Source organism: Canis lupus, chromosome 9 (genome assembly GCF_048164855.1).
Source record: "Canis lupus baileyi chromosome 9, mCanLup2.hap1, whole genome shotgun sequence".
NCBI classification, from domain to species: Eukaryota; Metazoa; Chordata; class Mammalia; order Carnivora; family Canidae; genus Canis; species Canis lupus.
In genome coordinates this window covers 20,296,684-20,440,862 of record NC_132846.1, presented here as the reverse complement: position 1 = coordinate 20,440,862, position 144,179 = coordinate 20,296,684, and the positions used below count along the sequence as shown (strand labels likewise).

General features: G+C 34.0%; 1 long non-coding RNA gene across 2 annotated transcripts; it reads left to right on the top strand.

Annotated features, from left to right (window-relative positions):
* Positions 1 to 53,836: 53,836 nt before the first annotated feature.
* On the top strand, positions 53,837 to 130,519 carry LOC140639378 (uncharacterized). Of its 2 annotated transcripts, XR_012036108.1 has the most exons (5): positions 53,837 to 53,896; positions 57,912 to 58,111; positions 125,581 to 125,762; positions 128,662 to 128,775; positions 130,322 to 130,519. It is a non-coding gene; the product is annotated as an uncharacterized lncRNA (long non-coding RNA). The 2 variants fall into 2 exon arrangements; XR_012036107.1 differs by lacking the exons at positions 125,581 to 125,762; positions 128,662 to 128,775; positions 130,322 to 130,519 and adding an exon at positions 86,046 to 86,150.
* Positions 130,520 to 144,179: the final 13,660 nt, after the last annotated feature.

Below are 144,179 nucleotides of genomic sequence, written 5' to 3'. Positions count from 1 at the left end.
AGTTTTTAGGTGTTTCCTTCCAGGGTAATTTTTGCAGGGAAAATAAAATAAAGATTTCTGAAAAGCCGTGGGATTAATGTCACAGAGTTAGATTATCAGTTCTATGTACATAACAGGGACATTTATGACAATCAAATGAATGTTTTCTTCCATCATTTTTATTAGTGTGTGATGGCTCCTATTTAGGGAGGGACAGTTTTTAATAAACATTCACTTTCAGACACAAATTTTCATATATGCCCTAAAAGCCTCTTTAAAGAAAAATGCCTCCAAGTTGTCCCAATCTTTGTTGCATTGTGGGGTGATCTTAAATTATTTTATGAGACAAAAAAATATTAATCTTATCTATTGGCAACTCCACAATGTATTTTGTGTATATTTAGTTACTACTTCTCAATATCTAGGATTACCTGGTATATAATTTATATTTCCTTTCTCTCTAGTTCTGCTTTTAAAAGCATGTTTTTCTTTGCATAAGCAAAATCATAGAACCTGTAATTTAGGGTCTTGTTAGAATCTTTATTTTTGGAGTAAGTGAATTTCAAGACGTGTTAAAGTGTCCTAGGAAATTATTTTATTGAGAGATTTGCTGTTTTTGATCCATATGCTTTAAGTTATCACTGTGGTTTATTAAATCATATATATATATATATATATATATGCTTCATTATATATATATGCTTCATTAAAATTAAACTTCATTATTATTGAAGTTCTAGTTCAACAATTATACAATGAAATAATTCCTTAAAGTTTCTATTTAAAAACTCTGATTAAAATGATGTAGGTCTTATCTTAAAATATTTACATTATTAATTTGTTTCAGGTTTCAATGGCAGTATAAACTAATGCCTCTACAAATAATTCTCTTTCTGAACATTTCTCATACTATTGTTAAAATCAGAAGCAAATGGAAACTAGCTTTGAAAATTTCCTGAGCAGACAAAAGCAGTTTAATCATACAAACAAAGCTTAAATGGTCTTATTTTGCAATGCTAAATGGACCTGGATCATATCTTACTTGTGCCTCTGGAAATAAGCAAAACTTGAACCAATTCTCAAGGTTGATGTGAGGTAACCACTGAAAACTATAATCACTGTGACAGGTAAATAATCACTGCTTTCTCACTACATAAGCTGCTTTGTGATAATGTACCCCTGAGCCTCATTCCAAGCTCCGGTTTGAATGTTACTGGCTTGCAAATAGACTTTTAGGGGTGTGCACAACAAATTTTCACTAATTTCTACCTTAGTGATTCATGGGTTTTACTTTGGCTATTTTGAATCTTTAACACTATGTAACTCAATGTTTTCCCAGTTTTGTTTTGAAAGTATGTTCTGAATTTGTTGTTCAATTGAAGTAATCAGTATGTTCTAATATACTTTATTAAAAAGTGATGGAAACTTTTCTTATCCTACAGAACATATGTGAGAGATAAATTTTGAATAAACTAAAAAAATTCACATATGAAAAGAAAAAAGACTATAGAGATAAATATATAAATGTTACAAGCAACAACATAAAGCATTTCTTACATGATTTATGGCATTTGAAGATAAATTAGGATTTTCTAAAGATATCTATCATGAAAAGGTTATCCACTTTTTTTTCTCCCCTCTCTGGGACAGTGATGAAGTGTTACTTTTTTGTTACCTAAAACACCAGACTGTAAAGTGTATCAGTCCACTATAAACTGTTCTAAGGCAAAACGATAAGAAAAATGGGTTCCTCTTTTTATTTCTCTCAAAACTAGTTAGATAGAGGATTCATATTTTGTACACAAACTATTTAGATACTGTATTTACAAAGATACTTTTCATTAAATATTGATTTAATCTTAGTTAACCAGTTGAAATTTTAATAGTCACTTTTAATTTTATAGTCAGTTTTGAGAAATCAAAGAGTCTACAAAAATCATAGTGAAATATCAAAATTGCTTCTGATAGTATTATTTCAATATGATAAGTTTCTCTTTACTTGGGCCATCCTTTATACACAATAAGGTAATTGAGTGGCTTCAAACTTATTTTGCTATTATAGACTTCTGTCAAGGAGAAAGGAATAGCAAGGAAGGGCAAGATGGTGAGGAGTAAGAGTTCTCACCTGGCCCCACCAACTTACCTTCATAACTTTCAAAACATCCTGAACACCTATGAATTTGACCTGAGATATAGAGAGAGCATCTGAAATGCTACAGAGAGTAAAATTTTTGCTTCTAACAAGGTAGGAGGGTGAAAAAAAAAATTTTTTTTTTAAAGAATAAAGTGAGGGAGAAGAACCATGAGTAGCTGGGCTAAAGTGAACAGCAAAAGCCCACAGGGCAGGAAAGCCCAGCCCTGGACAAGCAGGAATTTAAAAAATCTACGCCTGAGTTTTCCCTGATGGAAAAGCGCTTAGCAGGGAAATCAGGCAAAACCCCAGGCGAGGCAGTGAAGCTCTCAAGATTCCCGGAGTCACTATAAGAGGAAGGGGTGCCTGGGGGAAAGTTCACCACAAACTGCAGTCCAATATCAGTAAAAGGCTGGAGTGCAGAGGCCCTGGGGCATTTGGGAGAAGCCAGTTGGTCAAGCAGGTGGTTCTGGGTGAAGGTGGTGAGCCCCGTTCCCTTCAGGACAAGGATTCCCCGGGATCGTAGGTCCAGCAGCACTGGGCCCCAGATCCCAGGGCACCCAAGCAGACAAATCCCATTATCCTGTGCTCCCCCTGGGACAGGTCGGGGCGGGGAGGACTCTCCTGCTGCCCGGTACCCCCAAGATGTGCAGCACCCCCCCCCCCAACTGCCCTGGGAGCACCTAAGCCAGTGTGGACAGGGAGACTGTGGTATTTACTGCAGGAGCTGACTCCAGAGCTGGAGAGCTGGCCGCTGCCAATGTTGTTCCTCCTGGTGTCACCATGTACCTGGGAGGGGCGGGGCTGCCAGGGGACAGGGCCTCACAGGATAAACAGCTCCCACTGAGCCCGGCCCTCTGCGGGGCAGCACCCCCAGGTACACACACCTGAGAATCAGCACAGCAGCCCCTCCCCCAGAAGACCAGTTGGAAGGTCAGGGGAAGAGCAAGTCCTCGACCTAGCAGCGCTGGAAAGCTCCAGGACTAAAAGAAAACAGTATGTAGAAATAGAGGGTCCCCCCTTTTTTCTTTTTCTTTTTTTCCTTTTTCCATTACTACTCATTTTTTTAAAAGATTTTATTTATTTATTCATGAGAGACATGCAGAGAGAGAGAGAGAAAGAGAGAGAGGCAGAGACACAGGCAGAAGGAGAAGCAGGCTCCATGCAGGGAGTCTGATATGGGACTCCATTCCAGGTCTCCAGGATCACTTCCTGGGCCAAAGGCGGCACTAAACCACTGAGCCACCTGGGCTGCCCCTCATTTTTATATCAGATTAAAAATTTCCAATATTTTTTCTCTTTTCCCACCTTAACTACAATATTTTACCAGCTCTTCCTTTGTAAGTTTTCTTTTTTCCTTTTTGACTTTCATATTTCTACAATTACATGTCTTAGATATATTTTTCACTTCCGGATTCCCTTCAACTTATTCAATTTTATTTTGGGAGATATATGAGATATGGGTTTTTGTTTTGTGTTTTTTGTTTTTTCTGCCTCATTGCATTCTACAATGGTGGAAATTAATACCTTCTAAAACATGACCAACATACACCCATAATCAAGTGGAATATTGTGTTGGTTCATTCTGTGAGATTATATTCTCTATTCATTCCCATTGTGCCCCCCCTCTTTTATCTTGTTTATTTTGGTGGACAATGTTGGGGCTTTCTATAAGTATTGCTGATTTATATACATTTGGGACTGAGCATCTTCTAATATACAGAACAAAAAGAACAAAATACACTCAGAACCAAGAGGATCACCCTCTAGAACCCCTCAGGTAGGCTACATTATCTCTCCACTACCAATTATTCAACACTACCATCCCCAACTTTTTTTTTCTCTTTTTCCATTTTCTTTACTCCCCTCCCCCCTTTTCCTTTTATAATTCTTCTTTGTTATGGTTTTTGGCTTTTTATTTTTACTACTTTGTTTTAAAATTTACTATTCACTTTAGTGGTCCTTTTGTTATATTTTGTTATGTTCTTCTTTTTATTTTGTTTTCTGGTCTCTGGCCCTTCAAAATCATCTAGGGTGTATTTTACTTAGGTCATGGTTGATATTCTTGACTCAGCCCACTCATACAGCCACTCTGCACTGAGCAAAATGACTAGAAGGAAGAATTCACCACAAAAGAAAGAATCAGGAACAGTACTCTCTGCCACAGAGTTACAGAATAAGGATTTCAATTTGATGTCAGAAGGTCAATTCAGAAGCACAATTATAAAGCTACTGGTGGCTCTGGAAAAAAGCATAAAGGACCCTAGAGATTTCATTACTGCAGAATTGAGATCTAATCAATGAGGAGTGCACTTGATGGGATGAACATTAAACTTTATCTTGGCAAATTGAACTTCAGTAAAAACAAATGGAAAAAAAATGGAGGAAGCGATAGAAAATAGGAAATAGTATTTTTCCAGCTATTTCCCCATACTTTTAGATATAGTGTTTTTCCAGCTATTTCCCCATACTTTTAGATATATCTTGATATATTATAAATCATTTGAATTCATTTTCTTGTGATTTTCAAGTACACATCCTTGCATATCATAAAAGTAATGGGAAGAAGACATCAAATGACTATACAAATATTGGTAGCCTTTATGTAGCCCCCATGCCTATTCTAATGCTAATAGATGGTTAAAAATATGGACGCTACAGGCAGTGGGAACTGGGGATTGTGTAATTATATAGAGATTCGAATCTCAGACTGTCATTTACTGGCTTTGCTGCTTTGTTCATGTCATAATACTTCTCTGAGCTTGTTTCCTCATCCCTAAGTGGAATTAGTGATGCTGTGTTATTGCAGTGTTAAGACATCCTGAGATGTATGCATTGCACTACAGCCATAGTGCCCATGATTGAGAAGTACCATATTTATTAGCACCATCTCCACATTTCCTGCCTTTAATGTTAAGACAAATTTGATGCTAGTGTTCCTATTGACAAGGGGTCAGGCTGAAGATCTATCTCAAAAGAAAATACCATAATAGAGTAAAAATTAAATCATCAAAATAATATTTTTATCCAGTCTGATACCCTGTGTCTTTTGATGAGGATCATTTAGCCCATTCATTTTCAAAGTAACTATTGAAAGATATGAATTTAGTGTCATTGCAATCCCTATTTAGTCCCTGTTTTTGTGGATTATTTCTTTGGGCTTTCTCTTTCTTATACAGGGTCCCCCTTAATATTTCTTGCAGAGCTGGTTTGGTGGTCACATATTCTTTCAGTTTCTGCCTATCTTGGAAGCTCTTTATCTCTCATTCTATTCTGAATGACAGCCTTGCTGGATAAAGTATTCTTGGCTGCATGTTCTTCTCATTTAGGACCCTGAATATATCCTGCCAGCCCTTTGTGGCCTGCCAGGTCTCTGTGGAGACGTCTGCTGTTAATCTAATATTTCTTTCCATATAAGTTAGGGATCTCTTTTCTCTTTCTGCTTTAAGGATTTTCACTTTATCTTTGGAATTTGCAAGTTTCACCATTAAATGTTGAGGTGTTGAACGGTTTTTATTGATTTTAGTGGCAGATCTCTCTGTCTTCTGGATCTGAATGCCTGTTTCCCTCCCCAAGTTAGGGAAGTTCTCAGCTATGAGTTTTTCAAATATACTTTGTGGTCCTCTCTCCCTCTCAGCCTCTTCTGGAACTCCAATTCTATGTAAATTCTTCCTTCTCATGCTATCATTTATTACCCTAAGCCTTTCCTCATGGTCTCTTAATTGGTTTTCTCTTTTGTCCTCAGCTCCTCTCCTTGCCATCAACTTGTCTTCTATGTCACTCATTCTTTCTTCTACATCATTAACCCTAGCAGTTAAGATATCCATTTTGGATTGCATTTCACTTACTTTATTTTTAATTTCGGCCAGTTTAGATCTCAACTCTGCAGTAACAAAGTCTCTAGAGTCCTTTATGCTTTTTTTTCCAGAGCCACCAGTAGCTTTATAATTGTGCTTCTGAATTGGCTTCCTGACATCGTATTGAAATCCAAATTCTGTAGCTCTGTAGCAGAGAGTACTGTTTTTGGTTCTTTATTTTGTGATAAATTCTTCCTTCTGGTCATTTTGTTCAATGTAGAGTGGCTGTATGAATGGGCTGAGTCAAAAATATCAACCACAACCTAAATAAAGAAGATAGTCATTGATGATTACAATTAAAATCTAAATTGTGAATTGATGGAAGCAACTTATAAAACACTTCCTTAAAAAGAATTAGAGTGAATAATTTTAGATTTAGTTCTGTTTTGGTTAAAAAAAGACTTAATACTAAAATATTGTAAATAGATGGCTTAGAATTGAACAAAATATTCATTGACCATCTGCCTATATCCTAATTTAAACAGTTGGCTATCCTAATTTCTGGAAAAAAAAAATCTTTTTTTTTAAGATTTTATTTATTTATTCATGAGAGACACAGAGAGAATGAGAGGCAGAGACACAGGCAGAGGGAAAAGCAGACTCCATACAGGGAGCCTGATGTGGGACTCAATCCTGGGTATCCAGGATCACACCCTGGGCTGAAAGCAGGTGCTAAACTGCTGAGCCACCCAGGGATTCCCTGGAAAGAAACATCTTAATAGTAAACTTAGGTTTAATTTTATATGACTTTAATCATCACTGAAGAAATAAAAATGAGGTCAGAGACCAAAAAAATGCAAAAGATCAGAACAAAATATAACAAAAGGACCACTAAAGTTAAAAACAAATTTTAAAACAAAATAGTAAGAAATGAAACGCCAAAAACCCCAAAGATGAAGAAAAAAACAAAAAGTATAAAAGAAAAAAATAAAGAGGAATAAGAGAAAAAAGAAAAAGGGGGGGGCGACTGGGGGATGGTGGTGGTCAGAAACTGGTAGTGAAGAGAGAATGTAGTCTACCTGAAGGGTCCTAGAGATTGATCCTCTTGGTTCAGAGTGTATTTTGTTTTTTTGTTTTGTTTTGTTTTGTTTTATTTTTTTTTTAAATTTATCTATGATAGTCACAGAGAGAGAGAGAGAGGCAGAGACACAGGCAGAGGGAGAAGCAGGCTACATGCACTGGGAGCCCGACGTGGGATTCGATCCAGGATCTCCAGGATTGCACCCTGGGCCAAAGGCAGGCACTAAACTGCTGCGCCACCCAGGGATCCCTGTATTTTGTTCTGTATGTTAGAAGATGCTCAATCTTAAATTTATACAAACCAGCAATACTTATAGAAAGCCCCAACAATGACCACCAAAACATAAATGAAATAAAAGAGGGGGAAGAATGGGAATAAATAGAGATTATAATCTCACAGAATGAATCAGCACAGTATTCCACTTGGTTCTGGGTATATGTTGGTCATGTTTTAGAAGGTATTAACTTACGCCATTGTAGAATACAATGAGGCAGAGAAAACACAGAACACAAAACAAAAACCCATATTTCGTATATCTCCCAAAATTAAATTGAATAAGTTGAAAGGAATCCGGAAGTGAAAAATATATCTAAGACATGTAATTGTAGAAATATGAAAGTCAAAAAGGAAAAAAGAAAACTTACAAATGAAGAGCTGGTAAAATATTGTAGTTAAGGTGAGAAAAAATATTGGAAATTTTTAGTCTGATATAAAAAAAGAGTTATATTGAAAAAGGATTTTTTTTTTAAATGGGGACCATCTAGTTCTATATACTATATTCCCTTCTTTTTCCCTCAGTCCTGGAGCTTTCCAGCACTTCTTGGTCAAGAACTTGCTCTTCCCCTGTTCTTCCAACTGGTCTTCTGGAGGAGGCATCTTCTGTGTTGATTCTCAGGTGTCTGTGCCTGGGCGGAGATTCCTCACCCTTTGCTTGGTGACCAGCTCAGCATGAGGTATTTACCCTGAGAGGCTTTTATTCCCTTGTGGCCCTGCCTTTCCCTGGCACAAGGTCAAACAAGGAGGGTAAACAACAATGGTGGTGGCCAGATCTCCAGCTCTAGAGTCAGCTCCCCATGAGTAACTAATGTAGTGTCCCATTCCACACTGGCCTAGATGGTCCTAGGGCCAACGCAGGTGCCCTGATATGCACAGCTTGGGGGCACCCAGCAGCAGGAGAGTTCTCATTGTCCTGTGCCCTCCTGCTTCTTCCTGTCCTGGGGGAATGCAGGGTCTCTGGCTTTGTCTGCTTGGGCACCCTGGGATCTGGGGCCATGTGCTGCTTGAACCACGCTCCTGGGGGCCACCTCTCCTGAAGGGAATGGGGCATAGCTACCTCTATCCCATTCCTTTACTGATATCTGACTGTGGTTTGCAGTGAGCTTTCCCCAGAGTGCCCCCTCCTCTAATAGTGACTCTGGGAATCTTGAGGCTTCACTGTCCCTCCTGGTATTTTGCCTGATTTCCTTGCTAACCACTTTTCTATATGGGAAAAATCCGGCATGAGTTTTTAAAGTTCCTACTTCTCCAGGGCTGGGTTTTCCTGTCACGGAGGCTTTCACTACTCTGCTTTAGCAGGGTTACTCACGGTACCCCTCCCCCATTTTATTCTTTTTAATTTTTTTTTTTCTGCATTTGTACCTTGTTAGAAGTGAAAACTTTTCTCTCTGTAGCATTCCAGCTGTTCTCTCTTTAAATCTCAGGTTGAATTCATAGGTGTTCAGGATGTTTTGAAAGTTATCTACCTAAGTTGGTGGGACCAGGTGAGTTGAGAACTTCTACTCTTCCACCATCTTGCCCCACCTCCCCTCAATTTAATATTTTGTAAACCTAAGTCTTGTGATATTAGTAGAACAGAGTCCACAGATAGGTGGACAAGAGTTTTATGCAACCTTGGATAAAATTCTATACAATCTATCCCTCCTTGTTTGAGATCAACTTATTTCTGGGTAGATGAAAATACTTTTTTAAGGAAATTTTGTCTTTACAAGAACATTTCCTGCCTTTGTGGACACTCAGGAGAACATCATATGCACATCCAAGTGCTACTTTATTTCAGGGAACATATGTGAAGAGAATGCCAATTCTGAACAGAATTGGATACCTAGGATAGACATGGATATGCTTTCCCCCTGTGATGGACAGTGGGATTTAGAATAAATTTACTTTGAATGAATATAAGATATGCTAGGAAGAGCTGCAAGAGTGCCTGCTCCATCCTAATTGATTTGTTGCCATTTTTTCTTTTCAACTGGAAGTAGAACAGGTTAAGCCATATAATAGGACTTTTAGGGGAGATGAAAATGTTTTGGAAGTAGATAGAGGATGTGGTTGCACATTGTTCTGAATATAAGAAAAGCCACCAAACTGTCCACTTTAAAATTAGTACAGTTACATTAGTTTCACCTCAATAAAAACAATGCAAAAAGACTTTTAAGAACTCTTTTTATGAATTTTAATATTGTCAATAGGGTAAAATAATGCTCATTGTCTACTCCATAACTATACCCTGAGAATGATACAGAATAATTTTAGTTATAAATTCCAATTTGGCAAATTGATTTAATAATATGCTTTTAAATTGCCTTTTTGAAAGTTGATTTTTTTTTTCCTGGATGTAACTTTTCTTTTAGTTTGAAATTCATGGCTGAGATTCAGATGTGTTACACCTTGGATTTTTTTTTTTTTTTTTTTTTTTTTTAGGTCTTTGTATCTGAAGTGTAGCTTCAGCTACATCCTGTGTTTACATCAGCACTCTGCACCAAAGATAGGAGGCTTCTAAAGTTGTCGCTAACAGGGGTACCTGCAAGGGCCAGTCAATTAAGCATCTGCCTTTGGCTCAGTTCATGACCACGGAGTTTTTGGATTAAGCCCCATGTTGGGGCTTCCTGCTCAGTAGGAGCCTGTTTCCCCCTCTCCTCCTGTGATCTCTATCACTTTCACTCAAATAAATAAATAAATAAATAAATAAATAAATAAATAAATTTTAAAAAGTTTTCTCTAAGAATGTATTCAGACTTTGGAGTAATATTTCAAAGTAACAAGGGTCAATCAAAAGTTAACCTTCATATTTCTCAAAATAATACCATAATTCAAAAAAAAGTTGTAAGAATAGTCTATGATTTGTCTGTTATGACACATTGTGTTATTGGGAAATGTGTGAACTGACTAATCAAAATGGTTTAATGCTGCATGGTTGTTATTCTTTTGGAAATATCTAATAAACTTTTCAGTATCTATTAAACTGGAAATAGGTTTTCACTTGATATCGAAATATTCATTAAAAAAATAAATGTTTTTTGGCTCCTTGAAGTTTTATACATATCAGACTTTCATAGTTCACAACAAATGTTTAGTCCAACCATAGAGATCGAATCCTACAAAGACATGGACTTGATTTAGGTATTTAAAATTAACTATGCTTTGGACTAGTAATATAGAAACTTGTCAGGAAATGGTTATCAGAATCCTAAGAAAAGGACATGAGACTGTGGTTTAGTTGTGATATTAAAAGTATACAAGTTATAACAGGCTAAGAGAAAGCAAGATGACAGTTTTTAACTTCAAAATAGGAAGTGTGCACTTTGTTTCCCATCATATTTCTTACATGGAGTCATCTCTAAGGGTGAAAAAAGTTCATAGGAGCCAGGTACCTGAAGAAGAAGAAGAAAAAAAAAACATCATGTGTTCTAGTTTAACACTTTGGCTACTCAACATCTTCATATGCTCTTATTTCCAAACTTACACTTTCACAAAAAAAAAAATTATTTAGGTTAATATAATCATGCCTTGAATAACAATAGGGAAATGTCAAAACTTCTGAAGGAGAATAGTGTTTTTTTTTTTCAATATTAAACTAACCTTTTATTATAAGTACTTATATCCAAGATGACACAATTTTTGTCTTGGTTAGTTCTATTTGTCATCTTATTAGAATCTGGAATATATATTTTTTCCTACCTGAAATGTTTAGGCCACAGTACTAGAGGAAAATGCTAGGACAAAGGAGAGAAAGAGTTTGGTCAGGAAATGGAGAGTGGCCATTAGCAGAGCCTCCAACTCCTCAGGGAAGAAGATAGAAACTTAAACAGGTGGAAATCTCTGCCAATCTCTGCAAAGGCCACACAAAGTACTGATGGTAAATGTTTGGGGTAAAATCTGAAGGAATTTGCCCTGGTACTTTTTAGTTCAATTGCCAATATATGGAATTCACAAGCAACAGCAAATCTATAGAAATAGAAAGTCAATTAGTAGTTTCCTGGGACTGAGAGTTGGAAGTGGGTATTTACTGTAAATGGGAACGATAGATCCCATTTGGCTGAAGGAAGTGTTCTTGAACTGGATGGTGGTGATAGCTACATACCTCAATAAATTTTATACAGATCATCAAAGTATACATTAAAATGGGTGGATTTTAAGATACAAAAATTATATCATGATAAAGTTATTGAAAAAAAATCATGGCAACTGAAGGCAGTAGGTTTTTAATCACTCCTCAACCTACTGACCAAGGCTACTAAAATCAAATTCTGACAGCTCTCTTTCCTCTAATAGTTACCTTTTCAGGAGGGTCTCCCTGAAATACCTACCAAATTAATTAGAAGGGGATATGAAAAAGAATTATCCTAGAACATCCTATAATTAAATATTCCCATTGCATTCATGATTCTTAAGCTTGAAACCATAAGATAGTCTTGAGTCTTGTGTGATTCCAGATGTGAGTCCCATAGGACTGAATAGCTGGACTTCAAGATCTGTAGAATATGTATTACTGTCCTTTCTCTCCCATGAATGGTTTTGTTATCATGATATGTAAAACACAAATAATGATTTCTGAACTCATGTTGTGAATGCATTTTTTTTTCTCTGCTGTTATTCATCATCAGGGTTTCACTGAACTAGGAGGAGGAGACTGAAATCCTGAGCTCATACAGTAGCACTTCTGCCCATAGGAAACTTACAGGGTAAGGCTGAATTACAGTGAGGAATATCAATTCTTTTCAACTCCTGACCAGGTCGATGACCTTCTCCCTCTGTGCAGCGCTGACTGGCTCATTTGTTATTACAGTCTGCTCTCATGGGATCAGCTTGCCACCGGAGGGGCCACCTGGTGTAATGGAGCCAACAGCCACTTGGCTTTTCACTCCTGGCCACAAAACGAAACCCGAGCACAGGGTCCCTCAACATCTCCACCCTCCGAGGGGCTGGAGGGAGGAATTTGGCAGCTCTCTACCAGAGGGTCGTCAAATGGGATGCCCTGCATATGTGATTGACGAAGCAGTCTGCCATCCATATTCCCAGTCATCTCCCATCTATAGGGAGACACCTGGTTGAAGCTCCAGGTTCCCGAGGGAGGTGGCCAGCCTAAAGACGACGTCCTGTAGTAGATCACCAAATATAACTCAGAATAGTCAAACAGAAGAACTGCACAGGGCAAGGCATAGGTAAAGGGTGTGTAGCCCTCATGGCTCTCCAGGATGCCCACTTTTCCCATACCTCCACGTGTTCACCATCCCAAAGACAAATAGTCTTGCCAGCTATTTTAACCAGATGTAGGCCAATGAATCTCAAGTAAGGTAAATGGAAAGAAAACCATAACTAGACATATTATAGAGAAACTAGTGAAGACAGAGACAAAAAAAAAAAAAGAAATTCTTGGAATCTTTAAAGATAACTGGTGATTGTAGAATTAGGATTCTTTGCAAAGTATTGCTGTATTTTATCAAAAGCCCATCCTCTAATACTTTCACCATTTTCAACTCAAACTAGTTTTAAAAGCAAAATCTCCCAAATTCTAACCACTGTCCTGTTGATTTATTTTTTGGCAGTGATTTCTGCTGACAATATTCAAATTAATTACAGATTTTAGCTTCAATAAACAGAAATAAAATCTGCCAAATAAAACAAGAAGGGAATTTATGAGAAAAAATAGTTCTAGCTAAAAGGTTTCTCAAATGAGGTAAGAAAATGTGCTTCAATAAATGAGGGAAGGGTCAGAGATTAAATTTCAATCAAAATACCACAGATGTGTGATAAGTAAAACACTGCCAAAGCTAGCACCATTAACACCATATTATTGGCACTGTATATCCGACTGGTTAAGTTTCCCCAGGAAATAACGTTCTATTGCTGTGGTCTCAAAGCATTTTCCCCACTGTCTGTCCTTTTAATTTAAGAGACATTATAATTTGTTCATAACAACCAGAACTATGAAAATGTTATACATCTATACAATTCAAAGCCTTGCTGATATATAAATGAACAGACATTTTGTGAGAAGGCTTACAGTGTCAACATTTCATCTGTGGATCAAGAACAGGAAAAGCCTTATAATCTGAATTCTTACAAACTATATTATTCCTCATCTCTCATCCATCAGAAAATAGATACCCATAAACTATTAATCAATTGTCAGAGATTATCAAATGATCACATATAAGATCAACTGATCAATTATTGCTGCCTGCAATGATTATTGGTCACTAATAAGTCAAATATAAATTTAAACACAAAATACAAGGTGCAAAATAGTAGGAAGAAAAATAAAATTAAGAAAACATAGAACAAAACAGAGGATTAGGGGAAGGGAGGGAAAAATAAAATAAGACAAAATCAGAGAAGGAGGCAACCTATAAGGGACTCTAAACTATAGGAAACAAACTGCTGGAGAGGAGGTGAATAGGGGGATGGGGTAATTGGGTGATGTCCTCTAAGGAGGGCACATGATGTAATGAGCACTGGATATTAATATGCAATGGATGAATAGCTGAACTCTACATCAGAAACTAATAATACAGTATATTACTAATTAAACTTAAATAAGTTAAAAAATTCTGTTGACTCTTTGGATTCTCTGTGACAAACGAAAGACTCAACTGCACTTAATCTGTTTATGAAGTGTGCTTCTCTGGTAATGAAATTCAACTAGTTGTGTTAGGTGATCCAATGGGCACACATTGGAAAACCTTCAAAAAGTTTAATAAAAATTAAAATAATAATTCTAATAGAAATACAAAAATGAACATATATTAAATATTTTATTTAACTGCAATGAAGAAGTGAAGCAAGTATTTTAACAGGTTCAAAGGAGAATTGAAGAGACACACTTATAAAACTGGAATATTTAAATAAATGTGAAAATGGACATAGAACTGGACTGTTCCAGTGAAGGGAATAAGCCAATTGAAACTCCATAATAAAGGATAGAATTTATGTGGAAAATTATTTATAAGAAATAGTGGTTTTGCATCACTACCAGTTATTATGATTTACAGAATTACAAAATAGTTCCCATAAAATCAGAATTATATAAATTGGAATGATATGTTATAGACAATGCATAATTTTCAGTAAAGCTTGCATTTTTTAATGAATTCTTTAAAAATATATGGTGCTATTATAGCACTCTATTTCCCTATAAAAATATTTAATTTTTCTGTGATTGTTATCTATAGAATTATCTGTCTACAGACTTGTCTATAGAAATATCTTTCCTTGAACATTTCTCACAATGTATTTTTCTAAAACATAAAAGAATAGCCAAAAGTGTGATGAGAATACCTAGACAATTTCAGCTCTAATGTGTTTTTAAATGCATTAAAATGAAATATTTTAGATGTTTTCTTTTTAATTTTTTTGCATTATGAGCCTTTGTTTTTGCATGTAGGTTGAAACTAAACTGTCTAATATATTTTGATTTTCTAAAAGCCTGAAAATAAATATTTTTGTAGGAAACAAAGTGTAATGTTTTCTACAGCATAGAGAACTATCAAAGCTTAACAGCTTAGTGAGTGACTTAAGTTCATGAAATGACAAATGTAATAGTTTTCTTCATCTTTGTATGCCTTTGAAGAACCAGAAAAGGTCAAAATGAAAAATCAGGGAAAGAGAAAAATTGCCATACTAATTATATACTAATTAAAGTATGGTAGAGACTTTTTTCAATCTGGAAAACTTTCATCAAGATAATAAATTGCTATTTTATAGCTTTGGATATTTACATAAATTTGTTCAATACTTAACCCAGATGCTTGACTTACAAGAATTTAAAAAACAAAAACAAAAAAATAAAAACAATTGCTACATAGTATATCTCTAGATTGGAAATAAAATTTACATCTTTAAATCTGGAGGGACTCTTAGATACATATTCTTATTGTTTCAAATTAACATAATTTATTAAATGCTAAATTGTATCACAATGCTAGCTGAGTTTTGCCATAATGAATTATTATTTTTCTAATTGCTTTATAATGGCATCTGGTAGAGAAACTCCTTCAAGTGTTACGAAAATACTAGTTTCATCTATCTCAAAACAAATAATTGAAAAGGTATAATTTACCACATAAAGAGGCTCTCTTCTGACTCGTTTTTTCTAATCAGTGAAAAAAAACAATGATAATTGGCCTTCATTGGACATAAAACGTTATGCACTGTAGAGATTTTCAGATTGGCAGTTTCTCTTACTGCTCTTACACATTCTTCAGTTTGTTTCAGCTGTTAGAGAAAAAACTACCTGATTAGAACCACTTAACTCTGGGCAGCCCTGGTGGCTCAGCGGTTTAGTGCCAAATTCAGCCAAGGGCCTGATACTGGAGACCCAGGATCAAGTCGCATGTCAGGCTCCCTGCATGGAGCCTGCTTCTCCCTCTGCCTGTGTCTCTGCATCTCTCTGTGTTTCTCATGAATAAATTAAAAAAAAAAAAAAAAAAAAGAACCACTTAACTCTGAAATGTAAGTATATGAGAATTATAAGCATCCAGGGACATTTATAATTTAAAACTGAATGGCTGCTAGCATAAATAAAAATCTCCAAATTTTTATTTCTGGCTCTGGTAAAGGTTTTAGGATAAATTTTTCTATTTTTCTATCAGTTCTATTTACCCAGAAGTAATTTCATATATGCAACTGATGAATTATTGAACACTACATCTGAAACTAATGATGTACTATATGTTGGCTGATTGAATTTAAATTTAAAAAAAGGAAAAATTGTATAGAAAAATTTGTATGCAATATATCTATTCTTTCACATTATGGTAGACAAAACAAGAGATTAATCAGATCAGAAAATGATATGGTTTCTGTTTTATTTTTACATGTATTGAAGGATTTGGACTAGGATTCTGACTAGGGATGTCAGGGTAACTAGTTACTTTAACTGCTCTGACACTCATTAGCCAGAAACATTTGGAATGTCATTTGACAATGTTTCCTTATTGATAATATAAAATTATACCAATAGCACAGGATTCTAATGAATATCAAATAATACATTGTGTGTTTTTCAAGATTTCTTAAAATCAATTAGCCGTAGAACATTGTTTTTAAAAAAATATTGTATAAATTCTCAGAATATAAGTAAATACTTCACAGAAATCATCCACTTTAGGGGTTAGGAAATATTTTCTATAAAAGTCAAGATAGTAAATAATTTATGCTTTACAGCCATATGGTTTTGGTTGTAGTGACTCTAGTCTGCCATTGTAGAGTGAAGGCAACCACGACAATAAGTAAATGAGAATGTGGCTGTGTTCCAATAACATTTCATTTATGGACACTGAAATTGGAATATTATGAAACTTTCATTTGTCATGGAATTTTATTTTTTGACAATTATCAAATTATAGTTATTAATAAAGTATTCTAAACATGGAGGTAACACAAAAAAAGGCAATGGACTGATTTTTGAAGGTTCCTAACATTGCTCCTATTCAAACCCTCACTTTAGTCAGTGAAACCTCCCCATAACCCCTAAAAAACTTCTTAGAGAATGATTTGAATGATATAATGCATCTGAAAGAGTCATATAAATTGTAAATATTTAGACAATTAGTCATTGTTTCATGAGTTATTACAAATATCAGCTTGGAAGCTTATAATATGTTTTTTGCTATTCAAATAATCATTGAATAATTCCATAAATTTAGAGACATAATCTTAAATTAGGGACAATAAAATAGACTTACATTTCTGTTTATACCAATAAAGGTAACTAACCCAATATAGTAATGACATTAATATTTACAGATTTTTAAATTTATTCTTGAGTTTAATGAGAGTAAAAACTGACTAATATTTCCAAAAAGGGTAGTTAGCTTTCAGTAGGCAAAAATAAAAATGTTATTTAAATTATATATGTAGCAATACAGTCACTTGAAATGAGACTGGCTTAATTTATTATTTCATTATGGTTTGTCAAAATGGCAAAACTATATTTATATTTTGCAAAAATGTAAGCACTTTAAAAGTAGATGTAAGCAGAAGTAGAAGGAGCTGGATTTCTACCACTTTGGATTTTTTTCTGCTCATTGGCATATGACCATTGGTGAAACACTGGAACTCTTTTAGCTCTGGTACTCCAGGCAAGTAGATTATCTTCCCAAGTTTAAAATATAAATGTGGACCCTCTATATTTCTTCACTTTCATTCATCTCTCAAATTCCTTATATTTTGCATTCTAAAGTGTATTTTCACCTTTATAAAATGATTTTTAATTCAACTGAACTGAATTATGACACTCCCTCTTCCTGAAATCATGGATTTTTTTTTAGAACAAGAACTTAAATTCCATAAGGAGGTTAAGGATTCCATTTAGTTAGATTACAATTGTGGTTGATCTCAGAGTTCTAAAACCACAGTGGCTCAAATACAAAGTTCATTTCTATCTCATATAAAAATCTAGGCTGATATGGCAGGTCTGCTCTCCAAGTAGATCAAGGCCACTTCTATCATTTTGTTCCTCATGATGCTCCTTTATTCAGCTGGTTCCAGATAGCTCACCATAGAGTCACATTGTAACCTGTGGTAAGGGAAGAAGAGAACCTGGGCAATCATGTGTTTTCTTATAAATACATAAACTAGCATTGCATACACCCTTCCTCCTTCTGCTCACATTGACTAGTAATTAGTCATATTACAAGCCAAACATGGAAAGAGACTGAATAATAATAGCCTTATTTTTGGTATCCATATACTTGCTCAACATTGAGCTTATGTTACTATTTGTGTAACCCAAACAAAATCTATACTAAGTTAGATATTTCAACTGAGACTTTTAGGATGTGACAGATATCTGAGAGGTAGCTCACTATGCATAAATGTTCATGGGAGCATCTAAGAGGCAAATTACCTTAGCCCTTCACGGTAATGTAAGGGACTAAGATATAAGACATGAAACATTTTTGAGAATTTCTTTTGAAATAGCTAACCTATAAAGTCCATTCCTTCTCTTTCAATTAAGCTAAGAAGGAGAGAGCTTCTAGTCTTTCTTCTATAGTTAGACTTACTGTAGATTTAAAAAAAAAAGTCTAAAGAGAAGCTGCTTCATCTTTAGAGTAAAGAAAACTATCTTTACAGGTATGTATCTTCACTTGATCTGTCAAGATTAAGTGACAACAGAGGTTGCCACTTGCAGTTTGGTCAGTATAAAATTGTTTTAAAGTATTTTAATATTAAAAATATTTAAATACATTTGCACGAGAAATATATTTTAATGATCTATGCTCAAATATGTTCAATTATATCTTCTTCATTGTGGAAGTCGAGATGAGATCTTTGTATTTTTATTTACAAAAATAAAAAGACAAGTGGCAAGGTATTGAGTAGAAATTAAACTGCAGGCATATAAAGAATGATCACTACAACTCTATACAGTAGTACCGCCTTTGCCACTATTTTGCTTTCCATAGCGTCAATAACCTGTGGTCAACCATAGTCTGGAAGCAGGTGATCCTCTTTCTGACATACTGCTGGACAACCAATAGCAGTCTCATGCTACTTTACAATGCCTATGTTTTTCGCCTCACTTCACCTCACCACATAGGCATCTATCACCTAGCATCATCACAAGAGGAAGAGTGAGTACCAGTACAAGAAGATATTTTGAGAGAGAGAGACCACATTCACATAACTTTTTATTATAATATATTATTATGATTATCCTACTTTATTATTATTGTTCTTAATCTCTTACTGTGCCCTATTTAAAATTTAACTTTACATAGGTATGTATGTATGTATGAGGAAAAAAGAAAAGGTAATATGTATCAGCTTCAGTACTAACCACAGCTTCAATTATCCACTGGAGCTCCTGGAAAATATCCCCTGTGGATAAGGGGAGGCTATTGTACATTTTTCTCCCAATGTAAAAAACTAGTCCACAGAGAAACCTTAAGGAATTAAAAAAAAAAAAAAAAAAAACACCTCATTTTAAGTCTTTTCGAAACTTGTGTCTTGGGATGCCTGGGTGACTCACTGGTTGAACGTCTGCCTTTGGCTCAAGGCGTGATCCCAGTCTGGGAAATGAATCCCGCCAAGGGCTCCCTGGGAGGAACCTGCTTCTCCCTCTACTATGTCTCTGCCTGTCTGCATGTCTCTCATAAATAAATAAATAAAATGTTAAAAAAAAAAAAAGAAAGAAAAAAAGGAAGAAACTTGGGTCTTATTGTCTGACCACTATTGGGATTGCAAAATTTAAAAGATGATTAGAGGGGAGGGGCAAGATGGTGGAAGAGTAGGGTCCCCAAATCACCTGTCTCCACCAAATTACCTAGAAAACCTTCAAATTATCCTGAAAATCTACGAATTCAGCCTGAGATTTTAAAAAGAGAACAGTGAAATGCTACAGTGAGAAGAGTTCGCGCGAAGATGGGGAAAAAGAAATAAAGAAAAAAAAGGCCTCCAAGGGGGAGGGGCCCGCGAGGAGCCGGGCTGAGGCCGGGGCGAGGGTCCCCAGGACAGGAGAGCCCCATCCCGGAGGAGCAGGAGCTGCACCGACCTTCCCGGGAGAAAGGGGCTCGCGGGGAGTTGGAGCAGGACCCAGGAGGGCGGGGATGCCCTCGGGCTCCCGGGGACACTAACAGACACCTGCGCCCCGGGAGAGTGCGCCGAGCTCCCTAAGGGCTGCAGCGCGCACGGCGGGGCCTGGAGCAGCTCGGGGGGGCTCGGGGGCGGCTCCGCGGAGGGGGCTGCGGGGCGGGAGCAGCTCGGGGGGGCTCGGGCAGAGGAAGAGGCTCCGTGCGGAGGGGGCTGCGCGGTTCCAGGAGCAGCTCGGAGGGGCTCGGGCGGCGGCTCCGCGGAGGGGGCTGCGCGGCCCGGGAGCGCTAATCCAACAGCGCAGGCCCCGAGCACAGGGCGCCGGGACACAGCCCAGGATCCGGCCTCCCCCGGGACAGGCAGAGGCCGGGAGGGCCCAGGACAGCGAGGACGCTCCTGCCCCAGCTGAGCACATCAGCGGCCCCGCCCCGGAGCCTCCAGGGCCTGCAGACGGAGAGCTCCGGAGTTCCTGCCGGAGCTGAATCCAGGTTTCCAGAGCTGCCCCGCCACTGGGGCTGTTCCTCCTGCGGCCTCACGGGGTAAACAACCCCCACTGAGCCCTGCAACAGGCAGGGGCTGAGCAGCTCCCCCAACTGCTAACACCTGAAAATCAGCACAGCAGGCCCCTCCCCCAGAACACCAGCTAGACTGACAACTTCCAGGAGAAGCCAAGGAACTTAAAGTACACAGAATCAGAAGATACTCCCCGGTGGTTCTTCTTCTTCTTTTTTTTTTTTTTGTGTGTGTTTTGTTTTGTTTTGTTTTGCTTTTTGATTTGTTTCCTTCCCCCACCCCCTTTTTTTCTCCTTTTTCTTTCTCTTTATCTTCTCTTTTTTTTTTCGTTTTTCTTTTCTTCCCTTTTTTTCTCTTTCTCTTTTCTTTCCTTCTTTCTCTCCTCTCTTTTTCTCTTTTTCCCAATACAACTTGCTTTTGGCCACTCTGCACTGAGCAAAATGACTAGAAGGAAAACCTCACCTCAAAAGAAAGAATCAGAAACAGTCCTCTCTCCCACAGAGTTACAAAATCTGGATTACAATTCAATGTCAGAAAGCCAATTCAGAAGCACTATTATACAGCTACTGGTGGCTCTAGAAAAAAGCATAAAGGACTCAAGAGACTTCATGACTGCAGAATTTAGAGCTAATCAGGCAGAAATTAAAAATCAATTGAATGAGATGCAATCCAAACTAGAAGTCCTAAAGACGAGGGTTAACTAGGTGGAAGAACGAGTGAGTGACCTAGAAGACAAGTTGATAGCAAAGAGGGAAACTGAGGAAAAAAGAGACAAACAATTAAAAGACCATGAAGATAGAATAAGGGAAATAAACGACAGCCTGAGGAAGAAAAACCTACGTTTAATTGGTGTTCCCGAGGGTGCCAAAAGGGACAGAGGGCCAGAATATGTATTTGAACAAATTCTAGCTGAAAACTTTCTGGAAGTTTTCTGGGAAGGGAAACAGGCATTCAGATCCAGGAAATAGAGAGATCCCCCCCTAAAATCAATAAAAACCGTTCAACACCTCGACATTTAATAGTGAAGCTTGCAAATTCCAAAGATAAAGAGAAGATCCTTAAAGCAGCAAGAGACAAGAAATCCCTGACTTTTATGGGGAGGAGTATTAGGGTAACAGCAGACCTCTCCACAGAGACCTGGCAGGCCAGAAAGGGCTGGCAGGATATATTCAGGGTCCTAAATGAGAAGAACATGCAACCAAGAATACTTTATCCAGCAAGGCTCTCATTCAAAATGGAAGGAGAGATAAAGAGCTTCCAAGACAGGCAGCAACTAAAAGAATATGTGACCTCCAAACCAGCTCTGCAAGGAATTTTAAGGGGGACTCTTAAAATTCCCCTTTAAGAAGAAGTTCAGTGGAACAGTCCACAAAAACAAGGACTGAATAGTTATCATGATGACACTAAATTCATATCTCTCAATAGTAACTCTGAATGTGAACGGGCTTAATGACCCCATCAAAAGGCGCAGGTTTCAGACTGGATAAAAAAGCAGGACCCATCTAATTGCTGTCTACAAGAGACTCATTTTAGACAGAAGAACACCTACAGCCTGAAAATAAAAGGTTGGAGAACCATTTACCATTCGAATGGTCCTCAAAAGAAAGCAGGAGTAGCCATCCTTATATCAGATAAACTAAAATTTACCCCAAAGACTGTAGTGAGAGATGAAGAGGGACACTATATCATACTTAAAGGATCTATTCAACAAGAGGACTTAACAATCCTCAATATATATGCCCCGAATGTGGGAGCTGCCAAATATATAAATCAATTATTAACCAAAGTGAAGAAATACTTAGATAATAATACACTTATACTTGGTGACTTCAATCTAGCTCTTTCTATACTCGATAGGTCTTCTAAGCACAACATCTCCAAAGAAACGAGAGCTTTAAATGATACACTGGACCAGATGGATTTCACAGATATCTACAGAACTTTACATCCAAACTCAACTGAATACACATTCTTCTCAAGCGCACATGGAACTTTCTCCAGAATAGACCACATATTGGGTCACAAATCGGGTCTGAACCGATACCAAAAGATTGGTATTGTCCCCTGCATATTCTCGGACCATAATGCCTTGAAATTAGAACTAAATCACAACAAGAAGTTTGGAAGGACCTCAAACACGTGGAGGTTAAGGACCATCCTGCTAAAAGATAAAAGGGTCAACCAGGAAATTAAGGAAGAATTAAAAAGATTCATGGAAACTAATGAGAATGAAGATACAACCGTTCAAAATCTTTGAGATGCAACAAAAACAGTCCTAAGGGGGAAATACATCGCAATACAAGCATCCATTCAAAAACTGGAAAGAACTCAAATACAAAAGCTAACCTTACACATAAAGGAGCTAGAGAAAAAACAGCAAATAGATCCTACACCCAAGAGAAGAAGGGAGTTAATAAAGATTCGAGCAGAACTCAACGAAATCGAGACCAGAAGAACTGTGGAACAGATCAACAGAACCAGGAGTTGGTTCTTTGAAAGAATTAATAAGATAGATAAACCATTAGCCAGCCTTATTAAAAAGAAGAGAGAGAAGACTCAAATTAATAAAATCATGAATGAGAAAGGAGAGATCACTACCAACACCAAGGAAATACAAACGATTTTAAAAACATATTATGAACAGCTATATGCCGATAAATTAGGCAATCTAGGAGAAATGGACGCATTCCTGGAAAGCCACAAACTACCAAAACTGGAACCGGAAGAAATAGAAAATCTGAACAGGCCAATAACCAGGGAGGAAATTGAAGCAGTCATCAAAAACCTCCCAAGACACAAGAGTCCAGGGCCAGATGGCTTCCCAGGGGAATTTTATCAAACGTTTAAAGAAGAAACCATACCTATTCTCCTAAAGCTGTTTGGAAAGATAGAAAGAGATGGAGTACTTCCAAATTCGTTCTATGAGGCCAGCATCACCTTAATTCCAAAACCAGACAAAGACCCCACCAAAAAGGAGAATTACAGACCAATATCCCTGATGAATATGGATGCAAAAATTCTCAACAAGATACTGGCCAATAGGATCCAACAGTACATTAAGAAAATTATTCACCATGACCAAGTAGGATTTATCCCCGGGACACAAGGCTGGTTCAACACCCGTAAAACAATCAATGTGATTCATCATATCAGCAAGAGAAAAACCAAGAACCATATGATCCTCTCATTAGATGCAGAGAAAGCATTTGACAAAATACAGCATCCATTCCTGATCAACACTCTTCAGAGTGTAGGGATAGAGGGAACATTCCTCGACATCTTAAAAGCCATCTATGAAAAGCCCACAGCAAATATCATTCTCAATGGGGAAGCACTGGGAGCCTTTCCCCTAAGATCAGGAACAAGACAGGGATGTCCACTCTCACCACTGCTGTTCAACATAGTACTGGAAGTCCTAGCCTCAGCAATCAGACAAAAAAAAGACATTAAAGGCATTCAAATTGGCAAAGAAGAAGTCAAACTCTCCCTCTTCACTGATGACATGATACTCTACATAGAAAACCCAAAAGTCTCCACCCCAAGATTGCTAGAACTCATACAGCAATTCGGTAGCGTGGCAGGATACAAAATCAATGCCCAGAAATCAGTGGCATTTATATACACTAACAATGAGACTGAAGAAAGAGAAATTAAGGAGTCAATCCCATTTACAATTGCACCCAAAAGCATAAGATACCTAGGAATAAACCTAACCAAAGATGTAAAGGATCTATACCCTCAAAACTATAGAACACTTCTGAAAGAAATTGAGGAATACACAAAGAGATGGAAAAATATTCCATGCTCATGGATTGGCATAATTAATATTGTGAAAATGTCAATGTTACCCAGGGCAATATACACGTTTAATGCAATCCCTATCAAAATACCATGGACTTTCTTCAGAGAGTTAGAACAAATTATTTTAAGATTTGTGTGGAATCAGAAAAGACCCCGAATAGCCAGGGGAATTTTAAAAAAGAAAACCATATCTGGGGGCATCACAATGCCAGATTTCAGGTTGTACTACAAAGCTGTGGTCATCAAGACAGTGTGGTACTGGCACAAAAACAGACACATAGATCAATGGAACAGAATAGAGAATCCAGAAGTGGACCTTGAACTTTATGGTCAACTAATATTCGATAAAGGAGGAAAGACTATCCATTGGAAGAAAGACAGTCTCTTCAATAAATGGTGCTGGGAAAATTGGACATCCACATGCAGAAGAATGAAACTCGACCACTCTCTTTCACTATACACAAAGATAAACTCAAAATGGATGAAAGATCTAAATATGAGACAAGATTCCATCAAAATCCTAGAGAAGAACACAGGCAACACCCTTTTTGAACTCGGCCACAGTAACTTCTTGCAAGATACATCCACGAAGGCAAAAGAGACAAAAGCAAAAATGAACTATTGGGACTTCATCAAGATAAGAAGCTTTTGCACAGCAAAGGATACAGTCAACAAAACTAAAAGACAACCTACAGAATGGGAGAAGATATTTGCAAATGACATATCAGATAAAGGGCTAGTTTCCAAGATCTATAAAGAACTTATTAAACTCAACAGCAAAGAAACAAACAATCCAATCATGAAATGGGCAAAAGACATGAACAGAAATCTCACCGAGGAAGACATAGACATTGCCAACAAGCGCATGAGAAAATGCTCTGCATCACTTGCCATCAGGGAAATACAAATCAAAACCACAGTGAGATACCACCTCACACCAGTGAGAATGGGGAAAATTAATAAGGCAGGAAACAACAATTGTTGGAGAGGATGTGGAGAAAAGGGAACTCTCATACACTGTTGGTGGGAATGTGAACTGGTGCAGCCACCCTGGAAAACTGTGTGGAGGTTCCTCAAAGAGTTAAAAATAGACCTGCCCTATGACCCAGCAATTGCACTGTTGGGGATTTACCCCAAAGATACGGATGCTTGAAACACCGGGACACCTGCACCCTGATGTTTCTAGCAGCAATGGCCACAATAGCCAAACTGTGGAAGGAGCCTCGGTGTCCATCGAAAGATGAATGGATAAAGAAGATGTGGTTTATGTATACAATGGAATATTAGCCATTAGAAACGACAAATACCCACCATTTGCTTCAACGTGGATGGAACTGGAGGGTATTATGTGAGTGAAGTAAGTCAATCCGAGAAGGACAAACAGTATATGTTCTCATTCATTTGGAGAATATAAATAATAGTGAAAGGGAATATAAGGGAAGGGAGAAGAAATGTGTGGGAAATATCAGAAAGGGAGACAGAACGTAAAGACTGCTAACTCTGGGAAACGAACTAGGGGTGGTGGAAGGGGAGAAGGGCAGGGGGTGGGAGTGAATGGGTGACGGGCACTGGGGGTTATTCTGTATGTTAGTAAATTGAACACCAATAAAAAATAAATTTAAAAAAATTTTTTTTTCAATGTAAAAAAAAAAAAAAAGAAAGAAAAATGAGTGGGAAATATCAGAAAAGGAGACTGAACATGAGAGACTCCTAACTCTGGGAAATGAACAAGAGGTGGTGGAAAGGGAGGTGGGCGGAGGCTGGGGGTGACTGGGTGATGGGCACTGAGGAGGGCACTTGATGGGATGAGCACTGGGTGATATGCTATATGTTGGCAAATTGAACTCCAATAAAAAAAAAAAGACAAAAAAAAGATGATTAATTGGGATATGGTTGTCTAAATTGGGAATGAATTCAAGATTAGTAAAGTTTTAAACTGGATATGAAATAATACTTGTGTTCCGTTGTGGTTACCCAACCATAAGTAAGGGAGCTAACCTCTTGGTTGTTTACCTCCACCTCTGCCCTTAAAATTAGAATTTATAGGAAAAATATAACACATGGTATATATTCAGACTCTTTAAATTGTTATTCATATTATGTTAACATAAAGGAACTTAGTAAATGAAATAAATATTAAGTCATTGGATGACTAAGGTTTGCAAACAAGTAAAGGTAAATCAGCATGGGTATCTTTATGTTAGAGTGCAGGAGATCCTGGGAAAACTGTGGAACATTCTTCTGAAGTATCCATTTTAATCAGTAAAACTAATTGGAAAACTTCATTAAGCATTTTTCATGGTAAATGGACTACTTCTACAATGTTACCGGTTCATGGACTGTGATGCATAATATTACAAAGTTCAGGTAACTACTCAAGGGTTGCTCTTATAAGGAAATTGAATTTATAAATTAAGTGTAATTCTGTTCACTGAGAAAATATTTTAATTCAGCTCTCAATTAGTTATGAGTCATGCACTTCTTTTCAGGAGATATCAGTTAAAGTAGTAAGTACTGTTCAGAATTAATAATTATGGGATCTTTGAATAAGACAATATTGAATAAGTTTTCACAGAACCTGGATATTTTGAACTATAACAATGGTTTACTGTTCCTTTAATAAAAATATGAATGCATTTTTTAAATTTTTTTTATTGGAGTTCAGTTTGCCAACATATAGCATAACACCCAGTGTCCCCTTCAGTGCCCATCACCCAGTCACCCAACCCCTTGCCCACCTCCCCTTCCACTACCCCTTGTTAATTTCCCAGAGTTTGTTGTCTTTCATATTTTGTCACCCTCACTGGTATTTTCACTCATTTTTTCTCCTTTCCCTTTATTCCCTTTCACTAATTTTTATATTCCCCAAATGAATGAGACCATATAATATTTGTCATTTTCTGATTGACTTATTTCACTCAGCGTAATACCCTCCAGGTCCCTCCACATCGAATCAAATGGTGGGTGTTTGTCGTTTCTAATGGCTGAGTAATATTCCATTGTATACATAGACCACATCTTCTTTATCCATTCATCTTTTGATGGACACCGAGGCTCCTTCCAGTTTGGCTATTGTGGCCATTGCTGCTATAAACATCGGGGTGCAGGTGTCCCGGCATTTCACTGCATCTATATCTTTGGGGTAAATCCCCAGCAGTGCAATTGCTGGGTGGTAGGGCAGATCTATTTTTAGGTTTTCAGGATGATTTGAAAGTTATCTAGGTAAGTTGGTGGGGACCGGTGACTTGGGGACCCTACTCTTCCACCATCTTGCCCCGCCTCCTCACTCAATAAAAGTATGTATGCATTTAGCACTTAAAAGATGTTCTCAGCTGGATATATTTTACTCTTTTGCTAAACCCATAATATTAGTCTTAAACTGTCTCATGTCACAGTAATTATCCCATGTTACTTATGGAAAACAAATCTGTCATAAGACTCAAATACCCCAGTTGAAGAAAGTGAGAATAAATCTATCAGAAAAAATATCAGAAAAAATATTCAGAGACTAATAAGAGAAGACCAATATTTAGAGTATAAAAACATGACCTAAAATAGTCTGATGCCATTGGGAAAGAGGCCCTTTCCTCCCTGTAGACAGTGGATTAGAAAGATTTTTGAAGCCTAACTCCTTAGATTATCACTTAAACTCTTATCCAGGAAATCTACCTGTGAAGCTAGATGAACTCTTCTTCATGGACTGCTCACTGCAGAGGTAGATTCTATGTGCAACAGGGCAATTTCAGTTACAAGAAAAAGTGTGTACTGGATTTTCAGGTCTATAAAAATCCATGCTTTATTTACAAATTTAGGTCTGTCCACTGACCACAACTTAAAGATCAAAGTTTTAAATGCAAACATTTAGGTTAATCAGAGTAACAAGGCAAATGTCAAGAAAAAAGTCATAATCATCTTATATTACTAAATAGCATTACTGCCACTTGATAAGTCATCAGAATAAGTCGACATCACTGTTAAAGACATAGTGATATTACTGTTATGCTTCAAACAGAACATGGGAAAAGGGAAATACTACCTGTAAACTATGCTTCCTCTGTTTCCACCTTCCTATAATTTTTTCCACTTAACATCAGTGAAGTGCAGTGCAGTAAGGGACTATATGCATGTAAAATTACAGAGAAACCTTATTTATAAAAAAAATCATTGGTACATTTATAGATCTTGCCCTGATGATTACATCCCTTCAAAAACGCAATTTTTCTTGTTAAGGAAATAAAAATAATGATACATTTTCACACAGGATTGCAATATGTATTGTAACCTGTTAAATGCAACCACCCAGTCTCCAGGTGTTAAGCCAACTACAGGGAAAAAATGATATTTGAATATAGATTACATTTTCATGGTTCAATCTAATAGGCAAAATTTTACATTTATATTTCTAACACAAATATCGGAATGTGAATATCTTTTGAAAAGTGCCTGGTTGCTTAAATAAAGGTAATAAAAGCCTGAAAAAGGAACTTGTGAAAAATAAATAAGGGATAATTATGTAGTAATGGAATTAAATTCCTTGGAAGCCATCTAATTAGAAAAGACCGCTTATTAGTGTTAGATAAAATTTTAGTGTAATTTCCTCCTTTATGTCACCATTTAATAAATATTAAGCTTATAATATTCTTTCCTAAGAATGACATTAGTTTTTTACAAAATAAAAGATAATCATAAAAACCAATATCATTAAGATGTACAGTGCTAATTATTGTAATAATCAAACAACGACTGAAAGTAGTTAACTGTTGATATATAAAATTAGCCAAACCTTTTAACTCAAAGATAGGTAGTATATTTTACATCTATGTCCTTTCTCTACCTTTTCTGTTTTATCTTTCTTCTTATCTCTTTGATTATACAGAAAAGTGACCTAAATATAATTGTAACTTTTTTCCAGAAACACTTTTGCCCATAAACAATCAAAGTGAATCATGGACTACAGAAGAACAATTTATATGGTAGAAAGAACAAAAAGACTCCTGAAGTTTTTGTAATGAAAATCAAATTTTCTGAAATACTTTAAATGTTATCTTGTTATAATTGCATACATATGATATTCTGGAGAGTACATTTGAAAAATAGATAATAACATTAATAATTTATAAGAGAAAATATTTGGAAAATGTTTCGGGAATATATTTCCCACCCCAAAACTTTAACATAAATGGAATGTAATCCCCTAAAGGAGCAACAAAGACACGTGATAAATATTCAGTGTTTGCTTCTGTACACTGAGTGACAGGATTATGTGTGAGTGGTAAACTACCAGAGTTTTTTAAGCTTTTAGTTTTTACTTTTCTATGGATTTTTCCCTCCATCTTGCATATGTAGAAACATAAATCAAAATATTATTACTAGATAATAGAATATATATTTTTAAATCTTTAGAATTAAGACAAGAAACCTACTCAATTATAAATCAGTTTTGGTACTTTTTTAGTATTTATTCATGAGTAATTGCCATAGTAAACTTAAATGATCAGGGTTGTGGTATGATGCATTTTGTATAAAAAATAGGTCTTTCAGTATTATAATTGAAAGAAGAAAAGAGGGATTTAGATACAAAGTCAAGAAGAATTTTCATATTATGTAAGTTTCATATTGTACTGTTTTAAAGAAATTGAAATATTTTATGATCATCATTTACTGAACATCAATGCTTAACATAAAATCACATCTCTCTCTAATTCAAAAGACTTTCAAAAGTTAAAGTAAAATATTTTCAGGAAGTTGTTTAAAGAAATTTAGTTATAGATGTTGGAGATATTTTTTAAAGATTTATTTATTTGTTTGAGAGAGAAAGAGAGAGAGCACATGCCTGTGCTAGTCAGACGAGAGACAGGGAGAGACTCTCAAATAGATTCCACACTGATCATTGAGCCCAACTTGGTACTCAGTCTCAGACCCATGAGACTATGACCTGAGCCAAAACCAAGAATAGGACGTTTAACCAACTGAGCCATCCACGTGCCACTGAAGCTATTTTTTTTATAAAGTTCCTGACAATTACTTTTTCATTAACATAGTTATGTGTAACACATATGCCCTCAATTTACCAAACTAATATTAAAAAACATTGGTTGCCCATTTTAATTTTTTTTTTAAGATTTTTATTTGTTCATGAGAGACACAAAGAGGGAGAAACCTAGGTAGAGGGAGAAGCAGGCTCCATTCAAGAAGCCCGAGGTGGGACTTGATTTGGACACTCCGGAATCATGCCTCATGCCCTGAGCTGAAGGTAGATGCTCAACCACTGAGCCACCCAGGTGTCCCACCCATTTTAATTTTTTGTTCAGTTTTTGCTTATTTTTTAAAACCTATTAACTAAGAATATTATGTATTGATACTATGAGCTGAAAGGACTTAGTATATTTGCAATATTTCATTCTTTTCCTCTTGCCTAATTTTTATAACTTCTTCATGCTATATGACAAGCTATGGCAATTATCTGGAGACATTATTGATTATCATAACTTGAGTATGGGTTGTTACTACCCTCTAGTGTATAGAGGCTAGAGATGCTGCTAAACATTCAAGAATGCACAGGAGAAGCCTCAATAAAAAAAGAACTAGCCAGTCTAAAACATCAGTATTACTGATATTACAAAACCCTGTTCTAAGGGAAATACCAAAATTTCCACATCTTGCTTCAATTTTGTCTTTCAGGTACTCACTATATTAGAATAACACTTGTGCAGCCCTAATAGCTTTCTGCTCTTCTCTCTCTTTTCATCTCTTTATTTAAGAACTATCAAAGTGATAATATTTAAGTCACATTCTATAACAATATTCAATTCTTCTAAAAGAAGAAGAATCTATAGGTTGATTCAAAAAGTTGGAAACTGTACAAACAATACTTGCATTATATTTTTGTAGCAAGCTTAATTTTTTTCTAAAGATCCAAACAGTAGGCTAGGATTACTTTTCTTTATTGGTATAATGTCATAACTTCTGTTTCAGTTATAAAATTATTGTTAGCATTAGGTCAAATTAAATTTTATTTTTTATAAAGCCATTAATTATTCAAAAATAATGAAAAATTAAAACATAAATTTGACAAAGGTGTTGACTATGGCTTTACCTTGTATTCAAATTTGACTCACTGGCCTTTTTTTTTTCTTTTGAAGAGAAGAAATGAAAACCTTATTTTCTATACTACAGTCAAATAGTTATATAATTTATTGTATTGAATGTATTTCATTTTTTGTTATTGTTTTTGAAGATATTTCCATTGAAACTCAGCTATTTTCTTCTCTAATTTTTACCAACTGATTTTAGGTGTGCCACATGATTTTAATTTGGGGTTTATTCTATTTGAATTCATTTTTTTAGATATACAATTATTTCATTCCTTTTCATTTATTTCATTTTTATTTTTGCTTTGTTAACTCTATAATTCAAGGTACAATGAATGGCAAATTTTTCAAAATTGTTTTATACTTGAAAATGCCACTTTCTGTCGTTTTGGCGGGGTTTAAGTCTCACACTTACATAATTGCTTAATGGCATATATAATTTTGGGTCCATAATAATATTGATTCCAAATTTTGAAAGATTTTGTTTTAGTGTCTTCTTGTACTCAATATTTCTGATCAGAATCAACCTGAAGTCAGCCTGAATCTTCTTCCTTTGTAAGAGACATATTTGTACTTCTAGAGGCTTTTAGCATTTTTTCTTTTTTTCAGTCCTTCAAAATTGCACAATGAAATGTCAATCTAGATCCCCCCCCCCTTTTTCTACTCACCACTTGATATAGTGAACTCATACAGTTTGAAGTTTAGAGTCTCTCTTCAGAGGATACAAAATGTCATACACAGTTCACCTCTTTGAACTAGAGTTCTTTAATCAATGGCTTGAATAAAGAATTTAAATGATGTATTTTGTACATACAATAGAAGGATTTCAATGAACCTTAATTTTCTTGGTTGTGAAATATGAACAATAATAAGATAATAAATAAGTAGCTCTTTTTGCCATATTAACATAAATTTGACAACTTTTTTTTGTCTTATCCAATCTATATGTAATTCATAATTTAAGTCCTGGGATCCTTAGTTTTTGTTTAATTAAATTAGAAGAATAAAGATTGCAGGTTCACTATATCCATGGCAAAGTTCAGTTCAATGTTAAAAATCAAATGAACACCAATTCAGTACTTAATTAGAGTGTCAATGTCTTAATAGATTTCTTTTTTTTAATTTTTCTGTGTCCTCAGCTATGACTAGGAATCAGAAAATCTTTTGCCTTTCTCTGATTTTCCTTAAAATGGGCTTTTTAGCTCTATTATACAATAAAGTGGCCAAGTATTATTAGTTCTATATCTAGCTGATTCCCATCCCCTCATCCCCAAAAAAACACTAATTAATTCTGGGTAAAAAAGGAATCATTTTTTTCAAATTGCCATATTACTTATTTTTTAAAAGACTTATCTATCTATTTGCAAGAGAGAGAGAGAGAGAGAGGTGGGGGAAGGGCAGAGGGAGAGGGAGTCTTAAGCTGACTCTGAGCTGAGCGCAGAGCTTAACAAGGAGCTTGGTCATGTGACCTTGAGATCATGACCTGAGCCAAAACCAAAAACTGGATGCTTAATTGCATCACTCAGGTGCCATAATACTTTTAAAAAGCCAAACATTTGTTAGATTAATGAGTTATAGATATCTGCTGTACAACCTAATGCTTATAGTTAATGACATGGTATTGAGCACTTCAAAATTTAAGAGAGTAGATCTCATTTGAAGTATTTTTATCATAAAAAAAACCAACAGAGACACAAGGAAACTTTACAGTATGTTGAAAATGTCTATTATCTTGATTGTGGTGATGATATAACAGTTGTTTGCATATATCCTAATTCATTAAATTTAATACATTAAATGGTACAATTGTGTATCAATTATACCTCAAAAAAGCTGTAAAAATGCCATATGTATTACTGATAAAACATATAAAAATTTAAATAGCATGATATGAAATTTATGCAATAAAACATTTTTTCAAATGTTTCTGATTATCTTAGGGTACATTTCCTGAAGGCAAATTTCCAAAGGCATACCTACTCTTGATTTGTGGTAGCTTATGGAATAGAGGACTGAAACTGAATAAGCAATAAAACTGGGGCTGTATATCAGGGAGGAAGTTTTAAAAAGTTATTTTACTAAGTTAACTATTTCTGCTCCTTTTAGAACCATTTTTTTTTCAAATGAGACTTCATCTAGAAGTGACTTTCCCTGCCCAAATACAAAACCTATATAATTCCTTTATTACAGTATATTTCAGAGGCAGAGAGAGACACTCTGGATGATGCAGACAGCTAAAGCAGGGATTTTCCAAAAAAAAAAGTGGAATACAAAAAAAAAAAAGTAGAATACAAAAAAAAAGTAGATCAGAGAACATTGAGCAATGAGTAAATCCATGGGAAATTTTGTAAGATATATTGAAAAATTAAGAACTTGCTGTAGTTTGTCCTGAGGCAAAGTGGAAGTGTTATATACCAGAGAAGGAAGTTAGATTTTAGAGATACTACATTTAAGAACAGGGGCTTATCTTATATATAATACTTTTCCCACAGAGAAGTTAGAGCTTCAGAGAGATTTGTGGCTTAGATGGGAGCCTGCTCATTTCCTCCAACTTCCCAGGAAACAGAATTAATTATTTCTCCAGCTTCAATCACTGCACTGTTCCTTACCCTTTATCACCAAGTGTACACAAATCCCTCTCATATTAAAACCAGAAAGTTCTTTATTTCTAATGTGCCTATTTCATTTGTCCTATCCTTTACCTTTGCATTGCCAAACTTCCTTAAGGAGCAATTCATACCTATTTTTTCTTTTATCCTAAGGTCTGAATTACATCTCAACCTACTTTAGCTGGCTTTTCATACATATTCTTACATAATTTTTTTCTTTTAAAGGCTATTAATGGGGGCAGCCCCGGTGGCTGAGCGGTTTAGCGCCACCTACAGCCCAGAGCCTGGTCCTGGAGACCCAGGATCGAGTCCCACGTCGGGCTCCCTGCATGGAGCCTGCTTCTCCCTCTGCCTGTGTCTCTCCCTCTCTCTCTCTGAATTAAAAAAAAAAAAAAAAAAAAAAAAAGGCTATTAGTGATCTTTTACTTTTCATATCCAATAGTTTATGCTTCAAAGTTTATCTTATTGGGCTTTTCACCTTTTCACCTTCATTTGACAATTTCTCGTCTGATCATTATTGAAATCATCTTTCCCTATTGACGTCTACATATTTCTCAAATTATTTCCTCTTACTTTAACTTCTCAAGTGTTCATTGTATCTGTAACTTTCTATATTAGGAAACTTTTGTGTTTCTCCTTTTCTCTCACAGTATAACATACTTCATTTCAATTTTTGACACCAGATATGTGGGTTTTCCATACATCTAGCAAATCTCTGACATCAGCTGAATGTCCTACGGTTTAACTGAATTTTGACACTATCTACCTGCCCCTCCCTTTAGGTGCCAATTGCAAGTCCAAAACTGTCCCCTATACTTCTGATAGACTAGCTATAAATTGTGGTTCCCATTATTCCCTCTATGGGTTTGAGAATTTGTTAGAATGGTTCACAAAATTCAGAGGAACAATAATGCTTACTGGTTTATTATATTAAAAAGAGGATATAATGAAGGAAACAGATGAATAGCTAGATGAAGAGATACATAGAGTAAGGTCTTGAAAGCTTCCAAGTTAGGGGCTTCTGTTCCCATGAAGCTTGGGTGCATGACTTTCCCAGTATATGGATGTATTATCCAATCTGGAAGCTATCCAGTCCCATATTTTAGAGATATTTATGGAAGTTTCATCATATAAACATGATCCATCTTTAACTCACCCTGGAGCTCTTCTTCCTCTCCTGGCGCTTCTAATTATGATTTGATCTTTCTGGTGATCTGTCCCTCTTCTTAGAAGAGACTTCTAGAAGTTCTCCTGGACTTCTATCCAGGAGTCCACTAGAAATTGCCTTATTAGAACACAAAAGACACATTTATCACCCAGGAAGTTTCAACATATTTAGGAGCTCTATGTCAGAAACCAGGACCAAGACCAAATACTTGAACAAAAGACATCCCTAGTTCTCTTGTCACTTAGGAAATTTCAAGGATTTTAAGAGCTCTGTGCCAGGAACCAGAAGCAGATCTAGATGCTAGATCTAGATGATAGATAGATAGATAGATAGATAGATAGATAGATAGATAGATGATAGATAGATATTTTTTTCTATTATTTTATGCATCCACCATTATTTTATATGTAATTGATTTCAGAATCAGTCAATGCAAAATTTCTCAAGTGCCTATTGAGTATCTGTTTGAATAAGCATAGAGCCTCAAACGGAATGTTTAATGGTCATTAACACTCTCTTCCAAATGCTCATTTGTATTCTCTATCTCACTGAATAGTGAGATACTACAAATATCCCAACATACTGTGAAAGTGAAATCATGGTAGTTTCATGAATCCTGTAACTTTACCCTATCTACTTCATCTGCAACTGATATGATATTAAATTGCATCAATTTAGCTTCTAAATACTTCGCTACATTTATCCCTATCTCCCCATTACCTTTGACACTGCTCTCTCTCTTTTTTTTTTGATCTGGGCTATTACAAAAGTATTCCAACAGATTCTGTGGAGTCCATAAAAGGTTGAGACTTCTTTTCTCCATTCACCTACTTTTCGTATCTTTTATTTATTCATTCATTCATTCATTCATTCATTCATTTATTTATTTTTATCTGAGTATAGTTGACACACAATGTTACATTAGTTTCAGGTGTACAACTTAGTGATTTAACAAGATCATACGTTAACTATGTTCACCACAAATATAGCTACCATCTGTCCTATTACATTGCTATTACAGTATCATTGACTGTATTCCTTATACTCTGCCTTTTATTCTCATGATTTACTTAATGAAGAAAAGAAAGAACTGATTTGCACTGATTCAATTCCATGGATTGGATTTTGCCATACTCTTAATAGATGGAGCTTTCATCATCATCATCATCATCATCATCATCATATATTATTGATTAAAGGCATACTATAGGTCAGGTGCTATTCTAAATAGTTTACATGATATATCCAACCATGTGAGTCATCATGAACATATTACAGGAAAGTAATAAGTAACTTGTTAATAAATAATGATATTTGGGGTGGAGTTAGTCTCTGTTATTGTCTTTCTTATTTTCAAATACTTTGTCATAATTTGCAATTATATTCTTTAATTTTTGTGTTCTTTATTTTTTTTTTACTTTTCCAGAACTGAATAGACAAAGAAAACAGTGAACTTTGTCTGTTTTGACCGTGATTGTATCCTCAGTGCTTAAACTAGGACCATGTACACAATAGACACATATTCAATAAACAATAAGGAAATGCAGAAAGTCTAGCTCTCAAGTTTGTGCTTTTACATTACCCAGGACACCGTGCTGGTCAAATGCACGTAGGTGATTTTCTTTTCGGATTCTCTCTATTCTCTCAAGTGGCTATCTATTTGTTGGCCTTAGATGCAGGTACCTAGGACTGAGACTATTTATTTAGTCCATTCTTGTCACAATATTACTGCATAGAAAACCAGTCTAAAACTCAGAAATTAAAACACTAACCAAGTATTACCATATTCATATTTCTGCAAGGTCCAATTACTATCTCTAGCAATGACTCTAAGAAGCCAAGCAGAACTCCTGTAACAATCAGCCCTAAACATCAAGACTTGATTATTAACTGATAGTTACCCTAAATCCTGTCCCTATTTCCAGTTAAGGCCAATTAGAAAAATCCAAGAATGTCTCCTGACCAATCACAGAGTATGCCCCACTTCTGGTTAGGCCGTCCATGGCTACTTCATACCAACAGCCTATAACTAGGGCATATCGAGAAGGCTTCTTTTTAAAATTTCCACTACTGGGGCACCTGAGTGGAACACTTGGTTAAGCATTTGACTCTTGGTTGCAGCTCAGGTCATGATCTCTGTGTCTTAAGATCAAGCCCATATTGGGCTCACTCTGTGGTAAGCATGGAGTCTGCTTATTATTCTCTGCCCTTTCCATTCATGCTCTCCTTCTCTCTCTCTAATAAAATACATAAATCTTTTAAAAAAGAAATTAAAAAATAAAATTACCTCTATAAAACTTTTGAATCCCATGTGTAAGAATTTCTCTGTATTCATTTATTAACATTAAGCAACTAACTGCATGTTCACTTTGCTCTATGTGCACTTAATTTTTAAATTTTTTTTGAAGTTATATTCATTTTACTGTTCTTTGAAAGTGCAGCCATTTATACAGTATCAACAATGTGTGCGTGGATTTTCTTGCAGACACTCAACACAGCTTGCTATTAAACTTTGTGATCTTTAAAAATTTTGATTCACAGGCAGCCCTGGTGGCTCAGCCTTTTAGCGCCGCCTTCAGCCCAGGGCCTGATCCTGGGGACCTGGGATCGAGTCCCACATCAGGCTCCCTACATGGAGCCTGCTTCTCCCTCTGTCTGTGTCTCTGCCTCTCTCTCTCGCACACAGGAATAAATAAAAAATACTTTAAAATTTTTTAAATTCACATTTCTATTATTTGTATGAGGATAGATATATATTTTTAATAAGCATCACAATATATTAAGGGACAATTTCTTCTGAAGGTTCAATGGACAGTGTTACTGTCCATAGCTCATTGAAAAAGGACAGTATTTCTCTGACTTGGAAGAGTTTAAAGCTTAGAACACATAGCCAAATGATTGTTTTTTTGAAAAGGAAATTTAGATACATTTTAGGTTAGCGATTCATTATTTTTCCATACATATGAATATATCTTATTTAGAGAGTAAAGTTAAATAATCAGAGCTGCTTTTATAAAAACATATTTTCTTTATTTACAATGTTTTATCATCATGGACTTTGGGATTTCTAGATATACTGCAAATAATTTGACTTATGAGGTACAGCCTAAGCATCTTTCTAATAGAAGACATTTATTGTAAAATATTCATTTCTCACATCACTACAGATTGAGGTCAAAATGACTCAAATACCTCATTTCACTCCTAGGAACAGAGAATTTCTGAAATATCAGTAACACCATGCCCACTAAGGATGCTAAAATTACCATTTATTTGTGTGTGTGTGTGTGTGTGTGTGTGTTTTATTGCAATAGTGCGATGGAATGCTATTTTTTCTGATACTGGTTTTCTCTGATGACAGTTTTGGAGTAGGTGAGGCAAGGGAGATCAAAGCAGGAAGACAGAAATCATTCTTTGTAGTTTTCAGATTTTTTTTTCTTTTTACTGAAATTTTTCAACCAGATACATTAATTAGAATAATGACATCAATTGTTGAAAGAATTTGGGAAAGACAATTGCGTAAGTTGCTAATAAGCTTTGCAAAACTTGAAATTCTTTGAGGAAAGTTCCCCTAAGAGATAGGAAATACTATTGAACAACAGTGAAGTGACCACAGACAGCACCAGCAGAAACTAATCAGTGTTTCTGCAATATATATATCAAATGAAAAAAGATTTTTTACCACATAAAAATGAGAGCATTTAGAATTGGTTTAATTAGATGTAAATTTAAATGGAAGGAAAAAGAGAGAAGTTAAGAAATCATTTTACATTGTATTCACCAACTCTTTTGAAAGCTCAATCAGTTAAGCCTTTGCCTTCAGCTCAGGTCATGATCCCAGGGTTCTGGGATAAAGCCCCAACATCAGGCTCTCTGCTCAGCCAGGAGTCTGCTTCTCCCTCTCCTGCTGCCACTCTCCATGCTTGTACTCTCTCTCTCTCTCTCTCTCTCTCTCTCTCTCTGTCAAATAAATAAATAAAGTCCTTTTGTAAAAAAGAAAGTTTTTAAAATATATTCTTGAGGCACATATTTCAAATGTGAAGTTAAATGAGATTTTAATTTTTTCAACAATATTTTATATTGAGAAGGTGTGATGCAAACAATATTATAAGTTGAGAAGGTACCATGTACCAGACAATGTACTAGATGCTGAAAACACCATTAGTAATAAATAAAACAAGCAAAATCCCCTGTTTTTGTGGAGTTTACATTCTGGAGGGAGACAAAGAAAATAAATGACTTAAAACTAAATAGTTATTATTTAGTGCAAACCGCTAAGGGAAAACACAAGGAAAGAGGACAAGAAATGCCAGTGGGGGTTGTTGACACTTCAGGTAAAGTTTTCTGAGTTAGTAATTCTCAATTAAGAACCAGGAGAAAATAAGGGAGCTAGCTGCATGGACATCTAGGGGAAGAATACTCAAACAGAGGTAAGAGTAAGAACGAAGACCAAAGGAAATATTGTGCCCACTGTGTTCAAGGAGGAAGGAGAAGAGTATGGCTAGAAGACAAGAAAAAACAGGCAGAGTCACAGATGAGAACAGATTAAAAACGAAGAGCCACATCATGAAGGTCTCTTAGGTCACAACCAGTGTGTTGGCCTTCACCCTGAGAAGGGAGAGCCTTAGAGAAACGTGATAGAAGCATAACATAAAAAGATTTACAGTTTATGATCTACTATTTAGATAAAGTGATAAGAAATTATATTTACACTGGGTCTAAAAGGGAAATGCCTGGATCATCTCAAAATGACAACATTCTTTTTTGGAGTTTTGTATGATGTGTAGGTGTTGTAAACACACTGGGTTCACAGATAAAGGATTGAACTAGATGATATACAGGGTCTTGACTATAGTCCTGTGGTGAGCTGTTTAAGGGTTAAGAAAATCAACACACAATTTAAATCCTAAACATGGAAAGTTTTAAGCCATGTCTATGGAAAAATGTTCTTATCAAAACCATGGCATTACAACTAGATCAGACATTATATAGTCTATTTTGGATGACTTCTTTTTAGCTGAAACTGAATTTCACTCAATTTTTACAAGTCCTATTTTTCAGATGAAGAAACAGATTTCATCTTCAGAAGAAACAACAACTCCATACAATGAAAGAAATAGCGGCTAGCCAATTAAATGTTAGGATAAGTTTTGCCTATTATAAATATATTGGGAAAGAAATTGACTTATAAAAGTAATTTTTAGGAAAAAAGCAACAATAGGATTAACAATAAAAATCTTAGGCATGGGGCGTCTGGGTGGCATGGTTGGTTAGCATCCAACTGTTGGTTTTGGTTCAGGTTATGATCTCAGGGTCATGGGATCAAGCCTCATGTTGGGCTCCACACTTAGTGTGGAGTCTGCTTGGAGTGCTCTCTTTCTCTCCCTCTGCCCCTTCAAGTCATAATTGCTCTCTCTCTTGCTCTCTAAAATAAATCTTAAAAAAATCTTAGGTGCAAAATTTAAGAATAATGCTTTTTATATACAGTAATGTTAAAAAAATACTGTAAAGCACTGATACTAGTAAAAAACAATTGGTTGAATACAATAAAACAGCACACTTTGTTAATTTATTTTGACAAGTATAATTGAGTTTTAACTATTTATGAGTTTTATGAGTTTTCCATATGAGGTAAATGGACTATATCATTATTAAGGACCATGAAATATTTATTCTTATCAATTTATGTCATTATCTTATTACTGAGATTATTCTTTGAAAAAAAGTATGAATACCAGATGCATTTGTTAGAGAATGTGCTTGGAACTTAATAAAGTGGACAAGGACTCAGTATATAAATTTCATATGGCTTAACAAGAAACATAACACTATTTACTAAGATTTCTCTCTAGTTACCTCAAATTAGAAGAAAGAAGTAAATAATTGTATGCTAATATTATACAGAATCATTTAACAAAAATCACTTTGCTAAGAGTATTTAAGAATCATATTTAAAAAGTATCTATATAATCTTATTCTCAAACTATAACTAAAAGCATAAGAATTGATCATAAACTCTATCATGATATGGGACAAAAGATTTGACCAGATTGATAAGTATAATTCTGTATGATACTTCAGGTTAATATACAAAATAAGAGAAAAGGAAGAGAATATAGAGGCTAAGGAAAATAAAAGGCAACATTGTATAGTAAATATAGTCCAATAATTCCTTATTATCAAACATTAAAAAGGCAAGTGGCAAAATTCATTCAAAAGAAATGTAAATGCACTAAATAATGACAGAGCTACAAATAAAAGTCAAGTCAGTAATATATTTTTAAATTTGACAGGAGATAGAATATACTTTATTCACCATTTGTCTTCAGAGACAATAGAATACTTAATTAAATTAAGTTGATAATGTCCTTCCTTATATCCCCAGTGAGCCATATTCTCCATAGCTAGTAAAAAGCCTAAAACATTAAACAGGATTTAGTGACTTGGCTACCCACTAAATTATGAGCTTCTTAAGAATTGAATTTATGTTTTATTTATTTGTTCTAGTACTTTCTTTTGTGCAGTAATGACTCATTAAAGAAAGCCTAAAGGACTGATCTGAATCACTGTCTTCCTTCTTAGTCACCCATTTTCTTCTATTTATTTTAGTTGGTTTTATCCGCAATGATTCCAAAAAAAAGGTCACCAAATGGCATCTTTTTATCATAATTCTATTATTATTTCTACTTCCACATCTTAATTTGCCTTACAACAGCATTTGCAATAATTAATACTCCCTTTTAGGATAACTGTTTCTAAGGCTTACACCTCAGTTTTGTTATTTTTTCCAATCTGCATTATTTCTTTTATACTGTTTTCTTTATGGCTTCCATTTCTTGTTTCATCTCCATGTTTTGGAGTGCCATGACAAAGACTGCTAGTTCTCACTCTGACATGTTCTTTTTTTTTTCTTTTTTTATTTTTTAAATCTTGTTATGGCTTCAACACATATATTAGTCTTCTTAGTTTATGCCATGAAATTAGCTCTGGCCAATGAGATATGGATCGAAGTGATGCATATCATCTTCAGACATGATACTTGGAAGCTTCAATATTCCCTATTTTCTTCCCATGCTTCCTGGCCTGATGCAGAGGATAGGGAGAATTGTTAATTATTATTAATTAATTATATACATCCCTTTTATCTTGCCATTGTGGGTGAGGGGATCATTTGTTGAATTATTGGGATTCTAATTTTGTTTTATTTTTTAGTGTTTTATATAGATGAATACAGTTTATCCAGATGACAGTTTGCATTTTTGCATTTTATGGACAGAGATGACAATTTTGTTTATCAGGTTCTTAGTTCAAAGTTATCTCTTTCCTTTAGTGTAGTAAAGAATGGTTTATTCATTGGGTAGCTGTTTTGAGGAAATTTGGGGAAGCATTGTGTTTCTTTACGTATTTAATTTTCTTTTTTCTTGTACTGTACTAAGTTACCCCTTCTTGTTGTTTTCATCTTCACTGCTTATTTTCCTTAGAGCATCTCACACATGCTTCTATTTCCCTTCTGTCGTTAGGACACTATCATTCCAAGGCTATCCTCTCATGCATCCCATGCACTATTTCATCTCTTCTCTGGAGTTAGTGGTCTAACCTACTAATAGATTTTCTCAGTATTTTATTATTACATAAAATAGGTTTTCTTATTCTGGGGATAGATTTGATCAATATTTGTCCTGCTGTCATTCCTCTTCTTCTTCTTCTTCTTCTTCTTCTTCTTCTTCTTCTTCTTCTTCTTCTTTTGCACTATTTCCTCCATTTTTTCTTCTATGAATACATGCAGTGGAAATGTGGTAGATATCTTATGGATTGGGTGATATTATGCATGAGAGTGTTTCACAGGACTTGGTTTCCCAACTAAACCTTTGAAAGTCCTCTATGAGCTACATATACTAATATATTTTGCCAATATTAAATTTTCAATCCTTAATATATGATGTATTCATTTGACATATATTCATTTTGGCTTTAGAGAAAAGATGATTTCACACCATTATTGGGAGGAAAAACCTACAAAATTAATCCAAGTCTTCAAATTTCCTAAACCCATACTTATTTCCTTGTTCAGAGATCAGATAATATGGTGACTTGTCTGATTTTTTAGCCTTCTCACTTGTTCCCATCTCAGATAAAATTCAATACTTTAGTAGCCCGCTAGGAACAGAGACTTTAAACACTTAAAGTTCAAATTGAAAAGTTATTTCAATTGGACTTGTGCTGAGCTGGGATTTCAGGATGTACTTAAAATTCTATTTGATATTTGAATAATTTTAGACAAATATTATTTAATCTCAGTCTCCTAGTGACTATGAGTTACAAAGTACTATTCTTATTTCCTCTTATAAATAATGAAAAGCTGCAAAAGAAAACTTATCGTGATACTTTATCCCATAAGATATATAATATACATTTAATATATAAAGTAGGAGATTTTCATAATATTTTTAGATATAATTTTGGCATATATGTACATATATGTGTTTGTGCATGTGTTTGCATATACTGCTAAACACATCGAGTTTCACAGAGAGGCAAAAAGCCATGTGAGTAATTTTGTAAGATGTGAATCTATGGTAACAAGTGGAGGATTTGGTTTATAGATGCCTGGCATTTGTGACTTCCTTGAAAATACTATTCCTTGTTTCAAGTTCTCATTACCTCTTTTCTGACTTTGTGGTCTTATGAATACTTTTCCTGAAAATACTGAATCTTCTTCAGACTTGAATCCAAACTCAACAGCTACTGTTGTCCAAAGACACAAACTTGCACATTTGGTACATGAGTCCTCAATAAACAACCAAAAATATCCTAGCTTCATATTCACCACAATTTGTCACAAAAACAATAATGTGACTTTTTACTCTCACCTCCTCAAAATTCTGATATGTCTACACTGCAAACATGAACTTCTACTTATTTTTTCTTATGTGTATACTCAACCAACCTTCCTCCCTGTTTATACTCAAGCTGTCTCTTCACTATCTTAGGCACTATAATCAAGAAGAATTTATTAATCTTCTGTTAGAACCAAATTCTCCTTAAAATTCTTCATAGTTACTAGACTCCCAACATGCTATGTTATTTGTTCTGTGGTGATGGTGGTTCTACAATTGTAACTGATCACAGGCTTGATCTCATTAAAAAATATATTTGGATAAGTTTTTTTGATAGTGATTATGACAGATTTACATATATGCATAATTTTTTAAATGTCTCCTAAGGCATGGCATCGTGCTCTGCACTTTTCACATGATGTTTTATTTAAAAACCAGAAACATCAACTGGTAGAAAGACAAATTGACATGTAAAGAAGTTAAAAGAGCTTGCTATTTATTTTCACTGAACTTTTTGCTTCAATTTAATACATTCTTCAGTTATAAACGTAAACAACACAACATAGTACTATTAACATTTTCAGCATATTTGTCACCAATAGAAATCACATATATTTTTATAACATTATAGATATTGTATATATTTAAGCATATTGTTTACTCCAATCACAGTTTTTAAATATGTTACAGTACTTAATAGATTCACTAATGGATATTGTTATTTAACATGTAATAAAGAAAATGCTATAGTAATCTCTTTCAAATTCATTTTTTCAAATAATATTTATTTGTTAGAGTTGTTTTAGGTTCTAGCAAAATTGAAAGTGAAGTACAGAGATTTCCCTTATATCTGCTGCTCCTGCATATGCATAGCCTCTCACATTATCAACATTCCCCCCAAACCAACTGGTGCATTTGTTAGAAATGATGAACCTGTACTGGCACATCATTATTAGCCAGAGTCCTTAGTCTACTTCAAGGTTCACCAGTAGATAACTCCTTAACCAGGAGATAACTGGGGTATAGCATTCTCCTAACAAATGAAATGATCATAAAAACTGAGCCAAACTGTGTAAGCATATTAAGGCCTGCTTGAAACATATCTACTAATATTTCAATGGCCAAACATCTCACCTGACCAAACCCAACACCAGTAAGGCAGGGAAGTATACCCTGCCCACAGAAGAGGGAGTTCAATATTTACTGAGAATAATCCAAGCTATTCTAAGAATCTCTGCTCCAACCCTTATGATATAGTTATTTTTATTATTATTAATTTTCAGATGAGGAAATCAAGACTGGGATGGTTAAATAATTGACCTAGTTATTTATATTTGGGAAATACCACAGGCAGATTTCAAGACATGTCCGTTTGATTCCAAAGCCTCTTATATTTCTACCATATGTTTATCTATATGGTGGCTATTATTAAAAAAAAAAGAGAGAGAAAATAAGTGTTAGCAAGAATATGGAAACTTGAAACAGTTGTACATTGCTGATGATAAGGTAAAATGATTCAGTTTCGTGAAAGACAATATGAATATGGTAGGTCCTCAAAAAACTATGCATAGAATTACCATTTAATCCAGCATTTCCACTTATAAGAATATAACCAAAAGAATTTAAAGCAGCAATTCAAACAGATATTTGTACACCATTGTCCACAGCAGCACTATTCACAATAGTCAAAAGGTGGGAACAACTCAAACATCCATTAATAGGCAAATGCATAAATAAACTGTAGTGTATTGCATACAATGGAATACTAATCAGCCTCAAAAAGGAATGAAAATCTGATACCTGCTTCACCGTGCACTCACCTGAAATAAGCCAAGTACAAGAAGACAAATACTGTATGATTTCACTTAACAAAAAGTACCTAAAATAATCAAATTCATAGAGACAAAAAGCAAAATGGTTGCTACCAGGGATTTGGGGGAGGCAGGTATAATGGGTTATTTTTTTATGTGTACAGAGTTGCAGTTTGTGAGGCTGAACAGGTTCTGGAGATGGACAGTGGGTGATGGTTGGAGATCAATGTAAAGGTATTTATTGCTACTAAAGTGTACACCTAAAAATGGTTACAGTGGTAAATTTTATGTTATGTATGGTTTGTAACTATTAAAAAAAACCAACCTTTCCCCCCAAAAAAACTAACCATGAAAGAGTCTGAGGTGGGTGATTTGAATACACAAGTGTTAACTAAGTGGATACACAGTGAAGAAGCAGGGTTTTCCAACTTTCATAAGCCTGAATAAGGCAGAACTTAAGCTTCTTTCAATACAGCTGGTGAAATGAGTAGGGACTTGGATTGAGTTTTGTGAGCTGAAACAGGAAAATGGTGAAATCTCAAGAACAAACTGGAAATTCTGTAATGAGAATTGATCAAAGACCAACAAACCCAGGACCAGGTAACTGGGCTAAATGGTATTAAATTCTTCTTACTTCTTCTAAAGATTTATACTTTATGGTGGAGGAAGTCAGAATTATTGTTGGCATCACGTAACTGAAGGTGTCAAGAGAATGAGACCAAAGAAAAGTAAACAAGACTGATAAATGCACACTTTCTTTTATTCAAAGCCTGTATCTGTGGCTCCAGTAGTTTTAATAAATCCGTGATACTTTATAATTCAATAGAATTTTCCCATAGCAGAGTAGAAATTGATAAATGTGACTTCAGCTAGCCTATCAACAGTTGATGTTTGTCAAGAGAAAAAAAAAATGGAAGTATTTTCCCTCTGGTACTTTTTTGTAATAAATCACAACACTTAGGTTATTTGACCAAAGAAGACAATGAATCAACAAAAGTTATCATTAATTATCTTACCTTTCTATAGTCCAGAAATTTGTTACTTTAAAATTGTTTCTGTTTTCTAGCTTTTACACATCAATCATGTAGTTCACCTAAATTCAAAAAAAGTCAATATGCAACTAATATCTGATTATTAAAACTGTGTTACAAAGAATAAACCAGATGTCATGTAGCAGCTTTTTACCCAGGTAATAAATTATGAAATAATGATAATTTGACTTTACAAATTTATCTTCCACATGAGCATCCGATTTATACTTGTCTAAGTCCCTGTCAGTATTAATAATGTGCATCATTAAAGAACACTAGGGGCAGCCAGGATAAAAAGGAAAGGTGAAGTAGAATAAATAGAGAACTATCTTTTAGTCAGTGAAGGTAATCCATACAAAAGGAGGAAAAATAAAATCTTCAAGAAAAATATTTGAATGCACTATAAAATATTTTAAAACTTATGGAGATCAGGCTATTAAGAAAATATTTTTTTCATGCCAAAATCAATCGATCTAGTTTAATTTTATACATACAGATGTTTATAACTATAGTTTATAATGATTTGTTGCACAATTAATCACTTTGACTCATATCTAGCAAGAATGAATGTGCATCAGTGTAACTGTTATAATAATTACTCCATAAAAGTTAATTTTAAATGTCTACTATAATTCAATATTTGTTTTACTCTATAAATTAATATCGAAATAATATTTTATTATTCCATAATACTAAATATAATTTTTCTTCCAGCTATACATACACATATGTATATGTATATATATAAATTGATAGTATATATATCAAATTTATAGTGGGCATTCTGAGTATCCCAAATTAACCATATACCTTTCCTGGAAGGTACTCAATTCCATTTTGAAAAGGAAAACCCTATAGAAAGATTGGTCTTTTATAATCATTTCTCAGTGTTAGGTTTGTGGAAAACTCTGAGTTATCGGGGAAAAAAAGAAAAAGAAAGACCTCTTGTAATAGGCCTACAACCTCCTCCTAATATTCAGACACTGCAGAGAAAGTTGAGCCGCAAAACTTGGTTTGTTATGGATCATCTTCTTAGTTATTGTTTACACTAATTGATCGATTTACAGTTAACCACGCATTACCTTCCTGAAAATGAAACCCAAAGCATTTTGCAAGTAAAAATAGAACAAACAGAAGTCCAAATTCCAGTAGCAATGTAACTTTTGTAAATTTCAGACTTAAGAAAAAAAGGTTAAAGGCACTGGAGATTTACCAAAAACAGGCAGGAATTAGAAAAATAGACCCACAAATGATGGAAACTATATTGGGTGAGGTCCACATTGATATGAATTTTACCCAAGGACATTCTACAACCTATGAAGCATAATGTAGCTATTGTCCAAACAAAAAAATCTGTTATGGCCAGAAGTTAGACAAAATTTAATTGGATTCATGGATCAGAGAATTAAATTTAGGCTACCATAGCTTGTAAAAATTAAGAGGGGGAGCCGCAGATAGGAAAACTCATGAGGAATTTATAAATGTTTCTGTAAACTATGCTTAAATTCTTGAAAGACACCTGAATGACATGTGCAGGAAGTTCTCCATGGTTTCCAGAAGAAACATTAACTAGAAACACTAAGAAGACTAAGCATGAATTTCAGCTGCTGTTTCCCTATTTTTGAAGAGAGATGGAGTTTAAAAGTTAAATGTAGCTAAACTCAAAAATCTACGAAAATGCTAATAAAAATTCCAGTGAAAGATAACTGAATCAGGAACTGTACAATGCATTATCAGTAATATGGAGTATGTAATTAAATATAACAGAAATATTGAAGAAAGAGGAACATGTACACCAAGAGACACAAGAAAAATAAGTAAGTAGAAACTACAAAAAAAATGCAGCTGTTAGAATTAGCAAAAGGTGGCTTTTAAGGAATATTATAAATATGCTTAAGGACCTAAAGCAAAATGAGTGAACAGATGGAGAAGAATCACAGGGGTAAAAATGAAAACTGTAAAAAAAGTACAAATTCCTAAAGTGAAAAGTATAATACCTAAAATGAAAAATTCACTGCATAAACTTTGCATCATATTGGAAAAAGTAAAAAAAAAAAAAAAACGTGTTAGTAATCTAGAAGATAAATTAACAGAAACTAGTCTGCCATGACAGATTGGGGAAAAAAATATTTCAATTAAGTTATATCTTAAGTCATCTGTAGAAAAATATCTAGTGGTAGACCAAATGCATAATTAAAGCTATAGTAGGAAAGGAGAGAGAGAATAAAGCAAAAGCAATAGAAAAAATAATTTCTCACCATTGAGGAAAATCTAAATTTATAATTCCAAGAAATTCAACAAATTGATATGATAATTCAAAGAAAAGCACACCTATGAACAATGTAGACAAACTGTTAAAAACTTAAAAGTAACCAGAGAAAAATACCAATATATCACCTAAAGGGAATTAACAATACAAAATAAGCTGGTTTTTCCTTAGAAATAATGGGACCAGAAGACAATAAAATGGGATTTTTAAGAGTTGAAATGAAGACGGGCACCTGGGTGGCTTAGTGATTGAGTGCCTTTGGATAAGGTTGTGATCTCAGGGTCCTGGGATCAAGTCCCACATCAGGCTCCAGGCAAGGAGCCTGCTTCTCCCTCTGCCTATGTCTCTGCCTCTCTCTCTGTCTCTCTCTCTCTCTTTCTCTCCCTGTCTCTCATGAATAAATAAATAAAATCATTTAAAAAAAGTTGAAATGAAGATATTTCAAATGAACAAAAATATATGATAATCTGTTAGCAGAAGAAATAATAAGTGTTCAGCATAAAAGTGAATGGCAACAAGAAAATTTTGGATCCAGAGTAGAAATAAAAATATGAAGAAAAACAAACCTAAAATATGGCAAAATTAAAAAATTCTCTCTCTTTTAAAAATCCAATTTATTTATTTGAAGCACAAATAATGAATTGGAGCTTTAAAAACACTGAATTATGGAATTCAGTATATGTGAAGTATATGACCGTAATACAGTAATAGCATTAAAACTAAGGAGGGGTAAATATAATGTTTCAAAATATTTATATTTTATATGATCTAGTTAGTAATAACTCAAACTACTTTGTGATAGGATTAAGATGCATATGCTAATCCTTAGTATAAGCACTAAGAATCATATAAAGTGGGATAGTTAAAAACCTAATGAATAAATAAAATTAAATCCTAGAAGAAAAAAAAAAAAAAGAGCACTGCATATACCTGCAGTAAGTCAGGAGAGAGGAAAAGAACCAAATGGGAAAAATGGAAAATAGATTAAAATGGTTAAACTAAACCCAACAGGATTCAAATTTTCTTTAAGTGAAAATGGAACAACCTATCGAATTAAGAGTGGAAATTTTTAGGAGAGATAAAACAGGAAAAGAAATGCATGGTTTCACAAGTGATGAACTTAAGAGAAAAATACAGTTATTTAAAAAAATAAAACAATAAGGAAACATATACCATGCAAAAAAATAAACAGCCCAAGTGTCCATTGACTGATGAATGGATAAAGAAAATATGTGTGTGTGCGTGCATGTGTGTGTGCACGTGCACGGATATATGTGTATGGAATAATAGCCATAAGAAGAATGAAATCTTGTCATTTGAAATAACTCATATGGAATCAGGGAGTATTATGCTAAGTGAATTAGGTCAGTCAGAGTAAGACAAATATCATATGATATCACTCATATGTGGAATTTAAGAAACAAAACAAACGAGCAAAGAGAAGAAAAAATGACAGAGAGAGGCAAACCAAGATACAGACTCTTAACTATAGAGAACAAAGTGATGGTTACTGGCGGGGAGGTAGGTGGGGGGATGGGTGAAATAGGGCCGGGTATTAAGGAGGGTACTTGTGATGAGCACCATGTGTTGTATGGAAGTATTGAATCACTATTGTACACCTCAAACTAATATGACACCACAGTTTAAATAAAAACCCTAAAAAAATAAACACATGGAAAATCACAAAGCTATGTTAATACATGTCAACTAGTCTAAGTAAGTAGTAAAACCCAGATATAGTGGGAGATTTGATCACAAAACCCCAGAAAGACATAACAATTATAAATGTACACACCCGATAACAGAACTTGAAAATATGAACCAAAAACTAACAAAACATGAGAAAACAGTAGGAGGTTTTAGTACTCCTCTTTTACTAATTGTTGAAACATATAAACAAATATTTAAGTAAGAATATAGAAAATTTGAACAACTCAATAGAGTTGGCATTAACTAGCATTTCACAGCATTGCAGTCAGTAACTGGATATATTTTCAGAGTTGTATATGCACAGCTACCAAGTTAGTTCATATGCTCAGGAGCTTTAAAAAAACTTAATAAATTATAAAGGAGGATTGAATCCTAACAGATAAACTGTTTTACACACCATAAATTAAATTAAATAGTAATAAAAAGAAGATATTTTGAAAAACCATGTGTTTGAAAACAAAGCAGCACACTTCTCTGAGTAACCTTATGTCAAAGAAAAATATCATTAGGGACATTATAAAGCATTTATGAAAACAAACATATCAAAATTTGTGGAACACAGCTAAAGTATGCTTAGAAAGACATTCACAATATTAAGTAAAACTATCAGTAAAGGAGAATGATTTTAATTACAATACTTAATTGTAATTAAGTTTAAATCCAAAATTATTAAAAGAAGGAAGTACACAAAATAAGAATAGATATCAATGGACTAAAAAACAAGAACACAATTATAACCAAAATTATGTTCACTGAAATAATAAAATGACAAAAGTTTGACAAGACTGTACAGAAAAACAAAAGAGAAAATAAAATTTACCAATGTCAATACTGAAAGATGGTTATCATACTTTCCACATTTGCTTAAATGATAATAAGAAAATAGTGTGAATAAATTTGTGCCCATAAATTTGACAACATAGATAACATAGACAAATTCTTTGAAAAATAAGTTACCGGGACACCTGGGCAGCTCAGCGGTTGAGCGTCTGCCTTGGGCCCAGGGTGTGATCCTGGAGTCTTGGGATGGAGTCCTCCCTCCCATGAAGGGAGCCTACTTCTCCATCTGCCTATGACTGCCTCTCTCTGTTTGTCTCTCATGAATAAATAAATAAATAAATAAAAATCTTAAAATTAATTAATGCATCTGACTATACTAGCAAAATAAGGGAAGCAGAATTTAATCATCTTAGTATATGCAAGAAAAACAATTGACAAATTTTCAAGATGCATTTATAATAAGAACTCTTAGCAAACTAGAAATAGAAGGAAAAGTCTTCAATTTAATCGAAGGCATCTACCAAATATTTATAGCTACTATTGCAGTAATAGTAATATTTTCCCCCTATGAATAGGAACAGGAAAAGGATGTCCATTCTGACCACTACTTATTGATATTATATGGAAGTTCCTAACTATTGAAAAAGGAAAGAAATAGAAATAAAAAGCATAATAATCAAAAAAGAAGTAAAATGTATTATTTGTCAATAACATTTACACAGAAAATTGTAAGTAACTTAAATAAAACTTAAAACTAGTAAGTGGATTTTAAGAAGTTACAGGATCTGACACTAATTGACAAAAATCAACTTTATTTTTATGTGCTAAGTAGCAGCAGCAACTGAAAAATGAAGTTAAAATTTCTGATAAATGTAAGTGATTGGTATAATAGTCACTATAATTTGACAATAGTAAGCTCACAGTGCATATGGCATGCTCTGGATCAGCCAATAAGAATGATAAATAGAGGCATATCTAAAAAGCTAAGAGTAGAAATATGATGAAGTCCTAAAACAACATTCCATCCCCTTATAATAAGGCTGGATGAGGAGAAACGGGAAAAAACCAATGGGACAAATAGCAAAAACACAAAAATTGGTAGTTCTATGTGTGATAATATCAGTGACAGCATAAATGAAAATAGGATAAACACTCCTAGTAGAAGTAGAGATTATCTAACTCTATACTAAAATCTCTAAATATTCCTCAGATAAATTAAAGAAGAGCTAAATAAATATAGAGATATACAGCTTTCCTGAATTATAAGATCAATACTTTTAAGATTTCATTTGTAGAAAACTCGATCTGTAGATGTAACCACTTCTCGTAATCTTGGCAGTTTTAGGTAAACAGTAATCCTGACTGTACCATTTTATGAAAAAACAGAAGGATATATAGTATAGCATACTTGGGACAATTTTGACAAAGAACATAACTGTAAGTTGTAAGACTTGTATTACCAGATTTCAAGATTTATTTCAGCCTAAATAATAAAGTAAGCACAGTACTGACATAGCACAATAGGGATTCCAGAAATAGGTCAATTTATATAAAATCATTTTTTTTCTTGCCAAGAGGCTAAGATATTTCAAAATAAAAGAATGACCTTTCTTACAAAGTGGATGCATTTATTATATATTATATTATATTATATTTATTATATTATATTATATTATATTTAATGATAAAAAACACTGATATCACACTCAAATAATTCAAGGTGGATTTTAGAAATAAATATAATGTGTACAACTATAAATCTCCCATTGAGTAGGAAGAAAAAGATAGAAGGGAGAGAGTCTGCAAAAGTGAAAAAAGATGCAATTATGAAGTCTGAAAGCACTTACATGGCATTTAAATCTTTAGTCTGTGTGCCATTCTCATAATGAATATAAGAAAAATATATTCATAATTCACAAATAATTCATTTCATGCAGCCCTTAAATGTTTGCTTCAGATATTGCTGAGTGTAGTCAGTTTAATGCTTCATGGAGTAATATTAGCCAAGTCACTTCCTGGAACAGCTGCTATGGATAAAAAAGCCTCTGATAAGAATTTTTAGTTTTTCCTATACTTCCTGTCAGCTTTTTTTGATGTTTGTGTAAAACGTTCCTTAGAGAAGTGCAAAATAAAAGGATGCCTAACTTTGAATGTGGTTGAATACCTAATGAAATAAATATTTTAAAAAACTCTCTTAATCCCATATAGTAATTTTTAAGAATGATTTTAGCACTGTGTTTATTTTCTTAAATAAATATCTTATTACTCACTACTTAAGAAATATGCTGTGATGATATTGACTTTTTGGATACTGAACACTACTGAGGATTGTTCCCAATACTTCAATCTGGGACTGACCTCACAAAGGCAGATAATGACCTTTACAGTTACGTCAACTATATCTTGATTGTCAAATGCTGTTTGCCATCTGCCATCCACATGCCTAGACACTACTGAACTCTAGCCTTGGACTTGGTCATACCACCTCCTGAGAAATGAAGTTCCTTTGTACTTTTAACATGGGAAAAATATAGAACGCTAGACACTATTACTTAGATAAGAAAGTTGTAAGAATAAAGTAAAGATTTCCTTACTGTCTTTATTATTCATATACATCATGTCAACCCATATCTGCATGTATATATTGTTCTAATATAAATTGATCACCTGTGGGCCTGTGTGACATATATCATACAGGTTGTATAGGGAAATAAATGCATTCCTGAAAAGATAAGGTATAGCTGAGAGCAGTTTAAACAAAATCTCCAGAAAAAGTAGGGATAAGGCATAGTAGAAAAAAAATCCATAAGAATTATAAAGGACAAATATATGATGGAACATGTCTGATAGCATCATGGTTATGACCCAGAATAAATGGAATGTGCTGGAGAATACCTCCTCCAACACTGGCAAGACCTCATACTAGAAGCAAAATATCAGTGAAACAGGACATACTGTCATTATAGCAATGTTTAAAGTGTATAGTAGCATAGGCATATGCTGGAGTCACATAGTGACTCTACTTCCTTTTCTACACATGAGAAGCTGCAGGATCTTCAAGGTGGTTATGTAAAGTTGAGTTAAAATTATCATTTTTAATAGATAACTATGGCATTTAGATAGAGATGTACTATCAACTGAGAAGCCCTAATCTTAGAAGACTCAAAGTTATCTTCTTCATCCTTATAAAAGGTTCATTGATACAGAACACTGTTTTTATTGGCTTTCATCTTCCATTTGTCAAGGTTTGACCCACAGGTAATGAATGACCTTCATCCATTTCCAGGAATATGCATGTGTGAGTATCCCACAGTATCCCACACACTGCCTCAGGAAGGCCCAAAATAAATAGCAAGAGAAACAGTAGTCCATTTTCCTCACTGGTTTCAATCTGTCCTCACAGGTTGCAGTATCCAGATTTTTTTCCAGAGTGTCTGTGGGGTTGACCTATAACAACTTCAAGCCTACTACCAGGCAAAGAAGTAACATCTTTCCACAAACTTCTTTATTAGTGTACTTTCATGATTTATGGTGAACAACTTTTCTTTAATTCTTTAATTATCATCTTTCAAATCTTTGCTTCCCCAGTTGTTGCACAATTTTAGGGTTTAATAAAAAATCTAATTTCATATCACTTATAATGGTTGAATTGACCAGACCAAACCCAAATGATAAAGATCCTAACTATAAAATAGAATAAAACAAAAATTATCTGGTTTCTTGGCTGACCCATAATACAGGATTTTGGTAACTGTCAGATAATAAGTAGCAATAACTTATTTATTAATTGGCTAATGAATAAACAGTATGATGTCTATATGCCCAGAATTCCATATAGGTGAGCAATGAGTTACAGAAAAAGAACAAAATAGGTATTGGAGCAGAATATTGTGAAGAATGACATCACAGTGCCAAAAATTTAGAGTCATTTCTGTTATATTGAATTTGGAAAAGAATAAAATGAAGGAGGCAAAAGGGCAGATTCCTTTTCTCTCTGTGTTAAAGGAAAGTGTGCCTGGGCAAGTGGATGAGACCATAAAGAAACTAAAAGCAAATAAAGAATCCATTTGTTGGCCTTGTCTTTGATGAAAAAGCACACACTTGGGGTGTCCAGACATGGATATCAAAAGACAGCATGAGGATTTACCTGAGAACAAGTCCAAAAAAGAAAAAGATCCAGTTTAGTGGTGGCTTTCAGTAGTGGCAGACACTGATAAGACACAAAAATCTGAGCCTGGCATGCAGAAAGCCTAAACAAAATTTTATTCTGAAGGCTTTCTAATATAGCCTTCACAAATTTTAATGGGTATATGCATCACCATGGGTTCTTGTTAAAATGCATATTCATAATCAGTATACCTGGGCAACGACCCAAGTTTCTGCATTTCTACAAGTTCTTGGGTGATGCCTATGTTATAGGTCTGTCGATAGCATATTGTTTAGCAATAAAAATTAGTTGTAACCAAGAAAAGAAGAGGCATACTATTGGAAAGGAGATGTATAGATAACCAAATATAATCAAATGAGTCAACAAAGTATAGAAAGATGACCTTTTACTAGATAAACATAGCAATTTTAAGTCCCTTTACAGATTAATTATAGTCATCCACAAATTTTAATGAAATATATTACAAAACAAACAAGAATGTAAAATGCCTTAAAATATTAAGAAGACAAAACAAGGAAAGACCAAGGCTAAATATCCTCTCATCAGAATATATTATGTTACCTAGAAGAATACATTTCTTCTTAGAACAACTGTATAAGACAATTATTCTCAATTTAATTGATTCTAACCAAAGTCAGTGAGGTTCTCACAGACTTAGTCAAAAAGACTTAAATATCACTTAGAATAAAAAAAAAATTTTAAAGTTTAAAAAAGAAGATTAATAAGGAAAATTTACCACGCATAAAATCTACACATTATAAAATAATTAAATTGTCTATACTGACACAGGAGTAGATAGATAAATTGAACATAGCAAAAAATCCAGAAAGAAATGCAAATACATGTTAGGAAACAGAATAGGATAAAGGTGACATTAAAAACTGCATGTAAAAAAAATTATTTCTTAAATAATGTTACCAGTAGTAATGTATAATTTTTAATCACTATGCTTCATATGCCAACAGATAATCTAAATTTATTGAACATTTTAAGTATAAATTAAAATGTAATAATTTTAATAAGAATAATAAACTGAAAATGCATAATTTCCTAAGGATGTGAAAAAATTTTAAACATGGCATTTAAAAGCAACATAAGAAGAAAAAGTTAGAGCTACTTCTATTAGTAACAGCAAAAACAATAGACCTTTGTAGCATAATCACCACTAATAAAAAGAAAAGTCTACTGATGTAGAAAATTTACTGCAAGGAATTTATATTCTTAAGTATAAAAGTATGTTTAAATGACAATGGAAAATAAATACTTTGTGAGTAAAACACTTTAAGAGAAAAATATATGGGGAATCCCTGGGTGGCTTAGCGGTTTAGGTCCGCCTTCAGCCCAGAGCCTGATCCTGGAGTCCCGGGATCAAGTCCCATATCAGGCTCCCTGAATGGAGCCTGCTTCTCCCTCTGCCTGTGTCTCTGCCTCTCTCTCTCTCTCTATGTGTGTGTGTGTCTTTCATGAATAAGAAAATAAACTTTTAAAAAATAATAATAATAAAATAAATAACAGCAACTTTTTTAAAAAGAGAAAAATATATGTAAACAATAAAAATTTGAAAATAATGCAAAATCACTTCAAATATACAATACAGTGAAAACCTAACTTACCCTGCATTTTTCAAAGTTAAATTATCAAAGTTGAAAATTATTTAAAAACTTAGATCATTGAGTTTTTTTGTTTGTTTGTTTTTATGATAGTTACACAGAGAGAGAGAGAGAGAGGCAGAGACACAGGCAGAGGGAGAAGCAGGCTCCATGCACCGGGAGCCCGAAGTGGGATTCGATTCCGGATCTCCAGGATCGGCCCTGAGCCAAAGGCAGGCACTAAACCGCTGCACCACCCAGGGATCCCTAGATCATCAAGTTTGTATGTAAGCAGGTAAACTCATAAATGACTTAGGAAATGTCAACTGCACAACCATTCTGAAAGAAAGAAGAACTAACAACACACTTGGCATTTAAAATATATATATAGCACCTGAGACAGCTTATCCGCACCCAGAAACTGACTACAAAGATTTGGTTGCAAGAGTACTTACTTGAAACATTTATAATAGCAAGAAAATGCTAAAAAAATGCTTCCACCATAGTTCAATGATTGAAAAATACAGGCAGATTATTACAGTTAAATTTTCTTCAGTGTAGAAAAAAGTGTTGCATAAAGTATATCGGAACAGAAAAAAAAAAGGTTTCAAAACATTATGTGGAACAAGGTTGTATAATAGATGCTCTTTATATATTGATCCACATTCACTTATTCTAGCCAAGAGCTCTTCCCCCAAACACCATGGCCCTCAATATTGACCTCGTTTTCCAGATGGAGATGGCCTGAAGGTAGATCGCATGATTACTATCATCACCAAACCCAGATAACTGCAGTGGTTGGACTAGACCTGGAGACTTTGGCTGTATACTGGCAGGACAGTCCTGGTAACCCACCAAAAATGTTGAGGAAGTTAACCCATCACAGGAGTTTACTTTGATGATCTCTGGAAGATGGAGGATGGTATCGAGATCGTGAGTAAATTCTTCTCTTTATCTATACCCCTGTCCCCTCATACTGTTTTGAGAATCTCTAGGATTCAAATAGGCTTTCTGAACATATTGTGAAACAATTGGGTGTGACACTGGACAGACTGGTAGTGCTCTCTCATGTATGTGTTTTCCCTACATCCCTGTTATATTCCCCCCTCCCTATTTCTCCTCAAGCTTACCTCTCTGGAATTTCACTCCTCAAAAGAGTATAAGCCTTATTTTGGCTTAATATTACATTATAGTATGGGATATTATATAATTCTATATATATAACATATATATTACTATCATCTAGGTATAAGGAGTATTTGAATTATTTTTACTGATCGACTACTACTATGCCAACACTCAGCTAAGCACTTTTACATGCTTTTTTTTCAGATTTAATCCTCTAAACCATTGCATGAGGTAGATGGTGTTATTATCCCAATTCTACTGATGTAAAAAGTAAAGCAGAGATGGTACTTTGATGTCAGGTAGCTAGTAATGGAGTTATACAACTCATTACAAATTGCATTATATGATGTATTGTCTAACAATTTGTAAAGGAAAATATACATTTCTACAATAGTCACAACTCTCATGTAATAAAAAAACACATAAAATAATAGCTACTTCAGGAAATAGCTAGTTCAGAAATAATTAGTGGTAGAAAACTCTTAGGAAGCATGTAGCCCTACTACATCATTTTACAGATAATCACTATTAATCTGAAACTAAGAATTTTTCTTGGCCTCTTTTATCTGGATCGAAGTGGATACTTCAGACTCATAGGTGATATGCCAGTTCAATTTAGAAAGTAGGAGATGTCAATTAGAAAATGTCCATCGCCCATCATAACTTTTCAGGAATAACATTGCTGAACAACATTGTTTTCTATTTTAGGTAAGTCTAAATGGTTGTACTTGCAAAGCAATGGAGATACAAAATATAAATAGTGTAGTCTTTATAAAATATAAAACTAATTTAAATATCAAATATATTTATTTCTTAAAATATGCTATCATTTATTGCACATAACTATCATTGCATATTTCAAATATATGGGTATAGATAATACTTGCACACACTCATGTGTATCTAACTGAGCTATGTTAAACCTTAATATGTTGTCATTTGTTTTTAGAGTTTTTAATGAAAGAAAACATTATATTTAAATTGAAATCCTCTGTGAATCTTTCCTCTCCACTTGCCTTTCCTAGAATTCGTTAAAATGTAATTAAAATTAGTTCAATCTCAAATGATAAGAATTCTGTAAAATGATCTAGAGCTGGATGGTGACTAGAATTTAATAATTGTTACATCAATTTTCATAAAGTCATTAAGATTTTATATTTATTCTAGAGTAAGTTTTGGTAAGTAATTTTTTTCCGGGAAATTGGATAATCTAGCTATGTTTTGCAAAGTTGTTAGTTTAGAACTGTATTTAAAATTTTTAATGTTTTATCCTCAGAGATGTTCAGCATAATGAATTCTCTAGAAGGAAAACATCTACGCACGCACCAAATAAGTCAAGAAATATATCATCACTCTAAACTTTAAGCACAGTACAATATTATTGTTAGAGCACTGAGAAGTTAAGGTATTAAAACCAATAGATTGGAATCATAAAAATTATGCTTCATATTGGACAAAAATAAAATAAGAACATAAGATAATAGAGAAAAACTCAATGAATAAAAAACGGTTTCAGTGTGCCTGGGTGGCTCAGTCAGTTAGGCATCTGACTTGATTTCAGTTCAGGTCATGGGTTTGAACCCTGCATTGGGCTCTGTGCTCAGCATTGAATCTGTTTCTCCCTCTCCCTCTGCTCCTTCCCCAAAATCAATCTCTCTCTCTCTTTCTCTCTCTCTCTCTCCCTCTCAAATGAATAAATAAAATCTATAAAAAAAAAAACTCTATCATACTCACTCCTCATTACTTTCCCAAACCTGACCTTAGTTTTAATTCCATTGATAAAACAATTTCAAATATGTTAACAAACCATAGATGTTATTTTGTGACTGACTTCTTTATTGAACATTACGTTTGTAAAATGTAGCTGTATTGCTTCATATATAGCAGTTCTGACATTTTACATGTGGTCATATAGGAGGATATTCATTGCTACATAACATTCTATTACATAAATAAACTACATGTTATTTTTCAGATTCTGCTGTTGATAGATATTTCGGTTGTTTCCTAACAGGGTTATGAATAACATGGATATGAACACGTTTATGCACGTCTTTTAGTGCATTGCTGCTCAAATTAATAGGAATAGAATTTGCAGACAGTGATCTTCAGATCATGCTTTTAGTAGTAGTGTTCTATTTCTCAGGTATACATGTGTTATTTGGAAGTGGAATTGCCAAGTGATAGCAATTGGAAAAGGATTTAATGTTATTCACTAAAGAATTTTATTCAACGTTTGTACTGATTCATATGTGTAATGATAATATGTAAGAGTTCCTCCTCCAAATCCTTGCCAACACCTGTTTTTTTCCAGTATTTCTCACTTCAATCACTCTCGTAGATATGTACTGATACATTATTATGGTTTTAATTTATATTTCTGCCATTATTAATGAGGTTGAGCAGTTATTACCTCACCAGAGGATCATACTGAGCCTGTTTAGTAAGAAACCCAGTCTTATATGTCCATTAAATGATGTATTATAAAATACATATTAGTATCTATAAATACTTCTTGCCAGAACTATTTAAGCCATATTTATTCAAACCTTAAAAATGACCAGTACACAGGAAATAGTCATTAATAGAAGTTAAAAAGCAGATAAATATATAAACATACAAATCCAGATTGTGAAATGTATACTGTAAAACTCCACTGACCTATTCCTTTCAAAAAAGTCACTTACTGGGAGAATGAAGAAGATAAAACTATTCTAAATTAAAAGAGACCAAGGAGCTATAAAATTCAAATATAGTTCTTGAAACTTAATGTGATCTTTTAATGAAGAAGCAGCTATAGGACACATTCAGTGGGAAAGGACAGAAGAGTTTAAATATGCAATGGATCTTACGTTTTAGGGAATGATTTTATATTTTCTCATTTGAGATGAATAACCTTTAGGAGATGAATGCTGAATTACAAAGTGTCATTGTTATTCAAGTTACTTGAAATTTTTCACCTATAGAAAGATAGGCAGAAAGATTCAGAGAGACAGAGAGACAGGGAAATTAATTTATGGAATATGTTAATCATTATTAAAACTGCATGTCTGTAAAAGATGTTTACTGTACAAGTTTTTGAATTTTCCTGTATACCTGAAATTTCCCAATAAAACATTGAAAAATATTGCTTCTCTGTAATCTCTTTTTTTTCTTCTCATCTCTCTCTTAGAGATATCTCCAATCTTTCCATTTAATCATTTAAGTTTTTTAAACTTAATTCCAGTGTCTACTCTGTGCTAGTTTCTCAGTAATTTATTCAGCTCTATTATATGATCCATCATTTAACTTTTAATTTTAATAACAATGTGTTTTTCCTTGTATTTTTATTTGATAGTTTTCCAATTAAGTCAGCACCATTTTTTATTGGGTTTTACTGTATTCACTTATTTTCTTATTCAATATATTTTAGACATAAAGCATAATTTTTTTTATAAAGCATAATTTTTATGAAACCTAACAATAGTCCATTAATATCTTAAATTCTTAGATTTCTATTCTAGTTTGACCAAAGGCTTGACTTTCATAGCAAAAAAATTTAAATATATGCATTTTCTGATGCCATGATTTTATATGTAGAAATTCCTGGGATCCCTGGGTGGCTCAGCAGTTTAGCGCCTGCCTTCGGCCCGGGGCATGGTCCTGGGGTCCCAGGATGGGGTCCCATGTTGGGATCCCTGCAGGGAACCTGCTTTTCCCTCTGCCTCTGTGTCTTTGCCTCTCTGTGTCTCTCATGAATAAACAAATAAAATCTTAAAAAAAAAAGAAAGAAATTCCTGAGGAATTTATGTTAGAATTATTAGGTTAATGGGGTAAGTTGACAGGACAGAGGACATATCCTAAATAGTGTGAATTTCTATATATTACAACAAAAAATTGGAAACTGAAATAAAAATAAACTACTTAAAAAATTAAACACCTATAGTATCTAGGAATAAGTATGCTTTAATGTGAGGAAATCTGTACTCTCAAAATTACAAAGATTGTTAAGAGAATTAAAAAGATCTAAATGATCTAAATAAATATTCATTGCTTAGAGGACTTAATATTTTTAAAGTGTCAGTTCTCACCTAAGCGATCTATATACGTGAACACAATCCAATATAAACCTTCAGAGACTTTTCCTTTTATAAATCAATGATCTAATTCTAAACTTAAAGTGGAAACAAAAGGATCTATAATATATAAATGTTCTGAAAATAAAAGAAGAAAACTTACTTAAGTAGTTCTCAAAAATTACAATAACATGACAGTGATTGAGACAATGTGTTATTATTGTAAGGATAAGCATAATAGATATTGGGGAAAAATTAAGTCCCCAGATGCAGACAAGAAATGAAAGATATAGAGAAATTTTCTCACAAATATATAATCAATAGACTAAAATAAAACAATTTTTGTATCTTATAATTCTGTCCACTTGCAGGCAAATATCTAGCTTTCTAGATGGCAAAAAGCAAAAACTTCAAGCAGGTTAAAAGTCACGCCTGAAAATGCTACATTGTCACTTCAATTTTATTCTATTGGTCAAAGCAGTCACAGGGCTAGTCTGGATTCAGAAGGATGTAAGAACTCCATCTCTGGATGAGATAGTGGCAAAATTACAATGCAAAAGAACATGTTGGATGGGAGATATTGTTAAATCTATCTTTAGAAAATACAAATTGTCACACTCCAAAGGATGGGTGAATCTCAAAAAAAAAAAAAAAGTGTTCTGCTAAAGAAGGTCATCAGTTGATGCCCTTATATGACAAGACACACACACACACACATATATGACAAGACAAACTGGAAATGGGTATGAGGACTTTTTTTGTGATGATAGAAACATTCTATATCATGATTGGGGTATTACTTGCATGGGGGTTATATATTTGTCAAAAATCTGTAGTTTTGGCTACTTTACACACTAATTATATCTAAATTTAGTGGCTTAAAGCACAAACCACTTATTATTTTTCATGATTCTGCCGGCAGAGCTGGCTATATAATTCACAGGGTTTAGTGCTAACGGGAAATGTGGATTCCCTTCTTCAAAAACCTGAAGGGGGGAAAAAACCTGAGGGGATAGGAAAAGTGTTAAAGTATTAAATATAGGGATCCCTGGGTGGCGTAGCGGTTTGGCGCCTGCCTTTGGCCCAGGGCGCGATCCTGGAGACCCAGGATCGAATCCCACGTCGGGCTCCCGGTGCGTGGAGCCTGCTTCTCCCTCTGCCTGTGTCTCTGCCTCTCTCTCTCTCTGATGACTATCATAAAATAAATAAAATTAAAAAAAAAAGTATTAAATATAAAACTTTTTTTTTTCTTTCCTCCTAGATGTTTACTCTCATAACCTATCATGGTGGCTTTTAATTAAAAAAATAATAATAACATCATTCCTCTTTGGTAGTGGCTATACTCCCTGGTATGAACCTCACAGGTGCTGGGAGACACATCTAATTATATGGCCAGTGGCTGTGGCTCACTGGCTGCAAGATTCCTTCTCCTGTCAACTACCAGAGAAATGCAAGATAGGAAACCTATCTCTTCATACTATGGGCTTGCTGCCCCCAACCCTGGCAGATAAAAGAATTACAACCTAGATCAAAGCTGAGCCAAAGTCTCGCTCACCTAGAAATTGCATGGCATTGCACCCTTAGAAAAGCCAAAAGCATTTCCCTCTCAGATGCTAATAAAGACATGTCCCAGGCGCTGCTGCTCACTCTCTGCCTACACCCTGCCTTGAACTTCTAAGTGGCCCCAGCAGGCGGCCATGTACTTCCTCCAGGACCTATGAGTAATAAACTCCTCTCTATTTAATATTCCCTTGTGGTCTTTGTTGATCCAAGGTTCACCATATGACACCCTGGGGCTCTACTTAACAAATGTTAATCTAACAAAAGTCACAACTCTCACAATTGTGGTTTGAGGATTCCCAAAAGCAGCAAGCAAGCAAGTCCCAGGTGAAAGCACTTTTCAAACTCTATTCTTATCTCATGTTGCAATATCCCAAGGCCAGCCCAGAGTCCGTGTGGAAGCATGTTTGCAAAAGGCTTGGTTACAGGGAGAGGGATAATTGGTAGTCATTTTTCCAATATACCAAGCTCATAAAACTGTACACTTCAGATCTGTGTTTTTCCCATGTGTAAGCTATACAACAATAAAATCAATTAATTAAAAAGTGAAAAATGATCTAGTAGAACACAAAATTCAACAGCTTCTAGGGGATGAGAGGATTATTGCTTTAGTTCGTTGGTTAATTTGGTTTTAAATTGACTCTTTTTTTCTATTCTATGAGTTTTTATTTTTTCTTTTGTTGTTTTCTTGTAAGCACAATCGCAAATTTATGTATAAATATACATACATATATATTTGTTTAGCCAGCTTTTCCCATAAATTTGATTATTTGTTGTGAAATGGCAAACAGTTTAAGATTCATTTTTACAATAATGTTTATTTTATGTCAAGAGTATATATCTATGAAAATAAAATATGCATTTCCAGTATGGAATGCTCAAATATGTAATGTCAGTATCATTTGATTCTTAATTTAATGTGTTTAACCTATTTTAAATTTTAATGAATTTTCTGAATGACTACATTGCATTTGCCCCAGCATGCAAGGCTCATAAAAGATATACATGTCCTACCTTCTCTTCTGTGATATTTCTTTTAAATTATTGTTCAGTTAAGCAAAGGGAATAATTAGGATTTTAATTAAGTTCCCAAATATTCTATTTAGTTCCAAACCATTTCAATTAGTATCATTTCCTTTGATAGAAAAAGCATCTTTTCATAGATTCAACTGACTTGTCTTCAAGGCCATACTTTCTTCCATTATGTTATGGTTCTTTGTAAAACATAGTAACAAAGGCTTTTTTAAAGGTCATAAAATTATATCAAGAGGCACCCACTGTCAATTTTGTATTGCTGTTCCTAAAAGAAATTTGATCGCACTTACTACAATCCTCCTTTTACGAATTCCTGCTGACCAAAAATGAATTACATACCTAATTTTTAGGGAATAATGGCAGACACCCAAGTGCTCCATGGCCCTGAGATCTTGACATTTACAGTTTGAAAGCTACTCGAATTTACCCACTGCACATTATATTTTCTTAAATTTTCTTCTAATTGTATTTTTTCTTTTTCATTTTTAAGCGTGCAAGTTGTAACTTATTAGCTTTCTATTTATTGTGCCTCAACTTCAATATGCCCTGTGCATTTTTATACACATTTTGATCTTCTCTTTATCACTGTATCCTAAATCCTACCAAATAACTAGCTGAAGGATATTAAAGTATTTTCTCTCCTAAAATAAGCCAACTTTTCAAATCATGAATTTAGAATGTACTTCTCTATTCTTTCTTTCTCTCTAGAAATCTATTATATTTCATCTATCTATATTTGCCTGCAGTTCATCAATTTCAGAAGGCATGCTGTCTACATTTTAATGCCTCTAAAATTGAGTTGTGGTTTAAAAGGTGATGCCATCTTACAACTACTGCTGCTTGAACAGCTGTCATGACATAGCTGTCTTTGCCTTTGTGTGCGCAAAACTTGAAAATATTGTCATAATTTTCTCTCTTTGATTGCATTTAGGTTTAGATTTAATTGTCATATAATCTACTAAATAGACCACTGTAGATTCCACATTGCAACAGATATTCATTGGTATATATACATATATGCACAAGATCCAATCATGGAGGTATAATTGTTAATACTGAAGCAAGAAATTATCACTGGAGAAGTGATGAAAATTCCCTATTCTCTTACAAACTGGCAATCAAGTGCTTTATATCATCTAAGAAAGGAAAATATCTATAAGTAGATAGAGTTTTGCTATATTTTATTTACTGAGCTACAATAACAACAAAAAAAATTATTTCTCCCATCAGAATGAAACTGATCAGGGTAATTATAAATTATATTTTAAAATAATAATAAATTTTAGAACATATTTATATCCCAGGGGAAGAACTTAATAGAGGAAAAGAAATTGGTTATATAAAAGAAAAAAAAAAGAGAATAATTGCAAGAAAGGAATTCTTGAGGTAAGAGATGATAAACTATGTATAGAAGTCAAAGCCCTGACCTTAATATGTAATTCTAGAGAGTTTTTCCAAAGTTATTAGAAAGTACAAATAACATTCATTTATTTAACTATCTATCAAACATTTCTTATATGCAAGACCTGGGCTATGCATGGGAACTTGTGCTGGGAAATGGAAAGAACAGATAATCCTGCCAATGAAGGAGCAAACTATTAGAAAAACTGTCAACCTTGAAAAATATAATTAAATACTATCATGGATTAAATTGTATCCTCCCAAAAAATATTGACCCCTGTACCTGTGAATGTGACATTATTTGGAAATAGAATCATTGCATGTATAATTAAGACAAAATCATACTGAATTAGATGGGCCCTAATCCAAAATGACTGGGGCCCTTAGAAGAGAAGAGACACAAGAGAGAATGGCCATGTAACAGCTGAGGCAGATTTTGGAGTGAAGCATCTACAAGCCAAGTAACACCACGGATTTGCCAGCAAATATCAGAAGCTACAAGAGACAATGACAGATTCTCCTCCTTCCTCTCAAAGTTTCAGAGAAATCTTCATCCTGCAGACACATTGACTTTAGGCTCCAGAACTATAAGATAATAAATTTCTGTTGTTTTAAGTCACTCAGTAATTGACAGTATAGAAAACAAATACATACTTTTTTTAAAGTGATATGGAGAAAAAGTATACAAGTGTACAAGGGAGAGTGCAAGAGAAATCTATGAGATCTGTGGATCACAAAAGTCTTGTTCGAGCAATAGTGGGCAGAAAGAATATTTCAGGCAAACAGAAGTGTGTATACAAGTGTGTAATGTATAAAGAAATCATTATATGTGAGGAAGTACAGGAAAGTACAGGAGGTACAGGATTGTGGTTAGGTATAGTTATGTATGAATGGTGCTATGGTCTGAATGTCACCTCTATTTGGCAATTTGTCACCTCCAAAATTCATATGTTGAAATCCTAATTGCCAATGTGATGGTATCAGGAGGTGGGACTTTAGGATGGTGATTAGATCATGAGGGTGGAGTCTACAAGAATGGGATTAGTACTCTTAAAAAAGAGATCCAAGAGAGGGCCCCTGGGTGGCTTAGATGATTAAAGGGCTGGCTCTTGCTTTTGGTTCATATCATGTTCTCAGGGTCCTGGGATCAAACCCTGAGGCTCAAGTTGTACTCCTCAGCAGGGAGTCAGCTTGAGGATTATTCTCTCTGTCTTCCTCTGCTCCTGTGCTCTCATGCACTGTGCTCTCTCTCTCAAATAAATAAATAGTGTTTAAAAAATAAAAATAAATAAGGGATCCCAGAGAGTCCTGTTACCACTTCCACCAAGTGAGGATTTTGCAGTAAGACAGCAGTCTGCACATAAAAAGGGTTGTCACCAGAACCAAACCATACTAGCAATCTGACCTTAGACTTCTAGCCTCCAGAACTAAGAGAAATAAATTCCTATTGTTTATAAGCCATCCAGTCTATGGTATTCTGTTACAGCAGCTTCAATGGACCAAGACAAATGGCATCATGATATGCAACAAAGGGTGTCCACATTATTCCCAATACATTGATTGTGCAACAGCAAGCTAATGGAGGATTTTGAGGAGCTTATTTTCTCTTGTCTTAACTATCTCTAGCATAGTGCAATTTCATAATGACTGTTGTCCTCCAAATAGGTGTTAAAATATAAAAGAAATAGATGATATGGCCAGAATTTGGGGAAATAGTTATGATATGTTTAGAAAGGTATTCTGTGGATTCAGGGAAGCTGTCACAAACTATAAGAATAACAGACTGCATGGGTTTAGTTAAAATTTTCCAATAACCATTTGTGTAGTCTATAGTACCCAAGGGAAGGGGAATGAAGGTAAGAATTCTGATGTCATAGCATAAAGCTAATTAGTTGTTTCTGTTGAGTTTATTTTCTGCAAAACAATAAAAAATTTAAAAAATATACTTTGAAAAACTGAAACAATGGATGGAAATCTAGGAGACAAATTATTATAAGAATGATTATGGGGACGCCTGGGTGGCTCAGTGGTTTGGCGCCTGCCTTAAGCCCAGGGCGTGATCCTAGAGACCTAGGATCGAGTCCCGCGTTGGGGTCCCTGCATGGAGCCTGCTTCTCTCTCTCTCTCTGCCTGTGTCTCTGCCTCTCTGTATCTCTCATTAATAAAAAATAAAATCTTTAAAAAAAAATGATTATGAAAGTTCTGATTTTTAAATTAATAAAACAGGGAAGCCCAGGTGGCTTAGTGGTTTAGCACCACCTTCAGCCCAGGGTGTAATCCTGGAAACCCGGAATCGAGTCCGGTGTCAGGCTCCCTGCATGGAAGCCTGCCTCTCCCTCTGCCTGTGTCTCTGCCTCTCTCTCTCTCTCTCTCTGTGTCTCTCATGAATAAATAAATAAAATATTTTTAAAAATAAATAAATTAATTAATTAATAAAACAATTTACTATTAGAGACTAGGCTTAATAGAATTCATGAAAAATGCTAATGATAAAAATTGAGCATCACAAATGACCAATATACATATACATATCTAATGTATTCACTTAAAAGCTAATAACCACAAATTGAAATATGAAGGAATTATATTTTTTGGAATTATTTTTTGACAAATATGCTAATACATTAATTAATTCATCTTAATAATTTAACACCATGTTAGCATGGCTAGGGTTTAAAAAAAAGAAACGCACTTTTTTTGTGGCAGAGAATGCACAGGTATTTATGGGTCAGAGTGAAAAACTGAATGACCTCTTAAAGTGGAAGTATTCTCCACCTTGAACAACTGCTAGATCAAAAGGAACTCCATCCATACCTGTGAGGAGGGCTGTGGGTCAGCCAGTAAACCTGAATTTTGAGCTCAATGAAGTAAAAAAGATGTAAATTTGGGTTGTTCTCCCTGGGGAGGAGGTGGAAAGGATGAAGATGTGTACTCTGCAGGTCAAATGGTGCCCGGAGATGGACCAGGGCAAAACTATTAGCTTGTCCCCTTCCACAGTATGCAGTTGTAGATTGGAAGCAACTTGAAAGAGAATGTCCCAGCCCCTTGTAGCCATGTTAGGTTAATGGAAAAGGAATATGAGTGCCTGCCTTAGTCTTCCAGGCTAAGGCTTTTTTTTTTTTTTTTTTTTTTTTTAACTTTTTTTTATTCATGAGAGACACAGAGAGGCAGAGACAAAAGCAGGCTCTATGCAGGGAGCCCATGTGAGACTCAATCCCCAGACTCCAGGATCACACCCTGGGGTGAATGCAGGCACTAAACCACTGAGCCACCCTGGCGCCCTTAGGCTAAAACTTTTAAAGCAGTCATTGTTTCTCCTAGCTCCTAGCTTCCTTGATACGGATACCAAAAAGGAAGAAATTCAGTCCTTAATGACTGATAGGATGACAGTGGCCCCACAGAAACAAATACTCATATAAAAAATATTTAATTTTTTGCTCCAGAAAGATTTCAGGTTATATTTGTATAAGTCTTTAGTTTTTCCCACCTGATACATTGATATAGTGCCATTTGTAAATCAGTAAAACTGTCTGGTGGGTAATCTGATAGTGAGTTTCATGATCCTTACAAAGGTATATCTATTTTTAATAGATTTTTTAAAATATTTTATTTATTTATTCATGAGAGACATAGAGGCAGATACATAGGCAGAGGGAGAAGCAGGCTCCTTGTGGGGAGCCCGATGCAGGACTCAATCCCAGAACCCCAGGATCATTGTTCACAACGTAGCTATTTACTGAAGAATAAGTTACAAACAATATAATTACCCTAAATTTGGGAATAATATCAAAATTACAATGCATCCATATAAAAGAATCTTCTGCAGACAAGGAAACCATGCTTTGGAGTACTGAAGAATTACTTTTCAGTTATCAAAATATAATAAATAAAAACAAGATATATAGCATTATGTATTATATTTTTCATTTTTGCAAGAAAGGAAAAGGGGAGGTCCATGAAAATGTCAAGCATTAGTGTCAAGGTGGTGAGATTATGCATACATGCACTTTATATATTATGGTGAACATATTTTCTGTAAGTAGTGTGATCCAAAGAGTTTCATTAATTTTTTTTATTATTTTAGTGGATTCAAATTTAGGGTCACTTTAAAGTACATATTCACTTCCATAAGCCCAATCAGAATCATAACTTAAAATTAGAACTGTTTGATAGAAATGTTTCTAGTAATAATGTAAATATTCAGGTGACCTGAATTGTGTATAAACAATTATATATACTAGATACTTATTATCATCAATATATTCATGCTGACACTGCTAATATATAAGATAGAACAATGAACAGCATTTCCTTAACACATAGTTAGAAATTATACTTTTTTAAATAAAAAACCAAAATCTTGGGGCACCTGAGTAATTCAGTCAATTAAGTGGCCGACTCTTGATCTCAGCTCAGATCTTGATCTCAGGATTATGAGTTCAAGCCCCATGTTGGGCTCCATGCTGGGCATAGAGTTTACTTAAAAAAAAAAAAAAAAAAAACAGAAACAAAAACTTGAGCAACCACAGAGGGAAAATATGTTTTCTAAAATGCATCCTTTCAAAGGCCTTCTAAACTAATTCATAAAATACCAAAGAAAACATTTAAGCCAGAGGGGAAAAAAAATGCACAATGCATGTGGTTTGACCAAGATAAGACTTTCTGTCCCTGTGTGAAATATCTTACAATGCAAACTGGCTCTTCCTTTGGGCAAGTCATTATCTCTGTGCTATTTGATTTCCAAAAGTATGTATTTTCCTCTTTGATTAGATTTTTAAAGAAAATTCTCAACAGTCAGTAGACTTGCTTACAGTTAGCACAGCACTTATCGGATAGTAGCTATTTAATATTTATTATGTCAATAAATATATTAATTAATGCCATTACAAAAAAATGCAGCTAAATCTCCAAAATTAGTGACAGATATATTTTCCTACCTTGTAACTAAAGCAATAATAATATTAAAATATGCATAATTTTAAAAAAATTTAATACATTTTAGCTTCCATTGATATGGTTATAACTTCTATAGTGCAAGAGAGATGTAATCAAAGACATCTGATTGTAGAAAGTTGTACAGATGGTAGACAATTTGACCACAGGCTAAAGGGCCAGAGGGTAGAAGGAAGAATTAGCATTTAGAAATAGAGCAGCATCTTAGTGATTGATGGTCATGTACATCAATGAAAAGCTTTCATCAATGATGAACGTTCACAGCCATGCCAACAAGTAGTGAATATAAATACTTTAAAAGCAGGGACTATGTCCTATGTCACTCTGTACTTCCAGTTCCTGTGTCAGCAATCTTTACAGAATAAATGTGATACAATTTTTTATTAAAACTAATAAATGACATTGAACAATTATATAACTCAAACAAATGAACTATACAATATATATCTTCCAATCATAGACAATCACCTGTAATCTTACCAAAATTTCAAGTAATTTTAGTTAAGTAATGCTTAAATTCAATTTTTATGTAGACATCTAATAAATTGAATCCCTCTATACTTCTCATATTTTTCTTTTCTCTCTTGCTTGAGAGGTATTGATTTAGAGAAGCTTCAATGACAGCATAGTAAAAGAATATTCAATTTAAATGACTAAAGCCAGATTTTAATTATATTTCTTTTTGCTTATTTAAAAAAGAAGATATTCATGAATAAGGGTGCATATTTTTAATAAAAGCAAATTATATATATCTCTCAATATTATAATCATGATTTTATTTTATTTTATTTATTTTTTTATCATGATTTTATAAGATAGATTGATTTTATATCAAAATATCTATAAATGAATGTAAGCACACATTGATTACATGAAGGAAAAACAACAGAATTTGTGAATGGGGGCTTGATCACAGTAACTCTCGTATGAAATATTAGTTATGTAAGTTACATATTAGTCACATAAGTATAAAAAATATTTGCTATTGAACAAAAACTCTCAGATATTTCTTTAACCATATTAAATAGTCCTTGGAGGTAGGAAATGTCATACAACTCTGAATCATTTACGGTATTGATGACTGGCTAATACAAGTAATAAGTAACACTAGGTGCCTGTTATTTTTTTATTGGTGCAAACTTGATCTTTACTAAAGATCAAAAGATTAAAGATGTGTGGAACTCAACTGTAAATGTGATATAGAACTCCTTTTCTTAACCTAGCCAAAGTTAATCAGTCATGGTAGAGGTTTTATGTAGATAATGGATATATGATATATTCTTAAATATAAATATTTGTTCACATTAAAAAATAACAATCATGTGTGATTTATGTACCCGGTACCTTCAAAAGTTGGTTAAATAATAATGCAACTAAAACCAGCTAAAAGAGGAAAGGATATCAAAAGGCTTTTTTTCTATTCCCTAAATTGGGATTCTAGTTCTATTACTTTCTGCTTGTATCAATTATTCTTTTCTTTCCATGTCAGCCTTATCCTCAAACTGGCTTCCTTCAAGAAGCAAGTGATTTTAACAGATCCAGGCTTCCAGTTATATATCACATCATGAAAAAGGAAACCTCTGTTTCAATGTTCCAAGCAAGTTATCTGAAATTCAATTACATTAAACCAAACCTGAATCACTTGCTATGTGTAGGCCAAAGTCCCACTGACACCATTATTCTATGCCTGGGATATATGAACACATCATTGGTGGCAGGAGGCATAGGATTGTCACCAATGGTTTTAATCAAAAAGCTAAGGGAACAGTCATGCCTATTCAAACCACGTCCTTACACAACAGGTGAAAGGTGGAAAGAATGTTACAGAGAAACCTCAAGATCCATTATAGCATTCAGAAGTAGCTGGTAAGATAATGGGAATATTATGCTATTTGTGTGTTTACATATATAATTATTTAATGAGGAACACTGCAAGGCTAATAGATTTTAAAATCAATATTGGTGAGGTCATTGTGTCTTGTGTGTATGAATCCATATTATTGCCATGATGTAGCCCCAACTGACTAAAACCTGAAGATAATAAGATTATAAAGTTGGGGGAGGGATTTTATTTGAAGGAGGGATAGCCAAGATACTAGAATGTATCACTCTTTCCTCACTCTTCCTACTGTTAATATTGGGTCTTATTGTTAAGTAAGCATTTCAAATATTATCATGTTTAAGAGTGGGATTTTACCACTAGTAGAGTAAAATTTTCTGGCTCTGATTTGCTCAACGAAAATTATGTAAAATTTATGAGGAAAATAACATTTTCAACATAAATATTATCATTTAATTCTCAGTTTATAGGCATTTACCTTTATTTTCATATCCAAGATTTCCTTTCATTGGGAAGCTGTGGAATACAAGATTTATGCCCTATAATCCTGGTCTCATTGTTTTTTCACAGAAAATCACAAAATAAAGTTTATCCCTAAAGAAGAATGGTTTTTAGTAAATGTTACACAAAAAAAAGCATAGTTCATAGAATTTAATTGAAATTGATACCAATAATGATAAACAGGTGTGTGATTAGCAGTTGTGTGAGAAGAGCATAGGTAATAAGTTATCTGAATAGGCTGTTTGTTTGTTTATCTCAATGGCAAAACCAGGAAAGATATTACAAAAAAAAAGAAAGAAAGAAAGAAAGAAAGAAAGAAAGAAAGAAAGAAAGAAAGAAAGAAAGAAAGAAAGAAAGAAAGAAAGAAAACTACATACCAGTAACCCTCATGAGCTTAAATGCAAAAATCCCCAACAAAACATTAGCAAGGTGAATCCAATAGTGAATAAAAAAGTTATAGACCACAACCAAGTGGTTCTTGCAGATATGCAAAGCTGGTTTAACATTTGAAGACCAACTAATGTCATCTATCACATCAACAGGCTAAAAAAGAAAAGTCACATGATCATATCAATAGATGCAGAAACAGCAGTTAAGAAAATCCACAACCCATATATGAAAACATAAAGTAGGAATACAAAGGAACTTCCCAAATGTGATAAAAAAAATATACCACCAAAAAGCCTACAGTTAACATACTTAATGGTGAGAAACTCAAACCTTTCAAAGATCAACAAGTCTAGGATATCCCTTTTCATCATTCCTTTTCAACACTGAATGAGAAGTCCTAACACAATAAGACATATTTAAAAGAGGATTTAAAGCTTGTGTAGATTTTTTTTTAGGACTTTTACTTATTCATGAGAGACACAGAGAGAGAGGCAGAGACATAGGCAGAGGGAGAAGCAGGTTCCCTACAGGGAGCCTCATGTAGGACTCCATCCGAGGACCCCAGGATCATGACCTGAGCCAAAGGCAGACACTCAACCACTGAGCCCCTAATTAATATAGATTTAATTTGCTCTTCTCTTTCTAGTTTCATAGAAAGAAACTATTCAAACCATTTTTTTGTTTTCTCTTGAAATTTCTTCTTTGACCCATAGTTTATTTAAAAGTCTGTTACTCCATCTCCACGTGGTTTGGGATTTTCTAATTATGTTACTAATTTCTAGTCTAATCTCATTATAAAATGAAAGAAAGACATTGTATTATTTCTATTCTTTTAAATGTTTTAAGTTGTGGGGGCACCTGCGTGATTCTGGTGGTTAAGTGTCCAACTCTTGATTTTAGCTCAGGTCATGACCTCAGGATCATGAGACTGAGCCCCATGTGGGTCTCTGTGCTGGTCATGGAGCCTGCTTAAGATTCTCTCTCTCCCTCTGCCCCTCCCCCTACTCTCTCGCCCTCTTTAAAAAAAGAAAACAAGGTAAATTTTTTAAGTTGTGTTTTATGGTCCAGAATGTAGCCCTACCCTGATAAATGTTCTATGTAGCTTAAAAAGAATGATGTCAAATAATCCAGTTTATTAATTGTTGACTTCACCTATGCCCTTACTGCTTTTCCTTGCTGGATATGTCCATTTCTCATAAAGGAGTTTTGAAATCTTCAACTATGATAGTGTATTCATCTATTCCTCTTTGCAATTCTATTAATTTTGGGCTCACACAATTTGGCCTTCTGTTAGTGACCAGTGATTTTCAACTAGAGAGCTAAGGTAATTGAATGGAGGAAAACAGTCATTTTGACTAATGTTCTGGGACAAATGGATATTTATATGCAGAAGCATGAAGCTAGATCCTTACCTCCCACCAAATACAAAAATTAACTCAAAATGAGTCATAAACCTGCCATCACTGTGCCCACCTAAAAAAAAAATGAGTCACAAACCCAAATATAAGATAAAAGTATGAAACTCTTAGAAGAAAATACATGAGTAAATCTTCATGGTTTTGGGTTAGACTAAGACTTCTTAAATATTACAGAAAAACCATAGGTGAAGAGCAGATATAAATTGGACTTTATTTTAAAAATGTGTTTCAAAAGACATTAATGAAATGAAAATCATCCTATAAAATGGGGAAAATATTTGTAATTACATAGCTGATTAAAGTATGTAGGACCTAGAATATAGAAAGAACTACAACTCTACAATAAAATACCAACAAGCAAATTTTAAAATGGGCAAAAAATCTGAAGAGACGTTTTTCTAAGGAATATACACAACAATTTATACAAGTAGAAAATGTTCAAAAAAAAAAAACAAGTAGAAAATGTTCAAAAATAGATAATGGTCATGGTTGCATATCTTTATCAATACACTAAAAAACACTGATTTGTACTTGAAAGGTTGAATATTATGGTATTTAATTTCACATGAATAAAAAATCCTGGTGGTCTTAACATCAGAAGATTATACAAATGTTATCTTTAGTTGGTCCAAGATAATTCCTTAGCATTCTTTTCTTATTTTATTGTAGCAGGAGCTCTTAAATCATCTGATAGGAAATAGTTTATTACTAACATTTAAGACTGAATAGATGTAAAAATCAACTAAAATAAGAGAAATAATTACAAGCAAATTGATTTTGAGTCCCTTTAAAAGTAAATGAGTACACATATCTATTGGTAAGCCTAGGCCATAATAACATGTCTTATTGAGCAGTTGAGTTTAATCTTAGGAAGTCAGGTGGATTTTTTCTTTAAGTTTAGATGCATATTGTTTCACCTGACCAGTGCTATTTATACTGATGACACATGAAACACTATTAACTCTCTTGTCTCACAAAAATAATTCAGATCAGTGAATGAACCCTGGTTAATAAATGTAAGCTAGGCCTCTAGAATAAAATTAGTCCATTTTCTTTCTTTCTTTTTTCTTTCTTTCTTTCTTTCTTTCTTTCTTTCTTTCTTTCTTTCTTTCTTTCTTTCTTTCTTTCTTCTTCTTCTTCTTCTTCTTCTTCTTCTTCTTCTTCTTCTTCTTCTTCTTTCTTTCTTTCTTTCTTTCTTTCTTTCTTTCTTTCTTTCTTTCTTTCTTTCTTTCTCCCTTTCTCTCTTTCTTTCTTTCCTTATTTTTCTTTCTTTCTACTTAGGCCAGGATATTAATAAGTTCTGGTTCAAATTTTCTTGTTTTTTGTATTCTTGCTGTTGGAAAAGCAGCCCAAATTGTGCATATGAAAAAAGTTTATTATCTCTCTAGGTAGTAATCCTGAGTACTCTGTGCTTATGTTAATTTGGAGATTTCCAGATGTAATTCCTAGGGAAACATAGTCCCCTGGTGAGATAGGGAGTTTTAATAAATGGAACTCTCTAATAACTGTAGCATAAACACAAGGCACGTTGCATGCCATAGTAGTCAACTGAAAGTCTGCTTTCCACTTAAGAATTAATACCCTGGTGAAGAATATACCATACAATTTTTCACAACAGGGATAAACCAATTATCCATCCTCAAGATTAGTAGATTCTCTTAGTAGAAATGAATAATTCCTGATAAGCAGGCTGGAGGATCTCTGAAAAGAACAGACTGGCTACTGTGGTGAGAAAGCTCTTATAACAGTTGTTCCCCCTGGTGAGCTCAGCTATGCCCACAGGGTGGAATGCTTATAAAGAAGCATTCTGGTGATTTGTGGTGAGGATCCAATTATTACAAGATTGAAAGTTGGAGTTGATGGGAGAATAATTTCAGTATACACACACACACACACACACACACACAAACCTGTTGTAGAGATTTTCCCTTCCATATTATTTAATGAAACATAAATTAGATGTTTATCAGGAGCACAAATGAAAGTAAATAGATTCAACAATCATAATGACAGGATTCAGAAAAATGTATAGATAAGTGGCTTCTTCACATGACAGGAAAGACTGAGGGGAGTTAAGGGTGTGATAGACATGTCAACGTATAACACAACCTTGGAAAACCTTTTTAGGCAATTGTTAAGCTTCATTTAAATAAAATATAAATATTTATAACAAAGTAAACAGAAAAAAAGGAATAGCACAGATCTCAGAACAAGACTATTTTTCTGTTATTGTGGATGGAAGCTTCTTATTTTGTGCCAATATTGTCCTGACTTGAAAGTGTTGATTTATCTGCCCTTAGCCCAAGATCATCTACTTCTAGACAATTTTTAAGACTCCTCAATTTGAGGTCTCAGAGCCTAACTTGTAATAAATGGAATCTAAGGTTGGATGTTATATTTCCAGATTTATATGCTATCTATTTATCAATTCATATGAAGAGTGTCAATGGTCAAAGACATACCAAAAGAAACAACCCTGTTGTAATTAGGGCCAAAAGCAAGTCATCAGATCAAAGAAATACAGGATTTATAAAATGTTGGCTAATTTGAATCTAAGAATACCGTTTTACTTCCTACTTTTCTACTTTACTTGAACTTAAGGGTGATACAGAAAATGCATTTTTTTAATTAAAATTCAATGCCTGAGAAACGTTTCTTAATGATATTGCCAGAAAATATGCAAGCTTTTTTTCATCAGACAGCTAGATTGGCATTTCCTAACAGAGTTAAAAGAGAATTCAAAAATACTTGAATCCAAATAAAGGAACTGTTTGTAAGTTGCCTTGATAATAGTCATGATCTATTTTTCCCTAGATTTGTTGAGACATACTTGACATATTGTGTAAGTTTAAGGAGTACAATGTGTTGATTTGACACACATATATCGCAAAATGCAAAAACTTTACTGCTCTAAGGTTAGTTAACACTTCCATCACATCACAAAGTCTTGGAAGGATTTTGCAAAGCCAACAACACTCTGAAGGAAGGTTTCCAGATGAAATACAGGATTCTCAGTTAACTTTGAATCTCAGACAAACAACTCTTTTAGTATAAGTATTTCTCAAATATTACATGGGCATACTTTAACTTTAAAACATTCATTGTTTAGCTGAAATTCAGTTATCTGAGTATCTTTTCTTTTTCTTCCTAAATTTCTCAATTCTCTGAAAGATTAGCTGTTGGATTAAATGCCCCAACTTAACTTTTCCCACTCTCTGTGTTCTTCAGCCAGAGTTTTCCACAGCATTTAAACTACCAGAAGCTGTAGTGAGACCAGCCTCATTACTGTAGTTCACCCAATTAGTCTCTCAGGTAGAAAGCAAGAAAGAAACTGTGGTATAGCAGATTATAAGGAGCAAACAATACACCCAGCACACTTTAACTTGAGCTTTCTCACAGAACACATTGAAACCTATTTAGATCTTAAAGTATCAGTAATACTGCACACCATTTCTACAGAGCTATTGAATGAAGTATTTGTGATTTCCTTCATGCAGAAAGATCAGATCATTTACAATTACACAAGTAACCAGCAGTTTGAGTGCTAAGTCTTGCCACACTGTGAAAGACCATTTCTACTACTGTGCATTACAATCCCAGTTCCCAGCTGTAGGGGCTAATATCTGGGTCCAAACACCACTAACTGATTTGATAACAGCCTAAACTTTCAATTCTGACTTCAAAGTACCTTTTCATTCTGTCAACTGGCACAAACTCAAGTGTGTGTGTGTGTGTGTGTGTGTGTGTGTGTGTATCTCACATCTTTTTGCATTGTTTCTTGTTTGCAGCATAGAGTTTTGCATCAACTTATTGTCCTACTTAGCATTTTAACTTTAGGTCTGTCCAGCACCATTGTAGGTCCATGGAATATCATAGAATCTGGTACATAATAGAAATGCACCTTATATTTACCCAAAAGTTGGTGAAATAAAATTAAGAAGACTCAAAAACACTGAATCAATGGATTAATTTTATAGCCTCATGATATATATATATATTTAAATGTTTTATCAAATACAATGACTTACTGACCATGACTAACCAAATCTTTAAATAATTGAATATTTATATTTAAAATTATTCTATCACTATATTGCACTAAAATTACACCTAATTAATAACTAAGATGGTGAATAATTATCACAATTATTTTTCTAGCTGTCATTTGCAATGAAATGAAATTGCTGTTCAGGTATCAAGCTTTATATTAATACTTCTTTTATTTATTTTTCATTCTTGACATATCTGCTGCAAATGTTTTCTTTGACTATTTGGGTTTTTTTTTCTTTTATGTCTGTTTGTTTATAAAATATATACAAGAATACAATGGTTCACCTTTCTATGCATCTTGGCAAAAGCAGTCATGTAACCATCATCATAATCAAGATAATTTCACAATCAAAAGGAATTCCCTCCTGTTACTATCCTGTAATCAATCCCACCCTTACACTAACTCCTGACAAAATTTATCCTTTCTGCAATTCCTATAGTTGCCTCACCCTAAAAATTTATTTATTTATTTTTTTTTTTTTTAAAGATTTTATTCATTTATTCATGAGAGACAGAGTGGGGGAGGGGGCGCGGGGGAGAGGCGGGGACACAGGCAGAGGGAGAAGCAGGCTCTGTGCAAGGAGCCTGATGTGGGACTTGATCCCTGGTCTCCAGGATCACACCCTGGGCAGAAGGCAGGCATCAAACCGCTGAGCCACCCAGGGATCCCTAAAAACTTTTTTAAACTTTAAACTGTATTTAGACTTAAAAGTATAAAAATAAGAGAGATGCTCCCCATGAGGAGTCTGCTTCTTCCTCTGCCTATGTTTCTACCTCTCTGTATGTCTCTCATGATTGAATAAATAAAATCTTAAAAAAGAAGAAAGTTGCTATATATTCCTTATTCATCTTCCCCCAAAGTTAACATCCTACATAATTTTGTGAAATTTTCAGAACCAAAATCAAAATTAAAGACTTTAATCAAAATTAAAGACTATATTGGAATTTCACCAGTTTTTCTACCACTTTTTTCCCCATGCTCCAGGATGTCATTCAAAATCCCACACTGTATTTGTTCACTTTTGTTTTCTTTAGTCTTCTGCAATCGGTAATTGTTCTTGATTAGATCTTTGTTTCATCATCTTAATACTTCCAAAGTGCAATAGCTAGTTATTTTGCTGAATGTTCCTCAAATTAGATTTGTTTGGAGTTCTCATAGTATCGGACTAAAATATTTTTCCAGGGGGCCACAAAAACTATGTGTCCTTCTTAATGCATCATGTTATATTTTATCACCAGGTAATTACTGGTGATGTTGGTTTCAATCAATTAGTTAATAAGGTTTTTGCCAAGATTATCCTCTCTAAAGTTAGTGTCTTTTCTCTATAGTTACTAAATATCTTGGGACAGACACAAATCCTTATTTGACTTTGAAACAGGTTTATATTGGCTGACAAAGTCTAGTTCGAGTTTTTTATGTGTAATTTATAGTTTGCTAGGTGAAAACTGCCTCTAGATATATGCATAAACGGGACCTACATTTCTCTGGATTAAATTTCTTATCAGTTTGTCAATTCTTTTATATGGCTTCACTATTTTTAGAAATTTTATAATTCAATTTTATAATATGAATATATTGAATATATGAATATGAAATAATCCAAATCTTAAAACTCTATGAGGTTTTTTTAAAGAGTTAAAAAGTCAATCTCAATTCAAATTTATATAGTTTAAACTAACATTAATTTCAAGATAAACTCTTTGATTTGTAAGAATTAATTACTTTACCTGTGTTACCTGTAGATTTAAAGATTGACCAAGAAATTTGTTTTTAATAAAAAATAAAGCAAATGTTATACAAGTGAATCTGTTTCAGTCTTTATGGAGAGTTAAAAATAGAGGTAGCATAAAATGGATAGAGTTGTTAAAAAAAGAAATAGATGTTTTCCATGAAAATTTTCTGATCCAGCTTCACCTTAAATCTGTTATACTTTAAATTTCCATAATATTTAATATGAATATATCAAACAACAAGCTACATTTCTATTCATCATTCTCTGTCTTACATGATTTTGAACTCTTTTAATGATCTTGCTAGTTCAAAGTGAATTTATTCTCATTTTCTCTGAGGTTACTACTTTAAGAATTATTTTCTCTTGGGGCACCTGGGTGGTTCAATCAGTGAAGTATCTGCCTTCAGCTCAGGTCATGATCCCAGGATACTGGGATCAAGCCCCAATGAGGCTCCCTGCTCAGTTGAGAGCTTACTTCTCCTTCTACCCCTCCCAATCTCTCTCTCTCTCTCTCTCTCTCTCTCAAAGAAACAAATAAAATATATAAAAAATAATTCTCTCTTATTTTTAAATAGTTTACTTTCCACCTGCCTTTACCCACTCTGACACTTGAATGAGGCTAGAGGTCACACTACTTGCTGTGATAAAACCAATTACATACAACTCTACACATATATAATGTGCAGGTAATTATAGGTAATTTCCACAGGTAATTATCTATCACATTCTCCTTTTCCTCAATTGTCCATTTAGCAAAATACCAGATTCTTCTAAAAATAATAAAACACTTTTTTGGTCTATTTATTTTATCTGGTTGAATTCTGCTTCATAGAGACAAAAATCACAGCATAATCTTGGACTTCCAACCTCCATAATAGTGAAAACTAATTTTTGTTGTTTATATGCTACCCAATATATGGTTATTGTCATAGTAGTCCAAATTGACTAAAGCATTCCAGTAAAGATCTACATATGGCAAATAAGCATTATGAAAAAATGCCCCATATCATATGTCATTAAGGAAATGCAAATTAAAACAAATTTGGGACACCACTACACACATAGAATGACATAAGCTAAAGCACTGACAACACCAAATGTTGACAAGAATGTGGAGCAACCAAAATTCTTGTATTGCTGGTGGGAATGCAAAATGGTACACTTTGGAGGACAGTTTGACGGCTTCTTATAATACTGAACATACTCTTCCCATATAATCTAGGAATTTCCCACCTTCATTTTTCAAAGGAGTTGAAACTTCTACCCATACAAAAGTCTGAATATGGATATTTACACTAGCTTTACTCATTATTGTCAAAGTCTGGAAGAAACCAAGATTTTACTTAGTACATAAATGGGTGAGCTAAGGTACATCCAGACAATGAAATATTATTCAGTCCTGAAAAAAATGAAAAGATATAAAAGAAATGTAAATGCATATTGCTAAGTGATAGAAGCCAGTCTGAAAAGGCTATATACTGTATAATTCCAACTATGTGACATTTTGCAAAAGGCAAAAACTATGGAGGCATTAAAAAAGTCAATGGTTTGCAGGAGTTCAAGGAGATGAAGTATGAATAAATAGAACACAAAATAATTTTAAGGCATTGGAAATACTCTATATGACACTATAAAGGTGGATAAATATCTTTATACAAGCCCATAGAATGTAAAACATCAAGAAAAAGCCCTAATGTAAGCTATAGACTTTGGGTGATTATGATGCATCTATGTAGATTGACCAATTGTAACAAATCTAGTACTCTTGTAGGGGATGTAGATAATGGGGGAGTCTCTGCATGTATATCTATCTAAATCTATGCAGGGACTATATGGGAAATCTTTGTCTCTTCCTTTCAATTTGGCTGTGAATCCAAAACTCTGAAAAAAACTTTTTAAATTTTTTTAAATTAAATTATTTTGAAGTATAGCTGACATAAAATATTATACTATAACGATGCAGCAATTAGACACACTATGATATGCTCACCATGAAAAAGGTAAATACCATCTGTCACCATACAAAATCATTACAATATTATTGACTATATTGCTCATGATATATTTTTCATCCTTTATTTATTTTATAACTGGAAGTTTGTATCTCCTTATCTTCTTCACCTATTTCACCCACTCCCTGTCTCCCCCTCTCTGGCAACCACCTGTTTGTTTTCTGTATTTGCATATAAATTTCTGATTGTATTTATTTTTTTTTTAAATTCCACATATAATTGAAGTCATATAGTATTTGTTTCTCCTATCTGAGTTATTTCATTTAGCATTATATCCTCTACATTCATCCATGCTGTCAGGAATGGCAAGATTTCATTTTTTGTGGCTGATAATATTCCATTTTATATATACTATATATATATTTATAAGTATATAAATATAGCATATAGAAAAATATACAATATATTTACATATATATATTAGCCATTCAAAAATAAGCTCTTTAAATAAGCTCTTTAAATAAGCTCTTTCATTTTAAAATAAAATGGAAACTAAATAAAGCGATATGTGTAAAACATTTACTTAATGTTCCTCATGTTTAAATGGATCACTGTGATTTCTTATCTCTTCCAGTTTTGCTGTTTGCTGCTATCAAGATATTAGTAGTTATCATGATTTTCTCCATCAACTCTATTTAGAAATCAGTTTGAAGTCCCATATGCATAACTTTTAGTTATAAGATAAATAAGATCTGATGCTCTAATGTACAGCATGGTAACTATCGTAGTACCATATTGTATACCTGAAATTTACTAAGACAATAGATCTTAAACACTCTCACCATGACCAACAAAAAAAAAGTTATCTATGTGAGAGGATTGATGTGCTAAATCATTTCATAGTGTACACCTATATCAAATCATCTCATAGTTTACTTTAAATATATTATAGTTTTATGTCAGTTATACCTCAATAAAGCTGGGGGGAAAGGAAATAGAAATAAAAGGATGCACAATTATTTTCTAGAAGATTAGAATTTTTGGGGTTATGGACTATTCACAGATAAAAACTATAAATGAAAAAACTAAAAAAGTATACCATCAACATAGTAGTAAAGGAGTCAAAATTTTTAATTTTGAAAATGGAAAATTTCAGAATCTAAAAATGCATTGGTCTTATGTCAAAGATATAAATTCATGGTTGGAACATAAAAGAGAAAAAAGCAGTTTAGTCTAACAGTCAGGAAAGAGATATTTTAAGTATAAAAGCCCCAAGTGAGACTATTTAATGAATGGGCAGGGATATTTGGGGTAGCAGCAGAAGCAGAGAAAAGAGGCTGCTGGCACTGAAAGTGGTGTCATGGAACATTTTCTTCCAAAAAGAGGGAAGAAGGGACGCCTGGGTGACTCAGTGGTTGAGCATCTGCCTTTGGCTCAGGTCGAGATCCTGGGGTCCTGGGATCAACTCCCACATCAGGCAAGGAGCCTGTTTCTCCCTCTACCTATATCTCTGCTTCATTCTGTGTGTCTCTCATGAATAAATACATAAAATAAAATACAAAAGAGGGAAGAAGATATGGAATTATTTGTATGTTAGATACAGCTGGGCAGTGAAAATGAGGGTACGGTAGGCAGATTAGAGAGGAATCAGATTTTTATGAGGAGACTGAACACAGACGAGGTGCATTGGTTGACAGAGACTGGGTCATGGAGGAATCTGTACATCTTGATATTGGATTTCAATGTTACTTTTAAGGCAGTTGAAAGACATATTAAAAGTTTGGTAACATACAGTAAATTTATATAAACTGCTTCTCAAAAGATCACACTAGTTACAGTTCAGAGAATAACTGGGAGGTGAGTAGGTTGGAGAATTTTCATCAGGAAAAAATATTCAATGTAAATATATATGAATCAATTATATTATAGATAAACTCGTTTTAATAGGATTATATATATTCAAACAAAAGCAACAAGTACAAAAGATGTCCAACATTTGTATGTGCAATCTACCCAATAGTATGAGTAAGCTATTAAGAAACTCAAGTTGTTGAAATACTACATTATAGAAGCATAAATGGAGTTGAATAACAGACATAATGACATTAATGGGTTTTTTGCAACTGGTGTCTTTGTCTTCTCACCAAGATCCAGAACAATATAAAATCTTACACACTTACTTATTAGAAAGCAAGGAAAACACCACTGACCAGGTTGAAAATATATTCACTTGGTAACAGACACAGAAAGAAAACTTTCCCCAGAGTATTATGCCTATTAACACAAGGATGTTTGTCTGTTCATCTTTTTTTTAAGTATATGAGGAAAGAAGTAAACTTCCTTAAGATAAAAATGATCAAAGATATAACTTTGATATTAACCCAGTATCATATTTAGAAATTTATCACCATGAAATCTAAAATATTTGTTTATAAGAAGAACCTTAGAAATGCTTGGGTGGCTCAGTGGTGGAGCATCTGCCTTCGGCTCAGTTCATGATCCTGAGGTCCTGGGATCGAGTTCTACATCAGGCTCCCATAGGGAGCCTGCTTCACCCTCTGCCTATATCTCTGCCTCTCTCTCTCTCTGTGTGTCTCTCATGAACAAATAAATCTTAAAAAAATAAGACCCTTATATTTTTCATAAAAGAACATATATAGGTCAAATACAGAGAACAAAAGTTACATAGAGTATCATAGTTCTCATCAGTTAATTTTTAATAAATATTTTAATTTTTTAATCTAACTTAGATGTCCACCAAACTTTCAATCAAGCATAAAGGCAGATTAAAGGATATTTCATATTAGCCCTTCTCAGTATGTGTACCTTAACTCTAATGTACTTTCTTAAGGGTTTACTTGAGAATGAGCTTCAGAAAATTAAGATGGCAACCTAATAAAGATAAAGACTTTGGACCAAGAAATGTTACATTTAATCTACAATTGAAAATAAAAAGGTAAGATTTCTGGAAATGATAGCTTCAGTGCAGAGCTAGAGAAAAATCATTAAAAAGATGAGAAAGATGAAGAGAGATGAGTCTCAGACTGGATTGGTTCAAGGAAAATAATTCTACAAATAGATATTACACTTGATAGCTACAACTACTTTAAGCATGAAGTTGCATGACAAAAGAAAAAATGAAAAAATAAATTTTGGGGTGGGAAGGAAATATAGTTGTAACATTTTACTTGAGTATGCAATTATATAATTTTGTTACATTGAATTATTTGTCTTTTTTTTTTTTTTTTTACTACAATTTTAGAGTATACATTAACAGACTTGTCATTGCTTTAGTAAGGTCGGAATGTGTCTCACCACCCCTTTACTTTGGACTTGGCCAAGCGGTTTGTTTTGGTTAAAGCAATGTTAGCGGTTATAACAAAGAAAAATCTTTAAAGTGTGTTTCCTGTCAGGTTTTCCTCTCACATTTCCCCCACCTCCATGAGAAAACTCTTCCTTAGGTAGCCAGCCTTACTGTACTAGGATATGGGAACAGCCAGTCCAAACTTGAGACCTGAAGAAAGCTGAGTCCACCTATGTTCCATTGAACTCCAGGTAACATACAGATGAGTTAGTAAGGAAGAAATGCTCATTGGTTATGAGATTTTGTGGTTGCTTGTCATATACAACAGCTGTCTGATACAAAAGTGAACATTATATTCATATCAATATAAGGTAAATGTTGAATATATATTCCTTTTTAGACTTTAGAACCAACTTTTAGGGATCCTTGGGTGGCGCAGCGGTTTGGCGCCTGCCTTTGGCCCAGGGCGCGATCCTGGAGACCCGGGATCGAATCCCACATCAGGCTCCTGGTGCATGGAGCCTGCTTCTCCCTCTGCCTGTGTCTCTGCCTCTCTCTCTCTCTCTGTAACTATCATAAATAAATAAAAAAATTAAAAAAAAAAATAGAACCAACTTTTAGACAAAGATTAGTGTATTTATTCATAATGAGTATTAATGTTTTCCATTTTAATATCATAAAAGTACAGATGAGAGAAGCCAAGAAGTTGAGGGATAAAGGACATGAAGAAGACTATAAGAGATACTTATAAAATTGAAGTTAGTGTACTACAAATGGTAGGAAGTAGGGGTTTTTTAGTTCTTCTATATTTTTATAAGGTTATCAAGATAAAAGTTTATACTGGATAAATGAAAATATGTTCCAGGAAAAAAATAGTATGTCATGGAAACAAGGGATAAAGAAACAATAAATCTAATCCAAAAGTAAAAGTTCATTATAAAGATATTTTTCAATTGGATTATAAGAGGAAATGCCTTTTTTACTTGAGATAGGGGGTGATTCAAAAATAGTGCCTTTCTTTGCAAGAATGCCTGTTTGTAACGGGTAAAGGAAAGTGTAGAGATAATATATGTCAAAAAGTTGGTTTTGTGTTTTTTTAAAGATTTTATTTATTCATGAAAGACACAGAGAGAGAGGCAAGGACATAGGCAGAGGGAGAAGCAGACTCCTTAAGGGGAGCCTGTTATGGAACTTGATCCCAGGACCCTGGGATCATGCCCTGAGCCAAAGGGAAATGCTCAACAATTGAGCCACCCAGGTGCCCACAAAAGGGGTTTACAAAAAATATTATATGCAAGTTGAAATATAAAAGGGAAGAAATGGTCTCCAAAATCACTGATTCCTGGTTCTAAATTGTACCTCACTGACAACTTTCCTAAAATTTACCTAGCTTCTGACATTTATTCTTAACCACATCTTGTAGATTTTCCAGGTTTCATGCAGAGACACTGTTGGGATTACAGCTTTTTTTTTTTTTCAATTAAAAAATAAAAAGCATCTGAGAAATAATCAATGCTTTGGAATATGTACAACAGTTTTTGGAAATTCCATTTATCCATGAAGATGAAAAGCAAAACCAAAATACAACGTAAAAGTGATTCCTATTATCAGAATATTTTATCCTCTTTTTTTGATGCACCTAATTAGAGAGTACTTGTAGACAACAGAAAAAAAAAAAACTTATTGATTTATAATGTCTTTATTGAGCACTTTTTCAGCCTGAACTCCTAACTCATATATGACTCAAGCTGATTTTGAAGTAATTTTATATTTGAGTCAGACTAATGTTCAATATCTTTACCCAGCACAGCTGTCATGGGTTAGGGTTCACACACACTTGAAGAAGTAGACAGCTGCTATGCTCTTATTAGCATGCCACAGTTATATCAATTACCATTCACAACAATGTCATGTAACTATTGATATTTTTCTACCAGCCTATTATCTTGAGTATCATAGGTGGCAAAGTCATTATCAAAGTTTCATTATCTTTAATTACAGAGAAGTAATTGGCATAGTGATCATAAGGAACCTAAAGATCTCAAAGTTCTCAATAAAGCAAATAACAAACTGTTACAATCTTTGCATAAATGAAGAGCAGTTTGATTAAGGAACTTCTTTTGAATGATTACCAAATATAAACAGCCATCTTACATTCAGGGTAATTAAGAAAACTGTATGTCAGGAGAAAGGCATCATCCAGTCAGGAATGAAACCTTCTATACAAAATTATATGCTGGGAATTGGTACTTTATTCTCACCATTTTAGGGAATAAACTGGTTCTGTTCTTCTGATGTATATGAAAATTATCCCTAAATAAGATAGACTGAGTAAGTCAGGTCATTACCATTAGGATCAGTTGTTTGACCCAAACAGACTTATAAGCATTCCACAAATAACAAATAGTTTGTAATTATCATATGAAACTGATGTCACTCTCCTCTATATATCTTTTATCTATTTTCTTAATTTGGTATACCTTTAAAGCAATATGATGATTTTGTAGATAATATAATTACGTATGGCATGGCTTTTAAATAAATATGGAGCATATACGGAATCAAATAATGATCAGACAAATCTCTTGAGTTGAGGGGCATTCTACAAATTAAGTGCCTGTTTGAGTAAAAAATGACAAAGTACTAAAAGATAAAGGGCAATTTAGGAAGTGCTCCAAACTGAAGAACACTAAAAAGACATGTCAACTAAATGCAATGCATGATTTTGAACCTATAAAATCAAATATTAGAATTCTCAGAATCATTTTAACATCCTTGGAATAGATAATAGAATTTTGCCAGTGAAAATATCCTGATTTTGATGGTTGTACTATTTTCTTTTAAAGATTTTATCTATTCATCCATGAGAGACACACAGAGAGAGGTGGAGACATAGGCAGAGGGAGAAGCAGGCTCCCCACAGGGAGCCCAAACGGGGGATTACTCCCTGAGCTGACAGCAGATGCTCACCTACTGAGCCACCCAGGCGTCCCTGGTTGTACTATTGTGATAAATGGAAACACTGGTACTTTTAGAAGGTGCACACCTAAAGAGTAACCAGTAATTTGGCATCATACCTGCATCGTAAGTCTTTCAGACAAATATTTTGTATATAGAGAGATAGGTAAGTAGGTAGATATTTATATACCAATACATTGACAGAAAATAAGATGAATATGGTGAATGTTAAAAATTAGGAAATCTGAGAGAGCGTATGTGATATATTTATATGCTTTTTTATACTTAAAACTTTTCCAAGCTTGAAAATATTTTCAAATTGAAAGATTAAAAGGAAAGAATTATATTGGAGACCAAGAAAGCCGCTAAATTTAGAGATGTAAATAGGAAAGAGCCTGCCAATTTTTAATCTGAAATGTCTACCAGAGAGAGAGAAAAAGATGGGGGAAAACCAGTTATTTCCTAAGTTTCTGTAGTTATAAAATTGACAATTTTTTTAAAGCCAATGAATAAAAGAATCATTTTTCTCTCTCTTCTTTCTTTCCTCCTCATAAAATATTAATGAGAAATCCAGTATATGTTAGGTGCTTTCACAGTGCAAAGATATAAGCTGAAGGCAGAGTTTACTCTTAGGGAAGAAAGAATCTTATAAATCAATTACGATGCAGGTATGATGCCAAATTACTGGTTACTATTTAAGTGTGCACCTTCTAAAAGTACAAACAAAATAGAAAGATGAGTTGAGAGAGTTTTCTTGAATCAAATGGCCAGTGAGTGCTGGAACTGGTATAGGAATTCATAATTTCCGACTCAATTCATATTTGTAATTAATTCAGTTAAATTCCACTTCAGTACAGAGAGAATGGCCTTAACTACACTGTCCACTTTTACCAAAATCTTTTCATTTGAATAAATAGTCTGTTACCAAGAAAGACTGTTTGTATTTTTGTCATAGTACCGCTCCGGATTTCCTTCCTTTACTAAAAAAAAATTATCACATGTTTAACTTTGCTACTTGTTTTTGCATTTTAATTATATAATAATCTTTCCAGACTATTCAAAGAAATTTATATACTCAGGTTTTTCTTAACTTTCTATTTTGTTTGTATTTTTAACTCTACAAAAGCATAGGATATATGAAAAGAGAAAAGATTTATTCTTCCTACATACTGTATATAGAAAACCCTATCATGCTACTTTTTTAAACAAGATAAAAATGTAATGGATACAGAATGCCTGGGTGGCTCAGTGGGTTAAGCATCCCAATTGATTTTAGCTTAGGTTGTGATAGATGTCAGGGTCCTGGGATAGAGCCTTGCATGGAGCTTCCCACTCAACTTGTGAGTGCTGAATTGGTTTCCATAAATACTTGGTAAGAATGGTTTCTTATTTTCTTCTTGTGTCTTTGTTGTACTTAGTGTTTGTTTACCCACTCCCCTACTTGTGCACAAGCACACACTCTCTCTCTAAAATAAATAAATCTTTTTAAAAAATGTAATGGATTCTATTGCAAAAACTATAGCCACACTGAAAAAAATGAATTTAAACTCATTATTCCATTCTCCAGAGTTCTCCAGAGTTTGCTGTTGTTAACATTATAGTAGTTCTTTTCAAAATATATATTGTATATATGAAGAATGTCAGGTAACTAAATTAATCAATCTGATAATATATCTCTAGTAGTGGAGGAATTTGGAAAATCCATTAGACTTTTCTCTTGGGTATGCCTTTCAGATGACTTCTGCCCTTAGATATGTTTATTCAAAACATATATCATTGGTAATAGAATCTAGTAAGCATAACTTAGGCCATGGTATCATCCTTGAGGCCAGGATATCAGGGTCATATGATTGTCCTACCAGAGCTACAGGAATCAATCAGGGCATAGGCCAAAGTGAAGAATAGTTATACAGAGATTAAAAACAGCTCCTCATTGCAAACATGCATATGCTTACTGCATATGTATGTATACATCTACTTCACACATATGCCCTCCACAAAAATATTTGTTGATATACCCTTTTAATGAATAAAAAAAGAAATATAGAACTATGAAAACTTAAATCTTACACCCATTTGACAGTAAATTTTGTAACACCTGACTTATTTCCATGTTTTGTATTGACTGCTAAGAAAAATGACTTAAATCTCATAAACCACCATGTTTAAAAGCCAAATATATCTTGAAAAGATATAAAATCCAATATATAATTCCACTGGACAAATAATTGTTGAATTATTACTTGGTACTTCAGGAAATAAAGGACAATTTAAAATAGAATGGTCTGTAAGTTCTTATAATCAAGTAAGGGCATCAGGTAAAAACACACATAATAATAATATAATATGTGTTTCAATTCTTTTTAAATTGTCTTTGTATATGGCTGACTTTACTAAATCTTGAGGAGGAGAAAGCAGTTATTTCACTGCACAGATAAATTACATAATATTATATATAATATACTCTGTTACTAAAATATGGTGAGCCACTCAGCCATGTTCTCTGGCTTCCTCTTCCTTCTCTCTAATCATTTGGGTAAACAAACACTAAGTACAATAAAAACAAAACAAGAAAATAAGAAATTATTCTTAAAAATTATTTCTGGAAACCAATTCAACTCTCACAAGTTTCTTCTCAGGAACTCAAAACCTGGCTTTTTTTCCAGTATATCCAATAATTTTCAGTATATTTTGGCAAGAATAATTTTTACACTGGAGCCTATAAACTTCTCATTTATACACCAGTATAGAAAATAGAAAATAGAAACTATGAAAGGGAAAAATGAATGTTTAAGAGTTAGGATATAAAATTTTAAATTATATGTAAAATTACTGAATAGTTGGGAAAATTTATTTGCAACTTCTGGATCCATGTCAGTGGTATAAACATCTGATAAAAATAAACAAGGACTAGATTTTCCACCCTTCTTTTATCCTGGCTATTTAGAATGATTCAAGTGAATTGAATGAATATTTTAAATAATCAAGTACACAGGGGCATCTGGGTGATTCAATCTATTAAGCATCTGCCTTTGGCTCAGGTCATGATACCTGAGTTCTGGGATTGAGCCCCGCATCTCTCTTGAATAAATAAATTGAATAATAAAAAATAAATAAATAATCAAGAGTGCAAAATCAAAATAAAATATGTAAGTCAGACTCTGTGATGTAGTTTCTAGATTTTTTTGTTTTTGTTGTTAAACATGGAACTGAATGGGTTTAACAAAGTTATACAAGAATCTCATGTTTTTGTATCAAGTATTCAAACAGCTAATAATCAATATGATATTGTTATACTAGCTATAAATTTCTATATGCATATGTGTCAGGATTTCTATATACCTTGAGAATCTTTTTTTTTCTTTTTTTCAAGTTTTTATTTAAATTCCAGTTAGTAAACATACACTATAATATTAGTTTCAGGGGTAGAATTTATTGATTCATCACTTACATACAACACCCTGTGCTCAAGTGCCCTCCTTAATACCCGTCACCCATTTAGCCCATCCCCCTCTAGCAACCTTCAGTTTATTCTTTGTAGTTGAGTCTAGTTTGCCTATTTTTTTTAATTTCTCCTATATTTATATGTTTTGTTTCTTAAATTCCACATAGGAGTGAAATCATATGGTATTTTTCTGACTTATTTCACTCAGCATTATGCACTCTAGTTCCATCCACATTGTTTCAAATGGCAAGATTTCATTGTTTTTATGGCTGAGTAATATTCCAGTGTGTGTGTGTCTGTGTATGTATATATACATATATATATATGTGTGTGTGTGTGTGTGTATATATATATATACATACACCACCTCTTCTTCATTCAGCAGTTGATGGACATTTGGGTTCTTTCCATAAGTTAGCTATTGTTGGTAATGCTGTTATAAACATCAGGGTGCATGTATCCCTTCACATAAGTATTTTTGTAGCCTTTAAGTAAATACCTAGTAATTCAATTGCTGGGTCATAGGGTAGCTCTAATTTTTAACTTTTTGAGGACCCTCCATACGGTTTTCCAGAGTGGCTGTACCAGTTTGCATCACCAACAGTGTAAGAGAGTTCCCCTTTCTTCACATCCTTTCCAACATCTGTTGTTTCCTGTGTTGTTAATTTTAGCCATTCTGATAAGTTTGAGGTGATATTTCATTGTAGTTTTGATTTGTATTTCCCTGATGATGAATGATGGTGAGCATCTTTTCACATCCGTCAGTCATCTGGATGTCTTCTTTGGAAAAATGTCTATTCATGTCTTCTGCCCATTTTATAACTGGATTATTTGGATTTTGGTTGATAAATTTGATAAGTTCTTTATAGATTTTGGGTACTAACCCTTTATCTGATATGTCATTTGTGAATATCTTCTCCCATTCCATAGGTTGCCTTTTAGTTTTGTTGATTGTTTCCTTTGCTGTGCAGAAGGTTTTTATTTTGATGAAGCCCCAATAGTTTATTTTCGCTTTTATTCCTTCAGGAGACATATGTAGTAAGAAGTTGCTAAGGCTGATGCCAAAGAGGTTGCTGCCTATGTTCTCCACTAGGATTTTGATGGTTTGAGGTCTCACATTAAGTCTTTCATCTATTTTGAATTTATTTTTTGTGTATGGTATAAGAAACTGGTCCAGGTTTCTTTGTTTTTGTTTTTGTTTTTGTTTTTGTTTTTTTGCATGTTGCTGTCCAGTTTTCCCAACGCCATTTGTTGAATAGACTATCTTTTATCCATTGAATATTCTTTCCTGCTTTGTTGAAGATTAGTTAACCATATAGTTGTGGGACCATTTTTGGGTTTTCTACACTGTTCCTGTGATCTATGTGCCATCTTTGTGCCAGTACTATACTGTCTTAATCACTATAACTTTGTAATAGAACTTGAAGTCCAGAATTGTGATGCCTCCAGCTCTGCCTTTCTTTTTTAAGATTGTTTTGGCTATTCAGGGTTTTGGGGTTCTATACAAATTTTAGGATTGTTTGCTCTAGCTCTGTGAAAATTTCTGGTGGTATGTTCATGGGGATTATTAGATTGCTTTGCTTTAGTAGTATAGAAATTTTAACAATATTTGTTCTTCCAATCCATGAATATGGAATGTTTTTCCATTTCTTTGTGTCATCTTCAGTTTTTTTAATCTATAGTTTTCTGAGTAAAGATCTTTTACCTCTTTGGTTGAAAATCTAATCTGTCTTGGAACCCCTGAGTGGCTCAGCAGTTGAGCATCTGCCCTTTGGCTCAAGGCTTGATCCCAATCCGGTGATAGAGTTCCACACCAGGCTTCCTATGAAGAGGCTGCTTCTCCCTCTATGTCTCTGCATCTCTCTTTCATGAACAAATAAATAAAATCTTTAAAAAAAATCTAGTCTGTCTAATATAAGTATCACTGCTTTGGATTTCTTTTGATGTCCATTTGCTTAATAAACATTTCTCCATCCCTTCACTTTCAATCTGCAGGTGTCTTTAGGTCTAAAATGAGTCTCTTGTAGGCAGCATATGCATGGCTCTTGTTTTTTAAATCTATGACACCTTATATCTTTTGATTGGAGCATTTAGTCCATATATATCCAGAGTGATTATTGATAAATTTGAATTCAGTGCCATTTTATTACTTGTTTTGTCTTTGTTTCTGGAAATGTTCTCTGTTTATGTTTAGTCTTTTTCACTTTTGGTCTTTCTTTCCCCCTCTAAGAGTCCCCTTTAAATATTTCTGGCTGGGCTGGTTTAGTGACACAAACTCCTTTAGTTCTTGTTTGTCTGGGAAACTTTATCTTTTCTTCTATTCTGAATGATAGCCTTGCTGGGTTTATCCAAATTCATGGCTGCAAATTTTTTCCATTCAGCATGTTAAATATATCATGCCATTCTCTTCTGGCTTGCCAGGTTTCTCTGGAGAGGTGTGTTGGTAGGCTTTTGGTCTTCCCTCACATGGTAGGGACTTCTTTTTCTTGCTACTTTTAGAATTTTTTCTTCATCTCTATATTTTTTAAGTTAACTACAATATGTCTTGGTGTTGGCCTGCTTTTGTTGATTTACATGGGAATTCTCTGTTCCTCCTGGATTTGCACATTTTGTTTCTTTTCTCAGATAAATTTTCAACTGTAATTTGCTCAGATAAACCTATTCCCTTTTTTCTCTCTTCTTTTGGGAGTTTTATGATACAAATGTTATTATGCTTGATGTAGTCACTGAGTTCCCTACATATTTTCATGCTTCAGGATTTTCTCTCCCTCTTTTGATCAGCTTCATTATTTTGCATAATTCTATCTTCTATATCACCTATTCATTCCTCTGCTTCTTCTGTCCTTGTAGCCATTATATCCACTCAGTTTTGAACCTTTGTTTTTACATTTTTAAAAATTTTGGACTGATTGGTTGTAAGCCGTTTTATGTCTATGGTAAGGGCAGTTTTCTGTGCTATTCTCAAGCCCAGTTAATATCTTTATGATTGTTGCTATAAATATTGATCAGGCATATTACTTATATCTATTTTGATTAGATCCTTGACTGTGATCTTTTCTTGTTTTTTCTTCTTGGGTGAATTCCTGTCCTGGCATTTTTGTCTAGTCCTCTTCTATGTGTTAGGATTGCCTGCTCCTAAGAGTAATGGCTTTATGAAGAAGTCATATACTGTTCATGGCCTGGTGCTTCAGGAAGTGTTTCTGGTGTATGCTATGTGCACTCTGCTGCTGTATGGCTGCTCTATCCCTCAGGTCAGTCCTCTGCAGAATTTCTCCTTGTTTGCAGTGGGGACTGTTTGGACCTTGGCCATAGTGTAGCAAGTTTTAACTAGGCGTTCTCTGGTCTGCTTACTAAAAAAAGACCTGATGCTATTTCCACTGGAATTGAGTCTTTGCAGAGCTCTGTGATCAGTAGACGTCATGTGTGTAGGGTTTATCCTGATCTGGGTGTGGGGCCTGCTTGCTGGTTGGTAGGCATACTTGCCCTAGAAAAGCAATACCAGAGGAGCACAGTTTGACAGGCCTTGGTGTAAGCCATTTAGTCAGTCAGTCCTGGCACTGTCCTGTTTCCTGAAGTTGGATATGCTGAGGGGCAGGTGAGGGAAACAGCAACAGCCAGCAACTTTTCCCTGGGGAAGAAAGTCTGTGCCTGCTGCTCTCAAGGAAGCACTCTCAGCGGAGTGAACAATTTCCCCTTCATGCATCACAGGCATTTTTCAGATCACTGATTTCACACTGTCTGGCTCTGGACTGCTTGCCTGCCTGGAACAGTGCAGAGCACCCTGGGCTCTACTCTAACCAGGCTGTTGACTTTTAAAATCCCAAACTTCAGGGACCTGGGGTGGTGGGGATCTGTGCTGTTCCTCTGGAAATGTGTCTCGCTGTGTTGTGGGTTTGACCAGAAGGGCAGTGGCACTGGAGACAGGGCATGAGATTTGGAGCCAGAAGGCAAAACAACCAATGTCCCAATTAGCTGCCCTCGGCAGGTGTCTCTGTGCCTATGCTGAAGGGCGGAGGAGGGAAATGACACCTGCTGGTTGTTTTGTCCCCAGATGGGCAATGCCACCTCTCACAGATGTGCTCCAAAAAACAGTCTTGTCCTGTGTCACTTAGGTGATCCTCAGATCACACAGTCTTCTTCCAGGTTGTTTGCCTGCCTCCACTCCAGGTCTCTATTATAGCCAAGCCTGTGGACCTCTGAAACTCTAGTCTTTGAGCCCTGCTGGTTGCAAAAGTCATGAAAATTAGCCTCTCTCATTTTCCCAGCCAATGGCTTTGGGGAAGTGTGTGCTTATGCCCATTCACTTCATTCTCTCTTGCCTTTCTCTGCAACCAGAGCTCACTTCTCCTCCACAGCATGCATGATCTGTTTCCCCCCAGACTACATCTCCACACTTCTTACCCTCTTGAAGTAGCCTTTTTTTCTACCTCTTTGTGCAGTTTGTTTTATTCATTCTCAAGGCAATTTCGTGAGTATTCAGAATGATTCCATAGTTATCCAGCTGTGCTCAAGGGAGGAGGCAAGTCTTGGGTGCTGTCATCTTAGCTTCCCCATCCCACAGTGTCCTTCACTGAGAATCTTGATGGTGGAGACATGATTATTAGCAAAGTGGAATTTGACATCTCTGGGTAAAGTAACCAAATTATAGATAATAGTATCAAAAACCCACAAAAATCCTTAACAAAGTATTCTGATTTAACATTATGATTAAATTTAACATTGTGCTGGATTTCAGAATACATAATGTATTGAAAGGCAAGCAATCCAAGGATCAGTGCAGCTTTTTATATTCTTGAGGATAATAGAGAAGATAACTATCTGCTAAGCTATTATTAATATTCCCCCCTTTTTATGACTGTATTTTAAATTAGTTGATCAATTCAAATCCCATTCAATTCCCGGCAATAGTGATTCTTTGAGGGGGAGTGTCTGAATAGATATTTCCTATGTGAATGAAAATCAAATATCCTAAATATGATTTTTCACTGGTAGAAAGTAAGCCTGCATCAAGGAAAGACAAATTGTGTTCTGAATGTTCCAAAATCTGGAAACACAGGCAAAGGTGAAATTTTTCTGAAAATAATAGCTTTGTAAACATTTCAAACATCTTAGAAGTTATTTTATACAGATGATAAATATGCATGTTTTTTAATTAGCACAAGGTGTTGCTTAAGTTGTTTTTTCCCTTCTTTTCGCTCTACAACAAACGAAAAGATGATAAATAGAATGCTATTTTTTTTTTTTTATAGAATGCTATTTTAATGTTACAGTTTCCTTTTTGGTAATTTGTTCCTTCTACTAGTGAACATTTTTCAAAAGCCATTTAATATTTATAAGAAATTTAATTTTTCCCCTAAAAGGTAGAATGGTTTTAAAAGCTGCCATATGCTTTAGGTAAGTACAATCTTGTTTAACATTGTCTATTTCAACTTAAAATGACTTAAAGTTGAAGCTTACCTGTGTTCTACAACAATTTTCAGATGTAGGCAAAAAACAATTTAATGAATTGTACTGGTTGAACTCAAAACATATAAAAATAGAAACTAGCTAAAGGATCAAATATTATTGGGCCATAGTTCTGATAGATTGTGAACATGTACAATTTTTTCAATAATGGAGTCATAAATAATCAAGTGTTATTCAATTTTCCTCCAGCATCGCTTTGGAAAACTCTAGTACTTTAGGACCTGACTCATGACATCATAGCAATATTTTAAGCTGAGTTGAAGGAGTTCAAACTTATTGATTCAATTAATAAAAAGAGCATATGATGCTTATATTTATTTATCTTTAAAAAGTATAGAAGTTGGATTAGGACCTCTAAATGAAAAGCATATATGCCAATGAACAAAGTAACAAATCTATACCAGTAAATGTTTTGTGTGCACTATACATAGAGAGAAGCAAATTTAGTTTTTCCTGAAAAAAAAATTTAAAGTTTAACACTACCATTTATTGTTTAGTTTTATAGATCCCATTGGTGAGTATAAGAAGCAATTCACTGACCTCAATTCACTGACCTCAGTGCTCAGAATCTATCAAAACAAATTAGATTGAATCTTCATAAGCACGCTTGAATACAATCTGATCAAATCTTCACAAGATAATATGAAATATGAGGAAAAGGAAGAAATAGTAGATAATTTCCAGGCATCTGGCTTGAATGATTATGTTAATGATAAACTTATTATCCGAAATATGGAACATCAGTGGAGACCAGGATAGAAAAGAAACTGAAGTCATTTTTTTACTTGATGATGGTGAGATGCCATAAGTACATCCAAGTGGAGATATCCAGCACCCATAAGAGGGAAAAAAACATTAACAAAGTAATTAATACACAATTTTAAATATTCTTAATTGGTTATATTAATAATTTCACATATGTAGAAAAATTCATTATTTATGAGGGAAATTTGTAGACACTAAGGAAGTGGTCTTATTAAGGGGAAAGGAGTATACAGTTACAGAGATTGTGTGATCTCATTGTTTAAAAATAAAATATATTTGTAATATTTACTTAATTCATTTTGAGAAAAGAAATAGTCAGAATCTCCACAAACTCTTGTGAAATACCTGTAGATACATGTCCTTTTTTCTTAGCTCTCTCATCAGTTGAGTAAACAGGAAATTGGAACAATTCCAACAAACAGGCTACATAAGATATAATTCATAATAATCCTGTGAAAGATTCCCCAGAAGTCTCCATATTCCTCTCATTCACACACAGAGAGTATGTTTTAATTACTTCATATACACATACATGAGATTTCATGATTATATATGTATGTTTAGCATATAATTATATACATTCATGTGTGTCTATATCTTTAACTACTTTGCTGTCCTTATGAAAAATATGAGAACATTGATAAATAGAGCTCAGCTATTTAAAATGAAATATTTTAATATGAATTTTTATTTTTATTGGGGCACTTGGGTGGCTCAGTCATTTGGGTGTTAGACTCTTGATTTTGTCTCAGGTCATTATCCTGGGGTCCTAGAATCAAGCCCCACATCAGACTCTGTGCTCAGTGGGGACTCTGCTTGAAGAATCTCTTCCTCTCCCTCTGGTCCTTCCCCTACTGACAGGCATGCTCTCTCTCTCTCTCTAAGATTGATAAATAAATCTTAAGAAAAAAAAAGCCGGAATCCCTGGGTGGCGCAGCGGTTTGGCGCCTGCCTTTGGCCCAGGGCACGATCCTAGAGACCCGGGATCGAATCCCACGTCGGGCTCCTGGTGCATGGAGCCTGCTTCTCCCTCTGCCTGTGTCTCTGCCCCCCCGCCCTCTCTGTGACTATCATAAATAAATAAAAATTTATAAAAAAAAAAAGCCAGATTCCCTTTCATAATAATTTTTTTAAAAGAATTTTTATTTGTATCAATTCTTTTAAAGTATCTTTAATCAATAGTCTTCATTATTAGTTATATTTTGCTTCTACATAGATATATATAGAACACAGGTTCTGTGTTCTATATCTATATCTATCTATCTATCTATCTATCTATCTATCTATCTATCTATCTATATATCTATAGAAGTTTTAAGTCTTGTAAAGTGTTTTTCAAGCATAAAAGGGTATGAAACTTAGAGTCATTTTGCCTGAGGCAAAAATTTACCTTTCTTTTGAACAAGGTGTTCCATCATTTTTAAAAAATATTTTATTTATTTACTTAAGAGAGAGAAAGCACAAGTAGGGGGAGGGGCAGAAGTAGAGGGAGAAGTAGACTCCCTGCTCAGCAGGGAGCCCTATTCAGAGCCTGATCCCAGGACCCTGAGATTATGACCTGAGCCGAAATCAAGAGCCAGCTGCATAAATAACTGAGCCACCCAGATGCCCTAAACAAAATGCTCCATTTTAATGAAGAAAAAGTATCTCCATTCCTATAATCAATTTGCCTAGGAGTATTTAAAGTCTATAATCACTTATTGATGTTGTGTGTGTTCGTGTGTAGAATGTGTATACATGTGCTTGTGTGCACCCAGGTATATCTCTGTGTGGATACTATGAAACAAATTAAATAGCACTGACAACATATGATGAATGGGATAAACACACAACATATATACAAACAACACACATAAGCTTTTTCTAATCCTCTAATAAACACATACATTTATATTCTTATTTAGTTATGTTTGGTGCTTTGAAGCATGTATCTCATTAGAACGTAATGCCCTTCTGTTAGTGTCCTCAATTTGAAACAAAACTAAGGGAAAAAAAGTCGAAATGGAATGAAGTAACAGGAAGGGGAATTATCATACTGGAATATTGGGAGGGCTGGGAACACATGCTTGAGGCTAGGTTTCTAGAAATCATATCTTAATCTACTTTGCATAATTGGCATGAGGTCACCAATACCTTTGCCACTGTGAATGCAGGAGCCAGGAAGTGTCTATATTCCTGCCATGAACATAATCTTCAGCAGCTGCTATTGCTGGGAGCAACAAAACCATTGGGCATCATGAATGAAATCTTGCAACCACTCATGACTACAGAATAGGGATGCTTCTGTTTTCACCTTTCTTCAGCAACATTTTTTTAAAATATTTTATTTATTTGAGAGAGAGAGAGAACACAAGCAGGGAAGGGACAGGAGGAGAAGGAGAATCAGGCTCTGTATTCAGCAGGGAGCCCTACAGGGCACTTGATCCCAGGACTCTGGGATCATGACCTGAGCCAAAAGCAGACACTTAACTGACTGAGCCACCTAGTAGCCCGGCTTCAGCACCATTTTTGTTTCTTCATATTGCTCAAGAGCATGTGCTTAGCAGAGTCTATATCACCAGCTAGTGCCCAACCTGCAAAGAAGCATGGTGAAACAAATTTCTAATTTCTCCCTTGAGGAAATAAGGTGGAAATGTTCCCAAGCAATAGAAAAATGTTCAGTATGTACTGGGAATTAAGGCAAGTGAATGATACTGGTTTACTCTTAATCACTGGGCAATGAGTTGGAAAGTTACTCAGCTCCCTGTTTTGTGATGGCAAAATACTTAGCCAAGATTACCTGCTGTGTTCATTGAGATGCAGACCACATACTCAATGACACCACAATTTAGAGGAAGTATTTTAAAACAAGACAACAAGAAATTGAGCAAAAATTTACCATATTATTATACTTTTGCTAATTTTGAGCAGCTGTCAGTGAAGTCCGAAAAGAGATGAATGAACTGAAACCAGAATTAACCTCATTTTCAGGGGAGGTTGACAGGGAATAAAATCACGTTTGTTAAGAGAGGCACTCTCTTCTTAACAGCCTGATATCAAACTTTTCTGAGAGTTCCCAGCCTAAAGCCTTGCTAGGTTGCAGAATCCACATGCCTCTGTACTTACTGATTCTATTAGAATTTGAAAATGTCAAGCAGTAGCTTTAAAGTATATACAACTGGAACCCCACACTTTTTAAAGCACCAGCCACTAAGGTGATTCTTCCAAGCGAAATGGTGGAGAAAAACCACAAAACTATTGTCGTATAATGGAAAAGTGGGATGGTGCATTTAAGGCAGTAGCCATTAACCTATGGGCTGACAGACAGGCAGAGAACACAGAGCCCAGTAAATGAAATATTATAATCTTCAGACTTAAAGAGTATGTTGACTTAAGATTCTGGTTGTGTTTAGAGTCACAATAACATGACTGGAAGCTTATTAGTTATCTATACCAGTTTTGAGAGAACTGAAACTCTATGGCCTAAAACAACCTGTAATTGTTCAATCCCTACAGCAATTTAGGAGACCACAAATTCCACCAACCTACAATTAGGTGCTAAATCTATGCAGCCTGTGAGAAAAGTATCTTTCCCAATGGGATCTGCTTAGAAGTGATAAAGAAGTGTAGTAAAGCATAGTAGGATGCTACCAAAACCAAAGCCAGGGCTTTCATACTGGTTAGAAGAGAAGCTTTCCTCACAGATAAGTGATTACTTCAGGATGTCCCCATCACTCCTTGGGTATAAAGGTACTTGTTTCCTCTTCCTTTGGTACCATTATGTATTACATGAGTTAGCTGGAGACAAACTGTATTTTAGGTGGCAGATTACCAGGCCCTGAGAAACAACATCCACATATCATGGAGAAATTCCAATTTCAAGTCAGGTACATTAACTGAATGATAGATTCAATCTTACCGGAGGAAGGAGATGATATAGGGGAAAAATTTATGTAGTCATGCATAGCTATAGGGGTGACATTGGCCTGCACTGTTGGTTGGTTGACTAAACCCCTAAATACAAGACCTCTACCAGCTGCCAACCAACAAAGGGTGTCTGTGAACAGAGTTTAGGACAGTATGAAGCAGTTAGGAGTCCTTGGGAAAAGTCTTCATTTTTTATTTTAATTTTTAAAATTAAACATATCTCTTTCCATTTCTCCTGTGTGGAATGAAGTTATAAGACTCAAGGTCCACTTGCCATTTTAAATACATGAAAGGAAAACTATGAGCATCAGAGTTAACATATTAAGAAAGACATAGGGGGAAGAAATAATTTGAATTGAAATAAATAAAACTTTGTTAATCTCAGCCATTGGTAGGTTTTTAGTTGTAGTCAAAGACCTTTTTTTAATTTAATTTTGTTTTTTATTTTTTTTCATTTCATTTCATTTTATTTATTTCACCATGGTAAGTGTATTCTTTAATCTTCATCTCCTATCTCCCCCACCCCCTTACCCACCTCCCCACTGGTAGTCATCAGTTTATTAAGAGTCTTATTATTGGTTTGTCTCTCATTCTTTCTTTTTCCCTTTGCTCTTCTGTTTTGTTTCTTAAATTCCACATATGAGTGAGATCATATAATATTTTTCTTTGACTTATTTCAGTTAGCATTATACTCTCTAGCTCTATCCTACTGTTGTAAATGACAAGAGTTCATTCTTTTTTATAATAATATTCCATTGTATATATACACCACCTTTTCTTTATCCATTCATCTATTGATGAATATCATCTGCTTCCATAGTTTGGCTGTTGTAAATAATGCCGCTATAAACATAGGGGTTTATGTATCTCTTTGAATTAATGTTTTTATATTTTGGAGGTAAACACCCATAGTTCCACTCTTGGGTCATAAAATAGCTCTACTTTTAATCTTTTGAGGAAACTCCCTACTGTTTTCTACAATGGCTGCACCAATTTGCATTCCTTCAAAGAAATCTTTAGTTTTCTCAGATAATATGTTAATTGTTTGACTATTTGTGAAATTTGTAGATAAAATATAAGAATACTCCATGGAATTTGTGAAAACAGAAATCATCTCAATTACCATAAAAGTCATCACAAAGCAAAGAAAATTAGAGTGTTATCAAACAGTTTGAAAATCACGGATATCATCTACTCTGCTTTGAATTTATGCTTAAAGAAAATACACATAAGAATAGCTATAATTTCAATTTGAAATGGTACGTTTTGTTAGAAAAACCTGTATTTCCTTTTTAAATTATTATTAAACATAAATGGAAACAGATGAACCCAGGAATGCACTTTTTACCAAGGACTACAAGCGATTTTAATGTGAATTGTTCATGGACCTTATTTTCTATTATTCCTATGTTTTAAAGAGTAATAATATATGTGTTGAAAGGACTATTTTGGGGTTAGACTATCTGAGTCTAAATCCTAGGTCTATTTCTTATGAGGTATGTGGCCAGAAATTAATCATAAAAAATTCTGTGCCTCCAATTTTCACATATAAAATACAACTGTTCTTAGATCCTGTCTCTTAGGACTGTTAAAAAGATTAAATATAAGGAACACACAAGAATCCCTGGCATACAACAAACATTATGTAAATATTAGCTATTATTGTAAAGCAGTCAGATCTATTATTAATTGAATGTAGATAAGAGTTGAATAGGTAGATCTGGTTTATAGGAAAAACTAATAGATTTTTAAAGGATTTGTGTATTTAAGAGACCAAGAATTTTTCAGAGCACTAGGCACAGTTTTTAGTCTTATTACCCTACTATAGGTTAGCTATTGTGTGAATAATGAAAAATAGGGAAAATCTAGCAATTTTGATCTAACAATTTTGATGTAAAATTTAGAGATAATTTAGAATACATGTTTATGATATTAAAGAGAGGACTTAATTTTATTTTTTTAAATGATTTTATTTATTTACTCATGAGAGACACAGAGAGAAGCAGAGACACAGGCAGAGGGAGAAGGAGGCTCCATGTAGGAAGCCCGATGCAGAACTCGATCCCAGGACTCTAGGATCACGCCCTAAGCCAAAGGCAAATGCTCAACCATTGAGACACCCAGGTATCCCAAGGACTTAATTTTAAATTATTTGGAGTTTTAATGATTTCATGGGAAAGGATATTTTAAGTACTCACTAGAAAAGTTAATATTACCTGAAAGTAAAACAGTTCAGGAGCTCATCAAGTTATCAGAATGGTGTCATTCATATAAAATTGTCTCAGTACCTCCAGACTCAGGGCAAAAAATATGCAGATTAGAACAAAGAGGTAGGATAGACCTAAAATTTCTCACTTGATGAATTTGGCTTTGTTGTTTCTTGACTTTGGCATCTATTGAAGACTGATCTTTCCTGGGTATTTTCATGGGTTCTTCTGAGTCATTCTGTCATCCTTTTAAGACTGCCTTTGTGGACTTCACATGTGCAAGTTTTTTTATGCCTGTTTATTTTGGTTTGGGGAGGGCATTTTCATACATCCTTTGCCCTGACAGACTCCAGCATGCAGCTTTTCATGAACTCAAACCTTTTTACTCTGTTTTAATAGCCCCTTTTAGGCAGCCTCTTACCATCGTGAGCATTAATAATGTGTCAAACCAATAATAGGATGCAAAAGAGGTGAAATATAAGCATAATTTAGAGAAGAAGACACACAAGAAAAAAATCAACAAAGATCAAATATGTATGTTTACTATTTTTGAAGGAAGAAAGCAAGAAACAAAATATATTTACTGTTAGAAAAACATCCCAAATATATATATTAAGGAATATCTGAAATTGAAAAGATATATTGTGAAAAAAGTAAAAAAAAAAAAAAAAATAGCAAAGAAATACTTGACAAGATTGAATTTAGCCGTGATGCAATTACTAAAGTCAAGGAAAGACAAATCTTAAAATTTATCCAGAAATAATACGTTATTCTCCAAAGAAATAAAGCTTACCTCAGACTTCTCCCATGAGACTAGATGCCAACAGATATTACAACATCTAAGGAATGTTACAGGAAAGCTTATAAAACTTTTAATCTTTACTCAGTCAAGGTGCTGCTCAGTGGTAAAGGTAAAAAAGGGAGTTTGAAAAATGAGAAAAAGAACAAATAATTGAAGGCTTTCCATAAATCTACTTGGGTATTTAATTCTTCTCTACTCACAAATAGAGAAGCAGCAGTATATATATATAAAAAAAAAAGAGGAATAGGTAAGCATGAGCCATATTAAGAAGGGATTCATATATTTGTTCTGTCTTCCCTTTTCCCTCCCCTCTCTCACCTCCTCTCCTTCTCTCCCCTCCTCCCATTCTTGCTCCTGCTCCTCCTTCTTCTCTCCATAAGTGGCTAAATGTGCCTGCTTAGAGTGTTTCAGGATGGACAAATAAAATAGGACATTTGCGGGAACTGCTGAAAGGAAATCCCCCCGGGAGCATAAGGTGACTAGAAATAACAAAAATGCTAAGGAAATAGGATAAAGAGCTAACATTTGATGGCACTACCCAGTGGACTGTGGGAGTTCATTGTGTTTTCCCCTAGCCTTGTCAGCAAATGTTCCAGTTCTATTTTGTTTTCCTCTCCATATCTGTTTTCTTCTCCTAAACTGAGTCCCTAGAGGCTGAGCCTCTGGCAGGTATCACCCAGATTCTCTTTCTTGCTGGCTTTGGTTGGATTAGGCAGGTGGGAAACATAAGCAGAGATCAAGCAGGATGTTTCTTTCCCACTCCCTGCTTCAGTGCCTCTTATTATCTTAGCTGCAGCCCTCAAGTCACAACTCCAGACAAACATCCGCCATCCCTCACCTACCTAAGCTGCAGCTCTCACCCGGCTCTCAAGAAACACTGTCTTCCTTTGTCCCTTCACTGTGAAAGTAAGAGTTTCCTATTGTTGCTGATCTCTGCGTACATTATCATCCCTCATTTGTTCTTTAATTTTTGTGTCTGAGTAGTCCCTTTATTTAAAAATCATTTCATTTGAGCTACAGTGAGATGCCACCTTACACCAGTCAGAATGGCTAAAATTAACAACACAAGAAACAACAGGTATCGGCAAGGATGTGGAGAAAGGGGAACCCTCTTACACTGTTGGTGGGAAAGCAAACTGGTGCAGCCACTCTGGAAAACAGTGTGGAGGTTCCTCAAGAAGTTAAAAATAGAGCAATTTAACAACCCAGCAATTGCACTACTAGGTATTTACTCAAAGGACACAAAAATAATGATTTGAAGGGACACATGCATCATGATGTTTACAACAGCATTATCAACAATAGCCAAATTATGGGAAGAGCCCAAATGTCTATGGAGTGGTAAATGGATAAAGAAAAGATGATATCTATATACAACAGAATATTACTCAGCCATCAAAAAGAATGAAGTCAGGCCATTTGCAATGATATGGCTAGGGCTAGAAACTATTATACCAAGCAAAATAAGTCAGAAAAAGCCAAATACCATATGACTTCATTCATACGTGGAATTTAAGAAACAAAACAAATGATCATGGGGAAAAAATAGAGAAGCAAACCAAGAAACAGGCTCTTAACTGTGGAGGCCGAGAAAATTAAGGCCATTCCACTTTCAGTTCAGTGTTAGCACAAGAACAGCCATCCCAGGCCCCTGTGAATAAGAGCTGAAATTTACATTACTTCAGTTATAGGGAAAAAAACAGCTTACAACTTAACGCCCTAGAAAGCCCCATATTAGAATGAGAACAGAGCCCACGCCAGTGGCAGGAAGCCCCTATTGGAATGAGAACAGAGCTCAACGCCCGTGGCAGAAAGTCCCATATCAGAATGAGAACAGAGCTCAGTGCCCTTGAAAACCCCATATCAGAATGTAAACAGAACTTGAGAAATTCCTCCCCCGCTTCTGGAGGTCCCCTAGACCAGCCCATAAAACTAAGCTGGAACCCACCTCAGGTCCAAGTCCCTGCTCCGCTGTGTCGGGTATACTTGGACCCAAGCTCAAGCTTGTAAATAAACCCTCGTGTGTTTGCATCGGTGTCCGCTCCTTGGTGGTTTCTCAGATACGTAATCTTGGGCACAACATTAACTATAGAGAACAAACTGATGGTAAGCGGGGGGAGGTGGGCAAAGGCATGGGTCAAATAGGTGATAGGGATTAAGTAATACAATTGATATGAGCAAAGGGTATTGTATGTAAGTGTTGAATCACTAAATTCTATACCTGAAACTAATATTACAAAGTATGTTAACTAATTGGATTTAAATAAAAATTTTTTAAAAATCCTTTCATTTGAATCAATGGTGTTAAATTAGTTTTTCTTGCTGGACACCTGACTGACATATTGTTTTTAATGACAGGTGACATTTCTTAACAAAATTAATTAATTTGAATATTAATAAACCACAATGAAGACCTAGCTGGTTACTGTTCCTGAATTTGTAGTGATTTCATATCACACACGTGATTTCAGAGTGGTTTCTCTCATTAATACAAACTGTAAATGTTCCAGACTAGAAATCCATAGGGAATTATCTAACTTCTACTTAAGGGCTCAATAGTTCTGTTTTATTTTTACTAAAATAAATATACAGTACTGTTGTCTTGCTTCCTGAAATCAGGAGCTCCAAATGCAACAAAATATCAGTGACTGACACTATTTACTATTAGAAGCTAGGGAGAAATATTTAATATTTGACAATAGAAAAAATTTCACTGGAAAAATGACAATTTTATTAGATTATTAAAATTTCACATACATAAAGGATTATCTCCATTGGGAAACACTCAGGTCCAATTTTTAAGTTTAACAATTTCACTTTTTGTAACTCTTTCCATCAATAACATTACATAGAATAAATCAGTTTAAACAACATCTGAAGGGCTCACTCATAAAAGATACAAAAGTGCCTGGAGGTGCAACAGAACTGCTCATATAGCAAATTAGGAGATAATTAAAAGGAGCTGAAACCCCTGCTGCTATGGTGGGAATTTATGGGATGTTTGGTGCATAATCTCTGCAGGACAGGTTCCGCAGAATGGGTACCTCTCTCTCCACTGCTGACTGACTCCATATCCCTGTGTTGGCATCAACAGAAAAAATTCTAGTTCTCAAACTCTCCACTTCTATTTTGCTTCCCTCACTCCTCCACAATCAAAGACAAAAAGTTAAATAAAAGATACATAAATTAAACCTGCTTTTGATGCATCTATTTGGAGCTATACCATTTTCAATTCTATTTTTTATTTCGTATTCCATTTTATGAAAGAATCAGTATGTTACTTGTTCATAACTTTTATAATTTGGAATTCTGTCTGATTTTAGGCAAAATCAAATAAAAAATGTGCAGTATGTTTTTTAAATTGTCAAGATGGATCAGCTGTTATTTTTTTATATAATTCTTCAGAAATGGCTGTGGAAGAGTTTTAAATAGTATTGAAGTAGAATTTCGGCTAAGATTTTTTAAGACTTATTTATTTATTTATTTATTTATTTATTTATTTATTTATTTGAATAAGAGAGTGCAAGAACATGCATGAGTGGTGGGGAAGAGCAGGGGGAAGGAGAGAGAGACGGAAAGAAACTCAAACAGATTCGGCACTGAGTGTGGAACCTAAAAAGGGGTTTAATCCCAGGACCCTGAGATTGTGACATGAACCAAAACCAAAAGTCAGGTGCTCAACAAACTGAGTCCCCAGGCACCCCTAATTTGGATTAAGATTTTTTTTTTCAATTGGCATTTCATTTTCCTTAGTATTCTAAATTAATTAGAATTAACTTTAAATTTATAATCATTTTTTATTTTTTTTTAATTTTTATTTATTTATGATAGTCACACAGAGAGAGAGAGAGAGAGGCAGAGACATAGGCAGAGGGAGAAGCAGGCTCCATGCACCGGGAGCTCTACGTGGGATTCGATCCCGGGTCTCCAGGATCGCGCCCTGGGCCAAACGCAGGCGCTAAACTGCTGCGCCACCCAGGGATCCCTATAATCATTTTTTAAACAAATCATTTAGTGTTATTGAAGAAAAATAGTTTGCATAAGGGCCAACCACTTCAATACCTATAATTCACTAATGAAAATATGGTTTATATCTTATGCTAAAGCTGATTTTCAGTTATACCAACATATATATTCTAGAAGAGAAATTTAATTAATGCATTGCTAAACAATTTCTACATATAATTTCATGTCTGTAGCGTTGTGTAACTCTAATGAGAATTGACATAAAGCTCAGGAAATCACATTTTAGCATTCATCTTGGTTGTTGTCCCACCAGTTTGATTTACTTTGTAATTATTCTTTAACTGAAATGAATACATGATGAAAATATCAGGGAATTACTAAATACCCAAAGGCATCTTTTTTTTTTTTTTTTTTTTTTTTAAGAAATCATAGTGTGGAAACATCTAAACTGAATTTTAAAGGACCTTTACTTATTCCTGCAAACCCTCTCCTTTACTTTTTAATTTTTTTTTCTGATTTTATGTATTTATTCATGAGAGACACAGAGAGGCAGAGACACAGGCAGAGGCAGAAGCAGGCTCCATGCAGGGAGTCCCCCAATGTGGGACTCAATCTCAGGACTGTAGGATCATGCCCTGAGCTGAAGGCAGACGCTTAACTGCTGAGCCAGGCGTCCCAACCCTCTCCTTTTTTATGAAATATGTTTTGGTATTTTATATATATATATATATACATTTATTTTTTATTGGTGTTCAATTTGCCAACATAAAGAATAACACACAGCGCTCATCCCATCAAGTGCCCGCCTCAGTGCCCGTCACCCAGTCACGAAACTTGTTTTGGAGCAGAATTACAACTATGATGTGAGGAAAATTTTACTATAAATAAGCTTGCAAATATAAGTATCTTTGTGAAAACTAGGGAGTTAGCATGGAGAGCTATGAACTGATTGCAGATAAAGCCAACCAGTACTGCGGATAGGTATATGGGTTTGATACGACATATTATTTCTAACCCAGTGATGATTTAAGATTGGGTGTTTATTATTGGAAAGATAGGTTAGAATAATATTAATAGTATTAGCTCAAACAGCAGACATTACTTGACTGCTATTATTATTTAAATATTCAGAAGGTAATTTCAATATATGTGAAATATAAAGAGCATATGGATGCAGGATGATATTTATTTTCCTTTTTAAAACTCTTTTGCATGCAACTTCAACTAAAATAATAGCTTGTTAATGGCTTATACTATTTTATTTTTCAAATGTTACATATACAATTGTCTCATTCAATTCTCTAGACTTGGTAATTCTGATTGTTTATGTGAATATCATGTCAGAAATATCAGTTCTAACAGAATCATCAGTCTCACTGAAAATAATTGAAATATTTAAAACCTGTTGAAAAGAAACCCACAGGCCAAAAATGGAGTCACCTATGTTAAGACCTCACATCAGCAAACCGAACTTTAGTACCTAATCTAACTATACTTCTACCCCCCAAACAGTGTAACCTTTAATGAGTCAACATGGAATTTCCTGGTGAGTAGGGGACATTTACTGATGATAGGCTGCTTTTATTCCCCTTAGGAAGGTGACCTTGCCTCAAACAATGCATTTTTTGCCAATAATAGCCCCCCATCCTCTGCCAAGCACACATTCATATACATATACACACACTGCCTTTGAAAACGTTTCATTTCCTATAGAAGCAGTTCCTTTCTATTTGCTAGATGGGATGTGGCCTGACACATGAATTGTTCAAGAAAGCCAATTTGGTTTTTTAAATTACTCAGCTGAATTTTTGTTTAATAAAATAAAGATTGTAAAATAAAGTCATACCACTTTAGTAACACAAAACCAATAGGAAAATAAGATTTTTAAAATAATTATCAGTTTAAAAAACTTTTTCTATATTATTTGAATCTAATTTTTCTGTCCACTTAAATACATTATTTTTTATGATCAAAACACTAACATATACAAAGAACAAATGAAGATTGGGCATATAAATATTTTTGAAAGCTGCTCACGAATCCTTCCAGAACCACAATGATACAAAAGCCACTATGCCTTTTGGGACATAGTATTTTAAAATATATCATATATATGTGAGGACAGATAGCTGATTTTCATATTAAAACATCAGTTGAATTTTGGAGGAATTAACTCCATTTTTCACCTTGGAATTTGTTGATTGACTTCTCTCACTTCCTCCCCAGAATACTGTTCCCAAAAGGAAGTGATCACCCTTATAAATAAGTATAGCATCTCATACACTAGATTTTTCATTCTTAAGTAGTGGATGGGAGACAACAGTATCAACATCACTTGAGACTTGCTGAAAATGCAAATTTTCAGGCCCCTTGTCAGACAAGTGAATCAGGATTTCTAGGGAGAGGGTCCAGAAATCTGTGTTTTAACATCTCCCAGGGACTTTGAGAAGCACCATCTTAACTATGTTTAAGCCAAGGTCAAGAGTTTAGGTCAGCAGTACTTCCAAGAGTAACTAGTTTATGTACTCACTCTTAAAAATTCTTTCCCAAGGGAAGATTAGATGAGTTAAATGCTTTCTTAAAAGGAGTGATTCAACCATTGTGATTACTATCATACCAACTGTGTATACAGAGGGCCTCAATACAGAATTTTACAGTTTATCTCAGCCTGATTATCAATAATATCTGATAAAAGCTTCAACCAAAAAAAATTAATTTGATTTCCTATTTTTTATATTATTAATTCATGTGACAGCTAAAATATAATGTTAAGCATAATTCAGAATTTTATTATACTTCATAAAGGTGCTTGTGTTCCATGTATCTAGTTAGCACTTCCATAGCAGTTGACTTATATATACATAGTATATTTGATATACATGCCCTCTGAAATTCCACTGTCAGGAGATAATTATGCAAAATTAATAGGCAATATAGTTAATATATTCAGAACTTACTTAATCAAAATTGAACTTTACTGGTTATAAGAAAAAAAATTTATAGATGGAGTGATAAAATTTGAATGAATACCATTCATAAGGGTTCATTAAACTAATTCATAGAAAATCTATCCTAGGAAATTTATTCTCAATGAAAAATAACATAAAGTATTTATAGACTTAAAATACAGGTGGAGATGACACTTATATTACAGTCATCAAGCTAAGTATAATTTTCAGAGCTTCAGGTACCAAAGTTTGTGAAGAAAGCTGGGTATTTAATTCACACATTTTTATTAATATAAATACAAAAGCCTGGAGATTTTATCAAACTTGTTTGTAGGCATCACTACTTCAAGAGCATTAAGTTAATCCCACACGCGAGTACTAATACTATCTGGATTCCGGCCCAAAGGCTCATGAAAACATGAAGTTGAATATATAATGGATAGAATGAGAAATTATAATAGTTTTGATTATTCAGATATACATATGTTCTTAAAAAAAGTATGTAGTCTTCCTCCTCCTAAATGCATAACCAAATCTAACCATAAGAAAAATCCAAAACAAACTCTCATATAGGCACATTTCACAAATATCTAGCCAGTACCCATCAAAACTCTAAAAGTCACTGAGACAGGGAAAGTCAAAGAAACAGTCATGACTGACTGTCAGAAGCAGACATGATGATTAGATATAATATTGGATCCAGAAATAGAGAAGATTATATAAAGGAAATTTGAATATAATACAGACTTCAGTTAATAATAATATATCAATATCAGTTTAGTAAGTATAACAAATGTGCTACATTAATAATATGGAAAAATGGGTGTGTGGTGTATGGAAACTCTTTCCACTAAGTTATTTTTTCTAAAACTAAAACTAGTTTTAAATAAAATTTTATCTTAAAATGATGCTGCATTATGAGATACTATATTTGGTATAAATTATAAAATATTAAATACTAAATTCCAACTGTAAGTCAAGTTTCCTTTTGGCAAAATATTTAGGAGTTATAAGGCAGTTCTTTTTTTCTTACTTCCATTTTGATCATTTTACAAATGGGCTACAGCAGAGCAGTTATTTTGATGAGACAATTAGTTAAAAACAAAGCCTAAAATATACCAGCATATAATTTTATTTTATTTAGCATTGTGGTATTTTCTCCTGTTTTTAAATCTTATTATAAAAAATAAAATATCAAGAACAAAGGAAGTGGTAAACAATAACAAATGTCATATCATACATCATCATTCCAAGCAAATAACAGACTTTAATAGTTGATGAACCACTATTCTATCTGTATTAACTTTTTTTCACTGATAATTTTCATTTTACAGTTGATTCATAACTCATGAAGTGATTCAACCCTTAAGCATAGTGCTTCTAACACCAATAAACTGGTTTGGGAAGAGGAAAATCATTTTTATTTAAAAGAGAATGAAATATATTTGCAAACACAGATGTGCTAAATAGATATTAAGGGTTGAGAACCATATATGTCTATATTTAAATTTAATGATTCCATAGTTTTGTTATTTGTTCAGTAAGGCATGTCAAGCAGCACATAATTATACAGATATATTTCTAAAAATTTTGTTTTGTTGTCAGAACTTTGAAATCACACATTTCTAAAATTGCAATTTTCATATACATTTTCACTGTTTTTGTTTTCTCTTCAAGGGAAGTCCCATTTCATTGTTTTACATCTTTGAAATGCTAAGCAGAAACTCCAGCATAATGAAAAGAAAGAAATCATACACGAAAAAGTTTATAGCTGCTGGCATTGTTGAAGTGTTCCATTATAACCAGCCTGCAAATCTCTACTGCTAAATTTATGGATGCTTTCTTATACTACAATAAAATTATTGAAAACTATTCAGCTGCTAGCAAGTTGTAAAGGAAAGACAAAGGATTAAGAGTCACAATACCTGAATTCTATTCCAAATTTTACAACCTTGTTACTGGTCCTCTCTGGACATTCGTAACCTCACATGTAAAATAAAAGGGCAGGGAAAGCAATCTCTAAATAACAAATGTTATTTTTAGCTTAAAAAGCATTGTATGAAAACATGTTAACATCAGGGACAAAAGGTATCCTATGAATTTCCAAAACAGATACACACTTTTCACAACTTAGATCATCTAATAAATAAAGGAAGTAAAATGAGTGTTTAGTTCTGAGGGCCTCACCTTCAGGCTTTGGAAGAACTTATCTAATTACAGACAAGATAGCATCTGTCACATAGACTTGAAATTATGCTGAGTCTGATCACAACTCATTCCAAGTAAAACAGATTTTAAATGGAAAAAAATTTAAAAAGAAAATGAAATGATCCTGGATATAGTAGCCAGCCTCCAAGTGATTTTCACATCATGGTATCATGGTATTCCCCTTTATGCAATCCCCTTTCACATTAAATAGGGCTGTGTAATCAATAGTATATTGCAGAAGTGATGTTGTGTGACTTCTGAAGCTAGGTTGTAAAAGACATTATGGCCTGTCCCTTGCTCTGTCTCATGAATTACCTACCCCGCAGCCACATCTCTACGACATTCACATGTCATAAGCCCTCTGGAAAGGGACTCAGGCCTCTCAGTAAGAGCCCCTTGGAAGTAGATCGTCCAGCCATAGTCAAGCCTAATAACTGTAACCTCAGCAGCCATCTTGACTCCCAACTTCATGGGAGACCTTAGGCCAGAACCATCCAACCAAATTGTTTCAGAATTCCCTACACACAGAAACTATAAAATAATTAATATTGATTGTTATTTTATGCTGCTAAGTTTCCCACAGAAACTTAGAAACTTGAAAATAATGAATATCTAATGTTTTTATGTTGCTATGTTTTGGGTAATTTGTTTCACAGCAATATGTTGGTTATAGATATTACCAAGGTTGCATTTCCTCAAACATTATAAGAACCATGCAAAGACTCTAAGGGGAAACACAATCACCATGGCCTCTTTGATTACTTTAATCTACAAAGAGGAATAGCTGAAACACTGATCAGGGTAATGTAAGCCAGAATTATTTGAATCTTTCAAAATGAAATTTTGAGGCAATAAATACCTATAAATTTTATCTCAATTTTTTGCTTACTTCATATTGTCTACCAACAATTGCTCACTTAATTACTCTGTTATCTGTGGCCACTATCTCAATATATTTATACTATCATCTTGGTTTCAGTGCTTCAGCTAACATTCTTTCTCATTGGGATTTAGCCATCATCCCTGGGATTTAACCATCACAGGCCCAAGGAAATATTCCTGTGGCTCACTGCTTTACCTCAAATAGCAAGGTCAATGTCAGGCATATACACATACATTTAATAAATATTCATTAAGTAAATAAGTGATCGGAAAGTAAAATCATCATGTTGTAATTAAATAGAAGAAAAAGTTTTAGTGAATAGAAGAAAAACCTCAGAATATTTTCTCTAGATGCTTCTGACCCCATAGAAAGAATCAAAGGAAAAAAAGAGTTTAAGACTTAAACAAAGGATATCTAATAAACAGAGCCACTTCATTTGAAAGGAAATCATTAGCTGCTGATACCCTAAGGCTCCATTTGCCTTGACTACAAATGGGAAAAATAGTGATACTCTGATTTTCCAACACCACATATAACTCATAGGTGGAATTGCTCTACAGATAAAGGTAGCCAACTGAGCAAGAAAATTGGTAGTGATTCTATGACACATAAGGAAAGGTTAAGTTAAATTTATACCATAGCTACATATCTTGGGTCAAGGAGAGTCCAAACTATATAGACTAGAAGAAAGTTGCTACAGTTTCTCATAGTTATTTCTTTTTTCTTAAATTGCCCTCTTCTGGTGTTTCCAGAATTTTTAATCTTTCCTTATTTTTAGTTTCTACCTGAACAATATTTTGGTGATTTAAAAAAAATTGTTATATTCCCAATAAATTGTTTAATCCAGTTTACTTATGATAATTTACCTGAAGGTCTTCATATCTCTGATTTCTCAAGGGTCTGTGTGAACACAATTATGAAAATTTTAGATAGAAATGCTCAGGTACATACTAGTTATAAAAGTACAAATGTACAATTTCCATTTTATTGAGACAACCATAAATACAACTTTTCAAAAGTAAAACCAATAATGTCTCACTCATACAGTTATATCAGAAAATAAGTACATAAAAACACATATCCAGAAAAATTATCTAAATCAATTAAACTAAAACACATTTTAAATATATAGTGTGCACTTTTTGCCATATTAAAGAAATTCTAAGAAAAAAATGCAATCTAATTTTCAATGACTGACTTGATATAATGGATTCTTGTAACTTTTATTTCTTACATTTTGGTAAAATAATACCATAGATGTCTCCTTGAGCAGGTATCTTGTGCTATGTTAAGGTAATAACTCTCAAAAGATCCCTAAACCAAAATACTCTGACTTCTGGGAATTTCATTTGTTTGACTTTTCTCTTTGTGGTCACTTCTATCCTCCATCATCATTTACTCTCAAACAAACTTGTTTTTACTGATCCCATTTTTATTTCCCTTCTGAGTGTTCTGAGTATTGTGTATAATTTCTGCTGTTCGCCTTGAAGTTTATAAACATTACAAAAGATAAGACAGTCAAGTACTAAATATATATGGTACTAAATATATAGTATATTTGTATTCTAAATAGTACTAAATACATATATACACATAATATATATATACATATACATATATACACATATATACACATATATATATATATATTGCTTAAATATATTTCTTGAAAACTTCATACATTAGATAATTGGACTTGGGTTAAATGATTTTCCCTAATTTCAGAGTTTAAAACTAGCCTAGAAAGACATGATTACTTAGAGCTTCAGAACCTGGTAAGTAAGGGATAGCAAATTTGAAATAGACCAACATTATTGCATCTATCATTTAACAATATGTTTTGAGAAAGTATTATGTGCCAGGCACCAGTAAGGCATTTGAAATATATGAGAAACCAAAATAGGAAGAGAACCTGGCCTCAGGGAGATATTTTTCTATAAGGAAAAATAGAAAATAAATTATTTGAAGAATATAAGTTATATAAAGAGGATAAGGAATTCTGAATGCGTATGTGTTCTGTGTCATGTAGCAGACAGAGAAGACCCAGAAAATGAGACATCTGAATAGAGACCTGAAAAACATGAAGTGAAATGTATATTATTTGGAAGAAAAGTGTTAGAAGTACAGAGAATAATAGCTGTAAAAATACTAAAATGGGAGCATGCTTGGCATTTTCTAAGAACAGTAAGATAGCCAGAGCAAGTGGAGTAAAGAAAACCAAGGGAAGGTATGGTAGAAAAAATAGACAGGGATGGTGAGACCAGAATTGACCATGGCTAAGGCTTTTTCTTATATTATAAGCTGGAGAGGAGGCCATCAGAGACATTAAGCAGTAATAGTCTCCCTTGACACCATGTTAAAGGACTTTGCTGACTATTGCATTGGAAATAGATTTTAGGGTGTAAAAGCAGAGGCAAGGGGACCTGTTAGAAGACAATGCAATAAAACAGGTAAGAAAAAATGGTGGTGGTACGCATATACTTTAAAAAAGACCTATAGGGTTTGCGTTTTGAACATGTCAAGTTTGAAGTGCACATTCAAATAAAAAATAAGCAGTTAATATATATGTGTTCAGCTGAGGAGAGAGATTCCAGGGGAAGATGTAATATTTTGAGATGATAAAAAGTACAAATTATGTGTGGGTTTGAGGTTATTATCCAAGAGATAGACAAGAACTTATAGTTGTAGGTGAAAAAAAAATATTTATATGAAAAAAGTACTGACACTATGCCTTTGAGAAGAAGAAAAGGGAGATATAGTCAGAAAGGGGAGAAATTGATTTTAGAACAAAGCAGAAACGTTAGAGCTCTAGTAATAGAAAAAAAAGGCCAGGATATGTGGGCACAGAACCAAGTGGCAGGATATGTATGGCAGGGGGTGGGGGTAAAGAGGAATATATTTCAAGCTACTTTCTATTGCATCTAGTATTCACAGTAATATAGGAGGCTGGTTCATCTGTGGCTGATGATGGGGACAGGATTTTTCCAGGTGAATATAGAAAAGTTTCTATAAATGCAGGAGAATAAATTGGGAAATACATAGGTTTTTAAAGAAGCACTTAGAGGTAACTTGAGGTAAATTGTGCAGAATTCTTAGAAGGGGAGAGGGAATAAATGCTTCAGCTCTATTTTTATTCTAAGACAGGAAAAAAAAAGCACACTAATATTTCAGTGAAGTCTGCAATCGCAGTTTCAATGGAATGAATAACATTGAATAGTTTCTAGGATAAATTACCATTACAGAAGGCGCACACAGCTTCCCTTGCTAGCTTGTGATATATATATATAAAATGCTTCTCTCAAAGGATCACTAGTACTTTTCTAAGTTTTAGGAATTTAACAGATAGAAGTCTAGGGCATCGGAACAAAAGGCTTCTTCCAGGACATGAGGACAGTTTTGACAAGCAAACAATGTATTATTTTTTGTAGCAAAGACAAAAAAAGATGGGGTTCAAAAATTTCAAGTAACCTATAAAATGTTTATAAAGTAAGATTTATTTTGCTGGTAATATAATGTATTATCTCAAGCACAAGTCAAGAAGTTTTATGAGAAGACTTAAGCTATCAGTGCTTACCTATGATTTTAGACCTATTTCATATGTGCTTGTGTAGTGTGGACAGAAGACAGCAGGCAAAACTTTACTTTGTTGATTTTGGCCCTTCTACAGACTAACTTTTGTTGAATTCCTGAATTCCCATAGACTTAAAAAAACTAAAGCCTTTAGCACTTAACACAATAATCTATAAAGTTAAAACTCTAAGTGTTTGACTTTATTTCAACTCTAAATATACTTATCTATTGCCTAAAATGAAATATAGTTCCACGTGTCAGCAATTCCACTGAAATGCAGACTTGGACAGAAATTCATAATAATGAATCAATATCCCTTTATTGAAATATTGTAACAAAAGTAGGGATCTTAAAATTAACACCTATATCTTGGTTTAAGATTATTTTAATATTTCAACCTTCCCTGCCATCCATTTTGAATATCAAGATAGGCTAAATAGGTGAAAAGATGAATAATGTTTTGGTGTGGATTGTAAATTCTCCTAAGTATATATAACAATAATCAAGTGGTGTCCACCTGATATTTAGTTTTACATTCCTGTGACATTAACTAATAGGACAAAAATATTTTTTCTCCTTTACATCTATTTTTTGTGTCTGAACATATTCTTTTACATGTGAAGATAATACTAATAACACATAAGATATATTATTTAAATATTATTTAGCAATAGCAAAATCTAATTATGATATATGTGCATTTTATCATTACAGTTTCTTTCTAAATTTGCAAAGTGACTGATGAGGTTTACCAGTACAACTCATTATTGTAAAACAGAGCAAAGTTAACATTCTCAAAAGTAAATTAACCTTTGACCTGGGCCTCATTAACAGTCATTGACCAACTTAGCCAAACAGTTGCAGACTAATGCTCTAAGCCATTGCTAAACTTATCAAATCGTTATATTTTCAAAATCAGTTTTACTGAATCTTCTTGGAACAATAAAACAAACTCTTAATTATAATGTTCTGGATTTGCCCACCCATACGTGATTTTTATATATCTAAACTCTGGATTTCTTGATTCTCATGTTATCTTATTATGAAAGACAATAAACAGAATTTTACAAAATGGAAATAAATTGTAATATAGCTTTTACTGACTCTAATATTCTGATTTCAAAAATTATATCATATTTCATTTCTGGTTCTTTCTTGAGATGTTTGAAATTGCTGATTGTATTTTAATTTCACACATTTTCAAGTAAAATTTTGGACAACTAACAATAAGTCTTCCAACTGTGTGTGTGTATATATATATTTATGTATACATGTAAAGATATACATGTGTGTGTTCGTGTGTCTATATAGCTAAAGCTCTGTCTGAAAACAAATACTTGAATTCTGGAAAAAAGTGATTTAGGGTAAACTGAAGGGTATATTAAGATTTATTTATTTATTTATTTATTTATTTATTTATTTATTTATTTGAGAGAAAGTGTGTGCATATGCTGGAGGAGGGGCAGAGAGCATCTGAAGCAGACTCCTGCTGGGCACGAGCCCAGGGCTCCACCTGAGACTCTATCTCACCCCCTGAGATCATGACCTGAGCAGAAATCAAGAGTCCAGTGCTCTACTCACTAAGCCACTCAGTCACCCCAGGGTAGATAGAATTTGATAAAGCTCTAAGGCTGCTTCAATCATACTCACATTAAGAAACCAAATAGCAAGGTAGAATAGGACTATGAGTTTTCAAATCATAGATCTAACTCTGAAGCTCACTACCTATGTGACTTTGGACATGTTAATTTATGTCTCTGAGTTCAGTTTGCTCAGGTTTAAATGCTAAGTTTTAAATATAATAATATAGTTGCTATGACCCAAATGTACCTACCAGGCAGTTTATTTTCCCACACAATTCCTCTAAATCTAAGAAACTGGAATCCAGATTGCTTGGGCTCCAAAAGTGTACTTTTCCCTCCTGACAATATGCTTTATCATGTTTTCCCTGTAGAAAGATAGAGCAATAGGGAGAGACAAGGTCTTCAAGAGAATGCATAAACAGACCACATATCAATAAGGTGTTGTGGCATGCCTCTTTTGGGAGACAGCCAGAGACATGGAACCCCCCCCCCCCCCGCCCCAAGCTCTCTCCTTGTGATACTTCTATACAGGCTATTATTTTTTTAACTCACACTGTGTGCTATTGTGGAGTTTGTCCTGAGACTTGTTGCAAGAGAAGAGGTAACCCAGAAAGGATCCACTTTGGATCCAAACATAGTGCCTGGCACAGAATAAATGCTGTCACTTAGATTTCCTTCTCTACCCTTTGAATAAATGCAGAAAACTTACAGACGATACTTCAAAGCTAAATTTGTTTTATTTTTGCAGAAAATATACAGAACAATATTCTTTTAATTTGAGATATGTGAACTGCATTCTTGTTTTTTTCTAAAAATAGGTGATTCATTGCTAGTAACAGACAAATGAATTTTTTTCACATAAGGAATATAAACTTAAACACTTAAAACCTGTCACTGTTCCATCTAAGCCATCGAAGTGTGCCATGGCATGCATGTATTCTTAAGCTCTGTTGCTAGAAGATACCAAAGTCAAAATCACAATTAAAGTATAGTATATTTTGGGATGCCTGGGTGGCTTAGCGGTTTAGCACCTGCCTTCAGCCCAGGATCCTGGAGTCCCGGGATTGAGTCCCACATCGGGCTCCCTGTATGGAGCCTGCTTCTCCCTCTGCCTGTGTCTCTGCCTCTCTCTCTCTCTCTCTCTCTCTTTCTCTGTGTGTCTCTTATGAATAAATAAAATCTTAAAAAAAATAGTATATTTTTCAGCAATCATTTAAAGAAAGAATCTCATAATTTTGCTTTTCTCGCATTGCAATGGAAAGATTAACTGGAAAAGGTTTTTTCTTTTGCTTCAGTTTATTTTTAATTCTTTATAAGAGTAAAGAAGAATGTAGGTAATATATAATGTACGTTGTGTTTAAAAATGAACATCCATGCACTTACCATCGTTTTAGAAAGAAAATGATACCAGTGTATTTGTGAAACCACATGTCCTCCACGTGCATAGCAGCTGTTTTCCCAGGTTCCGAAGATACCTCCTCTTTCCGTGTTAATCTCTTTCTTGCCTTTCCTTGCCATTACACTGTATGAGCAAGAGATTGCTGATTATTTATCCCATATCCTTCCTCCTCCCCTTTCCATACAGAGAGCCTTGATTTTATTGAAGGTGGCAATCTACTCAGCTAAACTACTGTATTTTCTAGCTTCTGTGACCTCTCAGATGAAAGATCTAAGAGAAAGGCATTGAGTGGGGCTCTCAAGAGACTCTTTTTCTAGTTGTCTCTTTTTCTTCCTCTTCTTATGACTATCTCTAATGTGTTCTTGATGTCTGAGCTTCAACAATCACCTTTTGAACTTGAACACAGAGGCCATGCTAAGTAAGGAGTAGCAGATAAAAAAAGTGGAACCTCCATGCAATACCAGGCTTATTTTATTGAAAAACAAGATCTGAAATTATTTGAACTACTATCGTAAGATTTCTATTAGTAGGAATTTAACATAATCCCTACCTGATTTTCTACGTTTGTATTTATGCATAAAAATATTCTTTTTTCTCCATGGATTTTATACATATAAAAATGGAATTATATTGTGAAGAGACTTTTGTGGTTTTGCATACTCCATACTGACATTTTGAGATTCATTTAGCTCCTTATTCCTTGATTATATAAACAACAATTTACTTTCCACTTTATTGTTGATGGAGATGTGGGCCATGTCCAGATTTATTTTTACTACAAGAATGATACTATGTGCAATCTTTCATATATCTACTACACCACTTATGAAAGATTTTCTAGTATTTACTAGTCTTGGAATTCTTAGGTAATTTGATATGTGCATTTTTACATATATTTAGTAAAGAAAAATTCTTTTCCTTTCTGCCTTTATCTATTTAAACTATGGCTAGACATGAAAGAATTTCACTATTATTTTAATTAAATTTTGGTATTATTTTTTCTCTTTTTTGCCAGCATAGTGGATATGAAAATTTATCTCAGGATGTTATTTCATACATCTCAATTTCTAGTGAGATAATTTTTATCATATGTTTTTGCAAATAATGCTTCTATGAGATGACAGTTCTAACCATTTTTTCTATTTTTTATTGAAAACATTATTTTTATTAGTCTATAGCAATTATTTTATATTAAAATCTACATCAGTTATGAATTGTAAAAATATCTTTTTATGGCATCCCTACTTACTATTTTCAGTATAATGTAGTTGAACATATCAATCTTCTGCTTTATGATTTGTTGTTTTATTTTATGTCTTGTTTAGAAATTATCCTCCAACCACAATTAACTAGTGTAAGTCTATAATTAGTCTGAAATTAAATATAGGTGAAGTGCCAGGAAGAGATCAAATTTCTTTTTGTAAGCATATGGGGAATCAATTTTCCCAGCTCCATATATTTATACTTCTCCACACTGATCTGAAATCTGAAATACCAGCTATTTCATTAAACTTACATTAAATTTACAGAGAATTTTGATTATTTTCTTGGATCTCTATTCTATTCACTTAATTTTCTATTCCTGCACAATAGCACATGAACCTAAGTATGGCAGTTTCATAATTAGCATAAGCAATTAAAATTCCCCTTCCTTGTTCCCTCCAAAATTTAGTTATTTTTATTGTTAGCTATTTTTGATTATTGGATCTTCATATAAGTTATAGAATCAGCTTGTCATAAGATTTCATGAAAATCTCATTTATGAGTCTGAAATTGCATTATGTATAGGTGGATTTGGGGAATATTAACATTTTAATGATATTAAATTTTCCTTTATAAATATAGTGTGCCACTTCAGTATTTACATCTTTTAAAAATATTGACTTTCAAGACACTTTTATTCATGAAGATATTTTATATTCATTTAAGGTCTTTTAAATTTTTGTTGCATTTTCTTGGTTTTGATTGGTTTTATTTGCAGGTGCTTAAAACTGTGTATATAGCTGGTGCCTAAAACTGCAATGTTAAGGAGAACAAGAGGCATCAAATATATTTTTCGTTACTGACTGAAGTACTACTTTTTAGTATTTTAATGCACTGAGACTGCTATAATTTTTAGTTATCTTTTCCAGGTGAAGCAAGTTGCATTTGATTTCTAGTGGGATAGATTTTTTTTTAAGTATGTGTGAATACTTTGCATAAGAACTGCATGTTCAATATTGAGATTGGCCTATGATATTCTTCTTTTACCTAGCCTGTCAGGCTGTTACCAATGTTTCACAAGCCTGACAAAATGAATTGTGGAGTTTTTGTGGTTATTATTGTTGCTGTTTTCTCATGAGAAAAAAAATGCTTTATTGGAGATATCTGTTCTTTGAATATTTGATAAAGACCAGATAAAAATCTCTGAGTAAATTTTTTTGATGATATGTGTAATATTTACATTTCTAAAATTCATTAGAATGATGCCATAAAAATAATTCCTATACAAAATTTGGATCTAAATATAGGTTATTACCATATACATTTTTATTCCTGAGTTAGCTTAAATTTTAGTTTTGACATTATTCCCTTCTCTGAGATCTGTGGTTCTGATCAGTATCCTACTGCTGTCATTCCACCTGCTTGCAGCCTACTGTAATATTTAACCTGAGCCTGTCTCTCTTACAAGCGTTCTGGTTTCAGATATGTTCTGGTTCTAATAAAAGTAACTTGCTCCAAATAATCTCTATGTAAGCAAATCTTTATTACTGTTTTGGGGAGTATCTATTTTGATAAATATTGTGAAATAGAAGGCAAAAATGCTATGGGTAAAGAAAGAGATTCCATCCATCATACTGTAAAATCTAGCTTCATTTTATAAATAATATAATAGGTTTATTAATAATTGAATTGATAAGTGGCTGACAATGGCTTATAGTGGTAGCCTTTCCAGAAAATATATTTAAATTTTAACTGTCTTCTTTAAAACTTTAGGGCTGGCATTTATGCACTAAGTCAGTGAGAATGTATTTGGAGACTGAAAAGTCCTGGCAGTCTTCAAATGGCAACCTGTATCAAGTGGTCTGATCTGCATGTCAGGAAATACCTACATAGTCAGCAAGTTCCCTAGTGAAATCTGCAACTGAGTTTCCAATTTAAAACAGAGGGTTTTAAAGGTGAGCAGCATATAAAATCATAAATTGTTACTTTGCTTCCTAGTTCAGGGTTTTAGAACCTGTTTTCACCATGCTGAATATAGCTGATTAATAAAGGAATTGTGACTGCCACTTAGAGAAGCCTGTTATTGTCCATTTTGGCTTGAAGTTAAAATGCTGTCATTGTAAAGCATTGACACAGATTTATATCTACCACACAAAATATAATTCCCTTACAAAAGATTTGTTTGCTGATTGCCATTTTAATCATGGTTGTGTTTCCTATTTGATGATGGCAGATGCAGAATTAACCAGGAAAAGAGATATTGTAGTAGTTGAGAGCACATAGGGTCACATTGTGGGACCCAGGAAATTTAACAAAAATCCCCTACCCCTGGACAAGCAGAGCAGGACTAACTCCATTTTGTGCTGCACCTGCCACCTCCTGTATGACCCCCACATGACCTGCTTATTGCTTAAGACGCTGCCCCACTCTAGTCAAGCCGCTGGGCACACCCTTATCAGAAATCGGCTCATAAAAATGTAACCCCGCCTTGTGCCCGCCAAAACTGCACACCAATTCTGACCAGAGTGATAGGCCAGTTCAAATGGTCACTCTAGGGTAAATTGTGATTCAATTGGCCACCTGTGTGCAGACCAACATGACTGTGCAACTTCCAAGTGTGTTATAATCCCATTGGCCATTGGCCCCTATAAAGCAGCTAAGCCTCTTAGCCTCGGGGTCCAAGTCCCTGCTCCACTGTGTCGGGTATACTTGGACCCAAGCTCGAGCTTGTAAATAAACCCTCGTGTGTTTGCACCGGTGTCAGCTCTTTGGTGGTTTCTCTGATTCGCAATCTTGGGCACAACAACATTCTCTGAGTTTTCTGATCTGCAGATTTGGTTTTATTCTTAGCACTAACCTCAGAGAATCTACTACATCAATATTAGCCCTGAAGATATCTTTCATATATTGACATACTATATTGATGTGTTTTCTACTCTTATTTTTATAATTGTGATTATTATTGACATTATTATTCATTAATACAAAAAATTATGTATGAATCTGTATATATTTAAAGGGTTGTAAGGTAATGAGCATATACTAAAATTACAAGAGGATAAAATGTGCAAAACCAGTTTCATGTATACATTTATATCCCCTGGTTTTTCCTAGTAGTTAAGAGCTCATTCTTGCAAATCTATCTGTGTTCCAGTACCAGTTATTCCATTTCTTAGAAATATATTCTAACATTAGCATGAAAGTTTACTTCCACTGAGTTTCCTCATCTGTTAAATGATGATAATAATAGCACCAGTCTCACTGGTTGCAGATGAGATCTTTTAAATGAATGCATATAGAATATTTAGAACACTATATAGCACACAGCAAGTGCTCAATACACCAAAATCAATTTCTAGTGTGTATGTGCATTTATATAATATTTAGCAACATCCCCATATGCATTTTAAAAGCTCCAAAGAAGGACAGTAAAAATATTAACCAGGAAATATGCACATATAGGTATTTCAAATGTATTATTTTATTTTAGATAGGAACTAATGATATAAATTAGAACTCTTCATACAAGCTAATAGAAAATCTGCCTCACCAATCTCAGTGGCTCAACATAATTTATCACTAACCATTTCACAGCTCAGTGAGATTGGAAGTTATGGTAAGGGGTCCTCTCCATGAAATTATTAAGAGATTTCGTTTATTCACCCTTGGATTATCACCATCCTTTATGTTCCCATCCAAGATTACACTAGAAAAGGAAAGAATGGGACAGGATTCTGTGTGGGATGTATTTATAGGCCAAGCCTGGGGTGGCTTATAACACTTTTGGTTATATTACATTGGCCAGAGCTAGATACTGAAAAATATGTCTTTCCCTGTCTTCAGGAGGAAAATAAAATGAATGCCATGTGTTCATCACATTTCTGTTTAAATATTAAAGTTTCATTTCAAACTTCATATCAGTTTTTCTTCAATCACTCTTGTCATCTAATATTACTGAAGCGTGTAAAGACAACTACATAATACCAATATAAAATATTGATCAATAAGAAGTGGTAATGAACAGGTTAATGTAAATCATGAATCTCTAAATTATATTAATGATAAGCTATTTATTATCATAGCTGTCATTTAACCAGTAATAAGGACTTCTGAAGCTTTGTTTTTGGAACTAACATTGCATATTAGGATTCTGGAAATTAACTAACAGAAAATCTGCTGGCAGTCCTCATTTGTTTTCTATACTTTTATTGTTCTGGCAAGTGATTGCTCTATAAAATAATCATTTCAATAAATATGTTATCATATACAATAATTTCTTCTAAGTATGCCATATGCAAAAGGTAATGATTGAAAAACCCATAGCTGACTTTTTATAATGCTACTCTTCACAAGAATAAACAGTGGCTGCCATATAAAGCTAAGTGTCACAATTATTTTCCTATGCAGTAGTTCTATCAGTTTACAATATTTATCCAGAAGCACAGAGGATGAGCCATACATAATGTCTGCATTCTACTGTGAAACATCTGTAAAGTACATTTATCTGAGGGAACTTTTTTCTCTAATTTTCTTCAACTTTTACTTTCTAATGATAATTTCAATAAATTTAGTGAGGCATAATTAATACATCATGATATTCATCCATAATTATTCTCAATTCAATAAATTTTCATTATTTATAACTAATTTTAGAGTTTTATAGAGTTGTATAATCACCAGAGGCCCCTTTTAAAGCATTTTCATCACCCTCAAATAATTCCAGTAAGCCTGTTTGGAGCCCGTTCCCATTCTCACCCTCAGTCCCAGGTCATCACAGATTTCTGTTTAAATTTGTCTGCTCTGAATATTTCACATAATTGAAATAATATAATATCTTATTTCCCATCCCTTAAGTGTGGTTTGCACACAATGATTTCTTCCGAAGAGGGAAGTGTGAAAAGAGTAAATTTACTGCAGAGAAACCAGACAAACACTATTTTAGCCAGGTGATCAAGGTCAACAACATTGGTAAGTCATGTTAGGATATATACTCTCGAAATACTGTGCTTTAAATAGCATTTTATCTCTGTGTTCTTCTGTCCAAAAACACAAAATTCCAACCTGATTTAAAAAAAAAGTAAGTCCCAATTTGAAGATAGACTACAAAATATCTAACCATTACACCTCAAAACTATCAAGGCATCAAAACCAAGAAAATTCTGAGCCTAGGAAGACATGACAACTAAATGTAATATAGTATCCTTGAGGGGATATCTGGAATAGAAAAGGAATTTTAAGTAAAAATGAAAGCAATCTAAATAAAGTCTGAACTTTAATTAATAATTATGTATTAACACCAGTTCCTTAGTCATGACAAATGTACCATAGTAGTAAGATATTAATAGGAGAAACTGGGTGTGAGATCTGCAGGAACTTTATATTGTCATAACATTTCTTCTGTAAATCTAAAAATATCCTAAAACTAATTGAATAGAAATACAATTTAACACTATGCTATGGATAAGAAATTGACTTAAGTCACAACATATTTATGTGAAACTAATATTACACTGCACTGCATATTAGCTAACTGGAATTTAAATGATAACTTAAAAAACCAAGTATCTAAGGGCACCTGGGTGGCTCAGTCCATTAAGAGTCTGCATTCGGCTCAGATTATGATCTTAGGGTCTTGGGATCAAGCCACTGGTAGGGCTCCTTGCTCAACTGGGAGTCTGTTTCTCCCTCTCCCTCTGCTTTTTCCTGACACCCCCCACCACCAGCTCATGCTATCTCTCATAAATAAATAAATAAATAAATAAATAAATAAATAAATAAATCTTTTAAAGATATATAAAAGAATGGAAAAAGATGTATCAGACAAACCATAATAAAATGAAAAACAGGAGTGGATATTTATAGCAGCTAAAGTAGATTTCAGAGCAAAGAAATTACTAGAGTTAGATGGACATTACATAATGAGCAAAAGGATCACTCTATCAAGAATCAAAACAATATATTCGGTTTTGTGCTCACACAAGCCTTCTTGGGCTTTTTATGTCCAACTATACAAAACCCTCCTTCTCTATCTAGGGAACGTACGTTAAAACCCTAAAGCTTCACTTGCCTTTTTCCTATTCCTGTAACAGCCATTTTCTTCTAGAACTGTCACACTCTTCAAATTTACTCAGGTCATATTTTTAGGTTACATCAATATCCAAACAGATAACCCTTCAAAGATTCAGTCAGAGTGCACTCAGTACCTTGTGCTCCATTAAAAAAAAAAAAAATCCTATTATCTATATCTGAATGCTAGAGATCTTTTGTTTGCTGTGCAAATTTAAATATGTTCACTTTGGGGGTCCTTGGGTAGCTCAGTGTCCAACTCCTGGTTTTAGCTCAGGTCATGATCTTAGGGTCATGAGATTGAGCCCCACATGGGGCTCCGCACTGGGTGCGGAGCCTGCTCAAAATTATAAATAAATGAATAAATAAATGAATAAATAAATAAATAAATAAATAAATAAATAAATAAGCATTAAATATATTTACTCTGTTTATTCTTTCCCTCCAGGTTCTATAAACTCTTCCTCTCTGGATCTCCAAGTGAGTTGTTACTAATCCCCTCATTATTACACAATCCCTTATGTTTTCTCTATACTCACATTTTTACAAACAAGACCTCAAGCTATTTCAGTTCCATTGTGCTCCCTGTTTGCTATTGGCCCTCTCACTGATAAAAATCACTTACCCATATTTCACTTGTATCAATAAATACAACCAATCTATTATTTCAATTTTGAGTATCAGCATTGTATCACCCATGTTCACTATTTCTATTACCCTACCAAGAAAGTCTTCAAATTCAGCTCAACCAATAATACAATGAAACTTAGACTTTTTAATAATTCCTCCACCCCTTCATATGTTCACTTCCCTTTCAACATAGCTGAGATTCAAATAACCATTATTGTAACCACACACTAGCATTAACCTTCAATGCTCCTCATTTTACTCACCTGGGGAAAAACCCAATTCTGTGTTTATCAGCTTCTACATGCAAATGAATGTGGCTGAAGAAAATCACACAAATTTGCTGCCAGGTCTCGCCTTAAATTCTGGGCTATAAATTTCAAATGGGCACTTTAACATACGAAGGAATGTGTTGTGTATCCCTAATCCATTCATTTGCTATCTCTTCTAGATGGCACTTTCTCGGTTTCTTTCTCCTCAAACCACCAATACCTCTCCACATTCATATTCTCAACTGATAACTCTTTCCAAAGTCACTGAGAAGATGGAAACAATCAGGAGAACTTCCATATGCTCTGAGTGTCGTATCTCCCTACCAACATAACTGAATTTGTTCCCATATTTTCTGTCCTCTCTTCTCACAAAAACTGTCATCCATTTAAAGTAAAGTGAACCCTCCACTTGTGTGTTAGATCCTACTCCCTTTCATATAGGATAGAATATTGAACCAAGAATTATGCTCTTTTCCTGTATGTTGGTTACCTGACCTCTAAAGCTTTCTGTGAGCAAACAAGTAAATATTGTGTGAGTGAGGTCACTGATAATTTGATTATATATATCACAGCATAGCCAGCCTTGACTAAGTATTTTCCTGAAATCATTACAATAACCTAACAGATATTCATGATCTAGCCTTCTGCTAGCTAAAGAGAAGTAAAGACTTCACCTCCTGCTACACCTACCCTTCTTCCTACTCCTCCTACTGCTTCTGAAGACTATTCTGTAATATGAGCATTTTTGATATTCCTCTGCCATGCCAGGAACTATCTGATTCAGGGTCTTTGCACGTTTCTCTCTGCCAGAATTTTTTTTTTTTCATGTGAACAAATGAACTCCAGGTCTCTCCTTAAGTGAAGCCTTTTCAAACACTATACATCAATCATTTCCACATCAATATTTCCTATCCAACTTTTATTTTTTTCCCATAGACTTAACACTCATCATAGGTTATATATTAACTTTTTATTTGTTTATAATCTATACACTTATATTAGAAAATAAGTTTAATGGAGGCAAGGATTTAATTTTTTTTATTGATATAACCAAAGAATTCATATCAGCCCTGGAAGTATGTGGTCCTCTAAAAATTGAGTCATTGGATCAGCACCCTATTGGAAGTCAATCGATTCCAGAAGAGCTGATGATATTTAATCAGATTTTATACCTTTATAAAATATTACTAGGTAAAATACAAATTGTTCCCAAGATTTTTGAGTTTGATTGATTTCACTGTGATTTGCTTGGTGAAGAAGGTATTTTCCGCATAGAAATAGAAAATAACATCAAAATTAACACTAGACTTCCATTTTCTGCTTCCATTTTTGTCAGCAGAACCTTTTCATCAGTGATATAAAACAACATACACATCCTTCTTATTCCATGCTTAGGGCTTCCATCTACTTTTAATTTTTTAGGTGAAAATAATTTTCATTCTTCAACTGTGAGCAACTTAACCATCTCCATAGATATTTTGTCATACTTCTCAAGGAAATGCATTTTAAGATTTTTCAGTTCTACCTCAGTGTTAATAAATTTCCTCCTAAAAAATAACTATGCCTTCCTTAAAAAATGCCTTGTCCCAGGTGTTAGGAAAATAAACAATCATTCTCTCTCTGTCTCTTTCTGTATATGGTTCTTATTCTTCTATTTATCAGGCTATATGAATATATGTATGTCATTTTATTTGTTTATCTATCTGCTTATTTTTCTCTCTATCCATACCTCTCTCTCTGTATCTGTTATCTGTAGATCTCTGCCTGTCTGTCCATAAATCTATCTTCTTGTCTATTGATCTGTATGACTTTCTATCATCTATTTCTGTCCATCTGTCCACCTATATACCTACTTCTTAATATATATTTGTATGTGTTTATCTATGCATATAACTGCCTTTTGTATCTTTCTATCATCTATTATCTATGATCTATCTATTATCTATCTATCTATCTATCTATCTATCTATCTATCTATCATCTATTTATCTATTACCTCTCTGTACCTTTGTCTTTGTATCTGTTTATCTGTGATCTGGCTTTCTATCTGCCTATCTTTCTATTTGATTATGATGCTTTTAGTGGAATCACTAAATCAAAAGGTATGTAAATATATCATGCTTAAAACTAGTTACATGTTTTGATTTGTATGAATTTAACAAAATGCACCTAACTGTTCTATTGTTCTTAAGCATTTAAGTTGTTTTTTGGAATGCCTGGGTGGTTCAGTGGTTGAGCATCTGCCTTCAACTCAGGGCATGATACTGGGGACTGGGATCCAGTCCCTTATCAGACTCCCTGTGGAGAGCCTGCTTTTCCCTCTGTCTATGTCTATGCCTCCCTCTCTGTGTCTCTCATGAATAAATAATAAATAAATAAAATCTTTTTTAAAAAGTTGTTTTTTAATATCTGAAATAACATGGCATTGGAGATCTTAGAATTCCACTTGAATCAATCTTATGAAAATATATTGATTTACAAAGATAATTTTAATATAATGGAATGCGCTTGCTTTTAAATATTAAAAATGATTCAAATTAGAATGCATAATCAATTCTTTCAATAATCCCACCCCTGAGAAATGACCTATTCAATGTTTTTCCACATTTTTGATTCTTTGACATGACATTATTTTCAGAAAAGTTTCATTGAAGATTAAGTGCTATTAAGTTCCTTGAGAGAAGCAATATTTTATATACTCAAAAATTGTTAATGGTTATACATGGGTTGATTATTTACTAGAAGTCAACAATTGATGACCAACAATTGACGACTCAGTTTTTATGTGGAAGAAAATAGATATTAGTCAAGCAAAATGCTGAAGTAGACACAAATTTCATAACATTTGTGACATGTTAATATTAAACATTTTCCAGTTTATTCAAAGTTAAACTTTAAATATAGCTATATTATATCACTGGAAAATCCACTGAAAATGTAATGTTAAGTTGTTCACATTTTTATAGCTAAAATGAAGAATTATGAGTTTGATGCCAATTCCATTAGGCAAACTAGTAACATACCAATGACCCCCACCAGAGTGAGTTGATTAAAGAACGAACGCCATCTCCTAGAAAGAGTATTAATTATGCACAAAGGGCTTCTTTTCTGCCTTAACCTATTGTAAATTTTTAATTAATTACCTGAATGAGAACATATTTGATATGCTTGTAAAACGATGAGAGTTGATGACAAAATTAGCATCAAATTCAGTCTGTGTAATGGGATAAATTTATAAGATTTAATTTAAAAGCAATGCATGTAAATATTTGGACATTTATTCTTAAATGTAATGGTAAAATCTCAAAAGAGATTAATCTGAAAAGACATAATCATTTAAATATATTATTTAATAATCATTTAAATAATCATTTAAATCATTTTTATATCATTTAAATAATCATTTAAATATATCATTAAAATTATATATTCAACAATTTTCTAGTTTATTTTATAATATGTATAGTGTACCCATTATGTACTAAACATTGATAGGACAATAGCCTAATATGGTTACTAGCATGGAAATTGTGGATTAATCCATAGTCCAATTACCCATAAATAATGGTATATAGATGACCAAATAGATAACACATTCCAAGTAGATTTTTAAAATATTCTAAGATATTGAGATGTCATCACAGGAGTTATATAAATTTAGGTCATCAAAAACTAGTTTCCTTGAATTCAAGGAACTTACAAGAGAACTGACTAAAGACATTCAGTGATTTATTTGAACTCTTTTCTTTGAGGGAACATTAAAAGAATTAACTATTTGGGGATCCCTGGGTGGCGCAGTGGTTTGGCGCCTGCCTTTGGCCCAGGGCGCGATCCTGGAGATCCGGATCGAATCCCACGTCAGGCTCCCGGTGCATGCAGCCTGCTTCTCCCTCTGCATGTGTCTCTGCCTCTCTCTCTCTCACTGTGTGCCTATCGTGAATAAATAAAAAAAAAAAAAACAATGAAGAATTAACTATTTGTCTGGAGAAATCAGATAGGAAAACTCTCCAAAATTTGAACTTCCCATATCAATAAAAAAAAAAAAGTAAATAGACTTGTTCTCAAGAATATAATTATCAACAGAAAAATGTTGATAAATGCTGAAGATATTGATTTCATAAAAAGAATTGACTGATAATTTTTTCCTTAAAAACTAAATTGGCCTCACTTATAAAGTGTAGGAAGAAATATTTTGTTTTGTTTGCTACTAATGAAATATAATCTAAATTATCCTGTTTGAAAGTGAAGGGACAAAAGATCAGATTCTAATTTGTCCAATATCTAATCAGAAAATAATAAGGATGTTAAACACCAATGGATATTGATTTTAATACAAAAATATGCTATTTTAAAATTAAAAAATAAAAAGATGAATTAAGGACAACATCAACGTGCTATTTCCAGAAGTATATATCTAATTATCTTAAAAAAAATTCTCCTGAGGACAAAAAATTTTAGATTAAAATATATTTTAATTTTTAAGCTTATAAACTCTGTTGGTCAGTTATATTCTCCTGGAAGTTTTTGATAACCCACCATGGGTTTTCTCTTGCTGATATCTAAAGCAAACTCTATCAAAATACTTGTCATACTGAATTGAAGCTCTGCTTACTCATTCCTGTAGACTGAACTGATGCAAGGCAGAGAGCATAATTCATTATTAATTCCTCAGTGTTTACAACAGTAGCATATTATAAATGCCTAATAAATGATTTCTGAATGAGAAATACACTTCTGTCCTCTTGTTATTTTTATAGCATCCTTGAACAGTTACCTACATCAATCATGCAAATTCTTATTACATTTTTCAATATATATGTAGAGTTATTTTAAAATACAAATTATTATTTAGAGCTCTTTCAATCAATGGCATTGTTACACTTATGTTTTAAAATTAATGCTGTGGGGCAGCCCAGGTGGCTCAGTGGTTTAACACCACCATCATCCAGGTCATGATCCTGGAGTCTCAGGATCAAGTCCCTTGTCGGGCTCCCTGCATGGAGCCTGCTTCTCCCTCTGCCTGTGTCTCTGCCTCTCTCTCTCTCTGTGTCTATCATGAATAAACAAATAAAATCTTAATAAAATAATTTAAAAATCTAAAAAAATAAAATAAAATAAAATAATAAAATTAATGCTATGGATGATGAATATAGGCATCAAGATGATTTCTCTTAACTATAACTCTTTTACCAGGTATCCAACTTGACATTCTATAGGATGTTTTGACACTAAGTCAAATGGGTTTTTTGTTTCACTTGTTTATTATTACTTATTTGAATACAGAGGTAATCAAGATGTTATCAGAGAGCCAAGGGTAAAGTTAGTATGTAATTATGAAGATCAATTATCAATTTTGGATTAAAAAATATTGATAATGTAGAATAGAGGATTACACTGATATTATATTGCATTCCATCAAAATAAGTACAAATCTAAAAGTACATTATTCTCAGTAATAGGGCAAATATATATTCTTAAAGATTTAATTTATTTGAGAGAGAGAGAGAGCATGAGCATGAGAGGGGTTGGGGAGAGGCATAGGAAAAGGGAAAAGCAGACTCCCTGCTGAGCGGGGAACTGGATTAGGGCTGTATCCCAAAGGCAGACACTTAACCTACTGAGCCACCAAGGCACCCCTAGCAAATATTTTTATATCTGATATTACTGTGAAAGATTATGCAATTGCTTTTATGTAAATGATTTGATTTCAATATTAACAGTCTCAGTAGAAAGTCTAGCTATTTAATAAAGACAGAATTTTTGGACAAAAATAGAAACTTAGGGAAGTGAGAGCTTATAGGAATTAATACTTATATATAATTATTTATTAAAGCTATTTCCAGTAATGTAAAATAAATAATATAAAATATTTATATTCAAAAGCAAGTTTATTTACCAATAAATCAGTGGCAATTCACAATTCATAAGCTATATTCTGTCCTTAAGGGTTATAAGAATTCAATTAAAAAGATGTAATTTAAATTGAAAATAAATCAATTAAAATATAATATTCTGCATAGTAGAACAGGGAAAATCAGTTTATAAGTTTTGTCAAAATTAATTTTATGTATATATGAACTTCTAAAATATGTATATAAGGGGTGCCTGGGTGGCTCAGTGGTTGAGTATCTGACTTTGCCTTGAGTTGTGCTCCTGGGGTCCTGGGATGGAGTCCCACATCGGGGTACCTGCAGGGAGCCTACTATTGTCTCTGCCTCTCTGTGTCTCTCATGAATAAATAAATAAAATATTTAAAAATAAAATAAAATAAAATAAAATGTATACATAAGAATAAAATTAAACCATAAACTATAATTACTGGTTTATATATCATAGATATTTCTGTTTCCTTTGAAATAACAGAAAATATTATGTGACAGAAATTGTTAACTTTGATTTATGATGGCATGATATAAATTATAATATGTGGCAATTAAAATTGCTATTTTCCTCAGAAATATTGAGACAAATGTTTTTCTTTTCTTTTTTTCTCTGTTTTTTTTTTAAGATTTATTTATTTATTCATGATAGACACAGACTGAGAGAGAAAGGCAGAGATATAGGCAGAGAGAAGCAGGCTCCATGCAGGGAGCCCCATGCGGGACTGAATCCTGGATCCTGGGATCAGGACCTGAGCTGAAGGCAGGTGCCCAACCGCTGAGCCACCCAGGTGTCCCAAGACAAATGTTTTTCTTGAGACATGATTAAGAATAATTCCAATGCATGCATAGTCATCATGTTTTAACTCATTTGCATATGAACAAGAAAAAAATAATTTATGATAATTAAGTTTTATAGTTCAAATTAATGAGTATTTTAAAACTCCAATATAAAATTAATTCAAGGAATGCCTGGGTGGCTCAGAGGTTGAGCACCTGTTTTTGGCCCAGAGTGTGATCCTGGAGTCCCAGCATCGAGTCTCACTTTGGGCTCCCTACATAGAGCCTGCTTCTCTCTCTGACTATGTCTCTGCCCCTCTCTATCTGTGTCTCTCATGAATAAATAAATAAATAAATAAATAAATAAATAAATAAATAAATATCTTTAAAAAATAAATAAGATTAACTCAAGGAAAATAAATGTGTGTATTTTTTTAAAATATTTATTTATTTGAGAGAGAGAGCATGGGGTGAGGCAGACAGGAGGAAAGAGAGAGAATCCTGAAGCAGACCACCCCTTTCATTCTCCCCCAGCATGGAACCAGATGAGGAGGGGCTCCATCCATCTCAGGGCCCTGAGATCATGACCTGAGACAAACTCAAGAGTCAATAGCTTAATCCAGGTACCCCAATACATACATTTCTTTTTTTTAAATTTTATTTATATATTCATTAGAGACGCAGAGAAAGAGGCAGAGAGAGAAGCAAGCTCCCTGTGGGGAGCTCAACACAGGGCTTAATCCCAGGACTCTGGGATCATAGCCTGACCCAAAGGCAGATACTCAACCACTAAGCTACCCAGGCATCCCAAAATGTAAAATATTGATTTTCTTAAGATAAAATTAATTCAAATATACCAAAAATCCATATATTGCTTTGTCTGGTACTTTTTAAAATGTCAACTTTTAAGTTAACATTTTCAACTCTAATGAGTATATGAGTTGATTTTCAAATATATTTTACAGCTAAATTCAGTTAGCCACCTGAGGGAATGTCCCAGAATGCTGAGAATTGGCATTCCCATGTTCACTGCAGCATTATTCAGAATAGTCAAGACGTATAACAACCCTCTGTCCACTGGCAGATGAATGGCTAAGGAAAATGAGGTACATACATACAATAGAATATTGTTTTGCTTTACAAAAGAAGGAAATTCTGCCATTTGCAACAACATGTGTGAATCTGGAGGACCTTATGCTAAGAGAAATAAGCCATTTACATAGAAGCAAATGTTGCATGATTCCACAAAAACAAAAGAAAAGGGACTGAAGAAAATTTTGAGAATGCGTTGAATATATCTATTACCTTGATCGTAGTGAAGGTATCACAAGTGTTCAAATATGTTGAAATTCATCAAATTGTATTTGTAGTTGTTTGTATATCAATTATACCACAATAAAGCTATTTTTAAAAATTCAGTTAACCACCAAGTTGCTGACTTATGCACAAAACTTTGGATTTTAAAATCTGTTACTTTTTCCATGACAAAATTTAATAATTTCTACAGAGTTTGAACATTTGACCACATCTGCTAAATCTCCCATATGCTTTTATATTACTATATTAAAAGCAACCTATAATAAAACTCCTGCTCAGTCACATCTGCAAACTGATGGGTTTTTTTCATATTTCATATGATTTACTGATTGAAGCCTTATTATAATAGATTTATATAATCTTTTGGCTGAATATGCCTTATATTTGGCTGAATTGCCTTATAAGGTTTTTTTCTCCATTTTATATAACATGTAGTTTCTCTTGCAATTGAGCATAATTAGTCTTATTATATTGAAAATTTATCATAGGTATCTATTATACCTTAAAATATAGTCTAAGCAAATAAATTTCTGTTGTAGTACCTGGGCCACTTTCACGTATTATGTTGTGAAAATATTTTAAAATAATACATCTCAGAAATTCTTTACAATATTACGCATTGCAAAAAAAAAATATTACGCATTACAAAAAAATAGGAAAAAAGACAAAATGAAGGTGAGTTTCCCAATTAATCACTTTAAAGCATAGTGGTGCCTTTTACATTATGCATTGGTTTTCTAGGTATTAACTCAAAATATACTAAATACTTGAATGTAAGACCTGAAATCATAAAATTCTGAGAAGAAAGCATAGGCAGTAAGCTTCTTGACATCAGTCTTGGCATTGAATTTTTGGACTAAATCCAAAAATAAAAGCAACAAAAGAAAAAATAAACAAGTGGGGCTATATTGAACTAAAAAGCTCTGCACAGCAAAGGAAACCACCAACAAAATGAAAAGGTAACCCACTGGAGAAAATATTTGTAAATTATATATCTGATAAGAGGTTAATATCCAAAATCTGTAAAGAGCTCTAACAACTCCATGCAAAAGAATCCACAAACAACCCAATTTAAAAATGGGCAGATGATCTCAATAGACTTATGTCCAAAGAAGACATACAGATGGCCAATAGACACATGAAAAGATGTTCAACATTATTAATTATCAATTAGTGATAACTGAATTATCAAAGGCATTCAAATCAAAACCACCATGACATATCTCCTCACACCTATTAGAATGGCTGGTCAAAAAGAGAAGAAATAACAAGTACTGGAGAGGATGTGGAGGAAAAGAAACACATTACACTGTTTGTTGGGATGTAAACCAGTACAGCCACTATGGAAAACAGTATAGAACTTCCTCAAGAAATTAAAAATAGATCCAGCTATTTCAGCTCTGGATATTTATCTGAGGAAAATGAAAACACTAATTTGAGAACACCCCTATGCTCACTGCAGCATTATTTACAATAGCCAAAATATGAAAACAATGTAAGTGTCTATCCATGGATAAATGGATAGAAATGCAATATACACACACACACTGAAATACAACTTAGCCATAAAAAAGAAGGAATTCTTGCCATGTCATAACATGGGTGGGCCTTAAGGGTATTGTGCCAAGTGAAATAAGTCAGAGAAAGATGTATATCATATGATTTCACTTATATGTGGAATCAAAAAAACAAAATAGCCACATGGGTAACTCAGTGGTGGAGCATCTGCCTTTGGCTCAGGTCCTAGAATCAAGTTCCATATCAGGCTCCCCGCAGGCAGCCTGCTTCTTCCTCTGCCTATGTCTCTGCCTCTTTCTGTGTGTCTCTCATGAATAAATAAAATCTTAAAAAAGAAAACAAAAACAAAAGAACAGCTAAAATAAAACAAACATATATACAGAGAACAGATTAGTGATTATCAGAAGAGAAGGGAATTGGTGTGGGTCAAAGGGTGAAGGGGTCAATTGGGTGGTGATGGTAACTAGATTTGAATGTCACTTAGTAGTGTATACAAATATTGAATTATTATGTTGCACACTTGAAACTAATGTGATGTTATATACCAATTCTACTTCAAAAAAAAAAAAAAAGAGAGAAGGAAAGAAATCTATTTGTCAGTATCAACTAAAGTCTAGTATATGCATAACTCATGACCTGGCAATTTTATTCTTTGGCTATACCCAATAGAAATGTGTTCATATGGGACACCTGGGTGGCTTAGCAGTTAAGCGTCTGCCTTTGGCTCAGGGTGTGATCCCAGAGTGCCAAGATTGAGTCTCATATCAGGCTTCCTGCATGGAGCCTGCTTCTCCCTCTGCCTATGTCTCTGCCTCTCTCTCTGTGTGTCTCTGATGAATAAATAAATAAATCATTAAAAAAAAAAGAAATGTGTTCATATGTTCATGAAAAGACATGTAAAATAATATTCATAGCCTCACTAGTCTTTATAATGCCACACTGAAACAACCTAAATATCCACCAATAAATAAGAGAAAAAATCAATAAACCGTGATATAATCACCAAACGGAATATTTTACAGCAAAGAAAATAATATACATAGGGTGGATGGATATCATAAGCACATGTTGAGTCAAAGACACCAGGAACAAGCAGAATATATTATATAATTCTAATTTGTACAAAGTTTAACACAAGCAAACCTAACTATGATATTAGATGTTAGGACTGTGTTTACCTCTAGGGGTAAGGTAATGACTAGAGGGAGGCACAGAGGGTACTTCTGGGATGCTGGTAATGTTGTGTCTTGAAACATGTCCCACTGACATGGATTTTATTTAACCAAAAAATTCACTGACTTGAATTAATCAATTTTTTTTCTGTTTGTTGTACTTCAAAAATGTTTACATTAAAAAGTAATAATTGTATATTAAAAAAGGAAATTTATACCAGAAAGAATGGCTTTAACAAATAAACTGGGAAGTAATATATGATATATTTGAGAACTTTTAATTTTAAGAATGCATGAGGTATAATATTTTTAAGGTATAATTTTAAGACAGCTTTACCCATATAATTTAGTTCTCATTAACTAATTTTAATATATTTATATAAATATGTATATGTGTGCATGTCATTGTATTTAAAGAGATTAATAAGCTAATCAATATCAAATTAGTTATATATGCCTGTTTATATTCTCTCCTAAACTTAATAATTTAGACAGCTCTTAATTTCAATAAATTACCTCCCCTTTTGTAACTGTCATGGTATTATGGGCACTGGAAAAAGACATTATTTTTTGACATGTTCTACTAAAGAGCTCTATGTCATGCTTCTAAACTCGTAAAACAGCTTTGCATTAACTACAACTTACATACTTCCTTTTCATACATTAAAAAAATATCCCTGTGCTCTAGATTTAGTCTTTCTGTGTATACTTTATACCTTTCTGCCCATGCTTCTTCAAGGTTCTCCTGTAATCCCTATTTTTTCATGTATAAGGTTTTACTTGCACATATCCTTTCAATTCTCTTGGGCATATACCTAGAAGTGACATTGCTGAATCATATGGAAACTGGCTTGTTTTTCATCATTATCATCATTGTTTGTGTTTTTAAAGTAATTTTAATAAAATTACTTTTATTACAAAATAAATATATTTACAACAAGGATATCTATTCCTTCCCAGAAAAATTGACCTAATTTATCTATACACCAAATATTAATATAGAGGGAACTATATATCAAGAACTAAGTCTCAGTAAGTTTCAAATTCTAGTCTTTGGTGGGCATTGCCAGAGTAGTTCCTTCATTTAAGTGCTTCAAATGTTTTGACCAATGTTGGCTTATGTAGAGCTATAATATTGGTTCTACTGTGTACTGATTTTCTATGTTTAATTTGGATATATATTTTGCATCAAACTTACACTGGTATCCTACCAGAAAGTCATGTTAGTATAAATGAATCTTAAATGTACTTTAGTTTGAATATTCCAAAGCATTTTCCATGGCTGCCCTAAATTAATGTCAGTAGTTTTCATTATGGATATGAGAGTCTGCCATGTCAGTCTTAGGCACATATTACACTCGATTTGCCAAACATTTTGCACTTTGGCCTTTGCTTCCTATATACAAAACCAAGGCCTATAGGTATTGCAGCACAGAATTCTGAGGCAGTCAGAACATATGTATAAGAATTTTCACTCATCATAATCAGACATTTTTTCTCAAATAGTTATGGCCCATTCTAATACTTATATAGTAGTCAGTAGCTCTAATTAATAGTGAGTAAATCCCACTTGATTATTCTGGGGACAGCAACTATTTCCTGTACCTCTCAAGGGTTTTCCTTGATAATAGACATGATCTATAAAATTAGAGACAAAGAGTATTGCCAAATTAAGATCATTCCAAATGTTTATTGAAAATGTGTTTCCAATTACTGAATCTGCCTCATGTAGGTCATATCAGCTTACATATTCCTAAGCTTTTCTGGCTTCTAATTTTTCTCCTCAATTTTCAATAATGGTAGTATTTTTAGAGAAGCAAATATTTCTATCTTTCTGGGCATCTGAGAATATAGCTAAAAGACAGTATTTTTTTCCATGCATGCTTTCAAACTATAACAAGCCATCAAAGAAATACTAGTTTTACCTATTTTCTTTTATTTTCATTTATCGTTGAGTGCTATCCATATCTGCCTCCCACCCTTATCTCTCCTCTCCTTCCTGGAGTATAATCTAGCTCAACCAGAGTAGTTGCCAATAAAGCGGTAGTTGTGTGAGTCTGGACAATGATTTTCTCTTTATCTCATTCCAGTTGTATGGATTAGGAGTAGAGAAGTATAGTCTTGCAGATCGGGCTCATCTTCTGGCCCACTAGTTTTCAAGAGTCTGAAACACTGAATCCTATATTGGACAAGAGAGGAGAAGGAGCAACTCATCTCATATTTTCTTTTTAGGAATTTAGGGAATTATATTTTGAGCGATTGACCTGCTATAAGTTTTTGCAATGGATCCTTCTGATATCTGTGAAGGCAATCCAGGTCCAAATACTATTGGATCAGACAGGAAAGAAGTTTATGCAAGTTCCAATGTTATCCCCACCTCATCTTATTTTCCTCACAACATCTTAATTATCCATGCAAAATGTAAATGTTTAATCACACTGATTTTATAGTGCAAACCACTTAATCACTTATCACTAAATTTGGTAAGAGGTATTTCAAATGTCCATTCCAATTTTCAATCGTGACACATTTTGGATGGTAAGGCTACAAGTCCACTATAAATGATGCTTCTTAACCCACAAATAAACTGCAATTTCAGTAAAATGGGTTTTTAAATCAGATGATATATAAGAAGGAAGTCCAAACTAAAACAGCATTTTTATTCTAATTCTCAAATGGCATTCAGAAAAAATATGAACTCTATATTCATAGAGTTATCATAACATAGTACCACATATCAG